Raw genomic sequence first — 101,341 nt, 5'->3', positions numbered from 1 at the left:
CTGCTGGGATGCACACCCACCACTGAAGGACTTCGACTATACCTGTGAAAATGCCACTGCATCCCAGGAGTGGTGATATCTTTCTTTTTCTCTGACTTCTTTCTCTCTTTTCCCTCTCCTTTTTCTTCTCATTTTCTCTCTGCTCTGGTCCATTACCAGCAGTTTTTACTGGCTCTAACAAACCCAACTCATCAACTGTTTGGTGTTGGTCCACTTTAATTTACTCCTAAGGGAGTTTCTGATCTTAGCACAACCTCCGTGCTGCCCAGTCTTGGCTCAGGTTACCATGTCCTGACACTACAAGGACCTTGCACAAATTATTTTTTTTTTTCCTGAAGAACTAAGACCACAAACCAGTTCTGATTTTTAATTCCACTCCTCTTTGTTAGGTGTTGTTTGGCATTCAAGCTTTTATGTTTAGCCAAACAAAAAAAACAAATATATTTAACCATAAACCACTTTCACCACTCCTTCTTCTGCCTCATGTCTCCCTGCTGATTATGTTCTTGCCAGCTCTCTACAAGCACCAGTAGATGTTCACCCAGTGAATTGCCTTTGCAACGAAGCATGTGGCCCTCCTGCACCTTTGCTTTCTATGTTTACACTGTTTATTTAAAAAGTTTAATATTTTTGTGTGACAAAAGGTCCTGCCTATGCTTAATCTTAAGTATATTTAAGTGTGTCTGTATATATATATATATATATATATATATATACATACATACATATATACAAGTGTGAGTAGACCCAGCATGGGCTATTTGAAAACCCCCAGGGATCACCAGCAGGCAAGACATGCAGGCTGGGGGAAGCCTTTCCCAGCTTGACAGGTCAGACACTCCTAACCAACTCCTCAGACAGCAGGGTGACTACTCAACAGCAAGCAAGGGCTGCAGTCCTAGCAGGGGGATACACACCACCCACCTGGACTGATGCCTCCACCCAGAGCTGCCAAAGGTAGAAACGGCTGTGCAGACCTTGAGCTGTGGGCAGTGCCTTGACCCTTCTCCTGAGGTGGAGCTGGGGGGGCAAACTTGATTGCAAAAGGTATGCTCAATGGAGGACCTTCTGCAGCAGGTAGCTGAAGCTATACAGGAGACAATTAAAAGGTTGCACAGTATAAGGCAGGCAGAAATGGAGACAGACAACTGGATTCAATTGCAATCTGCAATAAACCCATGGCCTGTGGCCCAAAACTCTCCTCTACCCCCCAGTCAGAAATAGGGAAAGCCAGCAAGAGTGGGCAATGACAAATCACAAAGACTAGAACTAGCATGAGGAAGAAATCCTCATCAAAGCCTGAGGTGACCCTGCAGAGCTGATTCACAGCTCTGCAGATGGAAGAGGACAAGAAGCCTGCATGTGGTAGGTGCACAGACCCAAGCAAAATGGCTCCCTGTTGTGTAACTACTGCAGCCACAAAGACAAAGCACCAGGTGATAAAGATCTTTTCTGGTTGTTTTGCTTATGTTCAGATAGCCAACACCCAGCCATGACTTGCCAGGTGACTTCTGCTGGGGTACAAGTGCTAGAGGGCAATATGCTCCATAGTGAACCAAGAGAGATTGCTCTGAGGATGGAGCAGGCCAGAGGGAAAAGCAGCAGGAAAGAAGCACATCAAAAAAATCTGCAGAGGAAGAAAGAAGGGACTGTTTTTCAAATCAAACAAAAACTGAAGGATTGGGGCAGGACAGAAAAGAAGGAAGAGGGGAAGCAGAATGAGGGGCATGTACATGGATAGAAAGAAATAAAAATAATAATTAAATCAGTTACCTGGTTGACTCATTGCTTCAAAAGGGCATGTGTGAGATACACAGTTTAACTGCTGACTGGAATCCTATGAAACGTTTTACAAATTAAACTACTCTGATTTGTTCACACCATTTTTAGATACATTAGCTTTGCTTGTTCTGTCTTGTACTGCCTTTATTTTTTTCAACCCTGCTGGTAAATATAAAGGCTGCACATAAAGAGCAAACACTTTGTACTGGCAGCAGAGGATAAAACAAGTTAATGACATTACTATAAAAAGGAATGCCAAGTAACTTGCACGCAATACTGGGGCTCTCTACTTGCTAACAAAATAGATCATAGAATCACAGAATTATTGAGGCTGGAAAAGACCTCTGGGATCATCAAGTCCAGCCTATGACCTAACACCACCACATCAGCTAGACCATGCCACCAAGTGCCACATCCAAGCTTTTCTTAAAGACCTCCAGTAATGATGACTCCACCACCTCCCTGGGTAGTCCATCCCAGTGCCTAATCAGCCTTTCTGTGAGGAAGTGCTTCCTAATATCCAACCTAAACCTCCGCTGAAAAAGATAAAGCAGCTACAGTTGAATCACATTCTGTATGGTCTCCAAATAAAGCATGAAAACAGTCATCATGATGACAAACTTCATCAGAACAAAGGATTTGCTCTACACACACACACAAAAAAAGGTTAAATAGTATGCAAAGGAGGAAGACAAATTTGAAATTATGCAACTCATCAACTGCAACAGCAGACAGAGGCTCTAGTTTCTATTGCCCTCTCAGTCCTGGTTACAACACCTCTGCATACACACTTCGTATGTTATCCATACCAGGTTTTGCAATTACTTATAAGGAGTTACTTCAATTGCAAGATTGTCACCACTGTTCTTAGATTAGGATTTTGAGCTAAAGCAGTGGGTCTTTGGAAATGAAGACCATTGGAGGGTGTTCAGAGGCCAGAAAGAATGCAGAGAGAGTTGGGAAATGTTTGTCATGGTCCTTGTCAGATGAGTTTTTCCAGGGCAGGTAGATGGACCTGAACACACTTACTGGTTCCCAGCTATTGTGATCCCAGGGAACTGCCAACTGCCTTGTCCTCCCAATCCAGCACCACCTGAGGGGGTCTAATTATTCACAGAGTGGTATTTTCATCGACCTTGATAGAAATATACCGAGGGCACTTGGACTATTGTCATGCAAATAAGGTACTTGCTGCACAGATTATCTGGTTAAGAAGTCCCAATAGTTGCACAGCAGCAAATGCTCTCTAGAAATCAAACCCTCTGAATTCACAGCTACAGCAGTGCCAGTGAATTAACCTGGGCAACAGAGTTGTTCCAGAGCAGACTGCTGATTATGAAGTGGTTGGGCTTTTAAATGTTATCCCATTTAAAAATCCAAGAATATCCCATTTCTCAGCTGACCTACAATTCAATCACTGTTGACTTCTATTTTACTAACTAGATCGCTAGAACTGGTGGACAAATTCTCAGTAATTAACACTGCAGCAAGACAGTATTCTGAAAACAAAAACATCACTGGAAAGCCCCCAAAATTTAATAATTTCACAACATGACTGGTAAATTTGAAAAATGTGACTATATCTCCTTGATGGTGGTATCTACATAAGCTTGTTTTCCTGAGTTGTTTCTACTCTAGAATCAGACAATTCCATTTCTCATTCCAAATACCTTAGAACCAGGTGGTTATGAGATGAACGTCTTTTTCCATTTTCTCTTGTATTTATCACATCTCCTCATTGCTTAACATCATGGGAGGAAATCTCTTGACTTTCAAATATGCTTTTGGGCTAATTCCTGACCAGGTACATGCACAAACACCCACTGATTTTATCCTGAACTTCATACATTGGGCGATGGGCGTACAATATTGTGATGGAGGACACAATTCACCTCTAAACGTCTGTCTGAAGACTGCTTCCTGAGATTACCTGCCTGAGATACCTTGAAAGAATATTTGCATATGACTGCTGTGGCCACCAATCAGTTGTTTTTCTCAAAACATTGCTTATTACTTCCCCATTGAATTACCAGTAATGATAAACCTTGGGCACCCTTACTGTGCAAGAGGCACCAGTCCTGCAAATGAGACGGGGCTGTACTCTGGCTTTGATTTGTTATCCAAGTTTCCCAACATGGGAAGTATCTTTGAGTTGATGTGGTGCTGGGAGCTCACCTCCCTTCTGGCTGTGCTCCCTTTCTTTTCAGTGACAGGACAGAATCCTTTCCTCTATCTTCCCAGTCTCAGAGGGTCACCCTTGGGCCAGGAGATGTAGGCTACCATGCAACCATGACCAATATGGACTGAAAATGGAGAATAGCTTCTGGTTTCCTCTTGACTGTCTTTGCCCAAAGAAAAGAGTTAGCTCCATATATCTGGGAGGCCACTAACATGTGAAAGTGGGACTATGGGACTTCAGAGTTAAAACTACCAAGCAACTTACCAGTATCATAGAATCAGTCAGGGTTGGAAAGGACCACAAGGATCATCGAGTTCCAACCCCTTTGCCATGGGCAAGGACACCTCACATAAGATCAGGCTGGCCAGAGCTGATTCTGTATCACAGAACCACAGAATGTTAAGGGTTGGAAGGGCCCTCGAAAAACCATCCAGTCCAACCCGCCGGCCGGAGCATTATTATCTATACCAGATCACAGAGGAACACATTCAGGTGGGTTTTAAATATCTCCAGAGGAGACTTCACCACCCCCCTGGGCAGCCTGTTCCAGAACTAACTGTGCTCCTCTCTGCTTTGTAGCTTTTGTCTGAATTTTCTGTTCAACTGTAAACTCTGAGGTGGAGATCTCTTTTATTACACATCTACAGTGAGGCCTGCATCTCAGACAGTAAGACCTGCATCTCAGTTAAACCTTTCAATAGTTCAGTACTAAAAATTCTTACCACAGTCACTGACCCTCCACTATGAAATACTTGGGAGTCACTGGCATGGGTCATGCCTGGGGTATTTGGCAGCCCTAGGCTATTCCTTTTCTGGACACAGACTAATTGTTATAGTCAAAGAGCTGTAATTACATAGAAACATAACCATACCTGAAATGTTACTGCAAAAATGACACAAATATTTCTAACAACAATAACTGCTGACATTATCAGTACTATGAAAACACAGGGTAAGCAGGTAACGTTTCTCTATCAAAATAAATCTTATGCTCCCTAAAAATCAGCTTCTCACTGAAACATGAGCAGAAAGTCTATAAAAACACTACCAGCTCTTTGTACTCTTCACGTCTGCAACTTGTTGCTTTCTCTTTCATTAGCAAATGATGCATTTTTTGTTGTCTGTCTCATGCATCCTAGGACAGTGCTAGCATTGAACTTTACCATGCTCCACCATAATATTCTGCTGACTCTTCCCTGTTTGAATGAAGCATGTAGCTCTTTCCAGTTAGCAACTAATCCAGAAATTCAGGTTTTAGTAGCTTGAGACTGTTTCTTCTTTTTGCATGTCAAGACATTCAGCAGTGGTGAATGGGGCATAATTTAATTACAAGAATAGTAAAAGGCATTAATAGGCCTTCAAGTCTGTAAAAATTACACTCTTTCCAATAAAATTCTAAGTAGCTGGGGGTTTTAAATCCCAGAATATAGAAGAATCATTTGGTGATTAAGACACTTTCTTCTCAAAGAAATCTTCTCATCAGCACAGATCAGTGACATTAATTTATAACATTTTATTTAAATTCTGGGACCTACTTCAGGTGCTTGGTAGGATTACATGTGTTTATTCTTATAACAAGGAGCTAAGACTCTCCTGATTCAGAAAGTTATAACCTTGTCTGTGCCATTAAAACCAGCAAGAAATACTGTGATCTGAGTCACTGATCATTCGCTGCACTTGGCTTGGCTTGAGATTTATTGCTATTGCCTATGTTACTGGTGGGCAGAGTATAGCCAACAGCCTGAAATACATAAGTGTTGCACAATTTCTGCCTCACTTTCTCTTCAGCAGTTGAAGGTGGGAGGGACATGAATGAGGGCAGCCTCTCATGAGGAGTTACTTTCTATTTTACGTCCGAGTAAGTGATAGAGCTGAAGGCAAACTGAGGTAAAGGCGATAAAACGTTTGCTCACTTCTCCAGCCTGGAACACCAAAAAATTAATTTTATATGTTAAAAAAGAAATTAACCCCCCTAACAAAAATGACCCCACATAGGTTGGTTTACTCAGGAATAAGCACTCTAGTATGCATGATTTTGAACAATCATTGCACAAAAAAGAAAAGGTAGTTTTGAGGTATTTGCAGTTTCCTGAAACCATTTCTGCTTCTGAGTATTTTCATGCTCATTCTCTCAGCTCTACGGATAAGAACCTTCCAGGAAGTTGACACTCTCCTGAGGAGGAGTCTAACAAGAAGAGCAATGACTCAGCCCAGCACCTCCATAAACACCAGCACGTTGCTCACCCGTTTATCAGGTCAACATTAGTCATGCACTCAGCACATCAACATGTGTCCCTGCAGCACTTGGGACTCCCAGAGATGCAACCTTTCACACAGTCCCTGCCGCAGCACATTGCGTAGACACTGACACTGTGCTCCCCAGGCTTGTGCAATGCAGAAGTGACCATGATAACATAGGAGTGTTTAAATGTAAAAACTTTTACCAACTGTATTTTAATTATGGAGGGAAAAAAAAAAAAGTTTTCTAGAAGAAAATCTTTGTAGCAATATAGTTAAGAATTAAGTGTAAATAGACAAATTCTGTACAAGGAAAGCTTGCCTGATACTGAGCAAGTTTGTGAAATGTGTAGTCAACATGTATTAAGTTTTTTCTTTGAAAGTGTAATATTCAAGAAGAAAACGAAACATCTATGAAATTATTCATAGTCTGTTTTGGGAGGAGCAGGAACTTTCAGTGCTTCCTACTACATTATTGTGTAGGTAGCAGAGAAAAAAAAAAGTGTTAAAGCAAAAGGATAAATAATCTATAAATATCCTAACTGTTTTATTTGGCTGGGTGCAGCACTGGCCTTTAGCATAAACAGCTCCAATTTGTGGAGGTGTTCAGAGTCTGTTTATGCCACCCTCTATTTTCTCTAGAGCAGTGATATTTTTGGAAACATCAACTTGGCTTATGAACAGAGGTGGGCAGTACAGCTAACAAAAACATCAGTTACACTGGGTTCTGGCTTCCATATCAATTATAAATAGACAGAAGAATTCCAGACTTCTTGTTTTGTTTGAATTTTAGGTGTGTTTCAGTTTGAATTTTGGCTAGGTTTGTATGTTCTGTAACAAAACTCCAATCATTCCCATCCGAAGCTTACAGTTCTCACTATCGTGCTGTGACAGTAAAAGTTCCCATGACAGATTTTTCCTTCTGCTATCAGCTAAAACATCAGCCTGAATATAACAAAAAAGTAGTATAAGTGTTATTTTACTTTGGGCTATAAGTGAAAAAAACCCATGGTTTTTCCATCCTGAGAAGATTTTGCAAAATTCTAGCCAAAATGATTCTTGTGAAACAGAATCAAATCCTTTTGAGAACACCTGCCATGTCTTCTAAACAAGTAGTTGTCTCAAATGGGGTGTCCTTTATGACTCAGAAGCTCTCTGCATCTGCAGCCCTCCAATCCCTGACCCTTGCTACCCTACATGGCATATTTCTCTGTGGTTCATACATAAAAATATTATGCCAGTAACTGCACCGATGTTTTCTCTTTTAAAGCCAAGTTTTAATTTTCAGGTAAATACACAGCCAAAATGCTGGTCATTGGTCAACATCACGTTTTACAAAGGTCAATCTACGTTGAGGCTGTGACCTAATTTCCAAAATCATCCTCAGTCACTGACATGTGTGACCTGCTCAAGTATAGTCATGAAGAGGAATTTTGGTTTATACTATTATGTAAGACTTAACACAGTAACAAGCCTCAGCAACTCAAGTTCCATAAATGCTAAGACGTCTCTGAGTCCAGCACTGCCAACTTTTTTTTTCCCCCATAAAGGAGGCAACAGACACGTGCAGCGATTAAGGGATTAGGCCAAGGTCATACATAAAGTGCATGTTAGCTGGCACTAGAATTTAGGTCATTTTCTAACCGAATGACTAACATACATTGTACAAGCACGGGGAACTGTAGTTGTTTTTGCAAGTGTCACACAATGCTCAGCATGATTTTTTTCAAAGCAACCATGACCATCAAGATGTTTTACTTCTTACCTCACCATATGGCATTACTTGCCTTCCCTGTCTGGCTGCACTAATCCATGTCCTTCTTCCTAGCACTAATCAAATGACAGCCCCAGGCTGAAAATTCAAGGGTATCACTTGCTGTGATATATTTTAACAGAAAAAAAAATTTTGAATGCCAAATCAGCACATGAAGCAGAAGCATTCATCAGACCATGACACATCTATTGTAAGAAGTATATATAATCTGACTAGAGATTATCTAGTCAGCAATTCATTTCTTTTTTTCCAGATCCATTCTAGGGAAAAGAAATCTTGTCACAAGCAACAAAAATCACCTACGAACTCTTAAATATTACACATGCATCACAGTGAAAAATAATGCTGATTTATAACTAAAGCAGTAATACATTACTTCATGCACTTCTATATAGATATACAAAATAAGTCAAATTGGGCAATTTATACAAGAGGACATTTGTCCCATCAACAAGAAAATACAGAGCACTGAAAACTATTTCCATTCAAGTAGTGTATTTTTGCTCCAAGTATTATAAATCCATTATTTGTATTCTTTGCATGTACAGTATGTAAACTTTTTTTTGTTCCTGAGCTGATCCGTATTTTGATAACTTCATCTTCTCCATGGATAATCATATATCTATCTAAAAATAACTGAAACTAGTCTCTCTGAAAAGAGGGAAATATTTGTTTGATTTCAGAGTTTCTGTGTCTTTACAATTGAAAATTAGCATTTGGTTTTAGTCTTCGGAAGAATGACAATGTCAATTTAACTGAAACTTCACAATAAAAAACAAAGTGTTCTAGTATCATGCAACAGGAGAGAGGTCACTTGGCAGATGCAGTTAGGACTCCTAAGTTTGGCCTAAATCTGCTGCTGCTTCTGCACCAGTGAAAGTGAAAAAAAGATCAAGCTTCTAAATTTAAAGACTGCAGACTCAGTCCTCCTACTGCCTCATGTCCTTAACTTTAAGCATATACAAAGTCTTGATGACCTCTGAAGGACAAACACAGGGAAAGGATACAATGTGAATCTTGGCAGAGCTGGAACAAGTGCCAAGTGAGACGTAATTTGGTGAGACAGAAAGACTCAGCTGCCCTAGAAATCAGAAATAGTGACAAAGGAGTTACTCTTCTCATTACTGAAAAAAACCCTACAGCAATAAAGATAACACTTTCCAGAAGGTATTATTACAGCATCAAGCAATACAAATTTCTGTATTAGTCTTGACCAAGTCTTAACCAAGCACGACTGCTATTGCCCTTTTGTTCCGTGTGTAGTTATAGCCTCCTAATTACAGGAAATGTCTATGAGGTAGGTAGGAGTGGCATGCAAATGCACAATAATCTTATTTACCACACTCATACCCCCATTAATAGGCCTAAATTCCTTAAAACAACGCAGATCATCCTACAGAGAAGGAAATTATTTTGAAGATCCTTTGCATTTAGGCCTTAATTTTAAATTCGTAAGTTTGCCTGTTTTTTTTTTTCAACTATACGTAAGGCAACCACACAGCATTTTGTGGGATGTGGTAGGCTACTTTACTGCAAAACGTGTCTCAAGCGACACAGTACAGCTGCACTATCTCAAACTCACCACAGGATAAGGGCAAGATAAAAACTCTGCTTTGAAGGATCCAGTACTGCAACGTTTGAATCGGTTTATCATTGCCCCTGTAATGGAGAGGCTGGAGGTGGTTCTGCGTCTTCAAAAGCGGGCCCTGCAAAGTATAAGCTCCTTCTCCGTAAATATAAAATATCAGGATATGGCATGAAATAAAACGACCTATGTGACCGTAACAAAACGATCTCCACGCAGCCAGGGAAAGGCCGCCGAAGCCCAGGGAAACTGGAAGACAGCGGGCAGGCCGCAACTCCTGTTCCTCCCGAAGGCGGCCGGGCGGCCTGACGGGCTCGCGACTCCATTTGCAAGGCTACAGCCAGGCCCAGGAGGCTCCTGAGCAGGGGAAGCTGCGCCCGAGGCTCCCTTCGGGCAGAGGGAGATGAGCCAGGACCCAACATAGGGCGCCGACACTCCCCCGCTTGGCTCAGCAGCCCCCCTCCCTCCAGAGGCGGGTGCGGACGGTCCCCTCTTGCCGCGAGAGCCGCCAGGCCTGCGACGCCGGCGGCGGCTCCACCAACGGAGACGAGCTAAGGAGCGGGACCACCAGCCGCACCCTACCGGCAGCGAATGCCCGCCTCTGTGAGGCGTTCCCTCGCTGTGGCGTCGGGCGGCGGCCGCCCCGCTCCCGGAGCGCCCCCAGCGGCCGCTCGGCCAGTGCCAGCTCCTCCCCCGCCGAGGCCGCGGCGCGGCTCTCTGCCCCCTCCTCCTACCCAATCCCGTGCCGGGCGGAGCGCCATGGATGCCGCTGACTACCGCCTGCTGCGGGGTTCAGGCCGTTTCTTTGCCTCTCCTCCAGTCTCCCCGCAGCGCTGAGGAGGGGTCGGCTCCGGCTAGGAGGCTCTGGGAGGCCGAGGTGAGCGGTGAGGCGGTCTGGGGCCGTTTTGGCTGGCACTGGGGAGACGGCGCCTTTCCTGAGCCGTCAGGCTGGGTCACCCTGCGAGGCCTGCGGCTCGCTCAGGAACTCGAGCGTCGCTGCCTGGGCCTGGCGGCTCGGTGTCGGCCGGCCCCGGAGGGAGCGAGCCAAGAGGCCTAGCTGCGGGCCGTTGCCTTGGACGGCGGGAGGGGGCCGGTGCCGGGAAATTTCTGTCGGGGCTGGACGAGGTGGTGTCGCCGGGGAGCCCCTCACGCCGCTGGCGAGCCCCTTGTGCTGCCGGCTTGCCTACGCGGGGGCGACGGGGAGGGGGCAGGCAGGCGGTGCGCGGGTTCCTCTTCCCCCGGAGGCCGAGTCTGGGGATAGGGCCCTAAATCTCCTGCGCTTTGGCCCGGGGCCTTTCTGGTGTGTCTGTGTGTATAGGCCCCGGTGGTGGGGGATAAGTTTAGTTGCGGCCTGGCCCCTTTTCTGGTGCGGCTCTCTTGGGAGTCCCGGCCTGTCGCCCTGCTCTGTTTTCTGTTCCGTAGTTCGTTTACGTCTGATTAGAGCCCGTCTGGCTTAGAAGAACAGCAGGTGCCTGTGTTGAACTTACTCCACTGTTTCTCTCATGTTTCTGTTGCATTGACTCTTTTCCCTCTCCCTCCCTTCCCTCCGCTCCCTCCTCCCTCCCCCCCCTTTCCCCGAAGTTAATGATTTAGTCGTTGATAGGAGAGGTACTGTGCTTACAATACGATCTCACTGATTGAAAGTAGATTTATTAAGTCTTTGAACAGAAAATAGTCTCTAAAAAACTTGGAGGATTGTAGTATTGATTAAAGCAGAGAAAGTTAATTCGGTAACATTGACTTACTTTTTACCGGAAGACGTAGCAGTAACAAAAATATATAACTGGTAAACAGTAATGGAGTGATCTGTAATGTCGTTATGCCCCTGAAGTATTAAAAAAATAATACACGTTGCTCTTATGTCACATCTTTGATTTCAAAGCTGTTGTGAAACAGCAGTGCTGATTCAGTGTACATTTGTCCATGTAGTACCAATTTTTGATTCCCTTTTGTAGCTGTGCCCTTGATGGAGTTATTTTTTAACTATTAGCTCATTAGCAACAAGTAAACAACTAGGTAGACTTTGTCCCGTTTGAGCTTCTTCCCGCAGCCTCCCCCCCCACCTCACTCTGTGGAGATACTGTCCAGCATTTCATATTGGTAAACTAATAATTTTTTCCCCATCAGCTGCATTTTTAAAAAAATAATTTTTTTCATAGTATGTTTAATTTGGAAAGATTGGTTTGTAACTTTTCAGTTTTGTATGGAAACAGCTATGTTTGCTGTGTTCTTAGGCATGGGAGGTAAATTTGACTATATGTTAGTAAAATACAAAATAAGAAGCAAGCACATGGGCCAAAAATATCTTAACGTTTTAAAGGGACTTTTTTGGTCTTTGGTTTCTATGTACAACTGTGGCATTTGGCCAGCAAATAATGTTTTTTTTTCCTTATATGTGCAAGAATTATTTGAATTATCCCTTGAATTTTAAAAAACCCTGTGCATTAGATAATTCTTTTCCTAAAAAAAAAAAACCAAACCAAAACAATCCCATAACTCTTGAAAACAGAATTGATTCTTAAATTGTCCTTTTTATCCTTGGACTTAAAAAGTTTTGTTTTGTTTTTCCTTGTGTTTGAATGCTGTTTTACTCAATAAGGAATTAATAAAACTTTTGCAAATACTCCCCAAGTCTTTAGATATACATCTCAATACTTTTGTTTTGGGGCTTTATATTTAAAGTGTGAAACTTCATGTCTTTCTGTCTTTGAATACTTTAGTGAGGAGGTAATCCATCCTTCAGAATGTTGGACACTTTATTATGAACTGATATTAAAAGGGAAAGGAATAGGCAAGACAACACTATTTGTCTTTACATTAGCTTTGAGAACATAAAAAAGGGCTAGGCAGGTTTTCTACTTTTTAAACTTTGTGTTATCCTATAAATAAGAGTAGGCTCTAAGACTTGCCTGGTTATCAACTGGAAAAAAGAGGTTTATTTCCAGTGAAACAGAACTGTTTGCTCTCATACAAAGCTTGGAAGAGAAAAAAAATATATTGCTGATTAAATATGTGAAAGTTTCCTTAATGTCAGCCCAAAGATATGCTATATGTTTTAGGGAGGAACAAGTCCAAAAAGTTTAAAAGATAATGATGATTTTTTTGTTTGTTTGTTTTGTTTGTTTTTTTCACTTTTCCAGGTGAAAGCTGCAAAAGCCAGGGACTGGCTGAAGGGAGATATTAATTGTCCCCAAGTTAGTCTGGCTGGAACGATTAAAGGGTATTTTTGGTAATTCTTCATTTAAGTGGAGGTGGCTGCCTTCTTTTTTTTTTTTAAATCTAAATCATGGCAGATGTGGACCCAGACACGTTGCTGGAATGGCTGCAGATGGGGCAGGGAGATGAACGGGATATGCAACTAATAGCCCTGGAACAGCTATGCATGCTACTTCTGATGTCAGACAACGTGGATCGCTGTTTTGAAACGTAAGTAGTTTTGGCTTTCATTCACAGAGTGTTTTCCTCTCTCCGTAGCTGTATATAGCATTTAACATTCCTAGAAACTTTCAGCCTCGGAACCAGATTGCACTTGAGTGTGGATCACTGAAAGGAGTTTCTGTTAATAATACCATGTCAAGTACCGTGTCTGATTAAAAATGTAGTGCTGTCTGAGTGATCTGCAGTTCCTTTTCTGACACCTCAGCTGATCAGTTTAAAGAAATGTATTCAGAGTTGCATTGTGGAAGTGTTGGTTTTTTGGTTTTACTTCTAAAGGTAGAGGAAGCAAGCTTTCCTTTGTGTATATTAAAGCATCCGTACTCATGGAAATTTTTCTCAAGAGATAGAGGAGCCTTTTCTGAGCTCTGTAAATTCAAATGAAAATGACAGATATTACACAAATATTTTACTCCTTCTTCGAAGAACATTCCTGTTTGTAGCACCCCCCTTCTCAATTGCATTTGTGTGCTTCACATGAGAGCACCATCCTTGCTCTTGCTCCTTTCTGTATTTCTCACAGCACAAAATGCTAACGTAACCACTACTGTTACTTACTAATAGTCCATGTGTTACTCTACATCCTGTGGAGGTCCAGGAGTAGTATGGAGAGGAGGCAGCAAAAGTTCAAGTAATCACAACTTTTACATTTGCCATCTCTTACTTTTTTGGCGTGTTCTTGTTTTTTGTATTTTTTTTTTAGTGTTGGGTTTTTAGTTGGTTTGTTTCCTTAATTCTGATTTTGCCATTTTAATATCTCTTTTCTATTTTCATTACTCTCACTTTGCTATTTTCTGTATCTTGGAGTGCGGCTGGTGTTGTTCTGATACGTCCTGCTTCTTGGGCGCATGGGTTTAGAAGCATTTAAGAAGGTAGCTGCTTGTTACAGTGTTTAGCTTAGTTGCCCTGGAGAGGAGAAGAGTTTTCAGGCTTATCTTTTAAAAGGTGTTCCTCTTTTGTGATTGCTTTTATTAAAGGGAAGTGTGAAATTTATACATCTCTAAAAGTTGCATTTGTTGTAGAGCACAGTTTTGTACACTGTGTTAGGATTTAGAGTTGCTTGACCTTGGCCTTGATGAGCTTACAAGTAAAATTTTGCCTTGGAAAATGTTTACTGTAGGCAGATGTATTTGACTTTCCTGTCCTTCAGTGCTGACACTGTTGTAGCACTGTGTTTTCAGCTTCAGAAAAACTGATTTACTGCCATATTAATTTTCTACTGTTGAAAATAATTTGATTAAGAATGAATTTTTCTGACAAATCTAGATGAGCTTCCTGTCTCAGTATATTCAGTATAGAACATAAGTAGAAGTTTGGGCATAAGCATTTTTAGGATATCTGCTGGATATTTGAGAATCAGGAATGAAATGTCAGCTTTTAAAATATAAGCCTGAGTTTTGTACATCTTATTTAGATCAGACTTTTTTCTCAATGAAGTAAATAGTTCAACTGTGAGGTTTTTTCTCTTAAAAGTATAAATAATGAATGCTCTATTATTGCAGTGTTGTGGTTCTAAAGTATTTTGTGTGCGTGAAAGAAGAAACATTTAAAATACTATTTGACATTTTAATTTTTGTTTTGTTGAGTCTTGGTATAGTTTAATTGTACTGCTTTTCTAAGTTGTTGAACTTTTGCTGTTGTAAGCTTACCCCAAACAGAAGAGACTAAAGTGTGAATTGGGAAAAAGTTAATTAAGGTTCCCTGCTTGTTGAAGTACTGTGGGTACTATGAAGTACTTGTTGGGCATTGTGAATATATTGAAGATGGATTTCCACAGTAGTTGGTGAGCTAATGTTGGCAGCTCATCACCTTCTAAAGGGAGAGGTGGTTCTTCCTGTTTATTGCTCACCATTTTTATTCCTCCCAACTGTATTCTTGCTTCATGCCAGCATTAGGGCTTACTGGACTTGTCTAACTGACTAGAAGAGCAAGCTGCTCTTAAAATCCACTGAAGAAGGTGGTGAGTTTCCTGCCGTTACATTGAATTACGGCATTCATAGAGGTGTGTGATGAGCTCTGGAGCTGGGACTGTGTAGCTGGAAATGAGGGAGAAGCAGAGAAATTATACCCTTTTTAGTGTAGAACTTCTTAGCCTGTACTATCACAGCCTGCATTTCAAGATGACATTATTTATTTTGAAACTCCCTCTAAGAAATAGATGAAGTCTCAAAGCATTTTTGAAATCTTTCCAAATGACAGTTCAAATATCTGAAACTGTCATGTGCTGAGAGAGTGTAACTAAAATAGTCCTTGATAATATTTTCAAGTGGCTTTTCAGCTACGCTTTTTAAGGAATTACTGCTTATTTAAATAGCAGATTTACTATGTGACAGAAGGGTTGCCAAACACATTTTTTTTCAGGAACTAATTTTGAAAAGGATTTCAGTGTGTGCCTGGTTTATAACATGGACATATTTTCATGTTGGTAAGCCCACCCCCCCCCCAAACCAACCTCTAGATTTTACAGTGTCTTTTACTCTGTTTAGCAAGAAGAGCATTCCCAAATGTTGTGTGCTGTACAGATGTTATTGCTATTACTTATCTTCACTAAGAAAAGTTTAAGATAATTTTTCGTTTGTGGAATTCAACAACTGTAGACAGAAGGTAGAATATGAAAAACCGTCTTGAAGAATGAAGTGTGATGTGAGAGTGACTTTAAGCATTAGTCTACTTTTATGTAAGAAATTATTTGATCTTGTGATGCAAACTAAGAAAAAGCTCATAATTGTAGTGAACCAAATCTGCTGATTAAAAGCCTCATATGGTGAGGACTGGCAAAGCTATGAAACAAAGACACATGAAAAATATTTATATGAATTAGCCCTAAGAAGCACATTGCTGTTTCCAGACTGATTTCTCAAGGGTGATAGGCAGTCTTGCTTAGCAAAGAAAGATCACAAACTTGGAGTGGGAAAAAAAAAAAGAAATATGAGAGATTCAAAATCTTGTCCTTTGTTATTGCAGTAAAGTAATAGAATTTACTTTGCAAACATTCTCAAGGAAATGGTATATTTTAAAGCTAATAATTTATTTCTGTACAAGAGTAATGGATATTGAAGCTAGCATTTCAGATCAAATCAGAAAAATGGATGGTCTAATTTCATAGTGTTCCTGCAAACTTCTAGCACTATCACAACAGATTGTGGGGTATGCAGCCAATAGCAGAGTGTGATGCCAAATAATTGACATTTCTTTATTTCTCCTGAGATTTGCATATTACATCTGATTATTTTTAGTGTTATTCATATGTTAACATTACAAATAGCAGAGGCATATTCATCTTCTGGTGATAATGAGTCACAGACACTGTTAGTCACTTAGTATGAAGAATGGCTAGCATTTTACCAGTAGCAAAAGCCAATAGCTTGAACTACAGATACTTAATGAGTGAATAGAAATGGTTCTGTTAAGTAGTTGAAGTAAAATTACTAAACTCATGATTTTAAGTATTAGTCCCAAATTGCAGTTAAATTGTGTGCTATTAAATCAATTTTAACAGGAGTTTTAAGTATGCATTTTGTGTAAACATAATTGAAATGATATTTTAGTGATTAATTTGTTACAGGTAATTGCAACTAACAGCCTTTATACTGTCTTTGAAATCTCACATTATTGATATAGTAATTTTCTACATAGGTGTTGTACTTTTTTCCACCTGAGACGATTGTTTCACTTTCTTTTTTCACGGCATAAAATGAGAAATCCTCACATCTGGGCTTTGTGTTGCTATTCCTTTTACTCTGGCAGACAGGGGAAGCATTTAGCAAGAAACGTTATTTAATTGCTTTCCTTAATTACAAAGAAGTCTTGTAGAACAAGGTGTTAGTGTAACAAGTAAAGTAAAACCGAAGTTAAATATTTTATATGCTGAAGAGATGAAATCCACTTGCTCTTTCTAAACATCAATAAAGCCTGTTTCCCTTTTGGCTTTTCTGTAGGTCACCTCTGTGTACCTAGTTAGCAGAGAATTATCAAGAGTTATCAGCTTATTTGAGGAATAACAAAAATTATACAAAAGGTTCTAATGTATAAAATAGAAATCCTTTTAGTTTATTTTTGGATCAAATATGTTTATTTTAATTTATATTAAACCTTGTCCTTTCCTAAGTATGTATTCAATAGTGAAAAGTACATCTTTACCTATTATTTGCTAATGTGTAATACCAAGTGTAAGAAGAAGGTCTAGTGAACCAAAAACTGTGTTGATGTAAGCTGGTGAGATGAGTAGAGCAACGTGCAACAGTTTAGCTTTACTTCCACTGGATTACTTAAAATTACAGTCTGCTCTGTCTATCAGGATTATACAACTGCAATAAATCAAAATTAGATAGACAGAAAAACCTTCTTTTTCCTGTAGAGATAGGGATAGGAATCTGAAGTGGTGGTTTTCTGGCCTGTTTTTGAAGTTTGGACTGGCTTTAAAAGCGTCTTTGTAATTCAGGCAGTGGTAAAGTGGGTTTTGACAATATTAGTAAAACTTGGGGCAGCTCTATTGGTATCAAGGTGGTTTCACGTTGTGTGTCTTACGGATTTGTTAGTTTTGTTATTTTTAAGGAGGAAAAAAGTTAGGCCATCATTATGGTTTTGTGCTGGAGTGCAGCCATGAATAATTTAGGATAAGTATTGCTGTCAACAACAAACTCCAGTTTCCATCATTTTAAACTGTGCAGAGCATATGTTTTTAAGGAGTTACTGGCTTGAACTAATGCAGACATCTCTCAAGAAATGAAATGTTGTAAGCTTTGCGTTGGTGAGACTCATGTGATACCTACTAAATTTTGTTTCCCCCATTTTCTTCCCTTAATGAAGGCAGAGCAGCATCAAAGTGTGAGTGCTGGAGTTACTCTGTGTACTCCAGTGTAGTGGGATCTTCAGAATCCCGTAGAGTGCTTTTCTGAAATGGATGTATCACAGAATCTTCGGTGTTGGAAGGGATCTCAAAAGGGCATTGAGTCCAAATTCTCTGCCAGAGCAGGATCACGTAGAGGAGGTCACACAGGAACGCATCCAGGCAGGTTTGGAACGTCTCCAGAGAAGAATTCACAATCTCTCTGGGTAGCCTGTTCCAGGGCTCCGTCACCCTCACTGCAAAAAAGTTTTTCCTTATGTTCACATGGAACCTCCTCTGCTCCAGCTTGCACCCATTGCCCCTTGTCTTATCATTGGATATCACTGAGCAGAGCCTGGCTCTGTCCTCCTGACACTTGCCCTTCACATGTTTATAAACATGAAAAGTTTCCTCTTCTCCAAGATGACGAGCCCCAGCTCCCTCAGCCTTTCCTCACAAGAGAGATGTTCCGCTCCCTTCATCATCTTTGTGGCTGTGCGCTGGACTCTTTCAAGCAGTTCCTCGAGGTCTGTCTTGAACTGATAGGCCTAGAACAGGACACAATGTTCCATATGTGGTCTCACCAGAGCGGAGTACAGGGGGAGACACTCTCTTCACCTCCTAGCCACACCTGTTATAATACACCCCAGAATGCCTTTTGCCTTCTTGGCCACAAGGGCATGTTGCTGGTTCATGGTCATTGTGTTGTCCGGTAGGGGTGTGAGCTATGATTTTCAGGGAGGTGTCTTGTGACAGTGTATTTAAAATGATTTCTGATTTTTAAGACTGTTTTTTGTTGTTGGGTAGTTAGGGATTTTTTGGCAATGGTAAGAGTTTTAATACTAATCTCTTCTGGGTTGCTCTTTGTCAAATGGGTAGTGTGGCCTCATTGTCGTGGGTATAGTGGAGATTACTTAGCCGTGTCTAGTAATTTTGAGAATTTTAATAGTTGCAAGGGCCAAAAGGGTATATTAGGGCATGAAAATTGGCATCCTCTCTTCTCTCATAGGCCCCTATCCCTGTATTTTACCTGATTATTACCCAGTAGAGCATCTTCTTTGATACAAGCATAATTTGTAGCTATTGCTTTCAGTAGGACATCCTAGCTGATTTTACCTCGATTTGCTGTTTCATCAGCTGCCTGGTTGTCTTTTCTATTTAAATTTGATAGTTTTAAACAAAACTGTTTTTAAGGTCTTTTTTGTTTTAAATTGTTTGTACTATGAATATACTTGCACACAAGGATGTAGTCAGCTCTTGATCCTCCTTCTCTCTCTCTCCAATTCTTCAGTTTCCAAGTTCTTCAGAGATATTTTCCTCTGTTGCCTTTATCCATGCTGATTATAATAGTGTATTTAACTTACTTTACCTGTTATAAACCCCAAATTACATGTCTCCAAGCTCAGAATCACAGAATGTTAGGGGTTGGGAAGGACCTCAAAGGATCGTCTAGTCCAACCAAATTTAGTTAGATGTTTTCAAAACATTGTTCAGGAAGTAGGTTTTTAGTTATTTATTGTTCCAGGATATGATTGCTCGCTGGTTAGGTATGACTTGATGTATTCCCTAGACGAAGTTCAGTAACTTCCTTTTTGTGTGTTAAAACACATTTTGTTTAAATGAGCCCATGCCTCTGCCATGGGCTTAATGCCCAGACAATTCTTTATAGCTAACTCATCACACTAGCTTTTTAACTGTTTACTAGTTTGCCTTTTTTCTCCCAATACTATCATCAAGTATCCTCTATTTGTTGAGGCTTTTTGTGTGAGATAAAAGTTGAACTGATTCTTGCAAGTATGATGCAAAAGATGGGCACAGTAGTTTAAGGCAGTGAGTTAATGACTTTTTGAAAGGTTCCATCTTCCAGTAAATTAGATGAGACCAATAAAATAGCAGTTTCAAATAGCAGGCTTCCTTTCTTTTGTGTGTCAAATTATTTTGAATATCAGCCTCTTGTTGAAGAGTCTGTAAGAGGCTAGATGGTGTAGACGTTCAGTAGATTGGTAATGGGAAAATGGAAGTTTTTTTGTTTAAGTCATTTGGTGTTTGGTGGTTTTTTTGAGCACCTGGAAATTTATCAGAAAGATGTGCATATTTAGGCACACTTAGATAATCATACTTCTTGTCTACTTAATTTTGAAATGTTAGCAAATGTAATGTGTATGCAAGCTATTATCCATTTGCACAATTAAGGTTGGTACTAGTAGAAATTACAGGCAGAAATATCTGTAGTTTCAAATCCTTTAATTTATTCAGCTATTGTAGACCAAGTTTCTGCAAAATATTTACAAAATGCTGGAAACAGGAGAACAAACATATGCGAATTACTACCCTGAGGCATGGCATATCTTTTATAAGATACTGAAAAATGCAAAGGCAGCCCAATACATCTTTTGTAAATTCAAGTACAAAGGTAATGATAATTTCTTTAGAAATTGCCTATTCTACAGAAGTTGGTCTTGTTCATTTTTTCTGTTTCATTTTATTCAACTGTTATTTATTGAATATGTAGCTGAATACTTAGATGATATTCCCACCTAATAGTGAACTCTCAGAGGAGAGTTCAGCTAACTGCCCTTTATTTACCTAAAAGGAAGTTTGAATGCTAAACTAATTAATTTATTTTAATTTATTATAATGCAGGGTTTCTGCTAGAATAGGTACAGGGTTGAGTTGTTAATCCCTTGGCTTTATGTTATTGGCCTGAACTGTGATTGCAGTTAAGAGAAGATTCCAAGTCGTGGAAGTTTAATTTTTTATGATTGCAGTAGAAGGTCTTAAATCTGCAGTTAATTTTTAATTGCTTCTTCCTCCCTCATACCTTTATGATACAGTGTGGTATCTCTAAAGTCTTTATCCATAAGTGGATGTTCCCTGGCCTTTATTTGTTCTCTAACATCATTGTAGCAAAACCAGCGTACAATAGTTTTTGTAAGTGGGTCCAGAAGAATACATGTATGTGTGCAGGCAATTCTCTTGCAAGTGATTTTTATTACTCTGCTGATGGTTTTAGTACATATGTGGAAACGAAGCAGTATTTCACTAAAAAACCCAATGAAGCAAAATCTGAGTTCTGCCCATGGAAGGAACTACAGAGAGGAAAAGCAATCGTTAATAAAAGACATTGGAATTACTGTAGCTTTAAGAATAAATCTGTTGTGGAGGATGTATGGTCTTTGAAACTTTAAAGTTGTGTAATACAGTGGTGTAAATATTTAACTTGTATATTTTTCCACAAAACAAGTTACTAATGAGGTTTAAGTTCAGTATTTCAATATTTAGTTATTGAAAATTATTATGTACTAAATAATCATTAAATATTTGAAGCACATATTATTCCTTATTCTCCCACTTTCAACTGGTCTTAGCAGATGGTATGCATTAAAGATCCAGCACAAGTGATGGCAGGCAGCTGAACTTGGTTTTCTGCCACAAGTCACATGTCTTGGACCAGGAACTGTCACATGGTGGGGGCTCTGCATCAACTAAACCCAGCGGTTACTCTGGAATTGAGTAACACACCCTAATGCTAGCAGTAGTCATGTTAACTATTTTGGAGATGAAGTGGAGGTGTCTTTTTTCCTTCTTGACTTTTGTTTAAACACAGCAGTAGTCTTTAAACTACTATTGCTGTTGCTGTTTTAGCTAAGGCACTTAAATATATTTCAATATATATAATTGTAGAAATGTGCCTGTTCTTACTTCCTTAGTGTCTTTTTACACTGGCAAGTTGTAAAATCAGCTGAGTCACTTCATCTGAGTTGTAAGGGCTTAGCACTGGAATAAGCTTACTGCGGTAGCTATTCAAGGATTTTGCATCCCTATATGTACCTCTGTGCCTAAAGAGCGGATGAGGCAAGGAGGAAGGAAAGATTCAGAAGTGTGTCAGCATATGGAGTTATGCTGATTATAATGCTGTAAATGCTGTAGTAATATAATTATATGGATACATTTCCCTAGCCTTTCTTGACATCAATACTATTGTGATATTCAGAAAATGTTGTTAGATCAACTACATTTTCTTCAGAGGAAGAATGTATATTAAGGGATTTGTGTATCATGGTGTTTACACTCTAATATTTTAACATGGATAGCATGAAAGTGTTTTTAAATAGAAATTAGACAGAATCAGCACCTTTTAAAATAAGCTTTTTCTTCATAGCAGTGCAGGGAACAGAGAACAGACTACTACCCTAATCTTAATGGATTAGAATATAGAGGCTAAGTACTAATAAATTAATAGTATTAATTTCAAACTTCTAAAAAACTGTTACTTATAAACTTGTCTTCCAGCAAGATCTTTGAAACATGGTGTGTGCATCCTGTGAGTACATCAATGAAGTTGAGTGGACATCCAGAACTGAGAGACTTAATTAGCAAGAGCTGCAGAGTTGGTAGCAGAGTAACGTCATTAACTCACCAATGTTGGTCTTTCACTAAGAACACTGAGTAACCTCTTTAATTCACTAAGTCAGTCTCTAATCACCCTTTTAAAGTACTTCAGGAAGTGCCCAGTGTGGTGTTAATACAATCTCTTATAAATTGCAATCTAAATTTTTTCCTTTTAATTTTCATACTCATTAGAAGTACCAAAGTAGAAATCTGAATTTTGGGCTGACTCCATATTAGCTCCTATTAGCCATTATTTTCTAATTTGAAAGAATTAAAAACTATTTAAAAAATAGATACTTCTTTTCTATATTAAAACAAACTCACCAACATCTTTTTGTTTGTTTCACTGCAAGTAGATAATTGTGAACAGATATTTGCCCCCCCAACTTTGAGGATAAAACATTCTTTTTTTTTTTTTTCCCCCCCTCTCATAATTTTTCTTTTTCGAGATACCTTAACTAAAAGAAGTAATATATGGTCTAGATAAAAGCAAGGTGGTAAAAACAGCTTTCATACTGAGGTGTTTTAAGTTTAGAAATGACACACTTAGGTTTTTTTCCTTGATGGAAGTTGAGGTCTGCAATAATAAAAGATTTGTGTTTTTTTTCTCTCAGAAATCGAAATCATGTCAGTAAACTGAAGCGTAGTAAAAGCTAGAGATCAGTTGATTAAAACCATCACATCCTGTCACATCAGTTCATTCAGTGCTGTAGTTCTGCCTCCTTGCTGTCCTGGTAATTTTTGACAGCCTTGTTTTCCCCATGTAAATGATTTTCTAAAGGACACTGTTATGCAGCCACTGGTACAGACACTCCTGAAGTGCTTTGTTTCACTACCTGTAAAGGTACATTTTCATTCTAAGTATGGTCTTAGTTGGAACAGCATTAAAGTCTTTTTTACTGGTGGGACCTAATCTTACAGCAATTATCTGAGACAGTTTTGGTCCCTTTGGCCTGTCTAAAGAAGCCAGTGGTGATATACCTTGGAATTAAGGAATGGTAGTAGTGACATAACATGCCTTGTCTGACTTGCTCTTTGGTTCCTGCTGGAGTTGATTGTACATGCTTATCTGGTGCTTCATTAAAAACAGAGGCTTGGAAAATGCTCTTCTTAGGATCTTGTTGCTGGAATTGCTCCCAGGTGAGCTCCTGGTGCTTCCTTGGTTTACATTTCATTAACAAGATGCCTTGATTCAGTATTGGATTGAGTGAAAACTCAGCTACTTTGAGAGCCCATTCACACAATATTGAGGTGTAAATACCATCCACTGAGTAAGGTAAACTGGTTTTCTTAGGAGTCAAGTGCCACCGTGCAGGAATCCACAGTGATGCTGTGTGATAGGAGTGACATACTTTGGATAGCTGCTATATGGCTGTGACAGCGTTGCATTCCATCTCCCATCGTGTGCTCTTCCTTTCTGTAGCACTACACACACATAGTTGTTCTTGTCATGGAGACATGTAGAGTCCGTGATCATAGTTTCAACCACAAGAGACCCATGTCATAGCTTAGTGCAGGTTGGGGATTAGAGGGTGAGCTCTGTAAAGCTGACATGTGTACTGATGTCGGTAGCTTAGTTATTGATAGAACAGTTGCCTGCAGCATGAGGGTCTTCAAAATGACAGCTGTACAATTTTATGCTGTAATTATTCTACCCATTTGTTTGAGAAGACTATGGTTGGATCACTGAGGATGTGTTGGTATGTCCTGCTGTGCTTTTACAGGCTCAACCATTGTCTGTGAATGGCAGAAGTGAAAATCTCTCAAGTGGCATTTAACAAAGTATTGAAGTTGGTTGGCTTGTTTGCTTTGTACTGAGAATGTTTTTTAAGTGTGTTAATCCCTCTGTTTATAACTCTTAGCAGTCCAGTCTAGTTGTGTAGTCCCTAAGGGAGTTTGCTTCCCTTTTTTGAGCTCTTGATTCTCCAAAAGCTTCCAATGTCTGGACCAAATGTTTTTGAAAATTATGTGTAATTATTACAGAACCAAGGTCGAAGTTCTTCTGTGACCCATCAGCAGGAGTAACACTTCACACAGGAGTTGTATATCTTCCTCTTGTACTGAATATTATTGCTTGAGTAAGGGAAAGGAGAGCATCATTCTTTCCTGGTCAGTTTGCATGCACATTCAAAGCAGCAGTTTAGGTAGCAATTGTGGGCATAACAACAGTAGCCCAGTTCATTCCTTTGATAGAAGCTGGAATAAAAATTTGTTTTTCTTAGAACCTATCTGTTAAAAGAGCAGAAAATGCTGGTGATGAGTTAGCTGACAGTAAACCAGTAGTAACATGCTTTAAGAAAATGTGAGGAAGTGGAATAAGGAAATCCATTGTAATGACGTGATATGCTAAACAGTATATTGCAGTTGTCAAAGCTGCTAAGGTATCAAGATGTCATCACATCAGGTGACTAGTTTGCATTCTCTTGTCTATACCTGTTCTATTGTACAATTATACTTCAGCTTTTCTAGGATGGAATCTTTTGGTTTACTCTGATAGTGCAGGAAGATCCTGGTCTGTGATGCAAGTCTCAGGATGCTGCAGTACTACAAATACTAGTGACTTGTATGTCACAGGCAATGGATTAGGAACTTTCCTGTTTAGGATAAGGCAATACAGTGAGAAGCCTACAGGTAATAATGAGTGAGGCTCAGTCTTGATCTAGTGTGACTAATGACCACAAGACTGCAGTAAGGTTGGAAGAAGACAGTATTTTAAACTTGCAGGGTATGCATGTATGTGTCTGCATTCTTGCCCGCTTGCCTGTGTGATATTAATGAAGGCCACTCAGTTACACTTGGCCACAAGAAGCTCCTGCTGCTGGATTGTTTTGCTCAGTTCAGCACAGAAGTTTGGCATCTTATTCGTAACTGTGTGCACAACTGGAATGCTGCTTAAACTCTGGGAAACAGTTTACATATACGAATATGGGGGTTTTGTCTTGACACCCACAGAGGGGAAGGCTATCTGAAGAGACTTGGGCATGACTTCTTGCCATCTGCCTTACACCAGTGTCTCAGAAAAATGAATTTTACACTTCTGTTTCTTCTAAATTTGTATGAGCTGTAGTATCAACATTTATGTGCATCATTATATCATGGATGATTCTTCATAAACTATTCTGCTTTTCACCTTTTTAATGATTTATTTTTCTGTTACACATTGATTATATTGATTTGCTTGATTTGCTGCAAGAAAAAGGAGGGGAAAAAAGAAGGAGAGTCTTAATTGAAAGCTTCAGTATTACTTTTTACCCTTCTGTGTTTTTGTTCTTTAGTCTTCGTTTTTGTGTTTAATAAATCTACAAAATGTTTCTGCTACCTCCTCTGGATGGTGTAGTCTAGCTCTGAACTTCTAGCTTACTAGCAGTATCCAACAAAACAAACAAACAAAAAAACAATCCCAAAGTAAAACCCCCAAACCAAAGCTGAATTGTTAAAAGAAAGAGGGCCAAGTACACAGAGCTCAGAGGTTGAAAGAATTTTTTGTGAAAGGTCTTGTTAAAATTAGATCATTTGCTCTTTTCAGAAAGGGTAAAAAATTAATTTTTTCCAGAACAAGCAATGTTTTTATTATTGCTGTTTTTATAGGAATTTGATGTGCATTACCATAGCCTACAAAATTAGTTGAAACCTGCGTAGCTTTTTTTATTTTGAGAACCAGGCAACTCCCACGTTGAAGTGTATGACAAATCTTCCTGAAACCTTATGGTACAATTTGGTTTCCTTACTGGAGGACTGGAAAACATTCCTCTAAGTCAGAAAACAGAAGTCCTGACAGCAAGAAGTTGTTATTTGCCTCCTAATGGAAAAAGTGTGGTCTCTGACTAATGTAGCCAGAGGTTCTGGTAAAAAAAAAAAAAAAAAAAAAAAACAACCAACCAAACAAGTAACTTAAAAAAATATATCCATCCCCATAAGTGTTCTGGCAGTGTTAGGAGAAGACCTTCACCGATACAGTACACTGGCATTTGTGTCCTGGCAAAGAATTTGATATAACTCGTAACACTCCTGGTAACTTTGTATTTTTGCTCTATCTGCTGGAAAATTGACTCGCATGGGCAGGTATTCTGAGGACAGGAAGAGATTCCTTCCCAATTTTTGCATTTATGGATTTGAAAAATACAAGTTATATTTGTATAGTGTCTTTTTATAAACTGTTCAGGTATAGAAAAGATTTCCATGTTAGATTTGCTAAGTGTTGCATTTAACTCGCTGCAGAAATGTAGAGGAGATTTTTTTTTTCTACCATAACAGTCAGCACTGTCTGCTTTAAATTTCATGTACTGAAATGCTTCTTATATCATTGTGTGGTAATCATCTAATAATGAGTATGAATTTCAGTTTTTTCCTGCTCCCCTTCCCAGTGGATAATATCTTTCAAATACAGAGTTGCTGTTTAAACTCTTTGTAAAAAAGATATGGAGTTAAATAACAGATTTCCTAAGAACAACAGTACAGGCTAGATAGGCTAGTGTAAATATTAAATATGTTTTCACTTTATCAAAGCTTCACTTAATACGTTATCGGGTAACGTATTTAGTTGTCAGGCAGTATTACTTATTTACTTCATAAAGCATGGCCAGATCTTCAAGGAAACGTAGTGCTTTGTTGTCTCAGGATTTGGTGCCTTTGTATGAGCGACTCTGAATACCGGATACTGAATTACTTCTGGGTTAGTCTTCAGAATGGTTCATTGATGAGTTCATCTTCCAGTCTGAAAAGCATGCTTTTATTTTTCATTCTTTCTCTTGGATTTAGAAAAGTTTTAGGCCTTACTTTGTAGGCCAAACCCCTAGTTTAAGAAAACGTTGCAATATTTGTTTCCAGTGGATTTAGTCTCCTCCATCTAGGGATGAGGTATCCTGTTATTTTCGCTGCTGTCACAGCATAGATCCCCTTCATGTAATTGCTTACTACTACCTTGTAGTCATCTACCACTTTATTCCTAAGTAATTATGCTTTGGTAGATAAGTTGTCTTTGAAGTATGGCTCCGTGTCTTAGAACTTTTGATCCAAATCAGTCTTAACCAAAGCGAAAAACATTATTATGACCACCATCCGTTTTAGTTTGCATTCTGTTATGTCTGAAGGATAGAAGAAGCTTGTTGTAGCTTGCTTATTTCTTTAAGTTGTGGAGGTGTTCTTGATCTTGAATATGGAAATGAGGCTAACAATAAAGAGGAGAGCCAGTGACTACCACAGCATGGGTAAGAAGAGGAAAGGCAATTGAAGCAAGCTAAATGAATTAAATGTTGTCAGTGTGGTTAGGGAAAAAGAGTGAAGTGGTGGGGGGTGGAGTGGGGCTGAAAAAGGCAAGTGAGAATGTTTATAATATAGGGAAGAAGGACCACCTAGAGACCTAAATTTTGTAGCAAACTCAAAATCTTTAGTCTTTATATCAAATGTACTTTTTTGTGGTTAGGTAGCTATTTATTGTCATGAACCTTGAAGCTCTGTTAAGAAAAAAACTGCATTCCATTTGGTGATAGGAGGTTAATTCCTAAAATACTTCTCCAAGAGGATTTTTTTCTTTCCTGTATGGTTGTGAAATGTCAAGACTAATTTTTTTCTACTGGCTTCCTCCCCTAATACAGTATCTTTTCAGATGATGGATTTGAATTTTGTGGGGTGTATGAGATGCCTGTGCCCTGGCATTCTAAATGATCTCTCTGAAACAAGTAGAATGTAAGCAAATCATGTCAGCATGACAAGTATTAAACTGGCAATATATACAGTTACTTAATCTAGAGGAACTTGCACACTTAGTAATATGTTGGTTTTGTTTGTGTGTTTTTTTTTTTCCTGCAGATGCCCTCCTCGAACTTTTTTACCAGCACTATGCAAAATTTTTCTTGACGAAAGTGCTCCAGACAATGTGTTAGAAGTAACCGCTCGTGCCATAACGTATTACCTGGATGTATCAGCTGAATGCACCCGCAGGATTGTGGGAGTGGATGGAGCTATCAAGGCACTTTGTAATCGCTTAGTAGTTGTTGAACTTAACAACAGAACGAGCAGAGATTTGGCTGAGCAGTGTGTGAAGGTACGTGTGCTGAAGAAACTGCTGGAGAGCTTGCTGGTTTTGAAGAGCATTCTCATCTTCTAAACCTATTTATTAAAAAGTGAAGCAAAAACTGTGATAAAAGTGTACAGTGCTGCTTATCTGTACTGTCAGTCTCGTGCCCTTCAAAGGTGAGATTGCACTAAAAAAAGAAAGTGTAGAAGAAGAAACAAAAAAATATCAGAGGAAAGTTTTCCTGTTTATCTTACATGACTAGAATGCTACAGACAAATTTTATTCTAAAAAGGTATTTAAGAATTGTGCCAGATAAAAATATAGCACTAGACACAGCTCCTCTGCACTCTTGTGAAGTTCTCAGTAAAATTTACAACACCCTTACAATCTCTTGTTTAAAGCATAATTCATGGCCATGTGATAGCATATAGTCCTTGATTGCCATGGCATCAGACTTTATGCACGTATTTCCTATCTGTGTTCTAGTCTAATCAGAAGTACACCACTGGAGTACTGGAGTTAACAGTACTTTTGGAAGTCTCAGATCTCCCATTTGTGTGTTATCCAAAAACTGAATTCTCCCAGGAAAAGATACTATTATCTAGGTGTCTCTTCTCCTGAACACTTGTTATGACCTTACTGTTGGGGAATGTTCTTGTATTTGCTCTTGTGGTTTTGAAGATTGCAATTATGAGAGTACTGGAAGATATGGCTCTTTCTGGCTGTTGAGGGTGAGAGGGTTTTTTCTGTTTTGTTGTTTCATGTTCTTAATCAGTTGTGTAGATGGATGTAAACAAATAACTAACTCTGTGTACTGCATTCTGATTATATTTCATTTTGTTCTAGGTGTTGGAATTAATCTGTACCCGTGAGTCAGGAGCTGTGTTTGAAGCTGGAGGGTTGAATTGTGTTCTGACATTCATTCGTGACAGTGGACACCTTGTTCATAAGGATACTTTGCATTCAGCTATGGCTGTAGTATCCAGACTCTGTGGCAAAATGGAACCTCAGGATTCTTCATTAGAGATCTGTGTGGAGTCGCTGTCTAGTTTATTAAAACATGAAGACCATCAGGTAATGTAATAGTTGGCTCAGTATGCTGTGAATTTAACTTCCATTAGGTTTAGTAAATGAATGGCTGAGTATTTTTGTATACTGTAGAATCATTTAGGTTGGAAAAGACCACATGTACACATCTTTTAGATACCTCCAGGGATGGTGACTCAACCACTTTCCTGGGCAGCCTGTTCTCATGCTAGACAGCCCTGTTGGTGAAGAAAATTTTGTTAACATCCAATCTAACCACCCTAGTGCAACCTGAGGCAGTTTGCTTTTTTCCTCTCAGGTGTTGGGAAAAGAGACTGAAACCCACCTTACTACTGGTGTCCCTAACTGTATCTTTACATAGTAGTTGTTATGTTTGGAAATTGTGATAGTTTCATTTGCAGTTTTGATGACAGGAGGATAAAAATACTGCTTGGTGTTTGACTCCAAGCACTGTTGTGTGATTATGATCTTATTTAACTTCTGAAAACTTTATTAAAAAATATCCCATAACTTTCTTTTTTTCCAGTGCCTTTTGAAATAATTTCTGATGATTGTCACTGTCAAATTGAGCATAAGACGCAAAAATCGGTTTTGTTTGGTTTGGTTTTCTTTTGTCCAACTAAGGAGTGATACAAACATCCACCATCAATGCTAAAATAGTACATTGGAAGCCATCTTACATGGGACTGCCACAGATGCAGCACTACTTTATTGCAGTTTTACTAATTCAAGATGGAGTAGTTCTTGTAAAATCTAGAAGATGAATCCTAGGGAAATTACTTTCCTACTGGTAGAACCCTTTTGTGTCTGTCCTACTAATGCTTTGCAATAGCTATTTAGCTAAATTATTGCTGTGCTGTAGCTAGGCTTCTTGTCTCTACCATTCCCAGTCTCCATTTTGCTCCCACCTCTGTCTTCATTCTTTGCTTGCATCCCCTCTGTCTGGTTTATTAAGCACATCATGTTCAGGAGACTAAATCTATTTTGCCTGTGAGCTACCTTTTGTAATATATTTTTAGACCTTTTTAAAAGACTCTGTCACAGTAGCCATTTCAGAACAAGCCACAATGTGTTTTTTAGACATTACATAACTTTATTAGTGCACTGGTCATCTCAGACAAGCTAATCCTGAAATTTAGGCCAGAACTCTGTACTATTTTAACTGTTTTCCCAATTTATAATGTGTTTGAAAAAAAAGGAATTGTTGGGGTTGTTTGAGGTCTGAATGACAGGTCAAATTACCTTAACTCTTTTTGCCACAGTTAAGCTTTAAGATAGGTGTGCTTAAGGTTGGAGTAACCCAGATGCTAAGAAGCAAATCTGCACCAATGTCCTTGAGAAATGTGTTTTGTGTGAAACAAGGCTCAGGATTTACAGTGAATGTTCATGTGTATCATGAATTTGCCCAGCTATTTCCTTTGTGAAGTTTCATTGTTTCCCTCCCCTGTCCTTTGATGATTTGATCATTTTTTGTGTGGGCTGCCAGGTAGTAACATCACGTGAGGGAAGAGTACAGACTAGATTAATGAGGTCCCACGAACAACTTACCTAGAAGTTTGAGGTTTAACCTTTCTACTAAACTTGCAGTTTGTGAGAAGTTTGCTTTGTAAACTGATGGTACTAATGTGGCACTAACAGTAGGAAATACTTCTTCACTGACAGGGTTCTCAAACATTGGAATGGTCTGCCCAGGGCAGTGGTGGAATTCAAACAGCATGTGAACCTGGTGCTTAGGGGCATGGTTTAGGGTTGACATTTCAGTGCTGGGTCAAAAGTTGGACTGTATAATCTTTGAGGTCTCGTCCAACTGTATATATTTTATGGTTATGTGTTAGGATGAACTTCTCTTATGTATTTCTGACAGCTGTCCTGGTAACAATCCATAAAGATTGCATGTAGATTGGCAGAATTGTTTATCCATTGTGCCTTCAAAGAACTGGAACAATGCCAGAGGACACGAGTAGTGATCAGTACAAGTTAAAGAAAAAAATCCTTGAGTACTGATAAATTTGGGGTGCTTGGCATGCAGAAACCATGTCCTTAAGTTTAGGGTGCTCCGCATTTATTTAGGAGAAACTGCTTTTCAAGTCCTTGCAAACCAGAGATGTAAGATTAAGTCTGGCTAATAATCTAATCTTGTTCTGTGTTGATGAGTAACTGTCTTTGAGCCTTTGGTATGTGATAGCTGACAAGCATTTTGAACATGGCCTGCATTAGAAGTTGATGATATTTTAGGGAGTAACAACTGTAGTAGTTTAGAGTTTAGTAAAGAGTAGGTATTGACAGTTTTTTGAGTCTGTGGGTGGGTTTTTTCAGTTTGTTTTGTTTTCTGTTTTCTTTTTGTCTTTGTTCTTTTATTTTTTCTTCTTGACGTTTTGTCTGATTTTCTGTTGCACATCCACAAAGGCAAATGAGCCTGGAACAGCTGATCTTGATACACCTATGCAAACCTGATCTGAAAGATCACTGTACAGTATATAGATAAGAGAGATGATAAAAGCAAAACTTGCTTTCATTTCAATGCCAACATGAAAAGAAGTTGGATCCCTTCCTGGGCGATTGGCCAGCAATATTTTTTGCTGGATTGTTAAGAGGATTATCAGTAAGCCTTGTTTCAACAGTGTCACTGTCTATTTCTTTTTCTTTTTTCCATGACAAACCTAAATTTGGGAGTTATTATTTTATTGTCACAGAAATACGTGCATATCCCCAGGTCAGCTGCTCAGTGGACAGTCAAGATTATCAGGGTAAAATCTGGTTTTCTCAGTTTGGCCTATTTTTAGGCATGAATTGAAAAGTATCTGAAGAGAAGTATGTAGACCTTTAAATAGAACTTCAGCTGTAAAACCTCACTATGGCTCTAATTATTTGGGGGTTATGAGTTGGTGCCTCAGATAATGACTTGTTGATATCTGGGAAGAGACTTTTTACAAGGTCTTGTAGTGATAGGACAAGAGGGAATGGATTGAAGCTTGAGGAAGGTAGATTTAGACTGGATATTAGGAAGAAATTATGTCCAGTAAGGGTGGTGAGACACTGAACAGGTTGCTCAGGGAAGTTGTGAATGCGCCCTCCTTGGAGTTGTTCAAAGGCATGCTGGATGAAGCTTTAGTAACCTGGTCTAGTGGAATGTGTCCAAGAGGTTGGAATTAGAGATCTTTAAGGCTCCTTCGTGCCTAAAGCATTCTATGAATCTATGATTTTTTATTTTAATAGAAAGTGCCCAGTAATTATAATGTTGCAATATTAGCATAACATTATAAATGTCAAATTATAACATTGTAATATTTTGTATGTTAAATATAGAAGATAAAACTTTGGAGAAATTCTTGTCTTTATTGCTCTTTGAAAAAACAAATTTGAATTTTGGTAAGCATGTGATAGTTAGGAAGTAAAACCTCATAGTATTTTATATTTGTTTTAGTATTTTGTTGGGCTTCTTTTCTCTATTGTGTTGTGGGTTGTTTGTTTGGTTGGGATTTTTTTGATGGGTTTTTGTGTTTTTTTTTTTTCATGAGTTCTGTTGTTACAACGCTGCTTTAAGAGTTTATAATATCAGTACAACCAAAAGTTTAAACACTCCCTATTTCAGTACCAAGCTGTGAGTTATTTTTGTCAGAATGGACAATTGCTCATGGTATTATTAAGAGTTGTGTTTCCTGTAAGAACAATGTCTATAACTAAAATATTTTAAAAATGTGTTTCCAATATGTTTTAATTTGGAAATTTGTTTATTAAGCTTGTTTTCCTAGATGAATTTGGGGTTTTACTTGCATCATTAAGGAGATACAATGCTGAACTTTAGACAAAGAAGAATCCTTTCCTTGATTTCTGTCTATCATCATCAGAGATAAAAGAGGGGGTGAGGGGGAAGCCATCAACAATACAGTCCTTCAGGGAGCAGTTCAGAGCACTGTTGGGTTCTGACCCCCAAATTTCTGTGTTATAAAAGCCTGACTCTTTGGTTCACTGACTTTGAAGGGAAGTTGGGGAAATCAGCTTCTTCTGTGTCCTGTGTTCTTGTGAATATTCCCTTAGCATCTTCTCTTCTGAAGCAACAGACTTTTCATCATTTCTCTTGCACTTCTTTCTTAGGTTTCAGATGGAGCACTGAGATGCTTTGCTTCATTGGCTGACAGATTCACACGGCGTGGAGTCGACCCAGCCCCATTAGCTAAGCATGGATTAACTGAGGAGTTGTTATCTCGCATGGCAGCTGCTGGTGGGACAGTGTCAGGACCATCTTCAGCTTGCAAACCTGGAAGGAGTAGCACTGGAGCACCATCTACTGCTGCAGACTCTAAATTAAGTAATCAGGTGTCAACTATTGTAAGCCTGTTGTCAACCCTGTGTAGAGGCTCTCCAGTAGTAACACATGTAAGAAATACTTTTACGCTACAGCTTTTTGTTTTCATAGGGGTTTTCCCTTCACATACCTTAATATGTGCACTATTTGTGTTGCTATTTTATATATAGATTACAGATTTATGGATTTTATGTACACATACACAAAAATACTTGTAGGTTATTTATAAAGAGGGGAAAAAAGGAAACATTTCATATGGAAATGAAACCCAGTTCTGATAGTATTTTCTAAAGCCCTGTATATTTTTTATTGTTCAGACTTTTAATTATTTCCAGGATCTCCTAAGATCTGAACTTCCAGATTCTATAGAAAGTGCGTTGCAGGGTGATGAGAGATGTGTACTGGATACCATGCGGTTAGTAGATCTTCTTTTGGTGCTACTGTTCGAAGGGAGAAAAGCCCTGCCAAAATCCAGTGCTGGATCTACAGGCAGAATCCCAGGGTTGCGAAGACTGGATAGTTCTGGGGAACGTTCTCATCGGCAGCTGATAGATTGCATCCGCAGTAAGGATACTGATGCACTAATAGATGCTATTGACACAGGAGGTAAGCAAAAGTAACTCTGAAGAGTGGGATGAATTTATCCTTTTGTTTTTATGGTGTCAGAACAAACGCTTAGGTAGTACCTTGGAAATCTTTGTGTACAAGTTCATAGATTCATAGAACACTATGGGTTGGAGAAGAACTCCAGAGATCATTGATCTAGGATCACCCAGGGTAGGCCACTCAGCGACATGCCCAGACGGGTCTTAAAAGCCTCTAGAGATTGAGATTCCACAGTCTCTGGTCAGCCAGTTCCAGTGCTCTGTCACCCTTACAGTAAAGAAGTTTTTTCTCATGTTGACTTGGAACTTCCTGTATTCCAGTTTGTGCTGATTGCTTCTCGTCCTATCACAGGGCACCACTGAAAAGAGACTGGCCCCTTCTTCTTAACACCCAACCTTCAGATATTTATAAATACTAATAAGATCTCCTTTCAGTCTGCTCTTCTCCAGACTAAATAGCTACAGATCTCTCAACTTTTCCTCATAAGAGAGATGTTCCAGTCCCTTAATCATCTTGGTAGTCAAACTTTTACTCAGAAAGTTACATTTGGCAGATTTTAACATCTCTCTCATTTTAATAACTTCTCTTTCCTACTCTGTAATAACTTCTATGCTACTTTCTTTTTATTGCAAGTAAGGGCATAAATATTTCTCTAGAATTATTGAGGATGCTAAAGTGTTTTTTTTTCCCTTCTTTGTTTTAAGATCTTGTTTATTTAAATAACACTGAAATTTAATTTATAGTTTCAGGAGCTTTAACTCTTTAATTGTACCTTTCAGCTTTTGAGGTAAACTTTATGGATGATGTAGGACAAACTCTTTTAAACTGGGCCTCAGCTTTTGGAACTCAGGAAATGGTAAGTTTGTTTTGCAGAATTCTTAAAGACATAGGTTATTTATGTAAAGGAAGAGATGAAAAAACCTTATTTATCTTTTTCTTGTTTAACAGGTAGAATTTCTCTGTGAAAGGGGTGCTGATGTTAACAGAGGTCAGAGGTCATCCTCATTACATTATGCAGCATGTTTTGGAAGACCTCAGGTAGCAAAGGTATGATTTAAATTGGTACTTCGAAAGCCTTACATACTAAACTTTTTGTCCTGTTCTGTACAAAAGGTTTCTCTGCAATATGTTTTAACATGTGCACTGTCAAACATTTACATGTTCTTTGCAGTGTTTATCAAAATACATATTTTCCATTCTCATGGGGCAGTAATATTAATAAAAGTAGTTTACAGGATGTTAGGGGTTGGGAGGGACCCCAGGAGATCAAGTCCAACCCCCCTGCCGGACCATATAGTAACAACTACAGGTGCAGAAAACACAATCATAGAATGGTTTGTGTCCAAAGGGACATCCAAATATCATCTAGTCAAATCCCCCTGCAGTGAGTAGGGACAACCTCCGTTAGATCAGGTTGGTCAGAGCCCTGTTGAGCCCGATCTTGGGTATCTCCAAAGATGGGGCCTCAACTATCTCCCTAGGCAACCTGTTCCACTGTTCCACTAACCTGATGGTAAAGAACTTGTTCCTAACATCCAATCTCAATCTACTCTTCTCTGCTTTGAAACCGTTGCCCCTCATCCTATCACTCCAGGCCTTCGGAAACAGTCCCTTTCCAGCCTTCTTGTAGGTCCCCTTCAGGTGTTGGAAGGCCCCTGTTTGGTGTTTGAACTTTGCTTATGTGCATAAGAAGTGTAGGAACGATGTATGAAAAATGTGTTTACTGCTTTGGAAGAAGGAATCTTAATGTTCTTTTCATGTTTAAAAACGTTTGTTCTCAGACTCTCTTACGACATGGTGCAAACCCTGATTTGAGAGATGAAGATGGGAAAACTCCTTTAGACAAAGCTCGTGAACGGGGGCACAGTGAAGTAGTAGCTATTCTTCAGTCTCCAGGTGAGTACAGTCTTTAATTCTGCACCCTTGTTAGTAGAAATGTTTATATATGTTAAGTAATTCAATGAGTAGAACTTTACTCTATTAGGATTTTTTTTTTTTAAACTGTATTATGTGACCAACCTTCCTTAACCTGCAGACTACCTATAAAAACCTTAATATTTTGGTTGTTCCTAAGGGATTGGGATTACTGAAGAAAATTGCTGGCTGACCATGAGCGGTGCCAGTGGCTCTGCTTTTCAGTTGTGGAATGGGGCTAGACTGGGATTCTGCTGTGAATACAGGGGATGTCAGCCTTGGTAGCTTCTTCGGCATCCTTTCTGCATGGGAACTGCAGTTTACCTGTTCATGAGATTTTTGTAACTCTGGAGACGTGGGTGGTTATATTTAGTTCACTTTAAGGACTATGAGCTTCTCCTGTGAGTGATCTTTGGGGATATTTGCAATCAGTTTTCTTGAAGTCTTGCACATGTAAATTTTAGGAAAGGATATTCCTGTTCAGGCACTTAGATGTTAGCAAAGAAAACTCTTATTTGAAGATTTTGTTTGTTTTTTGTTTTATTTGGTTGGGTTTTGCCATTGAATATATTGAGGACAAATTTACTTTGCAGGGGACTGGATGTGTCCTGTTAACAAAGGAGATGAGAAGAAAAAGAAAGATGCTAACAAGGATGAGGAAGAATGTAATGAACCCAAAGGAGATCCAGAAATGGCACCCATTTACTTGAAAAGATTATTGCCTGTGTTTGCACAAACATTTCAACAAACTATGTTGCCTTCAATAAGGTAATACTGTCATGACAGAAAATTTCCCTGGATATTTTAATTTATTAATACACCCTGATAATTTTTTTATTAAAAATGGCAACATCTAGAAGTTTAATTAAAGCAAGTGATGCTTAAACATTTTTTTGTGTGAATAAAAGTGGTGGTTTGGAAAGTGTTACAAGTCTGATTTTTACTTGGTATTTTAAGTAGCTTTTTTTTCCTTTGTAGGGAAGAGGTCTGGGAAAAGGGTATCCTTAGAAGTGGGAGAGTGAAACGTTCTCTTGAGTGCAGTAACATAATGAAAGAATATTATGTTCATGTAGCATCTTGTACTATGAATTGTTTACAGCTGTTTGTAGCTACTTTTATGAAAGTACTAATTTAAGAGAAGAAAACTAACAAAGTAGTATCAAGATACAGTCACTGGAAATCTGAAAGATGGGAAGAATTATTTTGGAAGATTTTAGAAGACTTCTTCAGTGCTTAAGTGTTAATCAGCTGGAGAAGGTTCCTTGTACTGTGAGAATTAGAAGAATGTAATCTAGTATTTGAAAAAGAATGCTGTGGATGGCATAATAGTTGCGATAAATTGTGTCTTACCATAACCTCTTAGCCTTTCACACTACACACAGAATGTTTGTTTCATCTCTTCCTTGTTTTCCCAGTGTTTATAGGTACTTTGAGGAATGAAAATACAGGGTAAAAGGGGACTCTAGTGAGAGAGACACTACCTGAGCTCATGATAGGAAGCTTAAACTGGGTCATTTTAAATGGAAGAAATAAACTATTTTAACAATCTGTGCCTGATTAACTGTTGTTGCAGATTGGTTTATTTTTTTGTGTTACATTCCCTCACTTCAGTGTTGGGGGAGAGGAGCGTGTGAGAACAGGCTGTGTTAACCCAGGGTAGAAGTAGTTGGTTCCCTGCATTTCAAAGTTTTCTTTGAGTGAGGTAAATCATGGATTTAAATGAGTCAAATTAAAAAATTCAGCCTCAACCATACAGAAGTGATTGGCTTCCAAATTAATTTTAGTTCTTAATACAGAGACATCTATGATCTAATAGTAGTATTAGACTTTAAGGTTCTCACCAAAACATGGCAAGTATGTAACAGAATTGGATGGCTGGATACCTGGAAGGGAGAAGTGTACAGAAATTAATTTTCATCTCTAAGAGTGGGTCAAGACAGAATGCAGAATATGTTTACTTAGAGAAGGCTTGAGGAGAAAAAAATACATTAGGCTCATAATGCTGTAGAATTACTACAAAAGATCAGTAGGTGAATTATTTGTGAAGATGTAATCTAAGACTTGCCAACAGTTGCCAATTTTGGTTCCAATAACGAGAGCTGAAACTCAGGGGTTTTTTGTATTGAAAGTATTTCATAAATGTAGTGCAAAAGCAATTTTATCTTGAACTTTTGTTGCCTGGATTACTGCTTGCTGTCTTTGTAAGAATCTTTTTTTATTTTGTTCTCCTATGATTTGTTTTAAAGGAAAGCAAGTCTTGCCCTCATTAGAAAAATGATACATTTTTGTTCTGAGGCATTGCTGAAAGAGGTTTGTGACTCTGATGCTGGCCACAATCTGCCGACGATACTGGTTGAGATAACAGCTACAGTTCTTGATCAAGAGGTAGGATGAAAGAAAATGCCATCCTTTTATAAAAACACCACAAAAAAAAGGCTTCTGTTTATTGGTTCCACATACTTGTTAATAACTAATCCTAAAGAATCATATCATCCATCTGTGACTGTGTGTGAAGTTCAGTATGTAAAGTTATTTTTAAGTAAAGATATCTCCTTTATTATTTCCTTTCCATCTCAATTTATTACAGGACGATGATGATGGCCATTTGCTAGCCTTGCAAATCATAAGGGATTTGGTGGATAAAGGTGGTGATATTTTTTTAGACCAATTGGCTAGACTTGGTGTAATTAGTAAAGTGTCAACTTTGGCGGGGCCGTCATCTGATGATGAAAACGAAGAGGAGTCTAAACCTGAGAAGGTAAGTACAGCATTGGCAGCTTGCTTTTTTTCTATAAACCCAACACTTGTAGTTCAGTTTTTACTGTTGCGAAATGTCCAGGGCAAGGTTATTAAATTAATGCTTATTGTATGCCTCTTGTTTTAATTTTGTTTTTAAATGTTGGGTTTTGTAACCTCATTTTCTGTTAGCACATCTGTTGAGTATTTCTATTCATACTTGTGATCAGGTTGACTGACGCTTGGTGTTGTCTATTGTTTTGAAAAAAGCTGCTGAATGAAAGGAATCCTTTTTGAATGAAGTGCATCCTTTTCAGTGTAGATGCATAAAATAATTGCAGATGTTTTAAATATTGTTATGGAATATATTAAAATACATAATGAGAACCCTAAATGCGTATTGAAGATAGCAATTTCTAACTGTCATATTACTGATCACTCAAATGAACTGAATGGGTGACAGGCCACTTGTTACCCATTCAATGCAAGTTTATAGTTAAGATTTTTTTTACTGTGAGTTTTCAGTTTGGGGCTTTTTTTCCAGGTTGTTTGTTTGGTGTTGGTTGGTTTTGTTTAGTGTTTAGATGCTCAAAAGCTTTCTGGTGAAGGTCCTGGCCAGCTGGCACTAGGTGGCCCTGCCTGAGCAGGGGTTGGGACTTGATGGCCTCCAGAGCTCCCTTCCAACCTCAACCAATTTGTGATTCTTTACTCACAATATAAGTCTTGAGCAAAAGTGGATTTACCAGTCAGTAGACAGTTGAGGAGATAAATCTGTATCTGAAAGGAAACTTCTTCTAAGAAGTATCTTATTCTATAATTCTAGTAAAGAATTTTACAGACAGAAAAAGTGTAGTTCCTATACTTCTGTGTTGAGTAATTATTTTTCTTTTCAAACCTTTTTGAAATGCCTGCGTTTAGTGTTGTGGGTTTGTTTTTTTTTTTTTTTTTTTTTTGTTGGTTTGGGCATTCATTTACAGGGGGAGGGGATATGCTGTAGGCTGGGGTTTTTTTATTTTGGGGTTGACTTTTTTTGTTTGGGATTTTCTATTGTTGGTTTGTTGTTGAGGTTTTTTTAATATAATTTTATTACAGGAGGATGAACCACAGGAGGATGCTAAAGAACTGCAACAGGGTAAACCGTATCACTGGAGAGACTGGTCAATCATTAGGGGAAGGGACTGCCTCTATATCTGGAGTGATGCTGCAGCCCTGGAGCTGTCTAATGGTAGTAACGGATGGTTCAGGTTTATCTTGGATGGAAAACTGGCCACGATGTATTCCAGTGGCAGTCCTGAAGGAGGATCTGACAGTTCAGGTAGTTTCTTTACAATTCAAATTCAAGTTAAGTTTTGAGACTGTTTTCTTTGTTTATCTAATTTGATTGGAGCTATTTTGTTTTGCAGGAATTGGCTTACTAAATAGTAAAGGATGTAAACAGGTGGAAGGTGGTCAGTTAATTGTGATGCATTTTATCAGATAGCATGTGCCCATAACTTGACTTCCTTGGTGAATTGTGTTCAAGTAAACATCTTGCCAGTGAAAATGTATTAACTTTGTTTTGTTTTGATTCTTCTCCATGCATAATTAATTTTTTCACCCCAGTCATTAAAACTACTTTGTAGTGGCCGTCCCAGGAAAAGCAGGTTGAAATGGTGATTTGTTGTTTGCTTCTGGCTAGCAGAATGAAACTGCATGTGTTTGAAGACAAAGTAATGTAAGGTTTCTCATTCACACTGGGAAACAAATTACAGTGTCTTAATTGTTTGTTGGAGAGAGGATAAGGGAACAGACCTTATACACTGGCAATGCATAAGTGGCTTTAATCCTGTTCAGAATACACAGCTTGTTCTGGACGCAGAAACAACCCTCCATTGCTTCTTGTTTTTTGTGACAGTTCATGCATTTATGAACCTGCAGACATAAAATGCTTTGCAGTATTATGCTTGCAGCAAGCCATTGAGTTGAATAACAAAATATATTATGATTCAGGGTAGAAATGAAGTGCTAATGACTTCACTGATTTTTGGGGAGTGAAGACAAAATGTGATAGTGTGTCTTAAATCATAAGACATCTGGAAAGCGTTTCTAGATTATTTCTTTTGGTCAGCAAATGTCGTCTTGCATTCTTTTTAAGAAAGCCTAATACCTTAAAAGGTAAACATTTTCTGTGTTGAGATACTTGTTTATCATACAATTCAGTTTTAAGATCCTTGAAGTTAATTTCTTTAATTCTCATACTCCCTGGATCCCATTTCTGCTTTCTTGTTTCCAAATGATGTGGGCATGGGGATGGGACTTTACTGTTTCCATACAGGATGAGTATAATAGGGATGGTTCAGGGGAATTTGCAGTGAAAAGAGCTTAGAAGTAGTCAGATGGAGAATTTTAAGACGTGTCTCTTCATATCAGTCTTTTAAAAAAGATTGAATAAATCCGAAGTTTTTGAATGAGGTATACCTAGCATGGATAATATGGAAGGGAAGGAGCTAAACTAGGATGAAACGAGGCTTCTTGCAACCTTTTCTCAATAGACATCTACTAAGAGTGCTGACATTGCTGTGTAGTTTGCCTGAACTTTAACCATGACATCTAAGTGTGTGCAGCAGCCTCTTTTACTTAAAAAATAAGAAACTAATGTTTAACTAAAATTACTACAGTGCAGTAGAGACTCAGAATAGTATCTTTAAGTCCTGAACTATTTTATATGTTCTGCTATCCTAAATCATTACTAATTAATCTCATAGTACACTTTAGAGTAATTTCCTGACTGTCAAGAATATAGAGGGTTGAGTAACAGAATTTTCTAGTGTGTATTGCATGATGAAAGTTGGAGTGGGAGTGGGTACATAGATATGTGCCATGGACTTTTTTGGAAGGTCTGTACTCACCCCTCTCCACAGTAGTTTAATATGTGTTCTGTTTGATTTTTTTTTTTTTTTTTTAAAAGTTCAATGCAAAAATTGAAATTTAATGGTAATTCTTGAAGGTCTAGGTGAGTCTCAAAATTGTGTCTAAGGGAACCTGAAATTATTCCTAACCTTGTAGAATTGTTACACTTTCTGTGCCACGTACTATATAATTAACTTGTTAAAATGTGATTAGGAAATTTGGAAAGGTTTCATTAACAGAATTTCAATTTCACAAACGAAATTTCAAAATTCTTTTTATAAACTCTCTCCAGATGCTGTGAGTTTTAAGCAGTTAAGAATGTTGTGCCTCAAGAGTACACAACTAGTTTTTTCCTAGAGATTATTTTTTGTATTATGCAGTGAGAATGGCTGATTTTAAAAATGTGGATCATCAGTCATTGCAGCAAAAGGAAAACAGCAATTGTATAAGTACATGGACTACAAAACTTGTGTTTATCAAATCAGCATGCTGAAAGATGAGGATTCTTGTTAGCTTTGGAGATGTAATCTTTAATGAGGCTATTACATTTTTATTTTATATGCTATTCTATTTTAATTATGAACTCATTGAATTTTCTTGCATGATGCTAGTGAACATTTCAGGTGTAGTATGCAGCCTTTTAATTGCTACAATTCAAAGTACGGTTTCATTAAAATTGAGATAGTTGTTTGGAATTTCAGGTTAGATTACCTATTTGTCATCTATGAAATACTTCTATATTAATACTAGCTTTTAATCTCATTGGCTCACAGGATGCCACTAAATGTTTTTGTAAAATTTATTTCATGTTTTTCTGAGAGATAGAGAAGTCATTAAAACTGTGTAATTACTGAAAAAGGAATAGGAGTATCTGAATTATAACTTGAGTTAGTCACCTTATTAAGTAATGTAATTGTGACTTTCTTATTTTTTTCTGAGGTGACTGTAGAGAGTCCTACAGAGGAGATGAATAGAAGTCTTGTCATAGCTTATCAAAACTTTTTGAGTACCTTTGTGACAATCTGAGCAAAAGCTATTAGCACAAATTTAGTTTTAGCATGTGCTGGTTGTCAGTCTGTGAAGTTTTACGAACTTTTTTCTGCTTTTTATGATTTCAGCGTCTTTTGTCCACTTGCTTTAAGCTAGGAAGTTGATTGCTGTTTTCCTATTGGAGTATTAATTTCATTTCCTGGTTCTAAAAACTTCCTTTTGAGAATAGTTCTTGCTGGCTATTATGACTTAAATTTATTTTTGCAAGACTAGAAGTTTATAATGGATTTCTTTTGATCTTCCTATTATAATTGTAACAATGAATTAATACATCTGTCAGTATCACCATTCAGGAAGAGCTGCATTGTCCACTTGGATGCAATTATGGAATAAATCACCATTGTAGTACAGAAATACACAGGGAAGAAGTTTAGAACACTTGAAGACCCTTAATTTCAAACTTAATTTTGCATTGAATATACTCAGTTGTGTTGCTCTTGGATAAAAAGAAAGTAATGGGTGATTGTGGAAACAATTGTTGGAAGGAAAAAAAAAAAAACGCTTGTTTCTTTTAAAATAGAAAGTAGGAGTGAGTTCCTTGAGAAGTTGCAAAGAGCTCGGAGCCAAGTGAAACCATCTACTGCAAGCCAGCCAATTTTGTCAGCACCAGGGCCGGCTAAACTCACTGTAGGAAACTGGTCTCTCACCTGTTTAAAAGAAGGAGAAATTGCTATCCATAATTCTGATGGTCAGCAAGCTACAATACTGAAAGAAGATCTGCCAGGCTTTGTGTTTGAATCTAACAGAGGAACAAAACATTCATTTACAGCTGAAACCTCTTTGGGTAAGTATGTAGGTATGTGTTGTGTGCAGGTAGGAGCAAGTCTGAGGTAGATTTTCCTGATTGTTGCTTTTTGTACCTGTGAGAAATTGTGACTTTTCTAAAAAATGTGTTGCAGGATCAGAATTTGTGACTGGCTGGACGGGCAAAAGGGGAAGAAAGCTGAAATCTAAACTGGAGAAGACAAAGCAAAAGGTTAGTGAGCATCTGTGAATTTTATAGTTAGAATTTTGTTGGGTTTGTTTTTATTTTATACCATGCTTAGGGAACTGTAGTTTCCTCTCAAAGGATTAAAATCTGTGATTTCAAGTAGACACCAAGGCCAGGTTGGACAGGACCTTAAGCAGCCTGATCTAGTGGAAAGTGCCCTGCCCATGGTAGCAGGGTTGGAACTAGATGATCTTTAAGGTCTTTTCCAGCCTAAATCATTCTATGAATCTGTGAATTTTTTCAGAAATTGAAAGGGAAAACCTCACACAGAACAAAGCTGCACGTGCTTTTATCCAGCAGTCTTATCCTGGGAGCAGCTCTCCTGGAGGAAAAGGAGTTTTCTTTTAAAAATTTAAGGAATCCAGTCCCTTAGACCTGTATTTCTGTGATTCTGTAGTTTTTTCACCTTACGCTCAATACCACAGTTGTATCGGAGTCAGAAATGACTTCTAGTCACTACATTTAGATACTAGATTTTTACTGGGTGTTGTGATAGGGGATGGAAGTGAACAGGCTGTATTGTAAGAGTTGTGGGAGTGAAGCAAAATGTGTAACCTTCCTCATTTTAAACTTCTCTAAGCTTTTTCCTTCCCTTTCAAATTGAGGGGAAAAAAGAGGAATTTAAGAAATCAAGTATTAAGCTTTTTACAAAAACAAAAAGTAGCAATGCAGCTGATGACAAGGGCTCAGGCCAATCATAAGTCTTTACCTCTCTTAGTTTCTAGCAGTGCTGCTGATATGTTCTGTCCATAAAAAATCTGCAGCATGTAAAGCCACTTATCTGAGGAAATGTGAGACTAAATTGAAAATTTAAATACTGTGTGAATGAGGATAGGTGGAATGATAAAAGGAAAGCAGTGCTAGGTATCTCCAAAGCTTGTGACACCTATTATTGTAGGACATATGATGGTAATGAAAAATAAAGATTTTGAGGGAAACTTATTATAAAAAAAATATTGTTTTATATTTTACCAGATCTCTGTCTTATGTGGTCTGTACTTTGCAGAAAAAATAATTCTTGGTGTAAGGTCACAGTAAGGACTTTTTGTGTGAATTAGTTTAAGGAATATGACTAGAACATTCATAAAAGTACAAAACCCTCTTACTGTAACCTCTAAAAAGACTACCAGATCCATGATACAGTTCTAAAGAAACAGATTCACAGATGGAAAGTCCTGTCTTTTCTCCTACCTTTGTTCTGTAATTTAATATATGGTAGAAAGCTTAGTTTCTGTAGATTTCCCTAAGGTTTTCTGTGTTACTGTACTTTATCCTTTCACAACCTTTGTGTTTCATGATGTATGATAAGGTTGGGTTCTTCCCTATGTTTTGGGGTTTTTTGGTTGTCTTTTTAAGAAAGATGACCAAGTATATTGGAGATTAATAATGGTCTTTATTCAGTAAGGTATGACTTCATATTATCAAAATCCGTTTGTAGGTACGCACTATGGCGAGAGATCTGTATGATGATCATTTTAAAGCTGTTGAAAGCATGCCTCGAGGAGTAGTTGTAACACTGAGGAATATAGCAACACAGTTAGAGTCTGCATGGGAGCTTCATACAAACAGACAGGTAAGTGTACCTCCTTTAATTTATAATGTGTGATGTCAGTGGAAATCACATAAGTTAATGTTCTGACTCATGTCACGATGTGAAGGAAAGTTCCTTCTCTTCACATGGAACCTTGTATGCTCCAGCTTGCACCCATTGCCCCTTGTCCTATCATTGGGCATCTCTGAGAAAAGCCTGGCTCTTTTCTCCTGATACTTTGCCTTGATATCTTTATAAACATGAATGAGATCACCCCTCAGTCTCCTCTCCAAGCCAAAGAGCCCCAGCTCCCTCAGCCTTACCTCAGAAGGGAGATGTTCCACTCCCTTCAGCATCTTTGTGGCTCTGCACTAGACTCTTTCAAGCAGTTTCCTGAGGTCCTTGAACTGAAGGGCCTGGAACTGGACACAACATTCCAGGTGTGGCTTCACTGGGGCAGAGGGGGAGGAGAGCCTCTTTTGACCTACTGACCACTCCCCTTCTAATATGCTCCAGAATACCATTGGCCTTCTTGGCCACAAAGGCCACATTGCTGGCTCAAGTTGCAATGTGTCTGAAGTGTGTAGTTTTCTAATGTGTGTAATTCCTAGTTATGTACTTTACTAAGACAATGCTTTTTCAAATTAAGCAGGTGGAAGAACTTGCCTTAATTTTCTTTTTGTTTTGCAGTGTATTGAGGGAGAAAATACTTGGAGAGATTTAATGAAGACTGCTCTGGAAAACTTAATTGTACTATTGAAGGATGAGAATACTATTTCTCCATATGAAATGTGCAGCAGTGGCTTAGTTCAGTCATTGCTTACAGTTTTAAATAATGTGAGTTTATAGAACATGTGTCTCTTAAAAAGAACTTACTGAAAAATAAAAAATGGCATGTGCCTTAATTTAAAAATTTGTTGTAAATGTGGGTTCCTCCTGTCTCAATGAAATTCAGGCAGACTTGCTCCAGTTAGTGGTCTGTCCATTGAATATGTGCTATCACAATATATGACCTAAGTTCTAATAAGCCATTAAAAATCTTTAAATCAACACTGGTGAGTTCTAATGGTTGATATCATTTAGCTTTTCAAATACTAATTTTAAATGGGTAATTGAATGAGACTAAACAGGTACTTGTGCTAGTATAAAGAATGAATATATTGCTTTGTATTACAAGTAACGTGTTGTGGTTTTTTTCTTCCCTTTAGAATGTCGATTTAGATGTGAAACAAGACTGTAGTCAGCTGGTAGAAAGAATAAATGTTTTCAAAACAGCATTCAGTGAAAATGAAGATGATGAAAGGTAAACCCAAAAGCAAACTAGAAGAACCTTTGCATCTGTGAAGCAGCATGATCTTTCCATTTCAATTTGTCTCTCTGGTATAGAAAATTGGCCTTAAAAGATAGCACCTGCTATTGAAGTAGCAGTTGAAAGTGTTATTGAATTCTTTGTCTGTAGGAGTCAGCTGTATCAAATTATATCTCTTGACAAATACAAAGGTGACTTCTGTTTACTGCTCTCCAGATAAATATTTTTCTTACTGTGCTGTAATCATGTGACTAGAAAAGATGATACCAGTAGAAATAGCATGTCAAGATACTTGCTGCAGTTGAGTACACTTCTCTGAGCTACTGTAGAATTTTATTTTTCTCTTGTTGTGTGGTAATGTGGTAACTGTTCACTTCCACAGCCGTCCAGCAGTCGCATTAATTCGGAAATTGATAGCAGTGTTGGAGTCTATAGAACGGCTACCTCTCCACTTGTATGATACACCAGGATCTACCTATAATCTTCAGGTAAATGTGCAGTGATAACAGTATATGACTGATGCGCAACTGAATGTTTTGGATGAATGTCAGGAACAGTTACATTAAGTCTGTATGAAGCTTTTTCTTGTTAAAGCAGATACAAAACAAAACAAAACGTTTTTGGCATCTATTTCCTCTTAACAACATAAATATTAGGGTGTTCCTCTACTGTCACTTTTACACTGTGACGTGAAAGTAAATTTTGACTGAAGAGATAATGTGCTTGTTCTTCCTTTTGTATTCAAGTTTTGTTTCTTTGTATGGCAATATGCCCCACAGCAAGTACACTTACTACTTCAACAAACATTTGGTTGAAGATACTTACAAGACATATTTATTTGTAATGAGTGGATTGGGTTGAAATCATAGAATTGTAGAATGGTTTGGGTTGGAAGGGACCTCCAGAGGTCATCTAGTCAAACACCCCTGCAGTGAGCAGGGACATACTCCTCTAGATCAGGTTGTTCAGTGTCTTGTCAGGCCTGACCTTGAATATATCCAGGGATGGGGGTTCAACTACATCCTTGGGCAACCTGTTTGAGTGTTCCACTACCCTCGTGGTAGAGAACTTTTTCCTAATATCCAACCTACATCTACTCTGCTCTCAAACCATTGCCCCTCATCTTCTCACTCTGGGCCTTTGTAAACAGTCCAGCCTTTTTGTAGGCCTCCATTCAGGTCTTGAAGGCCACTGTCAGGCCTCCATGGAGCCTTCTCCTCTCCAGACTGAACCCCAGCTCCCTCAGCCTGTTGTCATAGGAGAGGTGCTCCAGATGCCTGATCATCTTCATGGCCCTTCTCTGGACCTGCTCCATCAGGTCCACATCCTTTCTGTGCTAAGGGCTGTGAGTTCATTTGGTAATACAAGACACCTGCAATATTAGCAGATTCTTGTAAAGGAAAGCTGCAGTTTGGCTAAAAGCATTACTTGTTTTTGTCCAGTCTTTGTGGAGTCTTTATTATTTCTATTTGAAAGCACACTTCAGGATTTTACAAGGTGGCAATGAAGTACGAATATTTCTGGCTTGACATTGGTTGGAGAAAATTGCAAAAACTGCTGCTATTGAATATTTTGAAATGATACTTTCAGATTTTCTGTTACTTTCGCTGATAGTCTACAAGATTTGGAACTAAAAGCTGTGAGAACATGTGAAAAGTTGGCTTGCATGTTGATTGTCAAAGAATTGTTTGGTTAATGACAAAATGGAGTGCCAGGGAATGTTTAAAGCATTAAAATGGAAAATAGTGTGATTACGTTACATGATAAAAATACTTGATAAGCTGCTACAGCTGTTGTAGTGACATACATCACTTTTCTCACTGTAACAAAGCCTAAACAGAAGAGCCTGTATTAATGTTTAGCTGCTCTTTCAGATCTTAACAAGACGCTTGAGATTTCGTTTAGAGCGTGCCTCAGGGGAGACATCTCTAATAGATCGAACTGGTAGAATGCTGAAGATGGAGCCTTTGGCAACTGTTGAATCTCTGGAACAGTATCTCCTGAAAATGGTGAGCAGCATACCATACACACAGTTCCCAAGGAAGGGTAGTGTTCTACATCTTTAATATTTGATTTCTTTTCATTCATGTGTAGGTAGCAAAGCAATGGTATGACTTCGATAGGGCTTCCTTTGTTTTTGTGCGAAAGCTACGTGAAGGCCAAACATTCATCTTCAGGCATCAACATGATTTTGATGAAAATGGAATTATTTACTGGATTGGAACAAATGCAAAGTGAGTTTCATCAAAGCCAAATATTCTGAAGTCAGACACCAAACTGGTCTGTGGGGTGGAGTGGGGAGAGATTTCATAATAAATGAAATTTGTTAGAATTTTTTTTTTTAGGAGTGGGAGGTATCATTGCTTTTACTCTTGATCAATAGAATTACATTTCTTTTTGCTCTACTTAAATAGAAAAAAGAGGAATCTCTGAAGTTGTATTGAGAATTTTTTTCTGTGCTTCCTGAGAAATGAAGGAGTTGGGAAGTTTGAGTCTAGTTTTTGTTTGCCATGGTTGTCTTTGGTTTTGTTGTTTCTTTTATTTTTAAACCACTGTACTAAAGCGATGTTTAGAACATCTCAAAAGTTACCTAATTATCTAAAATGGTATTAATCATTTTGGTTTGTAATAAACTCAGTTGTAATACATGATTTACAGTAAATATAATTTTTTTTTAATAAAAGTAATAAACAGTACCTTTCTCTTTTTGATACAGAACTGCATATGAGTGGGTAAATCCAGCAGCCTATGGGTTAGTAGTAGTTACATCTTCAGAAGGAAGAAATCTACCTTATGGTCGATTAGAAGACATCCTAAGCCGTGACAGTTCAGCCCTCAATTGTCATACTAATGATGATAAGAATGCTTGGTTTGCCATAGATCTTGGCCTTTGGGTTGTACCATCAGCTTATACGTTACGCCACGCTCGAGGTTATGGACGGTCTGCTCTCAGAAATTGGGTTTTTCAGGTATCAAAGGATGGACAGAACTGGACTACTTTGTATACTCATGTTGATGACTGTAGTCTCAACGAACCAGGGTATGTCAGTGTATTTTATCACTTTATGTAAACCTGAGCTCAGTTAAAAATGTACTTGGCTGTAGACTAATTCAAATGTTCTGTATGTGTAATAACATAACAGTATGTAAGGAATGTTAGGTGATCTAAATTATCAGGGTGGGCAGGACAGTAAGTGATTCCTGGTTCATATAATGGCATTTGTACTTTTCCATTATTGCAAATGTTACATTTGATTCATGTATTTCTTTGAGAAAATAGTAACAGCAGCACTCATCCAGAATTTGTATCTTGTAGTCCTGGAAGTTTTCAGATTTTATCCATACGTGCTCAGAATTATGGGTTTGTTTGCTTTGGTATTAAGGTTATTTGGCGGTTTTGTTTTGTTTAGTTTTGTTTTATTTTCCTGGTTCCCCAACCCATGGCCTCTTTACATTTTTAAAGGTCTACAGCAACATGGCCTTTAGATCCTCCAAAAGATGAGAAACAAGGTTGGAGACATGTTAGAATAAAACAGATGGGAAAGAATGCCAGTGGGCAAACACACTACCTCTCCCTGTCTGGATTTGAACTTTATGGCACTGTGAATGGAGTCTGTGAAGATCAGCTGGGTAAGAAAAAGAATGTCTGCAGCCTGTTTGTTTTCTTAAAATACTGAAGAACGAATGTACAGTGTAAAAATCATTGTGAAAAAGCAGCTTTAACTTTTGCAGTGGAACTTGCTTAGAAACAAGCTCAGAATTATTCCCCAATAATTCAATACCGTTAAGTCTTTTTGTCTGACTTTACATTTCATGTAGGGAAAGCTGCTAAAGAAGCTGAAGCAAATCTGCGAAGGCAGCGCCGCCTGGTCCGTTCTCAGGTGTTAAAATACATGGTTCCAGGAGCTCGTGTAATTAGAGGAATTGATTGGAAATGGAGAGATCAGGATGGAAGCCCCCAGGGTGAAGGCACTGTTACAGGAGAACTGCATAACGGTGAGCACAAGTTGCCTGGATTTGTATATGTCTGAAGCATGATTCCTTCGTGTGTAGTGGGTAACATTAAAGTATTTCCTTTGTAGTAGCTTGAAAATTTAAATATTTTGGGGAGGAGGAGCCCAGGTGTACTACAGATACTACAGTTTGAAATTCCATATTAATGTGTGAAAAAGAAAATCTTTCTCTAAATGAAACTTTTATAGAGCTTTGCTTAAGTAAAACACCAAATCATTACTTAGACATCTGTTACAAAGAAAAAAGTATATGAAGGTGATTGATGAAAACTGATAAAGCTTTGGGCTTGCAAATTCTGTAATTACCTTCTTTATTCCTTCTAGCTTAGCATTTGCAGTATTTTTCTTTAATTTTGTTGTATCCTGTACCTTTCCTACCTTGCTACCTTCATGGGGATCAAGTTGTTAGTTTCTGTTTCAATCAAAAGCATGATAAGTAATGAATACTTGAAGCAAAACAACCTGCAGTAGCCAAGGAAGTCAGTGCTCAGAAAGCTAAAATTCTGCAGAGGCTTCAGAAGAGGTGGTGATCTTGTCAGCTGAATATGCTTTCCACCTTTTTCCCCATCTCCCTCTCTTGGGGTATATAAGATTTGACTCATTTCTGAAGCATCTCCAGCCCCTCTTAGGCTCATTCTTAGCTAGATTTTAAAACTTCTTCTACTTTGTTGAGTTGTCAGCTCTTAAACATGGAGAAATGTCCGAAGTACAATGTCTTAAAAATATGTTGAAACCTTTTGAATCTTATTTAAGCCATTCAGTATAGCTTGTAGGGAATTATTCAGTCATCTGTATATTGTTCTTATTAGATGCAACAGTATCCATAGCTACATCTCACTTTGAAGACTTTAGGTATTATTGGTGAGTAGTATTCAACTAAATCAGTGTTTTCCTTCCTATATTCCAGTAAAACTTTCCCATTTAAGCTAAGCATAGGTGAAATCGATCTTCATTTATAGAATGGTGGTGCCAAATAATGTGAAGTGTGGATCAGCACTCTTATTCCTGCCACAGTTTTCTTTAAAACAGAATTTTAAAATAGTATCCCATTGACATTTTTGTCATTATTCACCAGGTTAGACGAGTCTTGAGCTGTTCTAGGGCTGCTAAGATGGAGCAATAAGACTCCCAAGGACATAATATGTACCAAAATATTGTGCAGATTTAAAACTCTTTGTAATAAATATTTTAAGAAAAGGAACTATACAAAACAAGAACAGTTATTTAGTGATGCTTTTACAATATACCCTGTTCAGGTACTCATAAAGAGAAAAATTACAGTTTAACTGCAGCATGGAACTTTTTCCCCTGTATTTGATATGAAAGGCAAATAAACTGTAGAAAGGAAACATTTCAGACTTGCTTCAGAACTTTACCCTTTAAAGATTCAGTGGCATGAAGCTACTCAGATATAGCTCATGAAGATGGAATAAAATCATACAGAAATAGCATGATCTAAACCTGGTCATGGGGCATGATATGTCTGATCATACCCAAACATTTTTATCTATTTTAAAGTACTTTTCCTCCAGAGTGATATTTCTAAGTGGAAAGTTACCCATAATGTGTTTTGGTCTAGGAGGTGATGACTTGTGCATAGTTACTAAGTAGAAGTGCACCTGGTTCTACTAAGAAACAATTTTTTTTTACTTCAAATTAGCTCTTCTTTATTTTATTGAAGAAAAATGCGTGTACCTCTGGCCCTGACATCTTGTTCTGTAACCTCAGACAAATCATTCAAATGATGACTGAGCTGTTTAAATTTCATTTTTAAAGAAAATGTGTATAAATTTAAAAAGTGGCAGTGAGTTTTGTTACAGTTAACATGCAATAAGATATACTAGAAGGAATTTTTTAGATGACTTTGAGATTGTGGTACGTACTCAAGACAAGCAAAATAAATTGCTTCTATTTCTGACCTATCCAGCTGAATTTTGCATGCTACCCTCATTGCAGTTTTGTTACATTTAACTGTTTAAAAATTAACAGTACTCCAAATAATCAGTTAGTAAAGGAATTTAAAAGTAGCATCACTTTTCAGTGTGGTTTTGGTCCCAATGTACAGTTTCACTCTGTGAAAAACACTCTTTTTTGCCCCCTGAAGTCTCACTTGAAATAGTCTTTACCTGGCTGATGTAAGGCTGTTCCTGTGAATAAGAAATGTTTAAGTCTGTGTAAACTGTTGAACTAAAAAACTGAGTATCAGTAAATTAATTCTTTGACTTTATAGGGCAAGAATAAGAAATCCCAAATGAATCAGTCTCATAGCATATTTTCTGTCAGGTAAACAACGCTTATCCACAAGCATCCAGCAAAGAAAAAAAAACTTAGAGAATGTCTATGTGAGAATTTTAATTTCGTGACAAATACTATTAAATAAATTATGATGATATACATTTCTGTTATTGGAGAATGTAACAATAACACTGAGAGATCCTAGTAGGTCAGGTTCCTTCTTGAAGGAGACTTTACTTTTGGCTGGATTCTGGTACCCTGAAGACAGAGGCTGATCATACTTGCTGCCTCAATGTTAACAACGTTTTAAAATACCAGATCATTTAAACCCTTCCTTTTTAATTGGTGCTAAGGGTTATTTAGTGATTTTGTGAATTCAGACATGCAGCCCTTATGAGAAGCTGATCCCACGTTGTGGAGCTACTGTCTGACACGCTCCTGTCTGCTTTCTGCTGGATCTCACAAACTCCTGTCCCTTTCCAGGCTGGATTGATGTCACCTGGGATGCTGGTGGCTCTAACTCTTACCGTATGGGCGCAGAAGGAAAGTTTGACCTCAAGCTTGCACCAGGGTACGACCCTGATTCAGCGGCATCACCCAAACCTGTTTCATCCACTGTTTCAGGCACAACGCAGTCATGGAGCAGCTTGGTGAAAAACAACTGTCCAGACAAGACGACTGCTGCTGCAGGCTCCTCAAGTAGAAAAGGAAGCAGCAGTTCTGTGTGTAGCGTGGCCAGTAGCAGCGACATCAGCTTGGGTTCGACCAAAATGGAGCGGAGATCAGAAAGTGTAATGGAGCAAAATATAGTTTCAGGCACTGACGTCCATGAACCAATTGTTGTTCTGTCTTCCGCTGATAGTGTGCCTCAGGCTGAAGTAGGGTCATCTTCCAGTGCAAGCACCAGCACCTTAACAGCGGACATGGGAAACGAAAATGCAGAGAGGAAGTTAGGTCCTGATAATTCAATCCGTGCTCCCGGGGAGTCCAGTGCTATATCCATGGGAATTGTTAGCGTAAGCTCTCCTGATGTGAGTTCAGTCTCCGAACTGACTAATAAAGAAGCAGCTTCCCAACGACCTTTAAGCTCTTCAGCAAGTAACAGACTCTCAGTCAGTTCTTTGTTGGCTGCTGGGGCACCAATGAGCTCCAGTGCAAGCGTTCCAAATTTATCATCTCGGGAAACTTCCAGCTTGGAGTCCTTTGTACGAAGAGTGGCCAACATAGCACGTACTAATGCCACAAACAACATGAATTTAAGCCGCAGTAGCAGTGATAACAATACTAATACTTTGGGAAGAAATGTCATGAGTACTGCAAGTAAGTGAGCTATATTTATTTTTGGTTGAAACTTTTTGTTACTTCTTTGGCTTTTATTAGACTTAAGTTTGCATTCTGTTGGCCTGATTAAGAAATGAACTTAGAGCAGTGTACACGTAGAACTCAAAAGCTAGAGAGTTCATGTCATGTTACTTTGCCCTATGATATTAGATTACAATGACTATGATATAAATGAAACAGAAAATCATTTGAATTAGATGTCTATTACATGTTCAGGAAGAGAGAATGTGGTTTAGGTAAATGGACTAAGACTAGTAACAGTAGCTACTGTGGGATACTCTTGTTTTTTCTGATCTGTGTATTTCTGTTATTTTTCTTTTCTGCTGAGGAATGGCAGTTAAAGTCTCTGACCATGGGAACAAAGAACAGAATAGAAAGAAAAAAGTAAACTGCAGTACAGTGAAATTTTAGTGGATCCCTGAATTCTGTCAGGCTGCAACTTAGCATACTCTACTGTGGAAGATTTTTTTCTGTGACTTAGATTCAGCAAACTGTTCAGGCATATTAAGTGTAAGGAAGTTTGTGGTTAACATGGATTTAAATGGCATTTCGATAGCTTTAACATTTGCATGTTGTAGAATCATAGAATGCTTTGGGATAGAAAGGACATTAAAGATCATCTACTTCCAATCCCCCTGCCGTGGGCAGGGACACCTTCCACTAGCCCAGGTTGCTCAAGGCCCTGTCCAACCTGACCTTGAACACCTCCAGGGAGGGGGGCATTCACAGCCTCCCTGGTCAACCAGTTCCAGTGTCTCATCACCCTCACTGGAAAGAATTTCTTCATTATATCCAGTCTAAACCTACCCTTTTCCAGCTTCAGTCTATTGCCCCTTGTGCTATCACTACAAGCCCTTGTAAAAAGCCCCTCCCCAGATTTTCTGTAGGCCCCCTTCAGGTACTGGAAGGCTGCTGTAAGGTCTCCCCAGCACTGCCTTCTTTCCAGGCTTAACAGCCCCAGCTCCCTCAGCCTGTCCCAGCTCCAGCCCTCTGATCATCCTTGTGGCCTCCTCTGGACCTGCTCCAGCAGTTCAATGCTCTCCTTATTCCTGGTGAGATCACACCTGGAATATTGTGTCCAGTGATGGGATCCCCTATTCAAGAGAGACAGGGATCCAGGGATCTGCTGGAGAGTCCATCAAAGATCTATAAGTATGATTACAGGATTTGAACATCTTTCTTTTGAAGAAAGACTGAGACACGTGGGGCTGTTTAGTCTGGAGAAAAGAAAGCTGAGAGGGGATCTTACCAACATCTATAAATACCTGAGTGGTTTTTATCAAGATGAAGGTGTCAATCTTGTTTCAGTGGTGCCCAGTGATAGAATGAGGGGTAGTGGGCACCAAATGGAATGCATGAGAAGACATTTCTTTACAGTGAGGGTGATGGAGCACTGAAACAGCCTGCCCAGAGAGGTTGAGGAGTCTCCTTCTCTGGGGACGTTCAAAACTCAGAACCCTGGATGCATTCCTGTGCAGCCTGCCCTAGATGATTCTGCTTTGGCAGGGGGTTTGGACTCTCATCTCTGGAGGTTCCTTCCAACTCTTAACGTAATGTTGGGGGCACCAGAACTGGACACAGTGCTCCTGGTGGGGTCTTATGAGAGCAGAGTAGAGGGGCCAATTCTCAAATTATACATATGTATATATACAGATTCTCAAATTCTATGTAGGATCAATGTATCGGCATGTAAATTGCAAACCTGCTGTAAGTTCCCTCTTCTGAACTTTCAGCTCCCATCAGAATTATTACTAAACCAGCCTTCTTAGGTGTTTTGTTCAGTGATGTTAATAGCATTTTAACCAGAATGCTGCAGTTCATGAGGTAGGCAAGTTAGAAAAAGTAAAATTATCCAAGCCAGGAGTTCTGTGCCTATTTATTTAAAAATGTTGTGCTTACTTTCAGCATTTTAAAATTAATTACTAATTATTAATTTATTTCTTTAAATAGTGTTTTGGGTTTTTTTGCCAGGGAGATTTTTTTTTATATGTATTCATTCACTGATATTGTGATACTGAAATGGGAGGAACATTTTCGGTCTGCATTAAAAATGTGAATAAGATACTCAAGGCAGATAGTGAGCACTTCTGGTTCTGAAGTAGTTTTGTGTTGGAGAGAGGGCACCTTTGAAAAATTCAGTAAGATATTTTAGCATATATAACAGGTTTTGTGGATGTTTGATATCATACAGTGCTGCAGTTGGAAATAAGAAAGTGGCAAATTTGAATTTAAGATTAAAATACATACATACTTCTAAATTATTCCTTCTGTAGGAATTGTTTTGTTTTATACATTTTATACAAATAGAAATTGCTAAATGAGAGCTTGTGCCCCCCAAAAGAGATCAGAGACTCACTTGAAGTAATCTTACTAAAGTTCTATTAAAGCAGTATAAAAAGCTTGGATTTTTTTTTTTTTTGCCTGTCCACGTTTGAAAAACAAACAAACAAAAGAACCCAAAACAAAACAAACAGCAAACAAACCAACTCCAAAAAAAACCAACCAACAAAACCAACCAACAAAAAATCCCCATCCCAAACAACAGCAAAACTCCAAGTCAGGTCTGAAATCATGATTAGTGGTGTTAAGTCTTTCTGGTCTTGCTGTAGTGGTTGCATTAAAAAACAGCAGTATTGAGCAGGAGTTAAGTGGTGTCGAGGTTAGCCAGTTCACTTGTCCTTGATTTCAGAGCAAATGCTGACACTTGCAAGGCTTTTTCTGTTTATTATAACATCAAAGTTTACTGTCATCAATTAGAATTGTTTGGAAGATAAGAATACAGAACAAATTATTTTCAAGTTCTTAAACAATAACAACGAAAAACCCTTTGGGTTGGAAAATTTCAGTGCTTTCATAAAGGTCAGCATGGCTTTATAACACCCCTGAATTTAATTTTCACTTTCTCCCTACCCACACACAGTTTCAAGCACTATATCTGTTTGGGTCACTTTGTTGGTATTTTATTTGATTTTTTTTTTTTAATCTGTTAGTTAAGTTCCTAAGGAAAAGAAAAACAAAACAAAACAACCCCAAGCAAACAACAAATCCTGAAAACCTCAAACAACCAACCCTCCCAAACCCAAAACTAGAACACCACCACAAAAAAACCAAACCAACCAACTCAGCCAACCACTACCAAACATAAAAATAAAAAAATTTAAACCATTAAAATTGCTTGTTATAAAAATCTACCAAATACACTTAGGGGAAAAATCTTTGTTGTATTGTATCCTCCTTCAAGGGTAGTAACCTTTGCAAACCTTAATAATAATAGTCTGAAATACAGAATTCAGATTAATTTGGATTTTTTTTTTTCTTTTAAGAAAACAGTGCCTCAGTTTACATAAGATGCAGTCATGAAAATGTTTACTTTAAAGCTGCAAAACTTGCAGTTATTAAATTTAAAAAAAAAAAGGTAGATTGTAAAACTTAAGGTTTAGATTTAAATATAGGTGACCCCCCAGATTTGCACATGCAAATGTCATTAGTCTTCTGTGCTTGAAGAGAAGCATGCAAGAAAACTTTTTGAAGATCAGGCTGTAGATGTGTAGTTGCATATAGATATAACTTGGTTGTGTAGACTACTAGGAACCTCTTTCAACTGGGTTTTTACAGTGAGTTCACTGTTGTTTCAATTGGTAACTAATGGATGTACTGTGGGTGTTTTGAGTATGCAGTCTGGGAACTTAGCTGTTGCTTGCTTACTCTGAAAATTATGGATGTGATTATCTGACATAAGTAAAGTATTAAGTGATGCATTTTCCATACTGCCAAGTCAGGCTTGATGCCCATTATGAACATTTGTGCTGAAAGGTATGTGCAAAATGGCAAATCAGAGTTGCTTTAATAACTTTAGAGAAATGCGGAAAAGTTTTACGTTTGTCTTAATATGTCCTGTTCTCAGTTTGTATATAATGTTTAACTGTTTTCCCCATGTGATTTAAATTGTATTGCTCTTTAGAGGTCAAATTACATTTTAGTCTTAGACAGACACAGTATTGGATGAACCAATTTCGGAAAGACTTTTTATATGTTGAATGTGAAAAAAGTTCAGCTTCATAGTGGGGTTTGGGGATTTGTATAATGAAATTGTTTGTTTTAAATGTATGCAAGGTGTGGTGGGTTGAAAATTTCCCCCCAACGTTAAATAAGCTCAGAAGTGACTATCTGCATGGTAGGGTGCATTTTTGCATTGGGAAACTCCTCCCTTTTAGTCTATTATTCTTTATTGTAAAATACTGCACCTGATAATTTTTGAACCCCAAATATATTTTTGAACACAGGAGTAATGCATGTAATTTTGTACTCTTCAAGTCATCAAATCATTTATTTTGTCTTACCATATCTTTATCTCTAGCTTCCCCTCTTATGGGTGCACAAAGTTTTCCTAACCTGACTACAACTGGTACCACATCAACAGTGACCATGTCTACATCCAGTGTTACTAGCAGCAGCAATGTAGCTACAGCAACTACAGTTTTATCTGTCGGTCAGTCACTTAGTAATACTCTAACTACTAGCCTAACATCAACATCTAGTGAAAGCGATACAGGTCAGGAGGCAGAATATTCTTTATATGGTAAGTTTCATTTTTAAATGAACATAAGCAGTCTTCTAATGAATGCTTTTTTCCTTTTCTTCCTTTGTTACGAGTTTTTCATGTAGTGTTTATTGAAAAGTATTTGAAAGCTGAGCTGTTCATGTGTTGCTAGTTCTGTTAAGACAATAAGTAGCGTTAACATAGCATTTGCTGGTTTTCTTTCAGCAGTTTCTATCCCATGTTCTTACTATTTGTGGTTTAGTTTGTGTAGGCACTTAATCTTTTCCTCAATCAAATCACTTTAGTATGTAATGCAGTTTGAATATGAACTTCTAACTAAAATTTTTTTTTTTTTGTTGTGTTATGCTTAGTCATGAGCTACCTCATATTACTCAGTTATTGGAAACTATCAGCTATGAGGCACACTATAGACTTAAAATAGTGTATGAGGTTGTAGGTTTCTCAATACCACAATAGTAGTAGCAAAAAATTGGAAAGAGTGCAGAAATGAATATGACCCAGAGCATGGAGTTACATGATTTGAGGAACAAAACCAGGCTTACCGGGGCACTGTGTGCTAGAAACAGACATTAGGATAGAAGTTATTTGCAGGATGTGAATCCTGTGAAAGAAGATTTAGTTAACTAGGTTGATAACAGCTGAAAGTCAAGTTGATTAAATGAAGTTGAGAAAAACCTTGTCTAGATATGAGAAAATACTTCCTTGTGTTCAGTTTATTGGATTGTGAGAATTTTTTGATGGAATAGATACTCGTTTTAAATTTGATTAAATTAAGGTTGAGTTCTGGTTTGTTGCCTATTGAAATAGCTTGGAAAATACCTGGTAGCTTCAATGGATATTGGAATTGAGCTGCTTGGAGGCAGATGATTACGATCCATCCACCTTTAGTCTGTTAAGTCTCACTTAAAAGCTTGCATGGGTGACAAATTTTTAAGTATAAACAACTGGACCAATATTGTTGAATTAAAGTTTCTGTTGGTGTGTTGGCAACAATTCAAAGGATATTTGGGTGGTATAGGTAGAGAGTAAAAGTGTAAGGATTCATGCCAGTTCACCTTTGACTGCTGTGAACTTATTTTGTGGATTTGGAGGCTTGATTTTTAAGTCTTAGTACTAGGTGGGTGAATCTGAGCTTTGTCTTTGTCTTCAGTTCCTTGTTATGAAAATTAATTATCAATCAAATCTTTAAAAGTATCACTCTTAAATATTTGTATGTTCTTTGCATTGCAATTTGAGGATTGAGCCACACATTCTTAGTGAAAATTAAATCACTAAGCTGTTTTAAAAAATAATTAGACATATGAACAGACAGTATAAATTCATGTAATTATATGTAATTATAAAAAGTTTGATATAAGCAAATGAGAAACTGATCGGTCTTAATTATACAACTATTAAGTGCTTCTTTTGTTAATTATGCAATTAACTAGACCCCTGGCCTTTGTCAGATATATGCTTTTATCAGAGCTTTTCTTCTTCTTATACCATAAACAGTATTTTTGTTTTCTCCTGCTTAAGTGAGATTATTTTTATTTTTTACTGTCCTCAGTGCTCCTATTCTTTAATTTTCAAAATTTTGTTTTAAAAGTTATTTCTGGCTTCTGTTCTCTATGTAAATATATATATATGTATATTATAGATTTTCTTGATAGCTGCCGAGCGAGTACTCTGTTGGCAGAGTTAGATGATGATGAGGATCTGCCTGAGCCAGATGAAGAAGATGATGAAAATGAAGATGACAACCAAGAAGATCAAGAATATGAAGAAGTTATGGTACAGTATAGTTAGTACAGATGATATCTGGACTAACAGACTCATAAAAATCCACAGGTTCTTTTTTGTTTTGGCAATATGGGGTCCTAGCTATAATCTTTCCGTTAATAAAATTAAGTTATTGAGATTTCAGATAACTAGTTTGCGGTAACCTATCCATTAAGATTCTATATGAAATGCCAGAGATAAAATCATATTGTACTTTTGGGGGCTGCAAACTGAATACTGCTTTATGAAGACGGCTCACTGTCCATTTTCCACATTCTTGTTTATATTCTGAGGATTAAGAAAGCTGCTTTCCCCTACAGATGGTTGTGATAAAATTGCAAGGCCTCACCAGATAGGACAGCTAACAGGGCAGTCCCCTTTCTGTACAAATTGGATGGCACCTTCAATATTTATTCCAGAGAAAAGTGTTCTTGAACAGCAGCACGCCCTGAGACCTTACAGATCAGAATTCACATCTTAAAAGCAGCCTGGGAACAGGTTGACAGACAGTAGAAATGATACATCAGTAGGTCACTGGCTGATAAAATGCTCTGAATGTTATGATACAGTTCTGGGATATGTTTAACTGCAGGCCTGTGTGAAACAAACTAATTATTTAAGTATGCCAGAGGAAATACCTCTTCTTATTTAAAAAACAGGCAAACAAAAAAAACCAAGACAAAAACCCAGCAGGTTTAGTCCACTTGGGTCTTGCCTACATGATTGTGAGTCCTGGCTCTTCGTTTGGTTCTCCTTCAGTGGTATCAATAATGCTTGGTCTTCTACCACTGTTGAAGTGAATGGAGATTGTAAGGTCTAAGAGGTGAAATGAAAGACTTCACAAATGATAATTTAATGTTTAGTACTTAAATGTGGATATTTTACAGAATTATAGACACTTCCTCTTGCAATTAATATGCAAACTTTTAGTCATTTGAACCAAAATAGCATCTTAACTTACTATGATTGTACTTTTAATAGAAACTTCATTGCATTATTAAATACTTGTTTCACCTTCTGCACAAACATATAAAGTTAGGAATGGAAAAGCCATTACTACTTCAGTGTATCTACAATGCAAACAACCTTAGTTTGTAGACTGTTACCACTTTTCAGAAATGATTAAATGCAGTTGCTATTGTAATTCATGGGGGAAAAAGAAGAAATAGCTAAGTTAGTCTTTGTTTAAGATTACACAGCAAGAATCAAGTCTGGAACATAAAATTTTTCTTTCTTGCGTTCCAGTCTGTTTCCTCTGATACATGACCTAATTATTCTCAATGAGGAGCTAAATAGATTGTTGTAGGAAAACTTGGTAGAGTCATCACAAATTAATACTTATTGAAAATCAGGTTTCTTCCCACTATAATAGTTCTAATATTTTGGTATTTGATTTAATATTTGGATAAAATGTGTGACATTATGTATCAATATGTATATACTCTCAAGAAAATCCTTCTTATTTTCAGAAAAATTAATGTGTCTTTTTAGACATCATTGATTGCCCCTACCCCCCCAAATCTTTTGGTATTCCAAAGTTTGGAATACACAAAACATCTACACCAAGTTTGCTGGTTTTCAATACCCTGTATTTCCCTAGTTTCTAGTGCTTAATGGGAAGTTGGGTTTTTTTTTCCGGAAATTGTAAATACAGCTATTGAAAGGTTAGTCCATTTTATTGGTTTCTGTATTTTTTGATAATTTTCTTGATTCCTGCTTGACCAGTTCAATGGATCCAATACTAAGTACCAGCTTTGATGTCTTTAGTGTCAATGTTAGTTTACGTAACTGCAGTATTCCATAATCAACTTCGAAAATTTTGATCAACTGATTTTTTTTCCTAGCAGAATCTAAAAAAAAATCCCCTAACTGCTTATTTTCTAGGAAGAAGAGGAGTATGAAACCAAAGGAGGCCGTAGAAGAACATGGGATGATGATTATGTATTGAAACGGCAGTTTTCTGCTCTGGTTCCTGCATTTGACCCAAGACCTGGTCGTACTAATGTTCAGCAGACAACTGACCTGGAAATTCCTCCACCAGGTATACTGACAAGCCATTTGTGGTACTTGGTGGAGACTTGCTTGGAACGGCCCACTGGCTTCTGGGGTTCCTATTCACCAGTACAATGTGGTTTTGTGAATGTGTGTCTCTTCTCTGAATAAGAGCTTCCTCTGCTGCTGCAGATCCAAGGGTTATTGCAGGAAAGTAAAATAAGTGCTGTGTAAAATCAACATACTCATGAATTTAACTTTGATTAGTGATAAACCTCTTTGCTATGTCTGATTTTACTTGCAGGGAAGAATCCATGTGTTCAGCTACCCAGAACAGCTTTAATTGGAGAGGGCTTGTTGAAACAGTCCAAAGCAGAGGCAGGAGGAAAGCTAATACAATAATTGAGCAGTCTGCATGATCAGCAGCAGAGCACCTGATGTTTTCTTTAGTTCCTTCTTAGTTCCTAGCAGTGTGGATATAGTCAGTGTTCATTACAGAAAGGCATAGGTAGATTTAGCTGGTGTGGAAATGAGCCACTGTTAATTCTGGTGCGGTGAAAGGAGTCCATACAGCAGGAAGGTACTGTGTGTGAAAAGAAAAATGCATGTACTGTGCTGATGTTCAAGGAGAAGTTATCAAGGAGTAAGAATCATCAGGGATTTCAGAAACTCCTGTTAGCTTTACTCAGATGAAGTGCTGTAGTTGTATGCTTAGATATAGTTCATAGTTACAACTCAGTATCATCTCTTCGGCATGTGTGCAGCGTGCCTCCACGTTGCCTTACTGAGCCGTTTCCATGTTTAAGGCAACTTGTCACATGGTATGTATTTTGTATTAAATGGCTTCTGAAATTATTTTTCCTGTGCAGGTACACCTCATTCAGAGCTCTTGGAAGAGGTTGAGTGCATGCCTTCACCACGTTTAGCCCTCACCTTGAAAGTTTCAGGTCTTGGAACAACTCGAGAAGTAGAACTGCCCCTGACAAACTTCAGATCTACCATCTTTTACTATGTACAGAAACTGTTGCAGCTTTCCTGTAGTGGCAATGTGAAATCAGACAAACTCAGACGTATTTGGGAACCAACATACACGTAAGCTCACAAGTGTGTTATCCTCTGTAGAGAATGATGCTGGCTAATTAGGAAAAGAGTGTGAAACAATGTTTTTTGCTTCCTTCCCTGCAGGAAGGATTGCTAGAACTAGGGGATTTTGTGTTTGTCACAATATTCTTAATGATTTTAATGCTAGTGCTGTGATTACAGAACAAAAAAGTTATAATCTCTAATGCTCAACTGTCACTTGTTAATAGTACTTGAAAAAGTCAAGCAATTGACCAAGAGAGCAGAATTTGGTCTGCTTGGGAATTTGCTTGCAAGAATCCCATGGGGATATAGTTCTAGAAAGGAGAGAAGTCCAGGAGAGATGGTTTTTCAAGCACCGTTTCCTCCATATTCAAGAAAAATTCATCCCAGTGTGTGGGCAGTCAGGCAGAGGCAGTAGGAGACCTGCATGGGATGAACAAGAAACTCAGAATATAATTCAGAATATAAAAAGGAAGTGTGTGAGAGGTGGAAGAAGGGTGAAGTGATTCAGAAGGTAGGGAGTTAGGAAAGCCAAAGACCATCTGGAGTTGAATCTGGTGAAGGATGTGAAGGGTAAAAGGTTAGGGAACACTTAAAGAAGCAGGACATACATGTCTATGGGAGCCAGCTGAATGCACCCACAGGAGCTGGCTGCTCTTGATTATCTTTGAAATGTCATGTTGATTGGGAGATATTCCTGAGACTTTCTGAGGAGGAAAGCAAGTGTCACTCCTATTCTCTAGAGGGACATCAAATATCTAAGTAGGGAACTACAGACTGGTCACCCCCTCCATCCCTGAAAAGGTGATGGAAGTAGTCCTGGAAACTGGTTTCAAACAGTGAAGGACAAGGTGATTGAAAGCAGATGGTATAGATTTATGAAGCCAAAATCATGCTTAATCAACTTGAAAGACTTCTGTGATGACTAGTTCAGTGGATGAGGAGAAAGCAGCAGTGTTATTTTTCCTCCATTTCAGCAAAGCTTTCAATGCTTTCTCCCTCACTGACAAACTAGTGAAGTATGAATTTAGTGTCTGAAGACCGCCTGAAATGCCAGGCTCACGTGGTTGTGATAATTGGTATGGAGGCCAGCTGGTGCATTACAAAGGATGAGAATGGGTCCAGTCATGTTTAACATCTACAATAATTAACTGTGTGTTGGAATAGAGACCCTCACCAAGTACGCAAACAAAAGTAGGAAGAGTCCTTGTTGCACCAGATGATGGTGCTGCCATTCTGAGAGACCTCATCAGGCTGGAGAAATGGAGCTTCATGAAGTTCCACATAGGGAAATGCCAAGTCTAGCAGCTGGGATAAAGTAACTGTGTGAGTCAGTATAGGCTAGGGGCCAGTAGCTGGAAAACAGCTTGGCAGAAAAGGCCCTGAGTGTTAGTCCTGGTGGACATAGTGTTGAACAAGGGCCAGCTATGGAGCCTGGCAGCAGACATGGTCAGCAGCATCCTGGCCTGCATTAGGAAGATTCAGGCAGGTGATTTTTTTCCCCTCTGCTCAGCACTGGTGAGACACATTCATTCAGAGTGTTCCACAGTACAAGGGAAATGGATACTAGAGTGAGTCTGGTGCTTCTTAGGGCTTAGGATGGGCTTTTGGGATGATTAAAGGGCTTGGAACATTTGTCATTCAAAGAGAGTCTTGAGAGAACAGAAGAGGCTTTATTGATAGCTCGTTACAACTACCTGAAAGAATGTTGTAGCAAGGTGGGTGTTCTATTTGCTCAAGCAGCAAGTGATAGGAGGAAATAGTCTCAGTTTGCACTAGAGGAGGTTTAGGCTGCACATTAGGAAAAATTTCTTTACTGAAAGGGTTTGTCAAATCCTGAACAAGCTGCATAAGGAGGTGATTGAATTGTTGTCACTGGAGGTATTTAAAAGACATGTAGGTGTGGTGACGAGGGACGTGGTTTAGCAATGGGCCTGGTAGTGTTAGATTAGTGGTAGGACTCTATGATCTTAAAGATCTTTTCCAGCCTAAACAATTCTGTGAATGGCAGATAGGAGGAAGTAGGGAAAATAAGCCTAGACTCTACTTTGTTGTGACAAGTGAAGGGACAAGAAGACAGCAGTTCCAACGGAAATACAGGAAATGTCATTTAAAGATGACATTTGAGCAGGGGTATTGGACTAGGTCTCCAGAGGTCCCTTCCAACCTCAGCTATTCTTTCTACTCTCATTCTACCTTACTGGCTTTATAGTAACAGACAGAATGTGCAATACGGTATGATGGTGTGTATTTTCCAGTGACTACACCCAAGGAACTTGTGTCATACTAGGAGAGTAACCAATGGGAAAGGAAGAATTCTAATAAGGGACTTGAAGGCTTCTTAACTTTGTCAAGTTGTAATTTAGAATGTAGAGGATGTGCTATGAGTATGAAATATTAATTCATTGTTGTCTTGCCTAGAATCATGTACAGAGAAATGAAGGATTCTGATAAAGAGAAGGAAAGTGGAAAAATGGTAAGACTTATGTCTGTGCTTTTGTGTATGTTCTTGTGGCTGTTTAAACAAAAGCAAGCCAAATCTCATGGCAGTATTTTAAATGCTCCATTAAAAAAAACTAACAGTTTTCAGTTACTGGAAGGATGTGAGTGGGTGGATTTGTAAATGCATGCTCCTTTTAAAAAAGACGACATGTAATGCATGTGAAATCTTCAAAACTTTACAATCAGGAAAAACCAACACTTGGTGGTTCCTGTTGTAGGGTTGCTGGTCTGTAGAGCATGTGGAGCAGTACCTTGGCACTGACGAATTACCAAAGAATGACTTGATAACCTACCTGCAGAAGAATGCAGACTCGGCTTTCCTGCGCCATTGGAAATTAACCGGCACTAATAAAAGTATTAGGAAAAACAGAAATTGTTCCCAGCTCATAGCTGCATACAAGGTATATGTCTGCATCCAAACTTCTTTTTTGTTTTTATTATGAATGGCTGTATGCTTTGTTCTGCAGCTTTTAAAGATTCTTGTGGAGGAGGGATATGACACGGATAGGAGAGTTGAATGTTCACATGCTGGTACCAAGTTTTGTTCTTGCTGCTCACCTCTATTTTTTATTTATTTATTTTTGCTATCTTTTGTTAAATACAGTTGTGTTAAAAGGCATTTGAGTCACGATTCAAGCCATCCACAATTTAACTGTTGAGGTTAATAAGCACCGTAACCATTCTGATTTTTCATATCATTAACTTGGAGCGTGCAGTCCTACAGATGAAACACATGCAGGTTTCATTCTGAACAATTCTTATTTTACAGGATTTTTGTGAACATGGATCAAAATCTGGATTAAGTCAGGGGGCCATTTCTACTTTTCAAAATTCTGATATCCTTAGTTTGGCTAAGGAACAACCTCAGGCCAAAGCTGGCAGTGGGCAGAACTCCTGTGGAGTAGAAGATGTTCTGCAGTTACTTCGCATTTTGTACATAGTTGCTAGTGACCCTTACGCAGTACGGACTACTCAAGAAGGTAAGTTAACTATCTAGCACAGCTTCTTAAATGTCTTAATGAAAACAAAATAAAGGAAATGCTTTCTTTTGATTATTTTCAGAAGGCGATGAGCATCCTCAGTTTAACTTTCCACCTGATGAGTTCACAAGCAAAAAAATTACAACAAAGATTCTGCAACAGATTGAGGTATCGCATTAATGTGTTATGCACAACGTAGATATGCAGTGTTGTCTATTTTGATTGTTTGGAATTACTAGCTTTCTTGCCATTCTGACTTTTGATTGTTCCATTCCCTTTCTTATTTCTTGGATGAGCAAATTCTCTAAGAGCCAACTAGTTTGAATAAAAACATATAAAGAAAAAAATTGTAATAGAATTGTGGTTTTTGGCTATAAAGAAGAAGTTGGCTTTTTCCCAAACCAAACATCAGTGTTGCAATGTAGTGTATGTAAGTATGCCTGATGATATTGTAACAAATATTTTATTTATACACATGACATAAAGTTTTCCAAAATAACATTTAGAAAAGATATTATTGATACCAGTTCAGTTTGAGGCTTTAGTAGGAAAACTTTATGTAGTTCTTCAGTAGAACTACATTTTCTCTAACAAACATTTAAAGAAACTGAAGATTCTTGACTTGCTTGGCCCTCATGTGCTCTTAGAGTTGTTTTTAGTTGTTTGTTTTCTTAAATTCCAATTAAGTGGTTGCCCTAATTATTAATTTAAAACAAAAAGCTTTCAGTTTTTCATGTTATTTTAAAGATTGTTCAAGCACACTGAGTCTCTTTGTAGTAGTTATTTCTGCAGTTCCTTTTTTATTTAACTTTTATTAAAATAAAAGGGACTATATAGTACTATAGTAATATTTCAGTAGGGATCGTCTTTACTACCACCAAGGATTCAGTAGTACATAATCCAGAGATTTACTACAGCTTTTATTGTCTTTGTGCCAGAGCACCGTGTCCACTCTTGAGTCTTAGAAACTCTGAATTCCTCGTTCATAGCGTTTAAAAGGAAGGAAGAAAAGAGAGAAAAGCAAAAAAGGAAGGGGGAAAAAAAAGAAATAAAGGAAGCTGCTGGAAAGAAAGAAATTCGCTCAAACACAGATGAAACTTTGAACTTGGGTGTATAGGGTGTTTATGTACTTAGTTTGCAACTAAGTTTTTTGTGTTTATTTTTGGTTGTGTTTTTCTTTTTCCTTCCCTTGCAATGAACTGCAGGAACCGTTAGCGCTAGCAAGTGGAGCTTTGCCAGACTGGTGTGAGCAGCTAACAAGCAAGTGTCCTTTCTTAATTCCATTTGAAACAAGACAGTTGTACTTCACTTGCACAGCTTTTGGAGCATCAAGGTAATGTAATAAGTTTTTTTTTATTGCTAATTCACAGAAGGTCCTAAGGAGACAGATTTTGCTTGCCAAATGTAAAGCATTTTGGACAGTGGGGGGTAGGGGGGGAAGAAAAGAAAACTTCCAAAAAGACTTTTAGACTCTTGAAACATTTTTAGTATTTCTTGCTCATTGTGTTAGAGGTTTCTGATGAGTAGCATACGTTCTGTTTGATATTCTTCAGGAAATTATTTGAAGAAATTTCATTTTTCGACATGAGCTGAAGCTTTGCCTGTGTACCTTCTAGCTGGTTTAGTCTATCAGGTAGTAATTCGATGAGTTTGCAGCTCATTGCATAAAAGACTAATGAACAAAAGAGAAAATATTCTGAAAATAAATGTGAATTAACTGGTTTTTTGAAAACATATACCAAAGCACATATATTTTTTGTAGTTTTTACAACTGATTGTTTGGTGATTATTTGGCTTGGTTTGGGTTGTTTTTTTTTTTTAATTCACTAGAATCTTAATGTAGAAAAAACCTAACCACAAGGTGCTGTTTTAAGTTGTGTTAGCTGCATAATGAAACTACAGCAAAACCAGCCACACTAAAATATTTAAGAGTATCTTCACTTGTGCTTCGTTATTTAGGAACATTTAATGTTTTGATTGCAGCAGTGATTTACCTTGAGAATATGTAGACAGTGTAAATCTTTTTGCCATCTTACTTACAGGAATTTTTGTGTGGGTTTTACTGGCTGGTTTATATGTCTGTTTTCCAAAAAAAAGAAGAAAAATTTACAGAGGGAGTTGCAAAAAATTACTGTTGTGTCTAATACACAGTTGAAATGTCTCATAGGGAGTGTAAAATGTGGTGTTTAAAAAGAAAGAAGAGAAGAAAGTACAGTGTCTTGCAAAATAACAGTTTAAATCTTCCTAATATGGAAATAATTGGACCTTCTTTGGAAAAATTGTGGTTTAGATAAATTGTTCTAGGGTGATCCCTCAGGAAACATTGCATGGTATTTACTGGGTAAGGAGAGCTTCCTTAAGCTCTCCAAGTGCTGGAAGTAGTTCTTAAAACTCACATACTGTATGTGAGCCCTGTGTGTGCATACAGGTATGTACCCTGTGTATGTCACAACACCTGGCTGTACAGGCAAAACAGCCAGCAGATGGTAGTGTTGTAGATCGTTTCTGCTGCATACATAGCTACACATACAAGAATCTTCAACTCTGACTTCATGTAAGCAGTGCTGTTAGAGGCAGCTGTTCTTCCTTCCCTGGTCTGGGTCTATATGTGTATGATTGCACTTCAGCTGTCATAGAACGGTTTAGAAGGGACCTCCAAAGGTCATCTAGTTCAACCGCCCTGCAGTGAGCTGGGACATTCTCCCCTAGATCAGCTTGTTCAGGGCCTTGTCACGCTTGACCTTGAATGTTTCCAGGGATGGGGCCTCAACTAGCTCCCTGGGCAATCTGTTACACTGTTCCACCACCCTCATGAGTAGAGAACTTGTTCCTAACATCCAATCTAAATCTACTCTTCTCTAGTTTCAAATCATTGCCCCTCGTCCTATCACTGGGGGCCTTTGAAGGCAGTCCCTCTGCAGCCTTCTTGAAGGCCCCCTTCAGGTACTGGCAGGCTGCTATTGGGCCTTCCTGGAGGATTAAGAAGTACTGCAGTAAATGCTGCCCGCTGCCCATTCCACTGTCATTTGAAAACTGCAGTAATTCACATCCAGAACAGTAAGTTTTCGTTGGTGCTGTGTATTACACCAGTTCTCAAAACTCATCAAATAGGAAGCGACCCATATTGGGCATTGCAGGTATTTCTAAAAAATATTTGGTTATATAACAATTGAAAAACTGTAAGGCGGCAATTAGTGTTTAATAAGGTGATTGTGTTTTCATAGTGGTTACTTTTAAGTTTTCATGCTGGTAGACACAGAAGCATTAACCTGGTTTGTGTCTCCAGAGCAATTGTATGGCTACAGAACAGACGTGAAGCCACCGTTGAACGGACAAGGACCACAAGCACGGTGCGCCGTGATGATCCAGGAGAATTCAGAGTTGGACGACTCAAACATGAGAGAGTGAAAGTTCCGCGAGGTGAATCCTTGATGGAGTGGGCAGAAAATGTCATGCAGATTCATGCAGACAGAAAATCTGTTCTAGAGGTAAAGCATACCTAACAGAGCGAGGTTAGATAGCTGTTCCTAACTGAATATCCTGTTCTGTAACCAACACTGAACATTTCAATGGGATTTTCATTTATTATTAACATTCCTTCTTTTTCTAGGTTGAGTTCTTAGGGGAAGAAGGAACAGGCCTGGGACCTACCTTGGAATTTTATGCATTGGTGGCAGCAGAATTTCAGAGGACAGATTTGGGAGCTTGGCTTTGTGATGACGATTTTCCAGATGATGAGTCTCGTCAGGTATATTTCAGTTTGCATTTTCAATTGAGTGCTTGTAAAAGGAAAATCAGCAAGTTAGAAAGGGAAGAGCACATGATCAGTGAGAGCTGCTTACCATGGTCAAGGCTAATTAATCACTCAGCTCCACAGCTTGCTTTCTTACCTCTTCTAACAGAGAAGTTACGTTAATATAATATAAGGGAAACAGCACAGGTCACATAAAATCACCTTTAATAATGTCAGTTGTTTTTTTTTTTTGTCTGTCTCTTAAATCAGGTTGATATTGGTGGTGGATTGAAACCCCCTGGCTACTATGTACAGAGATCATGTGGACTCTTCACAGCACCATTCCCACAGGATAGCGATGAACTTGAAAGAATAACGAAACTCTTTCATTTCCTTGGAATTTTCTTGGCTAAATGCATTCAGGACAATAGACTTGTGGATTTACCCATTTCTAAGCCTTTTTTTAAACTCATGTGCATGGGGGACATAAAAAGTAACATGAGTAAGTTGATATACGAGTCACGGGGTGACAGAGACTTGCACTGTACTGAAAGTCAGTCAGAGGCTTCTACAGAAGAAGGGCATGATTCCTTGTCAGTAGGAAGTCTGGAAGAAGACTCCAAATCAGAATTTATTCTTGACCCACCAAAACCTAAACCTCCTGCCTGGTTTAATGGAATTTTAACGTGGGAAGACTTTGAATTAGTAAATCCACACAGAGCTAGGTTTCTAAAAGAAATTAAGGACCTTGCAATTAAAAGGCGTCAAATTTTAAGCAACAAAAGTCTGTCAGAAGATGAAAAGAACACAAAGCTACAGGAGTTAATGCTGAAGAATCCATCAGGTTCGGGGCCTCCACTTAGCATAGAGGATCTGGGGTAAGAGTTATCATCTATTTATAAATATATGAACAGTGTTATGTTAGAGACACATCAACATATAGAATGAAGAATGGTGATTTCTTCATTTTAAGTAGTATCATTGCGAGGGGGAATCATTAGAGATGCAGCACGATCCAACTTGCCATCTGTAGCTGTATTATTTTTTTCTTAGTTTGAGGATTTTTCTCTTTTCACTTGCTCAGTTTCCTAGCCTTTAAACTTAAACGTGGCTGCACTGCAATGCTGTTTTACTCTAGAAACACACAAACACTTGCAAAGACCTTTAGTTGTAGTAGTGTAAATTAGTAATTTCTTTGCTATGGTAACTTGGAATTTATCAAGTTTTTTTGAGAGCTTTTAAAGAGAACAGATTGAAATGTCAGATTGTGTTCAAGACACACTGCAATGTTTGAATCCATGTACCACAGAACATGTGCTAAATTGTAACAAATGTTAAAGATGTAACTGCTCACACCTGTAAACTTGTGTTAGGAGATCATCTTTTGTGGTTTTATTTCATTTCAAACAACAGTAGGTTTTCTACCATGAATATTATGAGTTACTGTTAAAATCATCTTGTGCTACCAGGATCGCTTACTCAAAGTTCAGTAATTACTGAAGGCCTTGCAGATTTTAGCATGGCTTAGAGAAAGCAAGTAGCCTAAATAAAGTAAGTGGCTCTGTAACTGTTGATGCTGTTAGAGAATGTAAAGGGTTTTTTGAGTTTGTGCACTGAATTTAACAGTTTGAGAAATTTTGAAGCTGATAACTTAAACATATCAAAGACTATGAGATTTTCAATGGTTAGAAAATCCAGATAGTGGCAGGTGAGCAGAGACATGTGCATACCATAGATTTGAAACATGTATTGTCTGTGTAGTCCATTATTAACTGTGTTTCTTATAGTGTAGTAGCACTGATGTTTGTGGATCACTTTGTATATCCACCAGGGTTTTGAAATGTAGTAAGATGCTTTTGGGTGTCGGGAGCAGTTTAAAATCTGGTGTGTTTGCAATTAGTAATTATCTTTGTATTTTGCAGTCTGAATTTTCAGTTCTGCCCCTCATCCAAAGTCTATGGGTTTACAGCTGTGGATCTCAAACCAGGTGGTGAAGATGAGGTAAGGAAGCTATCTACCTTTAGAGTTTAAAGAGTAGTTACAATTTTACAGTCTCAGTAGTGACTCCAGTGCAGAGTGAATTCTTACCGTATCTCTTGTTTTGCAGACCGTCACAATGGATAATGCAGAGGAGTATGTAGATCTCATGTTTGACTTCTGCATGCATACTGGTATACAGAAACAGATGGAGGCATTCAGAGGTAATGTGAACTAGGGCAGAATGTGTATGCAGTTAGGTGGGCCAACTGGTGTTCAGGTTGTTAAGGTGGTGGCATGGAATGGCTTTCAAAACCAAGCTTTTACATTAAGAATGCAATTTAGATAGTAATGTCATAGCACTTTGGCATTAGTTATGTCATTTTTAATCTTGAAAAGGTTCTGTTTACCTTATTTAAGACCTTAGAGCTGCCTTCCAATACCTGAAGGAATCCTACTGGAAGGCTGGAAAGGGACTTTTCATAAGGGTGTCTGGCAGTAGGACAAGGGGGAATGGGTTTAAGCTAAGAGTGGGTTTAGACTGGATCTTAGGAAGAAGTTTTTCAGTACGTGGGTGGAGAGACTCTGGAATAGGTTTTCCAGGGAGATTTTGGATGCCTCCTCCCTGGGAATGTTCAGGGCCAGGTTGGGTGAGGCCTTGAGCAGCCAAGTCTAGTTGAGAGTGGTCCCTGCCCAAGGCAGGGAAGTTGGAGTAGATGAACTCTAAGGTCCCTTCTAACCTAAGCCATTCTATGATTTTGGTTTGTTTTAAAATAGAATTGAAATGCTGTCATTTTATAAATATTCTTTGGATTTATAACTGTGTCTTGTGTAAATTAAAGATGGCTTCAATAGAGTCTTTCCAATGGAGAAGCTGAGTTCCTTCAGCCATGAAGAAGTTCAGATGATTCTTTGTGGAAATCAGTCACCTTCTTGGGCAGCTGAGGACATCATCAATTACACTGAACCCAAACTAGGATACACACGAGATAGGTACTTACATTCTGAGTAATTTTAAACTAGTAGCTAAAAGATACATTAAGCAACAAAATGTTAGATGAAGACACCAAATTGCATGGGATTAGTGGTCATTGAAGAGCAAATGATTGTCTAAAACTACATGAAATAACCATGTATGGTACAACAGGCATGTTAGAAGGTGGATAAAAAAACATTAAAATATTAAAACATGAATAACTATCAGAAATGTAATGACAGTGCAAAATACAAGCTACTAAACAGTATTTTAGAGTTTTTACTTAAATCTGGTGGTGGTTACAATTTCTGCTCACTTGAGTGTAGTTGATATTGTCCCTTATTATTTGTTTCTCTTCAGCTGTAGCTAAAAAGAATGTACTCTGCAGGGAACAAATATACTGGTGGCTTGCTGTTAGGCAGTGGTCTCCATGTTTTGGGGTTTGTTGGGTTTGGATTTTCTTGCTGCATGTCTTGTTTGGTAGCACAACTGTACAAATGACTTCTGGAACTGTGTTAGCATAAGGCCTGCTGAAGGATCTTCATCAGTCTAGTCTACTGTGTGGAGTGGTTCTTCTGTTGACCCTACCCTGCATGTGAATGTGCAGCTGAGATTACAGCACCTGATAATCAGAGTGTGCTTCAGCAGGCTGTGCTTTCCTCATGCTTTTTACTCCCCCTCATTCTCTGGGCTGGTATGGATGGTGGCACCTGCAGGATTCGTTGAAGATCTGAGTAGTCTGTTACCTTTTTTTATCCTTTTCTTTTTTTTTTTTTTTTTTTTTTTTCTTCACATGAAGATCTTTAATGAGATACAAATTTCACTTCTAAATTAAATTGAAGTGGCTTTGTAGTGCAGAAGTGGTACAGAAAAGATCTTAAGATTATAGTCAGTTGGATTCTTCTTATAGAATAGGTTTGAGATCTGTTTCCTTCTCTACCCATTCACATGCAAAATAGGCAAATAACCCTCCAAGTATGGAGAAAAGTTGTTTCTTACCTATGTTTTTCTGTGTAAAACTCAGAAAGGACATAAAAGAAATATTTTTATGAGAGGTATGATATTTTACTCTTAGACAGGTACTAGATTCTTACCTTTGCTGCTTAGACATGGCTAAAGATGATAATTGTACTGGGAAATCGGGAAATCAAAAATTCACTTTGGTGTTGTTACCATAACTGATTATTTTAATGTATTTTCAGCCCTGGATTCCTTCGATTCGTGAGAGTGTTGTGTGGTATGTCTTCAGATGAAAGGAAGGCTTTTCTCCAGTTCACCACTGGTTGTTCAACACTTCCCCCAGGAGGACTGGCAAATCTACATCCCCGGCTCACTGTTGTACGCAAGGTACGGCTTCTGCAGGTTGCCTTTCAAAGCACCTCTTTTGCCTTTTAAATCTAATCACTGATAAGTTTGGTTGGTTGGTTTTGATCTATGACACTATGCTAAACTAGTACCAACCTCTGTTTCAGGTCTGTTCTCTGAATTCATATTTTAATAGAGAAAAATTAATCACAGAACGTTAGGGGTTGGAAGGTACCTCGAAAGATCATCCAATCTGACCCCCCCTGCCAGAGCAGGATCACCTAGAGGAGGTCACACAGGAATGTGTCCAGGCAGGTTTTGAATGTTTCCAGAGAAGGAGACCACAACCTCTATGGGCAGCCTGTTTCAGGGCTCTTTCACCCTCACAGGGAAAAGGTTTTTCCTTCTGTTCACATGGAACCTCCTATGCTCCAGCTTGCACCCACTGCCCCTTGTTCTGTCATTGGGCATCACTGAGAAGAGCCTGGTTCTGTCCTCCTGGCACTCACCTTTCATGTTTATAAACATGAATGAGGTCACCCCTCCCTTTCCTCCAAGCTGAAGAGCCTCAGCTCCCTCAGCCTTTCTTCAGAAGGGAGATGTTCTAACTCCATCATCTTTGTGACTCTGCGATGGACTCTTTGAAGCAGTTCCCTGCGGTCCTTCTTGACCTGAGAAGCCCAGAACTGGGCACAGTATTCCAGATGTGGCCTCACCAGAGCAGAGTAGAGGGGGAGGAGAACCTCTGTCGACCTACTAACCACTCCCCTTCCAATACGCCCCAGGTTGCCATTGGCCTTCTTGGCCACAAAGGCACATTGCTGGCTCATGGTCGTAATTTATGTACGAAGTAAATATAAGTGGATCTGTAGCTTTCCTGATGCTACTGCTTCTATGGCAGCTGGTGTTATTTCTGCAGTCAATGCCACAAGTTAGAGAGGCCCTTACACAACATTTAGCTTCCAAATTGAGTGCTGTGAAACAACCACAGTAATAAAAAGTTTTGTTTCCCTCAGGTTGATGCTACAGATGCAAGTTACCCATCTGTGAATACATGTGTGCATTACCTCAAGTTGCCTGAGTATTCTTCTGAGGAGATAATGAGAGAGCGTCTGCTAGCTGCTACAATGGAGAAAGGCTTCCACCTCAACTGAGCTGCTGACTGCAGTATGGGACATGAGAAAGTGTTTTTTGATACTAGCGAAGCCTCTTGTGTTTGTGTGCAAAAAAAAAAAAAAGATCTCCACGCTGTGCTCTGATGAGACTTGCCTTTTTTTTCACCTGTGAGGCTTTAGGAACATGTGGAATAAGTTTGTTAGCTGCTAATGACAAAATAAATCCTTGTACCTACACAGCCAGCAAGAAATTGGCACAGAACACTGTGTGATGCTTCAAGGGCTTGCACAACTGGAAATTAAGGTGGTTCTGTTTGACTGTTCCAAAGAACAGATCATCAGATTTTCAGTGTTCACTGACACAAATTTCTAACAGTGTATTTGTGTAAAGTTTGTCATTTAATACCTTGTACACTACAGTTGCCATCACTGATACCTGTTTTGCTGGCTTTAAGCTAACTGGTCAAAAAAAAAAAAACTTGCTTCCTTAAAACTTAGAGTTAATGGGCATCTCCAGCTTTTTCTTTTTTAATGGTGCCTGCACTATTGGAGTATTTTAGTGGGTTTTTGCATATAATCATGCACAACCTTTTGGGGTTTTATTTTGGTTTGGTTTGGTTTTTGTGGTTTTGTTTTTTTTTTTCTTTTTCCAAGTGGGGAATATATTTTGATTTCTTAAATGCCCTTGCTATAAAGATCAAATCCTTAAGTGTGTTTGTGCAGCTCAACAATAAAGCTATTAAAAAACACTGGTCCCTAGTGCAAGGCACACTTAAAGCAAGTTTTACTTTTGGTTGTATTTTCTTTGTATATTATAAACATTTATTTAACTTGTTGCAGTTTGAAGTTTAAAACACAGACAAACAAACAACACCCAATGTATAAGCTCAAAAGTAATCATTAAAATGTTTGCAACATATAAAACTATCTCCTCTGAATAATTAATTAATGCTATTAAATCTCTGTACAGGTTCTGGACAATGCCAGCCATTTTTCAAGGTTTAAAAGAAGCACATGGCAATAATTCAGCTCACAAACACATCTCTGTGCTCACATCCTTTCAAAATTACACAGTGCAGCTTTTGAAGAACCAGTCTGGCAGCACTAATGCTGCATGTAGCAGTTTTTGGTGCTCTTCAGTGGGCCAATGTGACTTGAGGTTCTTCATTACATTGGAATAAAAGCCAGGTCAGATGATGGAGCTGAGTCAGCTTTACTTGGGATGGAGTGCCTGCCTTGATTTCAGCATTTGGTGAGGTGTTTACTTGTAAAGAGTGGCTTGCAGTAAGATAAAGTGAGATGCTGCAGTGATACCAGAGCAGAAAAATTACTGTTTAGTTGATTCTGTGTGGTAAGTTTTGTTGTGCCAGTTCTTTGGTACAGTCTTGTCTTGGACTGTTGCTGAGGGATGGCTTGCCAAGAGATTCTGCCTCACACACACAAATCCGGCTGATGCCAGATTACATTGCCTGTAAAGCCCTGTGAATAATGCCATGCCTTTGAAACATTCCCCAATGCAAAACTGAAGGGGAATCTCTACCCACCTCCCACCCATGTCTACTGTACTTCAACAAACAGTTGTATCCAGTCCAACTGTAACTCAACTGCCATAGTCTACCAGTACCCCCAGATCCTTCTTCACCAGGCTGCTTTCTAGCCACTCTTCCCCAAGCCCATAGCATTGCCTGGGGTTGTTGTGACCAAAGTGCAGGACCTGGAACCTGGTCTTGTTAAACCTCATTTTGTTGACCTTTGCCCATTGATTTAACCTGTCCAGATCTCTCTGCAGAGCCTTCCTACCCTCTAGCAGATCAACACTCCTGCTCAGTGTAGTGTCATCTGCAAACTTGCTGATGGTGCCCTTGATCCAGCAAAGAGTCCACCTGTCTATGCCGTGAGCCGCAAGTTTCTTGAGGAGAATGCTATGGGAGATGGTGTCAAAGGCTATACTAAACTTCAGGTAGCCTTTCCCTCATCCTCTAGATGGGTCGCCTGGTCACAGAAGGAGATGAGGCTGGTCAAGCAGGACCTCCCTTTCATGAACCCATGCTGGCTGGGCCTGATCTCACCATTACCCTGCTCTTGCTGTGCGAGCACACCCAAGATGAACAATTCCATAGTCTTCCCTGATACTGAGGTCAGGCTGACGGGCCTGGAGTTTCCCAGATCCTCCTTTTGGCCTTTTTTGTAGATGGGTGTCATGCTGGCAAGCCTCCAATCATCTGGCACCTGCCCTGTTGAGTGGGACTGCTGAGAGATGATGGAGAGTGGCTTGGCAAGCGTGTCTGCCAACTCCCTCAGCATCTTGAGTGAATCCCATCTGGCTGCCTTTGCCTTGCCCTTCAGGACTGTCTCCCAAGGGACACTTTTAACCAGTGTCCTGAACGGTCCGAAATCTGCCCTCCAGAAGTCCATGGTAGCAGTTTTACTGACATCCCCCCATCCTTACTGCACCAAGAATTGAGAATTCTGTCATTTCATGATCACTAAGCTCAAAGTGGCCTCCGACCACTACATCACTCACCAGTCCATCCCCATTTGTAAACAGTTAGTTCCCTGTTAGGCTCAGGAAGTTCTCTTCCACACACTTCAGGAACTTCTTCGAGTATTTTTTCCTCTGCTGTGTTGTATTTCCAGCAGACGTCTGGTAAATTAAAGTCTCCCATGACACTTCTGCAATCTCCTGTAGCATCCCTCCTCAGCCTGGTTTGGTGGTCTGTAGCAGATTCCCAACAGGCTATCTACCTGGTTGGCCTTTCCCCTAATCCTTAGCATAGGCACTCAACCTTACCATCACAGCTGTAATGGCCAGGAGGGCATTCGCCTGCCTCCCTGAGGGGGCACCTGCTTCCCCTCTCCCCTGTCTTTTAGGTATCCTCCTATTGGCTGGTGGCAGGAGGGGAGGGGGTCCAAGCTTCTTTATAAACCTCCATCTGATACCTTCGCCTCCTCCCCCTTGAGAAGGCAGATTTTTATTTGGTACCTAAGCTGGTACTGTGAAACTTGCATATCTTCTGTCAACATTTAAATCATGATGCATGAATAAAATACACTGGAGGAGAAAAAAAATACACTGCTGCACCAAAGTAGGGAAGTCTTTGTGTGGTTTATGAAGCCAACACGATAAAAGATGATCAAGCTTTATTTTCATGATTTTTTTATTACAGTTATAGTATTAAGTGGCAAATACTTGTAGTTACAACTTATATGGGATACAGGAATACTAAATACATCTGTACTTCTGTTATTTACATTTCTTTTGTCACCATAACTTCCATGGAAAAGGGAGTGAAAGTGGGGTTTTGATGAAGGATGAAGTGGCCATAAAAGTTGCAGAACTTCAATTTACATTTGTATGAAAAGTAAACAATTGAGTTGGTGCTTTAAGGAAGCACTGAATTTGTATTTCCATGTTTTGTCTTCTCATAGGTCTGGCAGAATGCTACATCATTCAGAGTAATCCCTAGACAGTCATGTGTAGGTTTCCATGACTTTATCCTCAATCAGTTTTTTTACATGTTGACTGTTTTAGAAAGATTTCTGCTGGGTCAGTAAAGCTGCAGCTGAAATTTAAGGTTCCACTTCATGTTTAGCTGTTACCTTTCTGTACAAAGGGTACAGGAGAAACAGGGAATGTTTTCCAGCTAATTTGAGTATTGGATGAGTTAGTCCTGTGGCATAGGAAAAACGCTTTTGATAGTTTCACCATCTTCCGTAAAATGCTTTAGTCAGTCTTGCACCTTCCTAGCTTTCTGCTACTTTGTCAAGCACAAGCAGGGGGGCAAGAATTCTGTTCACGTTTGTTTCCACGATACAACCATTTAGCACCATTTCATCCAAAATGATGTGCACTCTGTCCAAATTGAACATGATCTGGGGACACTCTGAGTTAAGGATATTTTGAACAACATGAAGATAATTCAGAGAAAACCTTAGGCACCTTAGTCTTTAATCACAGTTTACAAAAATGGCTCTTTATTTATTCTAATTTCTTTGCTGTTTATTTTAATAGATGTAGGAAAAACGTTCAACTGACACCTTTTTTCCTGACCATAGAGATGTCAGAAGATTGTAGCAGAGAAGTTGAAGCCCCCAGCAGTGTCCTATCCTGGAAGATTGCCACATAGTAGTAAAAGCAAGGTAAACTTCAACTTGGATGTAGGTGGTTAATTATAATATAATTGATATATTGAAATAAAAGTGGAATATAAAATGTTATCAAGAGATAACAGCCTTGAATGTGAAGATGCAAATACTCTACTTTTCTTCTTAGAAAAGCAATTGTCAGTCAAATTCTTAGAATCCAACTCTCAACTTTTCCTTAAACTATCTGAAAATAAACTGCTTGAAAACAGCAGTAATATGCTGATATGTAAAGTTGAGTCATTGCTCTAGTAATAAACCTCATAAAGAAGAGCAAAAGGAAAATGGGTTCCTATTCTAAGTACTTTCTAAAAGCTACTTCTAATCTGAAAATAATCTGAAGCAGTATTTGTACTATTGTGATATAGGAAATGTAAAGCAGTATTTGTAGGAAATGTATCCATAACCATGTCTTTATTTCCTTAACATTTTCCAATACCATCTGTCTCAAAAAAAAAAAAAAAAAAACAACAGAAAAACCCCAACCCAGGCCTTACTCTGGCATGAAGGGACAGGCAATCTTATACACATATTCATGTTCTGTGCATCCACCGAACAACTGCAAAGAGTTACTTCATGAAGAAAGCCTCTTTCTGTTGCCATCTATCCCCAGAATCTGAAATGAAAACAGGCATAGCAAAAGAGCCTGCTGGGTCCATCTGTTAGGCCTAGCTGACGTGCATATACAGAGAGATGTGAATAACCCTTCTTCTGCCTTGCTCTCCACCTGTTGCTGCTCTTCACAAGTGTTCTCAACTCTGCTCAACTCTGCCTCTAGTTCTCGGCTGGGTATTCAGGACCACTGCAGTGGAACTAGCAAGATACTTTAGAGTAACTTCTAAATAAATCTTTCAAAGCTTTTTTCCAACTTGGATACGAGTCTCTTAAGTGCTTTCTCTGTCTGTTAGGATATCGATGCCATGGCTGGAGCTCAGGAAGCCAACCTGGTTTTACTCTAGTCCTTATATTGATGTTAGAGGACTTCCATTCTAAGCAGTGGAGTTGCAAGAGCCTGTTTTTAGGTCATCAATGTTTTCTTGTCTTCAGCACAATGAAGTTGGTGGGGAGACAAAACCTTAAGCCACCAGTGGTGCAACCTCCTGAGCTCATGAATGTGAAAGGTCTTCTGTCAGGAACTGGACTTCAGTTAACTAACACTGAACATCCCCATGCCTAGGTTTTTAGCACCTGATTTTGAGAAGGGAGTTCCTCAATCTGAGTTTGGTACCTTAGGGTGGTGAAAGGAGTGGTGAAAGCCAGACGCATCAAATGAGCCTGAGGTTCTAGAGAACCAGGGCTGAAGGAATACTTGGGACTGTACAGAGGGATTTTTCTGTGATCCCTTCTGATTCAGAAGCCCAAGTGATTACTTCATGTAATGACAACTGGCTCAGTCTCTTTTAAAACATCATAAGAGATGCTGCCTGCCTGAAACCTGCAGAGGAGGGATGCTGAGACTGTCCTCAGCCTAGGGAATTCCAAACTCACCTTTCTCAGTGGACAAGCTTAGCTCAGATGGTAGCAGCTGCACCTGCTGCCTTCTACTTAAGGTTCTCCTGCTGTCCACAAAAATTCTTGAGCATGATGGTCTGGCCCAGCAATGAGAGCAGCTGAAGTTTTTGTCCCTGGTTTAGTGATTGCTTCTGCTGCATACATTAAAGCAAGAAGAGGGGCCCAGAGTATCTTGAATTAGCTTCGTGTGTGACCACCCTTCTATGAGGTGAAAAGTAGAAGCCTGAACTTGTTCAGAACGACCTGCAGGATGAACCTGTATGATCAAGTTGATGAGAATACAGCTAGCAGGCTGTCACCTTCCTCTGCAGTTTCAAATTGCTGTGCTCTGGGCTGAATTTGGTGCCATTTCTGCAGAAGGGTAAGCAATTGTACTGCTCCAACAAATGCATTCTGCTGCACCAAGAGCACAGCATTGTCCAGGTCTAGAATCATACAATGTTTTGGCTTGGGAAAGACTTTTCAAGGTTATCTAGTCTAACCCCCTGCAGTGACAAGGGACATCTTCTACTAGATCAGGTTGCTCTGAGTTCCATTCAACCTGACGATGAATATTTCCACAGATGGGGCATCTACCCTCTCTCTGGGCAAAGCTATTCCAGTGTTCCACCACCCTCACTGTAAAAAATTTCTTCCTTACATCTAGTCTAAATCTGTCTGCTTTTAGTTTAAAACTGTAAACCCTCGACCTATTGTAACAGGCCCTGCTAAAAACGTTGTCCCCATCTTTCTTATAGGTCCCTTTTAAGTAATGAAAAGTCACAATAAGGTCTCTGTGAAGCCTTCTCAGTTCCAGGCTGAACAAAGTGTAAGTGTACATGCAGTAGCAGAATTCAGGCCTCCAGACAACTTTACTACTAGTTACTGTTAGGAGAGGAAGAAAAACCATGAACAGGCTCTTGGATATATCCATGGTTCATCAGAGAGTTTCTAATTTGCTGGCCGAAATTTAACCACCTAATTTAACTCCAAGTTTTATTTTAAATACCAGATTTCTTCTTAAGTCTGCCTGAAGGCATAAATTGCTCCTAAAAACAAGACTTGTGAGGAGCAGGGCTACTCTTAAAACCTCAACAGTCTGTTTCTGTGGTTCCAGAGACAAAAGCAGTTTTTTACTTTGCCTGACTGGTTAAAGACTTGAGACAAACTTCTTCTTATGGTACACTTCTCAAGTAAATCAGATTTACACAAACATTTTAATCTGAGAAGTTAGCATTTTTTTATTCCAGTAATGTGAGAACTTTTAAGAAGACAGATTTTCTATTGCTGTTACTTCACCTCTAGCACTCTTCTACCCAGGCCAAGAGGACTTGTTAACAAAGGCAGATAACATTCCATTCAGGTTTCAACAAGTGCTAAAGCCGAATCCTCATGGCTTTTTAATATTTACATTCTACCATTGATTCACAATGCTCCAGTTCCCACAGCGGAGCAAGAGCACAGTCTCTCCAGGCCCTCCTTTCCTTTTGAGAGTCCCAAGGATATGAAACCCACAAGGCTGAATCAGCTAGGTTCAGTGATGATGCAGCAACTTGCTGTTCCCACCTTACTTTTCTGCGTCACCATGTTTATGAAAACATTTAAAACACGTCACTGTTTCGCTCAAACCCAGTATGGGTAGATGAGGCAGCAGTTCCCCTGCAGGGCCATTCCAGGTTATTTCTCCATTGCAGAGAACAGTGTAGGATTTCTGTTGATCTCACAGGCATCATTCCAGAACCAGGGAACTTCACCTGCAGTTTGAATGGGGACACTAATAGCCTTCTTGAAACATCTATCTTGAATTTGTAAGGTCCCAAAGTGTCCTTTACCCTCATCACCCTAACAACTTGTCTTCCTTCTTCAGTTCCCTTCCCACCTCCTTTTACAGTGCTGTTCTTGGCACACAGTCAGATTGCACAGGGAGCAACTTTGGCTTCTTTCCCTTTCCTGTAAGTCTCATGACTATATGGTTACATCTCATCATGCACACATTGAGTAGTCATTCACATCTCAATGCCCTGCCCAGTCAAAGATATGTATCTCTGGTTCTCAGCAAGGCTCATCCTCCCCACCTGTCACTTGTTTGGCAACTGACCCCAAATTTCAGGGCTTAATGCCCTGAAGTCATAGATCCACACTCAGTTGAAAAACAGCAAAGCAAACCAGTCTCAACAACTGGCAACACGAAGAAGCTATATGCAATGTGTGCACTGCCATGTGCTCCACCCACAACTGTCGTTTAAGGTCCTGTTTCCAGGAAGAATACTGGCTACCCACAGAAGAGGACTAAGGGACTTTAACTAGATCTGTGCAAGGGAACACCTCTCCTACGTGGATGGGCTGAGAGAGCTGGGGGTGTTCAGCCTGGAGAAGACTCTGGGGAGACCTAATAGTGGCCTTCCAGTACGTGAAGATCCCTACAAGAAGGCTGGAGAGGGACTGTTCCCAAAGGCCTGTAGAGATTGGACAAGGGGCAATAGCTTGGAATTAAGGAAGAGTAGATTTAGATTGGATGTTAGAAACAAGTTCTTTGCCATGAAGGTAGTGGAGCACTGGAACAGGTTGCCCAAGGATGTAGCTGAGGCCCCATCCTTGGAGGTATTGAAAGCAAGGCTCAACAGGGCTCTGGGCAACCTGATCTAGTTGAGGATGTCCCTGCTTACTGCAGGGGGGTTGGACTAGATGACCTTTGGAGGTCCCTTCCAACCCAAACCATTCTACGATTGTAAGTACACAGAAGAAAAGATGTCTAAATCTCTACATCTGTAGATAAAAGTCTGTAACAGAAGTTTTCAGAGCACCCAGACAGGAAGCACTCTTGTCAGGTGAGGGCAGAGTGAGCCCTTGCTGTCTTTGGTTTACAGATTTTAGTCAGTACTGCTGCGGGTGCGTACTCAGCAGTAGACATAAATGGCAGCTACTGCAACTGGTATTTAAATGGCACACTGGCTTTTGGTAACTTCAAGAGCTGCCCTTTTATTAAAGGCATTAATGTTACTTTCTACTATCACAAGGAGTTTTTATGGCAGCTACTGCAGCTGGTATTTAAATGGCACCCTGGCTTTTGGTAACTTCAAGAGCTGCCCTTTTATTAAAGGCATTAATAGTACTTTCTGCTACCACGAGGAGTTTTTATGGCACACACACTAAGAGGAGAAAAATTGCAACATAGTTTTTTGTCTCCATCCCCAAAACATTATATAGGCAGATACTGAAGTGGAGGAGAGGGACAAAGAGGAAAAGGCACATTTATACATTGCATGTGACAAATAATTTTCTTCATATAGAGACTTTCTAAGATACCTCAGGATTTTCCAGGCAAGTAATTAAGGGTGTGTCTTAAGAGTGCAGCCAACACCTTGTGATCAGGTAACACACACAGGAGCACTAACAAAAGCTCCTGTGGTACTTCTGGGGTAGATGGTTTCCTACTGAATACGCAGCATTGCAAAACTTTGATTTCCATCCTGGACGTTCATCTTTAACTGAAGATTTGTTCAGATTGCTTCTTTTTGTAATCTAGAGTCACACATTCCAGCTTCGTCTTTGCTAACATTAGCCATAAGTAGCTTTTAGTCAATCTAATGGCAAGCAAGTTTTAGGCACTGAAATCCATTTGATGCTTTCTTCCTCAAATGACTATGCTGACATTAACTAGGAGAGAAATGGTACCTTCAAGTCCTGTGATTATTCTAGAACAACAGTTTTAAGCTAATCATTATAGGTTTCCATTTCAGACACTTACTTTGCAGCACAAACTGAAGTGTACCCTTATAAATTCACTGAATAAATTCATCATTCCATTTCCTTACTACTTAAGCACACATTCTGGAAGTGTTATTCCACAGGGGAACTGAAGAATAGAGTTGATTCATGTGAAACATTCCCTGTATCAAAGCTTTTTAATCTGTCCTAGGAGTAGCAGCAGCTAGCTGCAATGGAATGCCATGTTGGTTTTGGATCAAAACAACATTCTTCAAATGCTTGGTCCTAGAGCACTCTGTCTTCTCCCTTCCCTCCCACAAAGGGAAAGTATTTGTTTCTTCTGTAAATTAATCATGTCTTTTCAATTAAGCTTTGCCTCACCTGTTCAAGCAATACAAAACTCAACTTTTCCTATTTTTAGAAATTCTCATGCTCAACAGCATATCATTCCCCACCAAGCTGCTGTGGGTAACATTTGCATTTTGATAGTATCTTTGTTATCATCATACCAAGAAGGTAGCTCCTCCACCATCCAAGCTGGGCTTTTAGAGCTGTACAGAATCCTACTCACTTGGTACATAGAAATGAAGCTCATTTAGTGCTACTAACACATTAGGAAGCAACACCACTAGGACAGTTTCAGTACTTGCTCACTGGAGTGGCCAAACACCAGCTCTCACAAATATTTCAAAACCTTTAGAAATGTCATCCTATCATAGGTATCCTGAAGTATGTGACTGACTCTCAAAGTGGACATCACATAATGGCTACATGCTTTACAATACACACATAAAAGCTTCTATAAAAGCTATGGCTCCTCTGAAGTAGTTACTTCATTGGCTAGTAGCTAATCAGTGTAATATGCATGAGATAACTTTGCAATTGCTTAGCATCACACAGGCACACCTGTGTCACACATATAAATGTTATATACAAATCCTGTTGGGCAGGATTCAGAATGGACCCTGTGTCTGCCTGTTGCCCAAGGTGCCCTTCCTGACAGCTGACTCCAGACTCAGGCCATGATGCAAACTACAATGCAGGTGCCCTGGGATGAATTTGGGTCTCTGGACACAAAGGAAAGCCAGAGTCGCATGAATGCCTCCTGGGGGTGTTCAAGGCCAGGTTGGATGAAGCCTTGAGCAGCCAAGTCTAGTTCAGAGGCATCCATGACCACAGCAGGAAGGTTGGAGTAGATGATCTCTAAGGTCTCTTCCAACCTAAGCTACTCTATGACTGGCAGGAGCAGGACATGAGGTGTGGCTGGGGAAGCTCTGAGCATCGGTGCACGTGCTGCAGGCTTAGCATGGGCTCCAGGAACCTTCCAAATGCCTGATGGCCTCAGCCTTTAGATTTAGCTGGGGTGAATAGCCTTTAATGATAATTATCTGTTTTTCATGGGGTTTAATTTCATGTAATTTCCTACTATTTTCTTCATGTTAGTAAACACTACTTTCTATACAGAATAGCCACTAGCACTTCTGAAATAAACTTCCTATGGATCTGTACACAAAAATAAGAGTGCAGAGACAGGAAATTGTGACAGCCTCTTGCCAGGTACTCTATATACAAAGATTCTGTAAATACTATTTGGTGTTTGCTGTTACAAACCTTCAGATAGTACTTCCTCCATCAGATATTTTGCATCCAAGCTAACTGTACTGAATACAGTGTTGGCAGAAGAGTATTTGGCAAAAGAAATGGTTTAATCCCAAGCAAGGATATTATCTTGTACTATGAAAGGCATATTGATGGGTTATTGCTTGCATTGGGCTAACATCTAAGACACTTGTAGTCCAGATCTTAGATTGTTTTTCCTGGCCTGCTACTAAAGCTCTTGTCAAAAATAAACACAGTCCTGAACAACTCACTTCTTCATTGTTACGCCTCTGCTTTGCATTTATTGTGGAGGGCATCTCACTGCATTTCAACTCTTTTAGGCATCCTCTCAATTTATGAAAAGCTCTTCTTCCTAAATGGGAGAATTGTCCTTGTGCATATATAGGAGTAAAATGTTATATTGTAAAATCCTTCCTGAAATTTATCATGTAGAAAAGGTGCATTTCTGAATGAAAAACTTCTATACATCATTCATCTGCCATACATGTCGAGGAGGAACATGTGAGACATGAGCTTTTCCAGTATTAGCAACTAAGAGCAATGCACACTCGTGTCCCAAGTATTTATATTCTACATGAGATCCATTCCTACAGGACTCATTCAGGCACCATATTGCAGCAGCTGCAAACATTGCTGCTGGCAGATAATGCAACAACTTAGCACTGCATGCAGAAACTTACTGGATAGGCAGCAGCCTTTCTCAGCTGTTAAATGGGCTACTGGTGGGAACTGTGTGTGCAGCTACAGGAAATGCCTCTCAGTATGAAAATGATGACCAGAGGCAGGCAGAATTTAGAGTCATGAGTAATCCAAATAAGATAAAAAGAATCAAGTAATTGCAGACTCAAAGTACACCATAGGGAAAGATAGTTGGGGGGAAACTATTTTTAAGTATAAATAGTGAATAGGTCAGGTTAGACTCTAACTCAGGTAAGTTTGCATGCAGGTATGTGTACTTCTAATCCTTAACAATAGTAACTGAATCAAAAAATGTAGTTACACATTTGCTTAGAAACATTAAGAATCCCTTCATGCTGAAATTTCATTATTGCTCCTTTAATTTTGGAGTTTTATATTAATACCACAGAATTTTGTGAATGTCAGGAAAGAAATATATGCTTACATAAATATATAAATTCAGTAAATGAAACAGAGCTCCAGCATGTGGCAAGCATTAAAAGTGAAATTAATTATTTCTTCCTGCTTTTTTTTTCAGTAAAGAAATAAGAAAAGTTACAAGAAAAATTCTGTAATTTTTTCTATAATGTTCATATGTACTAATTCTTAAGGTAAATAAACTAAATTACTTTGCCACCCTGGAATCAAATACTGCAGCTGTATTTCAGGTGTATAACTGAAACTATCTGTACCAGTAGACCTGCATTTAACCAAAACCAGACATAGGCATAAGTGGTGCTGTCAATATGCCAGAGGGATGGGATGTCATCCAGAAGGACCTGGACAAGCTGCAAGGGCAGGCAGGCAGGTGAACCTCATGAGGTTCAACAAGATCAAACATCTATTAAACATCTATTTTATTGCATATTGTAAAAAAGTAAACCCCTGATGTAATAATTTGTTAAGCCTGAATGTTCCCCCATGGATACAGCTTCTTTGCTTAGGTGTTAATGCCCTCCCTGTCTTGAAACGATACCAGGCTTATCTTAATCACTAAGGATTTAAATAGGTGACGCTCACGAATATCACCTTTTAGAAAGGTGACAGAGTGGTGCTACTTACTGTAGGTATGAAATTTGTGACACCTCTGCATTGCCTTGACTGTTTGACAGTGCTATCTACATAATATGAACTGGTACATGCACCAAAAAGAGACAGACGAGTGCATTTCTGATACTGAAAAGGATACATCCAATTCACTCTGCAAGAAAAGGAGACAGACAACCATTAGTTAGAGTCTGACTTCTCATCTCATAGTCATTAAACATTACACATCTCCTTAGAAAGAAAATAATGATAGAAATAATGATACAAAATTATAAGGCAATTCAGATTTCTGCTGTGGGCTGTGCAATTACATGCTCTTTCCTGCAACACTCCTTTGCCTTTGATGTGTTTCCTGCCTCTGAATTTTTTACTTAGAAAACCCCACTGTAACAGTTTGAAAAGCAGCATCACTGATCATGGCAACCCTAGCCCTGTATTCTCCCTTCCTCCTCCTGCAAAAACAAGATGGCAATGACAAGGTTACATTTTTATAAAAACACTGTTTAAAATGTTGCTGCAGATCATTTCAACAGAAAAACCTAGACATCAATATACCTATGGCTGTGGTAGCCATGGCTGAATATATTAGGAGGAGCAAGGCTACTCCAACCTTTTGACCCTTAGCACTTCTAACTGTTCTCCAGCCCCAGCAACACAATTCTTCATGCAGTTATCATTTCCCTTGTAGTCTTGCCCTGGATTTACCCCAAATATTTTCATTAATTTAACCAAAATGTCTGAGTTAGAAGTCCTTGTGGTCTTTTGACAGTCAACAGAAGAGAGGGGTATCTTCAACAGCTGACTCAGCACACTTGAGGCATGACTCACTTTCTCCAGATACTCATCTGTCTCTGCCAGTAATGGGAGCTTAGGATGATCAAACTTCTAACTTGGGTGCCTCAGCTTAAAGTCTAAATTTAGAAACAATTAATCACAGCCTCAGCAGTTAAGATCTTGCACGGTTGGGGTGGAGCTTTCCCAATCTCTGCTCAAAGAGGGAATCTTTATCAGCTAGCAAGGGAATTTAGTTTCCTAACACGGTTTCCATTCACAGTGTAGCTCTGGGCTTAGGTAGAGTTCCCACTGGTAAGTACCACTGCTACTTCTGTGGTCTCTAAAGATGTTCTAAACTGGAGTAGCTCCAGTCCATAGGCTCTGTTGAGTTACTGTCATTCTTCAATTAGAAATCTTTTATCCATCACAAAATTTGTATTTTAAAAGCCTGCTCTGTTCAAGTTTCCTCAGCATTAAAAAGTAGTTGAAAAGGTTGGAATGTGTATTCTGAACAGTATGCAGAATTTTCCCTGGGTAGCCACATAAAAGTGAAGAGGACTCAGAATTGCATCTCACAAGCAGCTTTGAAAACTTACCCCCTAATTCTATTAATATTTTTTTCTGATATCTAAATTCAAGTTCTGTAAACTCCATTAGATAAAAATAGAGTATGGGAGAATGTTTAAAGCTCACAAGCCTAAAAATAATAATAGATGATAAAATGTCCTACTGGAGCAGAACAGATGTTCTTTCATTTCCCAGAGCTCTGCCTGTGTTATCATTGTAATAACGGATTCTGCTAAAATTCTGCAAATCCTAAACATTAATCCATGATAGCACAGACTTAAGACTTTCTTGTTCTGTGGTTTCAGCCAGAAACCCCAGCTAGAATTATAGCCTTCTTCTTCAGTGCTCAGCTATTTATCATGTTATATGCTATTAAAAATAAAGCCATGGAATGGCATGAGATTTCTCTAACACACCCCACCGGCTCCCCTTTTGGTTCCCCTAATTTCAAGCTTGAAATGCTATGGAAAGTACAAACATCTTTGGTAGGATGAATTCAGCGAATTTCTAACAATTATATACATGGGCAAGGAATTAAGATAGACTACATTTATATGTATGAGAACTGCATCTATTTTTGCTCTGCCTCAAGTGAAGGAAATAAAATAGAGAAGTGATTGGCAACTATTAGCTCAATTAGATAAGATGTGACTAAATTTGATTATGCATTCCTGTGCTGCCAGGATCAAATGCCATTCCTAGTTATCACTGCTTAGGCTGGGAAAGCAATCATAACAATTTTAAGAGACAAATTCTGAGCTTAGTACAGTCAGAAAGTGATATACTTAGTACCAGCAGTGTCAACAGGCTGGTGCTATGCTAGTTGAGATAATAGCCTAAAACATTTGCCAGTTATCTAAGCAGTGAAAGGTGCTGATGACTTTTTCAGGCATGTCCTTGAATTCACAGAGGGAGCTCTACTATGGTACTAGGACTGTGAAACTAGTTACAGGCCCTGCATAATAATCTCTTGCATGTATAATTACCAAGGTTATACCCTCAAGCACATGGACTACAGAGGAAACCCTACCCAGTCCTTTTTTTTTTTTTTTCTGAGAGGGATATCAAACGTATCAGCACAGATAAACTGAAATTATGCCAAAGTATGATTTCAGGCAAATTGTTTTTTAACAAGATGGTTACAAACCCTGTATTAAATGGCACATATTCTAAGCAGGATTATAATGCTGCATTTTCAAACTTTGTAAAAATAAGCAAATAAAAAAAAAATCTCTCACAAAAAGCAGCAGTGTCATTTTAACTGGAGCCATGTCTGATGTTGGCTACCTATATCAGATAGCCACTGCTGCATGACAACACTACAAGGCACACAAGTACAGACTGGTTTTTGAGGTTTCATTTGTTCCATCCCTCTGATCTTGTTTAGTAAGAGTGATGTCAGCTCCCTGCTTAATGCTTACACCATCTTTATCATGAATGAAATTCATTTGAAGAATGTAATGCTAAGAACTGCAAAAAAACCCCAACAAATCTGTAAAGAAAATCCTCTTTATTTCTTTAAAACGTATAAAATGCCAATGGCTAATTTAAGAGTAAATGACCCAAAGAAACCTCCGAGTACAAGCATATAAAGCCACACTTTTCTAACAGAAGTATTTCTGGTGTTTTGTTTGATGATTTAGACCCCATGTATACCCTTACTTTTCTACAAAATCAACTAATACTGCTGTTGAAGTATTCAAAGTTTTAAATCAATATGAAAAAAAAAATATTCCCTGAAATGACATATTCACTAAAGCCTTGAAAGAAATATAATAGATTCAATGTCTGACTCACCACTCTGCTGAAGTATTTGTCCAAAACTTCCACAAAATTATGTATTAGTTCATATACTGCCATCTCATTCTGAAATTAAAACCAAGTGAATATGAAATTAATAGCTAAAAAATGTAACTGTTCTTTATTTCAGTTTGTGGTGCATGAAAAGCAAGCAGAAAATACAATAAGACCTAAAGTGCACAAGCTCTGACCACCACAACAAGAGGAGGTGCAGTTACCCAGCAGAGGTACCAAGAGTGTTCAGCAGCAGAAGCTTCAGGCCACCATGCAAGTAAGCACTGCTGTACCCAGTGGGTTTGTCTCGTCTGGGCTGCTCCCATCCCATCACATCCTTTGTTCCACCACCACTCAGGTTAGGCACATACAGATAGATAGAGCTAACAAGGCTATGCCTACCCATGCTGCAGTCACACAGTCCAGCTGCAGCACAGAGCCAGGCTATGCTGCAGCAGTATAGATTGGTGATTTTTGTAACATAGCCAGAAGCATTTGCCCCAAATTGCATACCATTATAACCCTATCTTGAAGACACTCTGGTGGTCAGCAGCTATTCCACACCACATGCCAAAGTCCCTAGTAGCAAGCTTTTAATTATTTTCTGAGAAGTGGGAATCAATGTAAATGCTGAAGCCATGCAGGCTCACCCTGAATGCATGTAAAAGCAGTACTTAGCAATTTTCAGATACCCTTTTTTATTAAAAAAGTAGAATGTAGTGGCATATTTCTAGCTGACAGTATGGGATTTTTTAAATTTGTCCAAGGAGGTTAAAAACAGTAAAAGCAGTTGGGAAGTCCCCACTGATGAGAGAGATGATCTGGCTGTAATGCTACTTCAGTTGAGGAAACCTCATCCACATAAATTTATGTTTAATCAAGCTCCAGTTTCAAAAGCAGCATCATTTCAAGGCTAAGGCTGAATGCCTCATGACAACAGTTCAATCTACTGCTATAGTCTGAAGTCAAACATACCACATTTTCTTTTGTATCTTTTTGTTTCACTGAAATAAAAATGGGGCTTTATTGCAATGACTCCTAGAAAGTCTTTAATTGCTATTGCAAGATTCCATACTGGAAGAAGACTAGAGCTCTTGCCCATGACAGTCACTACAAGCCTTCATTTCAAGAGGCAATACAATTTCTTACCTCTGTCTCATTGATTCCAACAACTACAAAAAGGGCTGCATACTGTCGGTACACCAGCCTGAAGTCCTTGTACTCAATGAAAGAGCACTAGGCAGAAGCAAAACAAGTCAAATGTAACTTTGTCAATGTCAAATGTAAAGAGTGCTCAAAGAGCATAAGGCCCACAAAGAACAATGGATTTGCCAAAATCCACCAAATAATTTTGACTTGAAAGAAATTTAGTAGAGGAGGTTGGAGTGAGGAGGGCTCAGCCTCTTCTGCTTGGTTTCAAGCTGTGCCAGGGGAAGTTTAAGAAGGATATTTGGAAATACTTCTTCACTGAAAGGGTTCTCAAATATTGGAATGGTCTGCCTGGGACAGTGGTGGAGTCACCATCCCCGTAAGCATTTAATTGGCATGTGGACCTGGCACTTAGGCACATGGTTTAGTGTTGACCCTTCCGAGCTGGGATGAGGGTTGGACTGGGTGATCTTGGAGGTCTCTTCCAACCAGATACATTCTGTGATTGTGTGATTCTCTAACTGTTGCACACAGCATTTCATCTACTGGCAGAAAACACATTAACACTTTTAAATGGCAATCAATACCTCCCCATAATTTTCTTTTAGAAGCACTTCCCAAAGAGACAACCTGAAGTTCTCCTTCATATTTAAAAAGTTATCTGTATTTTTCTATAAAAATCAAGAGTATTAAGACTTCCAGACCCAGGGGGGAAATCCACCTTTCATAATAAGGAGCCAGCAGATGGTGCTGTTATATACTGCTTTACAAGATACTGAGATGCCTCCTTCTTTTTTTAAAAGCATTTTGCTCAGTCCTTGAAACGGGAGGATACCATTGGTACTTCTGGTGCAATTTCTATTTGGGCATGCTCTTGCAAGAGCAGCACAGAGAAGGTTAATTTCTTTAGCCACTGTCAAGTCTGTGAACTAAGGCACTTTATAGGAACTACTGATTTTTTCAGAGGTTTTCTAGAATGAAGCATGTGAGGAAACTACTGTTCAAGGACACATCATTAGTGAAAAATAAAGAAGCTGACTTCAGAACACAAACCAGAAAACGCTGCTCACAGTCCACATCACAAATTTCTCCTCTAATGCAAGTCGATGTGTTCAAAAAATGTTTTGCCAAGTTTGGTACTTTTCTTATAGAACCAGTTAAACAAGCCATGAAAATCTCAATTTTCATGTAAGACATTCTCCAACTTGTGAAGACTTCTTTTGGGGAAAAAAAAACCTAATGCAGAGGCCTAAAAATGTGTGTTTCTAAGAACTCCTGTGTTTTAGAGAGTATCTTTACTTATAAACTTTTCACAAGTCTTTTATTTAAACTAAAAAAATCTACAAAACCTACCTGATCCTTTGAACGGGAGAGACAGTTTTTGATTACTTCAGCTTCCAGTATTGTCCTTTTATTAATTTCTACATGCTCATAATACCTAGAGAGCCTTGTTTGACCTTGTTTGTTTACCATAAGAAAAAATTTTATCATTTCTTTTTTTTTTTTTTTGGTTGATATCAGTGGGAGATTTGCTTATGGAGTGCACAAATCAAGAAGAGTATTTCTGTGAGGGAGAAAAAAAAGGAGGAGTTAAAAAAGACTTTCTAAAAGCCAGCAGGCCCAGATCCCCATATATTTAAGACTAATTTTATTGCTAAAACACAGAATAGAGGTAAAAAAGCTCTGAAAACTTCTGCATACATCCCATGAGGAAAGCTTCATTTTCACCACCAACACCCCAGATAATCATAAAACTATCTACTCAGTAATGGCTTTCACATTATCAGGCCATTTTCTTCCTACATGCTAATTGATTTGAAAACATTATCAGAAACGTGCCTAATACCAAAACATAAGATAAACACAGCTCACAAGAGCAACATTTGCTTGTTTTTCTGCTTTTATTTTTCTGACTCATATTTGACTATTTAATTCATACCATCCTGACAACAGATTGAAGGGAGAGAAGGCAGAGGGAAGCACATGGGCTACAACACATGACCATTTCTTTAATACAGAATGACAGCCTCTGAAATAGATGGGTATCAGAACACGTTTTGAGCTGGACCAGGAGCTGCTGAAATTTGTCTTTCCCATCTAATTTCCCACATTGATGCGAAAGGTAAATTCTGCACTTAATGAAAACTAAGTCTTTAATAGCTAAGGAGAAGCCTCTTCATCTTAAATATGCAAAACAGCTTAATCCCAATCTAAGTAAATATTAACCCACACAACACTACTGAAATATATTTATGGATTACAACTATGCCATATGCAACGTGCAAGGAAAAGAACTATTAAAAAGAATCGTAGAATTGTAGAATGGCTTAGGTTGGAAGGGACCTTAAGAGATCATCTACAACCTTCCTGGCATGGGCAGGGATGACTCTCAACTAGACTCATCCAGCCTGGCCTTCAACACCCCCAGGGAGGAAGCATCCATGGCCTCCCTGGGCAGCCTATTCCAGAGTCTCTCCACCCTCATACTGAAGAATTTCTTTCTAAGATCCAGTCTAAACCTACTCCCCATCACCTTAAAACCATCCCCCCTTATCCTATTGCTAGATACCTTTATGAAAAGTCCCTCTGCAGCCTTCTGGTAAGATCCTTTCAGGTATTGGAAGGCAGTTCTAAGGTCCTCCCGGAGTCTTTGCTTGCTAAATAACTGGAATCTTTCACTCTTCAAAAAGTATGCAAAAAAAGGTAGCTGCAGCTGTGGTTTTTTTTTTAAACAGAAGTTCTGGTTATTTTCTTCAATGCCAGGAAACAGTCATTGTAATGTTTTCCATCTGACTGTTTGGATCACAGATTTATTGGCCCAAATGCACTTGAGGTTTACACGCTGGAAATACAGCAACTACCACAGACAATATTTCTGTGTTCCAGTTCTGAAGAGTTGCCCCATGCCTGTTGAAATATCCTCTTCTAAGCTGAAAAAAACCACATATGAGGAATCCATGTAACAATACAGTGTAGCTCTTTGTGTAAAACCAGTATATCTTAATGCAGAAAAGCAAAAATGGAAAATACAAAAATCAAAATAGGTGTCTGGGGCAGCAACACCATGCACATTTAAACAGGGTTTTTATAACCAGCCAAGCTACACAGATGTTGCCTCCTATTGCTAGCAACTTGAACAAATTGGCTATATACCATTCATGGGTGGTAACATCTAAATCTTTCATGACAGTGATACAAGAAATCTCAATATATTTTTCTGCCATAAGTCATTGCTTACTTCTGATTCATACTGGTCACCAAATGATTTTCTGAAAGAAAAACCACCTCTGTTACCTTCACTCAGACCTCAAGAAAGTGACCCCATTTTCCTTAGTGTATTGTGGTTTACTCCATATATAAAGAAGTTGAGACTTCTGTACCAATCTTCACTAATTAAGAGTGAGGTAGTGAGAATTCATTCCTTAACTCACACCTCTAAGGAACAGGAGGCGAGGCTCAGTCCTCAGGACAAGAGAATGTTTGGAATTGTGACAAAGTCTCTGAATTTTCTCACCTCCACCAGGCACAGTGAAGTCTCTTCACTTCCAGAACAGGAGAGTGCTTTTGCTGAACTGCTCCAACAGAAGAGTCAGGGAGGCTGGTCAGTGCTGCTGCAGCCTGTGCACTGCACCTCAGGGTTCTGAACTGACACCAGTGGGTCTCTAAGAGAGAATGAACCAGGTAATTAAGAGAACAAAAGAGCCCAGAAGGAAATGTATAGATGGATCGTGACAACTGGATGGCAGCTCAGGCTCTTGTTTGTGACTAAGTGGGAGAGTAGAGGCTGCAGATGTTCAAGTGGGACCTGAGAATGGGAAGACAATAAAACTACCCCAGAAGCACTGACAGACCTGGTGTCACTTACTATTAAGCCATACATAACAGAAAAATATGTATGAAGTATTGAGATATATGCATCCTATTACAGGATTGGTCCTGACCCAAATTATTCCTTTATTAACATATCTTTCTACATTATTAACATAATCTTTCTACAACCCTTCTCTGATGTCATGATTATCGTATCTGCATCTATTCTTATGAATTGTTTTACACATGAAAATTCTTTAGACCAGATTTTTTTTAAAATCCTCACAAATACTCTTCTCCAGAATAACCAAACATGTTGTAACAGAGATAGAACCATAGTAGTACTCGAATGTATCACCTGTAATTTATAAGACAATCATTATTAACAGTATTAGAACAGGTGATTAACATCTGTAGGAAAGAAGTATCAACCACTGTTCCTGTATTTTCCCACCAGTCCCAAAGATAGCTTCTAACATTTTAGCCAAAAGTTTTGTTCATATGAACAGCAGCACAAGCACGCAGTTTTGTGCTGAAATACTGGAATAAATTTACATGAGCAAATAATATATTTTTAAAATTTAAAATATGAATGCAAGCACAGCTGTGGAATCTGACTTGAAGAATAACAGCAGTGTTAAAAATATCTTAAGGGTTTGGGTTTTCTTGGGTTTTTTTGATTTCTTTTTAAAATAATCATTAAAAAATCTCTTGTAGAAATGAAAATGCTTGTACAATTTAGGCTAAAAAAGGGAAATTACTGAGTTTTATTTCTAACAACAAAGTTTATTTCTTTTCATTTTATCTTGGCTTTCAGATACAGATTCTATGTTAAAAGCAGTTTTGCATATAAGATGGAAAGAGACCTGTGAAGTGAAATTAAAAAAAAGCATATCTGTGCATGTTGGTAGGTGGAGAAACTCCCATTCCTTTGTCAAGTCCTATGTATTTGAGGAGCTACCTTTTATGATCAGTAATTGGTACTCTGCTTACAAAGACAGCTCCATTTTTTCTGACATAACTCTTACATGCTCCTCTGAGCGTTCTCACACGCAAGCCTGTGTGTATCCATGCACATACACATGGAGTATCTATGTGTATCTGTATGCTTTTATGCATACAGAATCCAATAGTTCAAGGGAATTGGTGGCAAGATGCAAGCCTTTCATATCCCTGCCATTATTTTGCTCATTTTAGTAATGAAAAGACATTATTATCTGAAGGCTGTTTGTCAGAAATGAATAGGCTGTCTCATTCCAGGTCACTGGACAACTATCTGCATCACAAATGTGCTTAGGAACAGCAGACTGGAAGGGACTATGAAGATCCTGGTGGATTGTCAAGACCATCTCTCCCCATTACAGTCAACCATGCATTAGAAATTCAGTCCAGATAGTCTATGGTGTATGCTTTGTGCACACACAATCCACAATACACCTTCGAAACCTGATGACAAATGAAGAATCCCTAGAAACAAAACCCTCAAGAAGGTATTGCTTGGGGAAGATGTAAAACATGTTAAAATTGTAAACTTCCCTTCAAAACACCTTCCAGAGTGACTTTACAGAATGTTTCTTCTGTGAGGATAATTTGGCATGCACACAAACGACGGGGAATTTAACTACTGTGATTTAAGTATGAGCTGTTACACTGTGTTAGATCTCACCCTCATTTAAGTATCTCTCACAGATAAGCATCTATGAGAAGAGAACTAGTAGCATGATTGGTTTGTGTGACTCACTGGTAGACTGCTGGAGTATGTAGTCGATGATGACTTGCAATAGGATGACTTTAACTCCTTCTAAACCAGTACATATGCAGAAGACTAAGCACCCTGGCTCATGAAGAGAGGCTTCCTGATTTTACTGCCCCCAAGCAGGCTCATACCCCTGCCTGTACAACTAACTCCAGCCTTGTACTTCAAGACAAATTGAGACCCACCTAATTTGCTTCAAAATGCTGAAACATAAACCAGGTACTGCTTCCAGGACATACCAGCTCTGTAGGCTGCATAACCACATGAAACACCTTAAAGGAAGTTGTCCCTGTTAGTGAGTCACACCTCTAAGTGCTGTCTTTTCAGATACTGGTTAAGACCTCTTAGAGAGGCAAAGCCTGCACTACCTGTTCTGCAATAAAAAGGTCTCAAGCCTTCAGTGAGACCAACCCAACACAGATTCTACATGCAGCAATATAAAACATAATCTAAACATAATTTTAATTACTCCTCCAGTAGATACAAGCACTTGACAATTTATTTTGTCAAAGATTTCACTAATATTTAAAAAGACTCCACACATAAATGATAAAAAAAACCAGCCTGAGTTTGAGACTTCTTGCAGTAGTTATTGTTCAAATTAGATGTGTCTCTCAAGCTAAAATCACTGTAGTCAATGTCCACAGATTTAGCAGCATTTTAGTTACTGCACTTTAACAATGTTTTGCAACATTCTAGGGCTCTAAGAAGTAAATAACAGACTTAGCAAACAAGAAATACACAACTATGTTTTTTTACAGAACTGTTTCAGGAAGAATTAAATGTTAGATAGAACTATAAGCAACTAATTTACAACTCTAAAGTTGGTTTGCTGGATGGACAGGTCTAATGGCATTTGACATTGAACAAAATGGGTTAAACTGGAATTAAAACATTAATAATTTTTTTTAAATGGCCAAACAGTAGAGGAATTAGCAGGTGACAACACAGGAAGAAATAGTTTTGAGATTCATATTCCTTTACTAAGCTTCCTTGCTATGAATTTATTGTACAGAAGTATGCAGCAAATGAAGACTGCTCCCATAATTGACACCTTTCCTCTTCCTAGTCTGTTCTGACCACAGACAAGGCCTTAACAAAAATGAGGTGCAGTGTTGATAATATTTATAAGTAATTTTTGTAGTCTAGATCTTATTATTGTGCACATTATAATGAATCCAAAGATAAAACACTTTAAATAAAATACTGTGTTCAGCTTCAGAATCAGGAATTTTTAAAATGCAGCCTTATTAATCTAGGGAAGTCAGGGAGGAAGGAAAGAGTAAAAAAAGAGTTTTCCTTTGCTGTTGAGTTGTCAAAATGCTGGCTGAATATAGTAACAGAATTAAACTGCAGTGACTCTCATATGCTCAGGAATAAGGAATGTCCTGTAAGACTGGAGCTAAATAAAAGGCTAAACTGCTTATGAGGTAAGTCTTCATTTTTAGTAATGATTTGATAGTGTCAGTAGACCAGAAAAAATTTGCCAGCTGTGACGGAAAGTTATATTTCGATTGGCTAATCTGTATGTAATCAAGAAAACTGAAGGAGGGAAATTTTAGTGAGAAATTATTTAATGGAGAAGAAAGGAAGGACTGGATAGGAAACACCAGTAATGAGACAAATGGTATTTATTTTTTAAGTAACTAACACAATTCCAGCTGTCAAGAATAAGCTCTGTGTAAGGAACTACCTTCTTGTTGTTTTTTTTTTTTTTCTGAATGAGTCTATTTTGGAGAGGTAAACCCAAACTCCTACCTTACTTCCTTACTTGCAATGGGTGACCTACAGATCATTTCACATAGCACGTGATGATGATCTGTAAATATTGCATTTCAGAGCAGTGTTTTGCAACAGAGGTACCCTATCCGGACAGCAGCATCAAACACCGCATTGCTAACATAGATAAAACTGAACCAGACAGAATAAGCCAGTAATGTCTTACCAAACCTGCCTCACATGGAAGAGACTTTTGAACTGCAAACATTGGCTCTTTCCTTTCTGATCGAGAAGGGTGTATGTTATACACGTGCCTTGCCACTGAGCTACCATGAAGATGACGATTCCTTTAAAAAAGGGATTAGCCAACTTCCAGAGACAGGCCATAAATTTAAGCGATCTATTTTAAAGACCTTTAAACTGCGCTGAGTTGTAGGGACTTGGGCGATTTAACTCCCCGCGTTCTGCTTGCACGCCGCTCCAGGAAGCGGGACCAGGCCCGGCCCAGCGGTACGCCCGCAGACTCTTCCAGCGCATTTGGACACTCCTAAGGCGCGAAGCTGCCGCGGCGCCGCCAAACCCGATCTCCGCCGCCTTAGTGAAACGCCACCGCTTCCGCTTTGCAGTCCACAGCGGACGCACACCGCCCCCGGACAGGGGCCGCCAGCCCCGACACCGACCCATCAGGAGCCGGGTCGCAGGCGGGGCAGGGCCTTTCCCCTCCTCAAGACGGCGGCGGGATGCCCCGGGGCGGGCGAGAGCAGCACGACAAAGACAAGAGATAGACAGCAACAACAGCGACGGCCCCCCAGCCGTTCCCTGGGCGGCGCACCGCCACATTAACCCCGGGGGACGGCTCCGACCCACTCCCCTGCCGCCGGAGCAAAGCGCTCACCTCCCCTC

At 38.8% G+C, this 101,341-nt stretch overlaps 2 protein-coding genes across 4 annotated transcripts; one reads left to right on the top strand and one right to left on the bottom strand.

Annotated features, from left to right (window-relative positions):
• Positions 1 to 12,844: 12,844 nt before the first annotated feature.
• Positions 12,845 to 77,088, top strand: HECTD1 (HECT domain E3 ubiquitin protein ligase 1). 3 transcript variants are annotated; one of them, XM_054400787.1, is made up of 41 exons: positions 12,845 to 12,984; positions 28,022 to 28,256; positions 29,076 to 29,303; positions 33,372 to 33,653; positions 33,918 to 34,188; positions 34,968 to 35,044; positions 35,137 to 35,235; positions 35,970 to 36,084; positions 36,696 to 36,870; positions 38,349 to 38,487; positions 38,690 to 38,860; positions 39,931 to 40,153; positions 43,298 to 43,561; positions 43,677 to 43,753; positions 45,207 to 45,341; positions 45,990 to 46,136; positions 46,508 to 46,602; positions 46,991 to 47,096; positions 48,483 to 48,617; positions 48,703 to 48,842; positions 49,325 to 49,648; positions 50,072 to 50,238; positions 50,428 to 50,604; positions 53,481 to 54,176; positions 58,555 to 58,776; positions 60,398 to 60,531; positions 62,404 to 62,560; positions 63,381 to 63,603; positions 66,016 to 66,070; positions 66,315 to 66,497; positions 66,866 to 67,076; positions 67,159 to 67,244; positions 68,282 to 68,409; positions 70,363 to 70,564; positions 70,687 to 70,824; positions 71,080 to 71,687; positions 72,732 to 72,810; positions 72,917 to 73,010; positions 73,629 to 73,779; positions 74,965 to 75,109; positions 76,084 to 77,088. In XM_054400787.1, exons 1-41 carry the CDS (start codon positions 12,845 to 12,847, stop codon positions 76,219 to 76,221), a joined length of 7,572 nt encoding a protein of 2,523 aa, XP_054256762.1. In that variant the 3' UTR covers positions 76,222 to 77,088. The 3 variants fall into 3 exon arrangements, with proteins under 3 accessions (XP_054256762.1, XP_054256761.1, XP_054256763.1); XM_054400786.1 differs by having other exon boundaries at positions 53,340 to 54,176; XM_054400788.1 differs by lacking the exons at positions 71,080 to 71,687; positions 72,732 to 72,810; positions 72,917 to 73,010; ... (1 more) ...; positions 74,965 to 75,109; positions 76,084 to 77,088 and having other exon boundaries at positions 53,340 to 54,176; positions 70,363 to 70,496; positions 70,687 to 70,709.
• Positions 77,089 to 79,371: 2,283 nt separating this feature from the next.
• AP4S1 (adaptor related protein complex 4 subunit sigma 1) lies at positions 79,372 to 94,659 on the bottom strand. Its single transcript, XM_054400333.1, has 5 exons — positions 94,507 to 94,659; positions 93,154 to 93,240; positions 92,008 to 92,076; positions 89,012 to 89,023; positions 79,372 to 80,055 (listed from the first exon to the last, which is right to left on the bottom strand). Exons 1-5 carry the CDS (start codon positions 94,642 to 94,644, stop codon positions 79,927 to 79,929), a joined length of 435 nt encoding a protein of 144 aa, XP_054256308.1. The 5' UTR covers positions 94,645 to 94,659; the 3' UTR covers positions 79,372 to 79,926.
• Positions 94,660 to 101,341: the final 6,682 nt, after the last annotated feature.

This window comes from Indicator indicator, chromosome 4 (genome assembly GCF_027791375.1).
Source record: "Indicator indicator isolate 239-I01 chromosome 4, UM_Iind_1.1, whole genome shotgun sequence".
In the NCBI taxonomy this organism is placed as follows: Eukaryota; Metazoa; Chordata; class Aves; order Piciformes; family Indicatoridae; genus Indicator; species Indicator indicator.
The sequence above is the reverse complement of the archived record's forward strand: the minus strand, read 5'-3'. Positions and strand labels throughout refer to the sequence as shown.

Excerpts from the sequence above, each read along its gene's own strand:
- HECTD1 (XM_054400786.1), top strand. The coding sequence starts at position 12,845 with ATGGCAGATGTGGACCCAGACACGTTGCTGGAATGGCTGCAGATGGGG. Across the intron at positions 63,604-66,015 it reads ATTTGGGAACCAACATACAC|AATCATGTACAGAGAAATGA; the intron begins GTAAGCTCACAA and ends TGTCTTGCCTAG. Across the intron at positions 72,811-72,916 it reads AACCAGGTGGTGAAGATGAG|ACCGTCACAATGGATAATGC; the intron begins GTAAGGAAGCTA and ends CTTGTTTTGCAG.
- AP4S1 (XM_054400333.1), bottom strand. The coding sequence starts at position 94,644 with ATGATAAAATTTTTTCTTATGGTAAACAAACAAGGTCAAACAAGGCTC. Across the intron at positions 93,241-94,506 it reads TCTCCCGTTCAAAGGATCAG|TGCTCTTTCATTGAGTACAA; the intron begins GTAGGTTTTGTA and ends GCTTCTGCCTAG. Across the intron at positions 92,077-93,153 it reads TTGGAATCAATGAGACAGAG|AATGAGATGGCAGTATATGA; the intron begins GTAAGAAATTGT and ends TTTTAATTTCAG.